General features: G+C 36.8%; 8 protein-coding genes and 1 long non-coding RNA gene across 13 annotated transcripts; 3 read left to right on the forward strand and 6 right to left on the reverse strand.

Moving 5' to 3' along the window:
* Positions 1 to 9910: 9910 nt before the first annotated feature.
* Positions 9911 to 10820, reverse strand: LOC149419148 (uncharacterized). Its single transcript, XM_089637701.1, has 3 exons — positions 10776 to 10820; positions 10475 to 10639; positions 9911 to 10329 (listed from the first exon to the last, which is right to left on the reverse strand). The coding sequence occupies exons 1-3, from the start codon at positions 10807 to 10809 to the stop codon at positions 10094 to 10096; spliced, it is 435 nt and encodes a 144-aa protein (XP_089493827.1). The 5' UTR covers positions 10810 to 10820; the 3' UTR covers positions 9911 to 10093.
* A 14436-nt stretch (positions 10821 to 25256) lies between these two features.
* On the reverse strand, positions 25257 to 37563 carry LOC149419149 (uncharacterized). Of its 2 annotated transcripts, XM_089637703.1 has the most exons (7): positions 37387 to 37563; positions 36858 to 37248; positions 35293 to 35523; positions 33215 to 33413; positions 28413 to 28502; positions 27298 to 27444; positions 25257 to 26503 (listed from the first exon to the last, which is right to left on the reverse strand). In XM_089637703.1, exons 1-7 carry the CDS (start codon positions 37528 to 37530, stop codon positions 26374 to 26376), a joined length of 1332 nt encoding a protein of 443 aa, XP_089493829.1. In that variant the 5' UTR covers positions 37531 to 37563; the 3' UTR covers positions 25257 to 26373. The 2 variants fall into 2 exon arrangements, with proteins under 2 accessions (XP_089493829.1, XP_089493830.1); XM_089637704.1 differs by lacking the exons at positions 25257 to 26503; positions 27298 to 27444; positions 28413 to 28502 and adding an exon at positions 32157 to 32651.
* Positions 37564 to 41751: 4188 nt separating this feature from the next.
* On the reverse strand, positions 41752 to 54978 carry LOC149419150 (uncharacterized). Its single transcript, XM_089637705.1, has 7 exons — positions 54756 to 54978; positions 52858 to 53326; positions 47889 to 48119; positions 45802 to 46000; positions 45214 to 45303; positions 44327 to 44473; positions 41752 to 42473 (listed from the first exon to the last, which is right to left on the reverse strand). Exons 1-7 carry the CDS (start codon positions 54894 to 54896, stop codon positions 42320 to 42322), a joined length of 1431 nt encoding a protein of 476 aa, XP_089493831.1. The 5' UTR covers positions 54897 to 54978; the 3' UTR covers positions 41752 to 42319.
* A 3993-nt stretch (positions 54979 to 58971) lies between these two features.
* On the reverse strand, positions 58972 to 65781 carry LOC149419151 (uncharacterized). Its single transcript, XM_089637706.1, has 8 exons — positions 65542 to 65781; positions 65036 to 65444; positions 64884 to 64952; positions 63687 to 63932; positions 62882 to 63080; positions 61926 to 62015; positions 60760 to 60906; positions 58972 to 60535 (listed from the first exon to the last, which is right to left on the reverse strand). Exons 1-8 carry the CDS (start codon positions 65677 to 65679, stop codon positions 60349 to 60351), a joined length of 1485 nt encoding a protein of 494 aa, XP_089493832.1. The 5' UTR covers positions 65680 to 65781; the 3' UTR covers positions 58972 to 60348.
* A 251-nt stretch (positions 65782 to 66032) lies between these two features.
* LOC149419152 (uncharacterized) lies at positions 66033 to 73534 on the forward strand. Of its 4 annotated transcripts, none has more exons than XM_089637710.1 (7): positions 66033 to 66099; positions 66628 to 67048; positions 68891 to 68974; positions 71617 to 71692; positions 71876 to 71965; positions 72198 to 72344; positions 73298 to 73534. In XM_089637710.1, exons 2-7 carry the CDS (start codon positions 66706 to 66708, stop codon positions 73482 to 73484), a joined length of 927 nt encoding a protein of 308 aa, XP_089493836.1. In that variant the 5' UTR covers positions 66033 to 66099; positions 66628 to 66705; the 3' UTR covers positions 73485 to 73534. The 4 variants fall into 4 exon arrangements, with proteins under 4 accessions (XP_089493836.1, XP_089493835.1, XP_089493833.1 ...); XM_089637709.1 differs by having other exon boundaries at positions 66098 to 66138; XM_089637707.1 differs by lacking the exon at positions 66033 to 66099 and adding an exon at positions 66106 to 66329.
* Positions 73535 to 78302: 4768 nt separating this feature from the next.
* On the reverse strand, positions 78303 to 100811 carry LOC149419153 (uncharacterized). Its single transcript, XM_089637936.1, has 7 exons — positions 100668 to 100811; positions 88083 to 88473; positions 86979 to 87203; positions 85092 to 85287; positions 80881 to 80970; positions 80075 to 80221; positions 78303 to 78544 (listed from the first exon to the last, which is right to left on the reverse strand). The coding sequence occupies exons 1-7, from the start codon at positions 100809 to 100811 to the stop codon at positions 78409 to 78411; spliced, it is 1329 nt and encodes a 442-aa protein (XP_089494062.1). The 3' UTR covers positions 78303 to 78408.
* Positions 100812 to 105255: 4444 nt separating this feature from the next.
* Positions 105256 to 109536, forward strand: LOC149419154 (uncharacterized). Its single transcript, XM_089637712.1, has 4 exons — positions 105256 to 105453; positions 106138 to 106798; positions 107732 to 107941; positions 109243 to 109536. Exons 1-4 carry the CDS (start codon positions 105322 to 105324, stop codon positions 109461 to 109463), a joined length of 1224 nt encoding a protein of 407 aa, XP_089493838.1. The 5' UTR covers positions 105256 to 105321; the 3' UTR covers positions 109464 to 109536.
* Positions 109537 to 109826: 290 nt separating this feature from the next.
* Positions 109827 to 112251, forward strand: LOC149419155 (uncharacterized). The gene is made up of 3 exons (XR_016302865.1): positions 109827 to 109919; positions 110787 to 110936; positions 111740 to 112251. It is a non-coding gene; the product is annotated as an uncharacterized LOC149419155 (long non-coding RNA).
* Positions 112252 to 114907: 2656 nt separating this feature from the next.
* Positions 114908 to 121667, reverse strand: LOC149419156 (uncharacterized). Its single transcript, XM_089637713.1, has 7 exons — positions 121415 to 121667; positions 119729 to 120290; positions 119266 to 119349; positions 118320 to 118395; positions 118074 to 118163; positions 117850 to 117996; positions 114908 to 117295 (listed from the first exon to the last, which is right to left on the reverse strand). Exons 1-7 carry the CDS (start codon positions 121574 to 121576, stop codon positions 117115 to 117117), a joined length of 1302 nt encoding a protein of 433 aa, XP_089493839.1. The 5' UTR covers positions 121577 to 121667; the 3' UTR covers positions 114908 to 117114.
* Between the last annotated feature and the right edge of the window lie 229 nt (positions 121668 to 121896).

Genomic DNA, 121896 nt, shown 5'->3' on the forward strand with positions numbered 1-121896 from the left:
AAAGCAAATAGTTAACTCCGGGGCGTCAGAGTTGAGAAGTTAATAAGTACATAATGAAAAAATAAACATAAAAAGAAAATGCGTTCTAGCACGCGTTCGCTGGGGGGGGCTCGTTTTCAACCAACCCCGACCCGCCGACTCACTCCGCTCCCCCTTACTGTGGAGGCGCGAGTGGTATCGAGATTGAATGGTCTGAAATTCATAAATGAACCCCAGAGCACCCGAGTCGTGATACCCCTCATTGTCCCCCGATGAATGTCAAGAGCCAAAAGGTCCCTAGCACTCCCCGAGTACCACACGCCTCTCCAAGATATCGTCGCGGATAATACGTCCACGTTATTCGGATTTCCTTGCTATTTCGCTGCGACTATGTTTTTCAAGTACTCCCCCCCAAACATAGCAACCTTGTCCTTTTGAGCTTGCTCCAGGCCCAGGGATGCGGACACAACCTGCGCATCGACAATTATTATTCGGTCGCCCTTCATTGTCGAGCTGCAGGTTGACGTCCTGGGCTTTGTACATCACTTCTCTTCTCACTACCCAACCCCGGTCTTTAAGAGCACCTCCCAGGTATGCGCATACCGCGTCGTGCCTTTTAATCCGACCTCCGTGAGTTCTGGGGCAGCTCTGCACGACATGCGCCGCCTTTGGGTTATGTTAACCCAACCACCCCGGCAGCACATTCGCGCAGTCCAATTTCTCCCCACGCCATCGTCCCTTACGCGGCTAACACGGCCAAGCTTCTCGATTATTTGCTTCTTCCAAGTCTGGTTTTATCGCTATCATTTGTCATACATGTGCATCGTGTGATGCACCTCCATACCTCGCTTATATATCTATTATTATGTTTAAGTTGAAGTCGCATGTATACCTACAAGTCCCATATATATTGCGTAAAAACGCTGGCTGCTTAAGCTGTATTGTGGCTTTCTACTTTCTTTGAGAGTACATATTCGGTTAAAAGAGTTGTTGGAGTTGAGATATTTTGTTTAGTTAATTGAAGCCTCTGTTGGATGAGACAGTAGAACGCAATTTAATCAGCTTCCATTGGACAAACAGTTGCATCTGATCCTCTACAAGGAAAATTTAACTTTAGATTAGAGACACGGATAGAAGTTGATCCAATAATTCAGGGCACGCTGAGCTACTGACGAGTGTGAGGAAAGTATCTAGGAGTTCTACATTGCTGAAGCGGATTGCGTAATATACGGCATTGTGTTCTTCATCCTGGGATTTTGGCTCTCTATTATATTAACCAATTTCTTATATTGACCACTGATCAGACACTTTAATATGTCAGTCTGCTTGTGTTTGCAAGCCAAGTGATCTTTGAAGGAGCAAAAGGGAGTCCAGGTTACCGAAGTGGCATGTCGCTTGCATCCTTGATATGTATAGTCTGTGTGTCCTTATTTTGGCAGAGAATGACGTTCACGCATATTGGTAACCCATAGCTCTAGTTGTTCTCGCTAGCCAGAGCATAATTGGTTTTAACTTATTAAAATAAATTAGTTATGACAACCATTTCTTCCTATATTTAGCATATTTTAAATGTCGCAGTACTGCCATTTTCTTCATGGAGTCCATTGTATGGTCGTGTATCCTTGCCAATTAATTTTCTATTGACATTGGTACACCATGCATTGATTATAAATGGTACAGTAATTTTGATAATGAATTGAATCAATTTTTTTTATGCTCGTTACAATTAAGCCAGTCAAAACATATATATTTGGCAATGGTTTCTTTAATAACGGGCACAAGATATAAATTTTTGCAATTATGATATAGTATATACTCGACGACATAAGCTGTATTGTGGCTTTCTACTTTCTTTGAGAGTACATATTCGGTTAAAAGAGTTGTTGGAGTTGAGATTTTTTTTTTTTTTTTTTTTTATTGAATATATAAACACATTAAAATAATTTACAAATGTAGATATTTCGAGGCTGATTGCGAAAAAATTAGAAATTTTTAACAAAAAATTGCCCAACTCAATTGAGAAATTATTTCTCGTGTTTGAGTTGGGGAGTGTTGTGAGTCATTATGGTTTATAGGTTGTAAAATTTCACTAGTTGATGTAGCTAAAAATTAACAAATAGCTATAAAACTAGATGATAAATTTGATAACACTATTAAGAAAATAAAAAATTTAATTACAAACTAAAAAATAAAAAATATAACTTAAATAATATAATAGTTATTAAACTTAGAAAAAATAAGATATAAAAATAAAAATGTACTTATTAGGTACGAAATAATAGGTAGGTACAGTACTGGTAGTAAATTGTTCAAAGACCGAGCTGGCAATCTTGTATGAAATGGGTACTTAATAAAATGCAACAACAATAAACGCGTATTAGCACATATTATTAGGAAGCGGATAATATAACTTTAGAGGATATGTATTTTTTTTTTAAATATTAAATTTTGCTTATATATATTTTTTTTTTATTAATCATTAATCAATTTTCCTAAATTCATAACGTGAATTTAGGAAAATTTAATTAATAAAAATTACAAATGAGTTCATATAAACAATTATTTGAAAAATGTATCCAATGAAATTAAAACTTGTGATTACCGTTGGGTTTATCTAAAAAATAAAAGTTGTTTAAATAAAAGTTTTGTAATTTTTTTCAGTTTTAATTTTATCCGGAAGGGCATTAAACAATTTTATACCTTGATAATTATAATGGTGTTGACCAGCACTAGTATTATTGCTATTTGTTTTTGGGGTGTTATGCCGTGTTGCGCTAACTCCTTCTTTAGCCAACGTTTCGGACAGCATTGCAGTGTCCATCATCAGGGAAGATGTGTTATTTAAACAATAAAAATACTTTTGGCCGTGAAAATCTTATATCATATTTTAGCACTAGTATTACATTTAGGAATTTCTAAGTTACCACGTGATCTAGATCGGTTACTTATTTTTGTAGAAATTGTTGTATTGAAATGGTCTTTATGAATTTGTAACAGTGCATTCTTTTTAAAAATTTTGTTTAAGCTAAGAACCCTAAACGAGTCAAACAGCTCCGTGGTTGGAAATATCGATGGTTTTCTTAGGATGACTTTCAAAATTAACCTCTGAACCTTTTCTACAGGTGAAAGGTTAGTTTTGAAAGTCCCTCCCCAACCGATTATACCATATTGTAATATGGATTGGGCAAGAGAAAAATATATAATTTTAATCATATTATATGAAAGGATGCCGTACTTACTCTGGTTGCCGTATTTTGGACTTGTTCGTTCCATTTTAAGTGTCTATCTACTATGATACCAATACCTCCTAGAACAACTAAGGCCAGGACACTGAATCAAGATGGCCGCCGCTAAAGGCTGATGAGCATGGATTAATAAATCTAATTAGATGCCAATTATGGTAAAATAGTGATCTGAAGAGAGATTATATTATACTAAATACACACTGAAGTGCAAAAAACATAGGTACATATACACTGGGAAAATTGTAGTGACGGGTAAAAAAGGAAAAGAAAAATTCTTAGTAAAAATCTTTAATTTCCTTTGTTAAAAATGCAACATTTCTAAGTACAGTACTTATAATAATTAGTAGTAAGTAGGTACTTATAATAATTATAAAAGGTTGCTAGTTGTTTTATAGAATTTAAACAATTCAGCAAATTTCAATGTATGTTTTCATGAAAGTTCTATTTAAATTCTGTTATTATATCAATATGGACAATTTGTTTCACATAACAGAACTTGAGTAGAACTTTGACAGAACTAACTTTGAAATTTGATGAATAGTTCATGTTCTGTGAAACAACTAGTCCTAAGAAATAAAGTAAATAGAAACAAAATGAATAATTGATAGCATTTAATAATGAAATTAGATTATAATGATATGTGTGGGAATATGTATAATATGAATGTTGTGTGTGTTGGTGGATATGGTAGACGCTGAGATTGTAGAGCAGTCTGCTGCAGCTGCTGGAGGCTGGCTGCTGGGGGCTGGCTGCTGTATGGCTGGCGGGTGCATCTGAAAATAATAACAACTAAAGTAGTACACATATAAGTAGTAGGGGTATATTGTTTTGACATGTTGAATGTTGATGAGGGAATGATGTGCTTGGATATATCAATCAGTCAAGAATATTTTTTTTTACTGTGTAGATTTTGCGACTTTTCACTACTTTTTTGGTGGTATCATTTCTTTTTTTAACATAATTATTTAACAATGAATTTGTAGATGATCTGATTAAATGGTGCAAAATAATATTTGATGAACGTCCAGCGGGACAATTAAAATCTGTTAGGAAAAAATCTCTATCGTTGATAGCATCAATTGTCAATTGTAATACTAATTCACGCTGGTTATTGTAATCTAAAAACATTTTTTCTAGTTTGGTTGATAAAAGCTTTTGAACGGTCACATAGTTATGAATGACGGCATTGACGATGTCAGGGTGAGGACATAATAAACCACCTCGATCCATATTCCTTATTAGAGAGTAACTACAATCTGTGTCTAACATTTTATCGACAGTGATGGAATTGGAACATGTTGTACATTTAAGTTTCTTTAAAACGGTTCGGGCACAATAACCTGCGAGATATGTAAGAACAGGGAGACTGGCTTCTGCTTGCTGGAAATCTTTCTCAGTAAATGTTTTATATAAACCAGAAAAAGAAAAATTCGGTTGCTTATTTGAACTGGTACAGGCCTGGGGTTCAGTTTCAAGTTCACAATCAATAATGTCAATCTGTATACGGCCATATGCAGACGAAGACAACGTCAAAGGTAGCAGATCTTGTATCCTCAACTTTGACTCCACTTCAAATATTTGTCTGATTGATATTAAATATTGTGAACCCGCCATAGTTCTATACTTACCAAACCTAGCTTCTAATGCATCTGTTTGAATTTTGCCCGGAAGAAAATATTTAAACTTTAAAGTATTTATACAATATTCAGCCATTTCTAAAAGACCACGGGTTGTATGTGTAATAGCTAAGTGAGTTTCTCTTGTCAATGAATTAAAATGATTATTTGAAGCTTTCCATGAATCTAACCATTTAATAATTTTTTCTAAAAATGCTACATTTTCTTCACCAGGTTTAAGAGAAAGTGGTTGTTGAAGGGGATTTCTAAATCGTATTCCCTTGAATGGAGTTTTTACATTGACAATATCCCACCACGTGCGAATTAAATATATGATATCAGCAGTTGTTGCATAATGGGGAATATTATGTCGCTCACCTAGAATCATCAATGCCTGTTGAACAAATTCATTAAACACATTTTGAACAAGCTTCACGTTTTGTCTTTCAAAAGAACTTGGGCAAAGAGATTTCATTGTTAATCCATAAGCAAACTTGACTAAATTTTTACATTCTAATTCATGAAGTCGTTTTATGGAAGAAAACGCAGCTACTGATTCAGACGTATGATCGTGGAAGTCTGGAAACGATAAAACTTGTTGATTGTCTTTCTGATTAATCCAATTATTTCTTATACATTTGAATATGTGGACGGAATCTAAAATATAAAATAAAGGTAAACTTTCATTGGATGGATGACAGTAGACAGTTTTCAGTTGCGGGGGAGTGCTGAAAGACATCATAGCTTTTCTATTAATGGAATTATTATCACTAACTACGCACAAAACATTAAAACCTATCTTTTGAAGACCCATTATAATTTTTTTAATAACAGTAAATAATCGTGCTGCATTCATAGTTTTAACGGGGAGTATGTGGACTACTTCTTTATATGAAGAGAGTAAGCTTTGAATCATAAAGACATGGGCAGTAGTAGCTGCATTTTCACTATTGTAAGCTATTCCCAAAATGCTGCCTCCGCTGTAATCTAAATATGGCTTTATGTGAATTTCATCTATCATCAATGTTACATTCAAATCACTTTTCGTCAAACTAAATTTATGTTTAATAAATGACAAAAAATTACTGTCACTCTGTTCATTTAGCGGGTTTTTTTGAAACTTGGAGCAAACTCTTTTCAAAGTTCTAGGATGGGGAAACGTTAGATGATCTGAGCCTCGTAGGAATTTATATGAATGGGGTGAAATAGAATACAGAATGCTACTGAAGACTACAAAACATGGTGAATATCTTAAAGCCCCTGATTTTCGATTTAATAATTGTAACTGTTCTGTTAAAAATTGAATTTTTTTTTGCTTTTTGGTGTCATCTGCAAATAAGTTATCAATTTCACTTAGTAAATGGACCACAGTTTCTAATACAGTATCTATAGAATTGTCAGAAACATTTTTGAAGGACTGAATCGATAATAAAATAGTATTAAGTTCATTGTAATTGTTTATTTGCTGGGGAAATATTTTTTCACCTAATTGTGTTAATTCTATGCATTCAACAAATAAACTCAATTGTAAATTTATATCGACAACGGCAGATGCAATGACTTTTGGAAATGGAGTTGAGGCAAGATAAAAAAAAACTACGGAACTTTCTCTTTTCACAGTAATACAATCAGTTGGGAAGTTATTTTTGTCAATGCAACCTAAAAATTCATCAAAAGTTGAAAAATGGTTCAGAGATTCAAATACTGCATTAGAAACTATGCTCTTTTCTACTGCTATTTGTAAATTGAGAAGTTCTTTCCTGCTTTTCCTTGCGTCCACACTTTCTCGGGCTGATGTTGGAGTTGCCGACAGGTAGGCTGGACAATTTGGCAGAATTGATGGGACGGCTCCTGGAGCAAGTTTCACTCTCTTATAATTCATTATACATTGCTCTCCAGTTTCTACATTGGTGTGGACACTGGCTGAAATTATGTCTTCCTTTCTAAAATGCAGCTCGCAAAACTGAAAAGTTATTACTTTAATGTTAATTTATGTTTAAATGTTTATTTATAAATGAACCTCATTCTTCCACCAGATGTCTTAAAAGATATATTAAATTACAGCAATTTTGGCAGCATACCATAAATGTCAATCTCTTTCTAAACTTCATCAATCAACATGCATTCAATTTTACTTGTACATATAATATAGGTACATTTTCACAATGCACGACAATTAATAGATTTTAATTACCCTTCTACAAAATAGTGTTAATTAGCCGTTCAATATTAAATATCTAGGCACTAGATTGAAACATTGCGATTTTTCATTTTGTTGTCTTTTATTACAGCAAAAAGCTGTAAAAACCGATATTACTATACGAAATTCGACAACAACGTTAATAAACACTTTTTAATATCAAAATAATATGAATACGATCTGTAAACATCACATTTGCCCATAGCAGTTGCACGTTTTTTATATACATTATTGAGGTTATGCACAAAATCGAATTGTCGATGTTATTGTAAGGGGCTGTTTTTGAAATAAAAATAAGCACATTTCACTTACCGTTGAATATTTCGTTGGAATAAAATCTCGATGAATAGCCTTAACCCATTTTTGACGTAAAATAACTTCATTTGGAAACTTGAAAGTGTGACGTTTTGGTCCGCTATCGTAATTTCCTTTGCAACGCGGAACAACGCACTTGTTAACCATTTTAAAAATTGAAAACACTTCTGTAGATAATAAATATATAAAGTCGCTAAAAGGTTTTAGCTTAACGCTTCTAATTTATAGTTTTTTTTCGCTAAAATCAAGACGCACGCGCTGCGGTGTACGCAATAATAGCCCATAGACGTGGGTGAAGTGAGTCAAAATGTATGAATCTGACGTTTCAAGCCGCCAACGTTCAGCCTCCTAGAAGATTAATTGCCGCCAGAGGCGCAAACTGAGTCTAGGCCTTAGTTGTTCTAGGAGGTATTGATGATACCCAGATACTTTATACTATTTTTGCATGTTATTGGTAAACAATTTACATTACCGCATTCTTTTTTATTTTCACATTGTGATGAATGGATTTTAATGGTAATATTGTTTTCAAAATTTTTTTCCTGCAAAGAGAATGGGATGAAATATGTTTTCTCGGTATTCAGTGAGAGACAATTTAGGTCGAACCATGTTTTGAGTATGTTTATATTGATATTGGCTATCCTCATTGTTTCCTCCCATGATTTTCCTTTTGTGATAACTACAGTGTCGTCTGCGTAAGATATGATATCTCCAACAATGGGAAGAGTGAACATTTGATTTACATATATAATAAAAAGGATTGGACCGATGACAGTTCCTTGCGGTATGCCAAAAGATGAGGTTTTGGGTTCACTAAGGGTATTATTGATTTTGACATATTGGAATCTCTCTTTTAGGTAACTTTGGAACCATGATAGTACTATTCCGTCCAATCCAATTTGTTTTAGTTTCTCAGTGAGTTTTGAGTGTGATATGCTATCAAATGCTTTGCGGAGATCAATGAAGATTCCAAGACACTTTTCTCCATTATCTAATTTTTGCATTATTGTTGATGTCAATTTAGCAATGGCATCCTGTGTGCTGAGATTGTCCCTAAATCCGAACTGGTTTGGGCTCATTATCTTCTTATCTTTTATGTAGTTGTTGAGTTGTTTTTTAACAATTTTTTCATAGATTTTTGCTATATTTGATGTGAGTGCTATGGGACGGTAGTTAGAAGTGTTTTTTTCGTCACCAGTTTTAAAAACAGGGGTCACAATAGTCTTCTTATAGATGTTTGGGAATATGCCCTTCTTCAGACTAACATTTATTATATGAGCAATTGGTTTGCTGATTATCTCACGTACAGTTTTTAATGTTTTTACAGTTATGTTGTCGTAGCCAGGGCTCGCTGATCCTCGTAGACTTATTATAGCGTTTTCAACTTCTTTATCAGTTACTGAAGCAAATGTGTGGAAACCTTCTTCAAAAGTTGGGTTTAGCTCTGGTTGTTGAGTTTGTTTTTTGTCTAGGATAATATTACTAGCAAGATTAGCGCCGACATTAACAAAATAATCGTTTAAGGGCCGTCTGTTTCAACGCTAGCTATAGTAAAAGTAAATGCTAAAGTTAAATTTCACCAAAATGCGTTTTTCAATCAATTTAACTCATGGTTTTAATAATTCAAGTAATAATAAACTATAGCAGTAAAACATAAAAATATAGATGCTATGAGTATTGTGTCTACATAATGTGTACATTAGAGTACATTTATCCAAGTAATAATAAACTATAGCAGTAAAACATAAAAATATAGATGCTACAAGTATTTTTTTTTTTTTTTTCCATTATTTCTGGCTTTCACCCTTCAAGGGTGTTCTTGGCCATCATTTAAAATTATTGAGAAAGGTGTATTGAAAGTTGAATTTAAATATTAATTTTATTTAAATAGGCAAATTTCAAAATTATAATGAAAATTGGAGTCGAGTTCAGACTTAAAAGAGATGAAATGTTGAATGGAGGGGAGGCAATTTTAGTTAAGGCTTGATAGAAGAGAGGATATTTGTTTAGAGAGGGACAACCAAAAAATATGTGATCTAAAGTTCCCACTTCTAGACCACAGAATGTACAATCTGGGGAGTCAAGGACGTGAATTTTAAAAAGATGGGAAGGAACGGAACAATGACCGATCCTCATTCGAATGAGTGAAGAAATTTCTTTTTTGGAAAAATGAGGGAATTGCTGAAACCACGGTTTTGATGGAATAGTCCTTTGTATTGAGGCATAGCAGGCTCCCTTGGATTGACTAGCAATGTGCCAATACTCTGACCAAACATTGCGGGATCTTTCTTTGATGATGGAAAAAATGTCAGATAAGGGAATGTGGTTTACGAGGGTAACAACAGGGTTGGACGCTCCTTGTTTTGCCAAGGCATCCGCAATATCATTACCCATGATACCAACATGTCCAGGAATCCAAATCAGAGTTACAGATTTACCAGAGCTTTGAATGGATGCGTGTCTACATAATGTGTACATTAGAGCTATTTATCCAAGTAATAATAAACTATAGCAGTAAAACATAAAAATATAGTTGCTACGAGTATTGTGTCTACATTATGTGTACATTAGAGTACATTTATCCAAGTAATAATAAAACAATAACTTCGTAAACACCACTTTTATAATGAAAGTGGTGTTTACTAAGTTATTTTTTTTTCTTTAAATTTGAACGTTACATCACAAAATATCTGCTTCACATGAATATAAAATAAAAATAGCTGATAGAAACAACAGTATTATTTTTTTTCTATTTCTTTCTTCAGTAATAGCTCTGCCAATTCCTGTCGAGCTTCCGCAGATTTGCACTCAGCGAGGGCCTTCCGCAGGTGCAACTGGTGAAGCTCAGCTTCTCGTGCTTCCTTTCTCTTCATGACGTCTTGACTCTCATCAAAGTACTTCATCTTCCTCTTCGTCATGGAACTGAGATTTTTTCTCAATATGGCCGGAGTAACTGCAGACTTCTTCTTTGAAACTGCAAACAATGAAATTGTTATAAACGCATTGTCTTGACGCTACAAAGATTCAACAATGTAGAACAATATTAAATGCAAATGAGAGAAAGCTCCATAAATAATTATTTTAGTTTATACATATATATGTTTGTACTAATTTGTTACCTGTTACTAGTGGACTGGCCATCTTTCTTTTGATTATGGGCTTTTCAGCGCATATCACATCATCCTCCTCCTGCTCACAGCTCAAAGGTCCAGCATCAGTTTCAGCTTCGTCCACTTCCACCAGCTCGATAGTAGTGGTAGGGTCGCTCAACGTACCGTGGTATCCTACAATATGTGTACATATTGTTAAAATGATAGTTTTTCAACATTTATGTAGTGTCACTTTGCACACTCACATGTTGCACATCTGGCATTTTTTATATTTAAATTATGATTGAGTTAAATACTTATTAAATAATACCATCGCAATCTGAAGTAGTGGGTTCACCCACCATCGACGTCTGCATGATGCCCTTGAGCCACATTGTGGTCTCCGAGACATCAGACGGAGGTGGGCCTCCACCCGTCTTCCTCTGCTCCTGGACCACATGGCTCCATTCCTAAAACAAACATACATATACCGTATACTACCTAAATTAAGGAACTTTTATGAAAAATTAGGAGAACGAAATACCTACATAATAGAATAATACTTACAGTATCGGCCACCTTTTTTAAATTGGAGAATTTCAATTTTAGTTGGTTTGCCGATCGAGGAATGAGACCAGGCATATTAGAGTTGAATTCCATGGATATCCGGTCCCATACCTTAATCTTCTGTCGATTGGTCCCCGAATCTGTTTTTTTGTTAAATATTACTTGAGAATACTTCGCAGCTAGCTCATTCAATTTAGAAATTTCTTTCGGCGAGAAATTACTCGCCTTGTATCTGTAATAATAAAATGTAATCATATTAACATAACATATAAATCCATGTAATTTATAACTACATGTAAAACAACAGAATTGTACTTACTTCTTTACATATTCCGCCATTTTAAAGAATTTTTGTCGGACTTGATGTCAAATCAACGATGATAAATGTTTGAATCGTAAATAACGGGAAACAAGATACAGCAATGTTTTGACAGTTCTATTGCATTTCAAATTTCATTTGTGGTGTTGCCGCACCAAAAAATATTGCTGTGCGTTTTTCCAGACAATTTCGAGGTATATTCTGCTTTGTAGACTGGCCACACTAACTATTTTTACTTTAGCTAAAATAGGCTTGAAACAGCGCGTGGCCGTGTTTAACTTCCTTTTTAGTATAACCGATGGTTAAAATTTAGATTTAGCTTTCCGATGAAACAGACGGCCCTAAGATATCACCACAAATTTTTGGTTTTTTTTTCTGTGTCAGTATTGATTCCTTGATGAGTAACTTCTTTTGGAAATTTTTGTTTTGTGCTTTTGTTGGTTATTGTTTTGATAATTTTCCAGAACTCTTTGCTGTCTTGACCAGCATTTTTTAATTTATCACGAAAATACTTTTCTTTAGTCAGTCTAATTAAAAGCGTAAGTTTGTTTCGATATTTCTTGAAGAAAGTAGCGATTTTTTCGTCGTTAGGGAATTTTTTAGACTGGTGATAGTATTTTTCCTTATTTCTGATTGAAATCACTAATCCATGGGTTATCCATGGTTTTATTAATCTGTGTTTAAATTTTGTTTTAGAAATAAGTATTTGTGTAGAAAGGTTTATGTGATTTAGGAAAACAGTTTCGAAATTTTCTGCACAAGTATTTGGATTTTCCGATTCAATTATTGATGCCCAGGTTTCCATCTTAAGATTTGTTTCTAAAGTTTCCATATTTAAATTTTTTTTTTCCTTGTTTTTTTTTGTCAGTTTTGTTGGGGTTGGTACTTTTTTGTCTATGTTGTTAACGAATATACAGGTGTAGTGGTCAGTTATGCTGGTTTTCCATAATATTGACATGTTTTTTTCAGTGTTATTTGAGTTGCACCATATGTGATCGATACAGGAAGGGATTTGTCCGCTGATATTTCGTGTTGTATTATTTATATATGATTTATAGTTTAGCGAAGTCATTACATTTATATAATCATCTTTCGTTTTGCTTTGTACCCAGTGTCCGATATTAATGTTAATGTCACCAACAATAATATTAAAGGTACTTTTTTGACTCGGTAATAATTTTTCGATTTCTATAATGAAATTTGTGGGATTCGATCCGTGCGTCCGGTAGATGGCAATAATATGGTACATAATGTCGTTCACTTTTACACTCAGTTGTAAACAGTTTGCTAATTGCATTTTAATTTCTGTGACAGTGACATTGTTATATTTATTTAGAATGAACACCGCTATACCACTGGTTTTATTAATATAGGTAGTTGACGAAAAGTATGTGTAATTCGGAATACTGTACAGTGTGTCAGCGTTATTTATATTTAAGTGCGCTTCTGTTAAAACAATGAGGTCCGGTAATGTTTCAAGAAGGTTTAGTGTTACTACAAACTCATCTAGGTTTTTTTTTAAACTTCGGATGTTTTGGTGCAGAACAATGAAAGCACTTGGGACTTTTTTTAGCAGATCTCTACAATGTTGTGAATCTTCGCAAATGTGCTGTGAAACATCTGTTAATTTGTCAATTTCCTCGCCTAGAAAATCATCCATCACTTATTCATAATCGATTCTCTGTTGAGCTATGATAACCATTCGTTTTCGGTAAGTACATTTATTGCTATTCGCACTGTGTTCAGTATTGTTTTTTGTTCCGAATAAATTGTTGTTTTTGTCGCAGTTGTAGCATTTGACTATATCTTTGGTTTTTTCGCATTCACTAAATTTGTGGTTTTTTGCACAGTGTATGCATCTAGGCTTATTCATTTTGTTCAGGCATTTTAGTGATGTATGTCTGAAACCAAGGCAGTGGTAACATTGCATTAAGGGATTGCAATCTTCTATGTGCGCTCGGACAAAACCAATATTGACCCTTTGTTTATCAAGTAATATCTTTCGGATTTGGCCTGTTGTTTCTATTATTACATTGCGGAGTTGGTCACTATTCTTGTTTTTTAATATTTCTTGTTTTTTAATATTTTAGTTACTTTAATTGAATCATTTGGGGCATCACTTAGTTCATTGTTTTGCAACAAAAAGTCGTTAAGAAAATTATCTTCACTATACTCCCCTCCCACACCTTTAATGACCATGCACGGTCTCTTCTTTTTTAATTCTGTAGCAGATATTCCGTTTTTATTTTTATTTATTTCCGTTTTTAGTTTGTCTGCGACTTCTTTTTTCGAGCAAGTCATAATTATTTTATTGTTTGATGCTTTTTTGATCCCATTTATACCAATTCCTAGGTTAGGTGCTTTGATTGTTTATTATGAGATATTTTGTTTAGTTAATTGAAGCCTCTGTTGGATGAGACAGTAGAACGCAATTTAATCAGCTTCCATTGTACAAACAGTTGCATCTGCTCCTCTACAAGGAAAATTTAACTTTAGATTAGAGACACGGATAGAAGTTGATCCAATAATTCAGGGCACGCTGAGCTACTGACGAGTGTGAGGAAAGTATCTAGGAGTTCTACATTGCTGAAGCGGATTGCGTAATATACGGCATTGTGTTCTTCATCCTGGGATTTTGGCTCTCTATTATATTAACCAATTTCTTATATTGACCACTGATCAGAAACTTTAATATGTCAGTCTGCTTGTGTTTGCAAGCCAAGTGATCTTTAAAGGAGCAAAAGGGAGTCCAGGTTACCGAAGTGGCATGTCGCTTGCATCCTTGATATGTATAGTCTGTGTGTCCTTATTTTGGCAGAGAATGACGTTCACGCATATTGGTAACCCATAGCTCTAGTTGTTCTCGCTAGCCAGAGCATATTTTTGTTTTATGGCGTTAATCATCTTCCTTGGTAAACACAGCTCTACTGCTTGCCACTGTCATCTCGATGCCGATTCCTCCAATGTAACTCCCTAATAATATAGGAGGACTTTTATTGCTTCAACACTTTTTCTTTTTATTATATTATATTTACCATTGTTAATAAATCCGCACAACTAAGACTTCATTTTCCTTAACTTCCTTGAGATAGGTGCTGTTCAGATCAAATAAAGGTCTCCATGTCCAAAGCGTACACATCTTGAGCATTTCTCAGACAGCTACTCCCGAGCCAAGTGGTTCCGTTTCGAGCAGATGAAGCATCTGTTCCTGCCTGGGAAGTTCGGGGAGCGCAGGCCATGGTAGAGGCGGGTAGTGCTCCAAAACCACCAAAAATCCAGTTCTAAGTGTGGTGAACCTTATGAACTACTTTCTTAGTGTTATTAGTTACATTATGGCAGCAAATGTGTGGAGTCACCAGTGTGGCGGTGATGTGCGTATTTGTGTAATTTACGGTGGCTGCCTGGACCGTAAATAGGTGTTCAAGGAGTTAGATGATTGAAAATAAATGTCTGCGGTATTAGTTAAATTTATTTGTGAGAATGAATTTACAATTATACGAAACGCGGAGACGGTGGTAGACAAGGTAGTGAAGAGTGGCGGTCAGATCGAAGGTTGAAACTAGAATGGTTGAAGATTTCTCTTCTCGCGCCCGCCTAGCTCTTCTGGTGCGTCGAGCGGCGGATTAATTTAAATAATGTTGCCACATGTGGGATGGAATAAAGTAGTCCCACATACCTCCCCACCAGCGTCTCCACGCGATACAAAGAAATATAACATATATTTACAATAATTGGTGAACACTTTTGATTTGGTCACAGTATATGAAGTTCACAAAAAAGAAAATTTTGTAATGTCATGAATAATTTAGAAAATACATTTTTTTTTTTTTTTTTTTTTAGATTGCCAGCTTCAGAGCAGGTGTACGTACACACATCACACGAGAATGGTTTCTCACCTGTGTGGATTAGGTTATGACTAGAGACCGGATTATATGCAACAAAATATGCATGCAAATATGCAATAAAAATAGCTAAAATATGCACGAAAATCCATAAAAAGGGTCAAAATATGCAACATGAAATAATACAGGAAGTCGTATTTTTACATATTTTTTTTTTATTTTAGTAAGCTATTAGTTCTCAAGGATAACAATTATATTTTCGAAAATATCAATTATAAAATGTATCTAACAATAAAATTTAGAATTTACCTTTAAAAACGTATATGACTAAGTACCTACTGTTCTAAATGTTCTGTAGACAAATTGTGTCTACGATCGATTAATATATTTTTGTAAGCGGAAAAGGAACGTTCTACGTCTACTGATGTGGCTGGACAGAATTTAAATTTGGGTGCGATTTTTGAACTTATTGTTCCGGGCAAAATTTCACCTACCCCGTTGATGAAGTTATCAATTTGGCACAAAGGTTCAAACCCTGGGTTATTATTCAGTATGTTTTCAAATTTTTCTTTGAGTTTACTCGGGAATAGCTTTGGCAACGAGGAATTCATAAGGCGAATTTCCGCGAGATATTGAAAGAAGAGTAAATGCAGGTAACTCCATTAATGGAGGACTGAACGCAGTTGGCGCTAACAAAAAATTGTCCAAAGAAGCGAAGTTAGCAGTCCACAATGGAGTGCTGGTACCTACCCTGATGTATGGAAGTGAGGCATGGAACTGGCAAAGAAAGGATGAAAGTAGATTGAATGCTGTTGAAATGAGATCCCTGAGGCGTATGTGTGGTAAAACCATGTATGATCGTGTGAGGAATGTGGATATCCGCAAAGAGTGCAAGGCTGATGTAAGCGTAATGAGTAAGATCAAGAAAGGGACGCTTAGTTGGTTTGGGCATGTAGAGCGAATGAGCGAAGAAAGGAGTGTAAGGAGAATATACGATGCAAATGTGAATGGTAGCAGAAGTCGGGGGCGCCCGAGGAAGACATGGCACGACCAAGTGAATCAGATACTTGAGTCGGGCCATGTCAAGAGTCAGAACAATAGAAGAGTATGTATGAGACGATGTATGAATGTGAATGAGGCAAGGAGTGTGTGCCAAGACAGAGTTGTTTGGCGGTCCGTCCTCTCTGCCTACCCCTGCGGGGAAACGGCGTGATGGTTAGTTAGTTAGTTAGTTAGAATTTCCTTCATAACCTGAATAGATGCATTCAACGCCAATCCATGAGTTTCAAGCGTTTTTATACTTGCAGGTATGTAGGCGAAATGAGTGGTAATCATAGCTAGGTTTTTTTTAATACTGGCGTCGTCAAACGATTCTTTGCACTGGAAAACTGCCAAAGCCTCTGCACTATCGAAGTCATTGATAACACCCTTGATGGCTTCAAAATGTTCATGGTAAAACATCGCAGCTTCGATCCATGTACCCCAACGTGCTATTACTGGCTCAGGAGGTAAAGGGATATTTGGCAGTTTTTCTTTGTAGGCCTTTATACGAGCAGGCCCCTTAAGAAACACTTTCTTTGCTGATGAAATCAGGTTATTTACATTCGCAAACGTGGATCTCACTTCTTCGGCGAGTCTGTGAATTCCGTGAGCAAAACACGTCACATGAATCAAATTGGGATAAAATACTTGGAGGGCTTTGCCTGCTTTGATCATATAGGGGGCAGCATCTGAGAGCAACACTTACACATTTTCATCCGCAGAAGATTCAGGAAATATTTTTTTTATACCCTCATTCACAAATCTGGCGATCGTAGAATGATTTGCCTTTTCAAGTTCTCTGCAGGCCACCAAATAGGAAGGTGAAGGTTCAAGTTTTAATGCACTAACAATCAAATTTGCAATGTAACGGCCGCAAGTGTCGGTGGTTTCGTCAGCTGAAATCCATATGATGTTATCCTTGAGTTCATTGCGTATTTCTTCCAGCACATGTAGATAAATTGATGGTATGTAATTTTTACGTAAAGTAGATTCATCCGGTATATTTTGATTTATGCAATATTTTCTGAGAAAATCCTTCAAGGCAGGATTTGTCAGTTTGTATAGAGGGATATTACTTGCAAGAAATGCTTCACATAGATCCATGCTAAAGTGATTTTGTTGTTTACCTTTGGAGGTTACTTCACTGTTACTGCTACTTGCCACTGTAAAAACTTGTTGTCGTGGGCCCTTCTTCTGCACTCCTGCGATATGAACACTGGTTTTGACATGCTGGTCTATTTGGAACTTTTTTGTGCTAGAAATGTTTTTCTCGCAAACTCGGCAGTATAAAACTTTTCCGTCGTGTGTAAATATTCCAGGATATTCAGCTATCCACGTATGGGCACTTTTTTATCAGGGGGCATGGTTCACTTTCACAATGTACAACTTCGTGCAAACAAACAAAACACTAGACGAAACTCTAAAGAACAGCGCGTGCGACCAGTCAAAAACAAAATTCGCAATTCACTGAATTACCATAAAAATATACCAAATCACCCCTCATACGAATGAATGAATTGTTTTCGGCAATTAGCCGAATTAAGCCGAGTAGGCGCGAGCGCAGGCGAAGATAAGAGAGGTTCCCCCCTGCTACGGCCGCCGGCCGTAGCGATCAGTAAGATCAGTTATCAGTTCTTCGCTCAGCTTTGCTGGCCGCGCGCCTTGCTATCTGACGTCTATAGTGTCGCTATGTGAGGCATCTGAACGATATCAAGTGTAAATATGCAAGATCTCAAATTATTTGCTAAAATATGCAACTACCGCTGAAAAGGGCATATAATCCGGTCTCTAGTTATGACATTTAAAATGTGTGTTATTATTAGTGGAGTATTCACATTTGTACATGACAAAGGTTTCTTCTGTGGAAGCAGCACAGTGTAGCTCTGCCCCTTGCTTGTGGAGGGCTGTGAGTCGATTGTCCCCATTCCGCTGGTTGGGGCTCTTCCTGCCACCCGCTCCTCTTCACACTGCCAACTTGGAGCGGAGTAGGTGTACGGGTGCAAAGAGGTGCGTGGTACGTCTTAGGATCTATACCCAGCGTCTTCCCATACTCCGGTCCGTACCATACCAGCAGCTCCGTGTTTGACTCTATATTCTTCACTGTTCTGTAAAATATTTGCCCCTTGTATTGAAAGGCTTGCAGGGTGTTGCGCGAACAATTAACGTAGCGCAGCCAGTTGGCATTGCTGATGTTCTCGCCATCGATATAGTGCCTCCCTCCGTTTGGACGGCGCACCTGCCACACGTATTGGCTGTTGGGGTTGGTTAATACTAGGTTAATGTTAAATTATAATATAAGGTACGTACTGTGCATTATTATTGCGCTCGGTTTGCAAAAGAAAAGTAATAACAATGATAAAATAATAATAATATATAGTGGCTCAATGCCGACGCTGCATAGTAACTGTGTACCTATGAGTGGCATGACTAATATTTGGCCGTAGTAGGTAAGTAGGTAACAACATAAATAATATAAAAGTAAACATAATTGTATTATACAAAGTATTTACATAGTTGTTGATGAACGGCGAGCGCTAGTCGCAATGTACCTAGAGTGGTACCGAGCTACCTGTGTTTACTATGAATATTTACAATGATTTAAAATACGCTTGTTTTGACAGTTTTATTGTTGTTTTTCTGTTAATGCACTTTTGACAGAGTACATGCAATTGTAAATATTTACATAATGAAGAATTTAGTTGTTGAATGCTTAGATATGCATAGTATTGATTATAATTTTAGTTTTTTTTTTTTTTTTAGTAACAGTAATTTTCTGTCAGCCCAGTCATGCGGGGGAAAAATGATTAGGACCATCAACCCTTTGTCATAACACTCATGTATTATTAGATATATAGATATCAATTACCATTTAATTGAACCTTCCTCAACAGCCATTGACGATATATTGGCGTCTCTCCAATACGCTTTCGCAACTATTGGTGATGTCGGGTTTTTGAACTGTATAAGTTCCAAAATTTCTCTGGCGATATTAGTGACAACGACTAAAGTGTTATGATTAATAGCTCCGGTCGAAATAACCATCGTAGTGCATCGTTTATATCCGATTTGCTCAATTAATCTGCGCGCGACAGCAGGTTCACCATGCAAAACCGGAGAAGCATATGTAGAAATACATTTGGAAGAAATCACGTCTAGAGCAATTGTATCGCTCAGGAAGACAGATTTTAATTCTGAAGGACTCGGCATGTGAACGTCGGACCTTGATCGAGGATTAGCATCAGCCCAACTTGCCATTTTTGGGGTTGCTGGGGTAAGCGGGCGTTCAGAAGTAAATGACTTGACTGAACTTGAAAGAGAAGGTGTATGATGTGAGTGTGACACCGAGGTATCATGCACCCACACTTCTGTAGTCATCATTTTCTGCTCATTGATCAGATTACTCATGTTTAGATTTGATTCGGACAGAGCAACAGGCGATTGTGGAATATCGCGTGATACTAAAGGCTTAGCAACTTCAGCTGCCGACGAGACTCGTGGAGCCGCTGTTTTCACTTTTTTATCGTCATTTTTCTCGTGACGTTTCTGAGATTTCTGAGCCGAAGTTTTTTCTTCGAATGACTTATTGCCAGGAGTAACTCTTGACGATCTAGAGTCACAGGCACGCGAACGGTCTCGTTGTCTATTCGCGGTTTTACGCGCTTCTTCTCTTGTGCTCTGTTTCCATCCCAGAGCGGCAAGAGAAGCTTCCAAATGGTCAGTACTAACGACATTGTCGTTAAAGCTGGTGGTCTCATAGAATACCACCACCTGACTCGAAGTTCCGCTAGATGCGGCAATCTTATTACAAAAGCGACCTCGGTCACCAGATTTATTGAAGGAGGTCGTACCTGTTTCAGAGTTGTACGATACGTGAGTCATCAAAATATTGAAGCAAGGTAGTAGTCCCCGGACTAATACTACTTTGCGACAAAAAGGCGCTGTATTTACTTTAGTGATGGAGATAAAGTGGTCCACTGGACTATCTCCTCATATTCATATGGGTGTAAACCGTAGTCCTGAGTCTCGCTGAGTTAGTCGGACTAACGTTCTCATTAAGAGAAGGTTGCGTGTTCAAATCACGTCGGGGTCACCAATATGGCAGCAAATGTGTGGAGTCACCAGTGTGGCGGTGATGTGCGTATTTGTGTAATTTACGGTGGCTGCCTGGACCGTAAATAGGTGTTCAAGGAGTTGGATGATTGAAAATAAATGTCTGCGGTATTAGTTAAATTTATTTGTGAGAATGAATTTACAATTATACGAAACGCGGAGACGGTGGTAGACAAGGTAGTGAAGAGTGGCGGTCAGATCGAAGGTTGAAACTAGAATGGTTGAAGATTTCTCTTCTCGCGCCCGCCTAGCTCTTCTGGTGCGTCGAGCGGCGGATTAATCTAAATAATGTTGCCACATGTGGGATGGAATAAAGTAGTCCCACAACATAATTTCGATTTGCAAATATTGCAAGAACCAAAAAACCTCAAAAATCTGTATAGTGAACTATTAAAACTATTCCCGCGTGGAAACACGGAACTAGTTTTCTCGCAGATATTTTAAATTTAAAAAGTATAATTCATTTTAACTTTAAAAGAATACTTAAATAATTTTTTTAAACAGCCTGTAGCGAGCTAAACGTATTCAACAGATAATGCGATTGAACTAAAACTCCCATTATCAATTACGCATACTACCGTAGGCTAAATTACTGCCCTAAATACTCATTACTGTCCTTTTTCCTCGTACACCTTTCTAATAGGACCGAGCGAAAAGGCATCAGTATTTTACAGAGCGACACATCACAGCAACCGACAAAATGTACCTATCTCTTTCCTCCTTCCGTGGGGTGAAGAGTAAATCTGGAGTGTCAGAGTACTCCATTCCACTAAAGAAATACCGTAGGCAAAAATACTTCTTTGTCCCTTTTTCCCATACAACTTTCTCATAGACCAGAGTGAGAAGCCGGTAGTATTTTAATGTACGAAGTACTTCAAGACGTGTGATATTTACAAATACTTAGAAACCAGGTATTTTGAAGATTTGTCGCAAGCACAAAGTACGGCATGAATATACCCGGTACTTTTACTGGGTACGATAAATACGCCTCTCCTCTTGCGCACTTAAGGAAGCACTGACAGTTCAATTCTTTAACCTTCTGGACATGTTTTCCAAACTAGTTTCTGTCGTGGGTTCCCTGTGCAGATCATTAAAGCTATTTAAATTAATATTCCACCATCTACAAAATATATAACGGGTCCACAAACATGTCCAAATTTAATAAGTGACTTCTCTAGTTCATATATTAAACGCAATTGTTGAAATTGAGCTTCCAAAGTCATCAATATTGGGAAATTTAATAACACAATTATCATCCTTCTTTCATATCCAATTATTATGCACAAATTTAATTATGTGAACAGGGTCAAAAATAAAACAATAATGATATCTTTACATTTTGATAAAATGCTACAAATCGTAAATAGTTACAGTTTTTGCAATTTTCGATGGTTTTACTGCTTCCATACAAATTACCCCATTAAAGTTAAGTTGAAGATTTAAAATTTCATCCAATTCATCTTAATTAATCTTAAAAAAAAATTGTTTTTTCGTTTTTAAATATTGATCAAATAAACCAAATTTTGAAATCAATTTCTTAATATTTGTGGGGTGAGGAATGCACACATAATTACTATTATATAACATATGATATATACGGCCGAAGAATGTACAAACATAGATACATCAATCATTAAAGTATTCCCACTATACTGACGCAGATTTTTAAGGGTAGCGACATATTTAATTTGTTCTGTAATGAACATATTTCGCAGATCAGCATCTGGGAAGTATGTTTATATCACTTTTATAGCCCCCAAAACACAAGGGGTATCATTTAAATCAATTAAACACAAAACTCTCTGTACTGCTGTCTCCGTCAAAACCCATTCTGGTTTCATTCAATTTGAAGTCCTTCCAGAAGAATATGTCATCTAAAGATTTAATACACTTTACTTCTTAAAGTCTTAGAGACTATGTTTAAGTGCAGCTTCCATCCGGCATGCCTCCACATCGCAGTCTCCTTGATACTTGGGAGGTGGTGGATAGATTTATTTACATATTCATTTTCGTGAAATCGACAGTTTACATTTATTTCGGTTTGTACATAAGTATTATGTAGCCAAAATAAAACCAATTATGGATTTCCTCCTTGTAACTTAACCTCTACTGAGTCAAAATATGAAATCAAAAATTTATACAAAACGAAATATTTACAAAACAAAACATTTATAGCCGTGGAGAGAGGTTGTAGATATAAATCAAATCATAATAGAAATATAAACAATAGAGACATAACATTATTCACAAACCATCAGAGAAATATTCTTTTATGAACCTCTTGTATTTGGTAATTTCGCAACTGAAAATATCCACCTTGGATAATACGCTATTGTAATTATTGCATAGTCTGTTCGGGCAAGAATTCTGCTTAGAGTTCGTTTTGCATTGATCCACCCTGAACAGGACAGAAGAGCGTGTTGAATGCGCAGGTACATTGAATTGAATCTTATTTAGCAACTCTGGGCATTGAATATTATTGTTAACTACTTTATACAGGAATAGTGCATTCTTATGATGCCTCCGTACACTCAGTGAATCAATTTTAAAGTATGAAGCTGCCTCGCATGATTATTAAATCTTACAAATGACTTGTAACAAAGATATTTTAGGAATTTGTTTTGAATTGCTTCGATTTTGTTTATGTGGATTTTGTAAAATGGAGACCAAACTACTGATGCAAACTCCAGGTGACTTTGTACGTAGGCAAAGTAGAGTTGCTTAATGATATCGATGCTATTGAAAATTATTGTGTTTCTTATGATGAAGCCTAACATTTTAGCAGCTGAAAATGAAAATAAGCACCTGAAAATATTGTAGGGATTTATCCCTCACGAAACTTGGGAATTTTGCGAGGCACATCCATAACTTCTCTGCGTATTGTGCATTTGTCGCTTCTTATGATTGTTGATTCATAAAAATATTTTATGCAAATATACAAATTTTTGATTCCAGAGAAATCTGTTGGAATCCTACGAAACCATTTTTTCCTATAGAACATCATTTTTCGGAAGGCCAAATGTGGGTAAATGTTCTGAGCGGTTGTTGGATTTACACCCAATCACACTGCAACAACTTCCCATCTTGTTCTTGTAAATCTTAATATTTCACGCTAAATGTTAAAAACAAAATGGTGGCGGTAACGTCATTTCGCCATTTGGCGGTTGTTAAGTTCACAATATATATGTATATATAATCCTCTAGGCTTCTGGACACTTTAAACACATTGCTTTTTACTATGAAATATTCCAGCAATTTATTCATTTATTAAATGACCCACTAAACTAAGGCGCATGCCCGTATTACGGTATATACATTTTATTTTAAAAGAATATACATTTTATGCAAAATATCTAGATAATTATTAATTTGATATTATTTAGCACAAAAACGAACAATATGCTTTGGTTTTTTGCAATTTACAAATCCACTAACAAAACCTATAAACGTAGCCCTATAATGATACAATGCGTGGGGGGCAATCAGTGACCCCTCATGGTAACTATAACTTTTGTTTTGCATCTTTGCACTTTGAAGGTGTCTTCCTCCGGCGTCCCCGACTTCTGTTACCATTCCCATTCGCATCATAGATTGGGGAAAGTAAAAATAGCAGTATTTTCTTCAGTAATATAATATATTTAATCATTTGGGGCCGTTCAAGTATTACGTAAGCAGATTTATTACAATTATTTACCCCCTCTTCCCCCTTGTCACGAAAAGTAAGCAAAGCTCTTACCCCTCCCCTCCCATGCTTACGTAAAAATTGGTACCTATATGCATTTTTCTGTTAATGTATTCTGTTTTTTAAGCGAGTACCTAAACGTATTCATTATTTTTGGGAATACCCGAATATGTATTCGGTTTTCAAACATAGACAATGTGTAGGTTGCCAATGTTTAAAAAAAAATAACTACTGCTGAGCAGTGCTGACGTAATCACTATCTCGACCCCCCCACCCCCCATGTCATAAAAAATAAGCAAAGCAAAGACCCCCCTGCCCCCTTATTGTGCTTACATAATACTTGAACGGCCCCTTTACAACAATATACACATTGTATGATATTAAGTTACTATGATAAAAAATCATCATCTGATAAAAATCAAAACCAATATTGCAAGCCTTAAGATGCTCCTGTATTTTAAAATACCAAAATTAATAAAAATCAACAACTTTATAAAGAAGATGAAAATTATAAAATGACAATAAAAAGCAATATACTATTTATGCATGTTTATCTGTTATATCACCACCATTTGTTAAATCTTATAAATCACAATTAACATACTTCCTGTGCGAAGGGTATTTCTACCTTACCTATATGAATATTGTATGTCAATCTTTTTGTAAGGGTTCCAACCAAAGATATTAGAAGAACGAGATGTGCTATGCGCAGTTCGTACTGAGTGGAATTGTTTTGCCGAGTGTCGCCGGTTTTGTTCACCAATACTACTGCACACCTTCGCTTGCGCTAAGGTATCCGCACTAATACATAGAACAGATTTCTGTGCGTACACGTCCCGATACCGTTCAAAGTACCCTAATTAGGTAGTACTCCGGCTACGGTCCGGCGGCCAACATAGCATATCTCGTTCCTCTAATATCTTTGGTTCCAACTATCCCAAAAAAGTTATCTTGTTTCATTTATTTATAAATATGTATTTGTATAAACAATGTGATACAAGTCTTCCATGATCTTATCTTCTTGTTTGTCTCTTGTATGGTAGAATGTTACATCAAAAGGAAACTATACGAAACCTGTAGAATGGATAATAAATCCTTGCACTTATTTGTAATGATCTGTGCAAAAGTGAAAAAAAAAAAAAAAAATTGTAATGTAATCAAATATGTACATTTTTTACACATAAAACTATTTTTTACACATAAAACTATTTTTTACACATAAAACTATTTTTTACACATGAAACTATTTTTTACACATAAAACTATTTTTTACACATAAAACTATTTTTTACACATAAAATTACAATAAAAAGCAATATACTATTTATGCATGTTCATCTGTTATATCACAACCATTTGTTAAATCTCATAAATTATAATTAACATGCTTCCGGTGCGAAGTGTAGTTCTACCTTTTAAGATGTTCCTACTTGAACGGCTGTAATGGTCCAAATGGTCAACACTAAATGGTCCAAATTGATTTTAATTTCAGTTTATGAAGTTGTACTACAAATTAGGCTTTAATTTCAGACAGTAATTTTATAGTTGTTTAGTCACCACAGTTACTACTATGTAAAAAAAAGTAATTCAAATATATGTATGTATTATTTTCAAAGATATAATGGTTTAAAGCAAAATCCATTTTCTCGAATTGTACTATGCTTCTGCTTGAAGTGTATTAACCTATATTGTGTGTCTGTATAAATAACTTATGAATGAAAAATAAATTTCGCCTGCTTTATTATAAATATAATATGATAACCTTTTCTTCTTAATAACCAGTCTTGCTTCATAATTTTTGTACATCAACAATTACTAATTAAATTTATATGCTTTTTACAACAAATTTGTTTTTTTTTTGAGAAATTCCTACTTACTATTTGTGCATGGAGGCGGCGCAGGAAATTCCTAATTTAAAAAAATCATTAAACAAAACGTATTGGAAAACATAAAAAAAAAATTAAAAGTTACTCAATGTAAAGGAAAAAGAATAAAAATTGTATCTCCAATACTTTTTGTTTTATGATTTTTTAAATAAGGAAGTTCCCGCGCCGCACCCTGTATATATATATTTCTACTTAACCTCTTGAGTGCCGTCGTATCCAATGGCAAAATAAAAAAAAATAATTAATCTAAGCTATTCTGGGGAAGCTGGTTTGGTAGATTATACACCATTTTTATAAATATTTAAACACATTCTCTGGTAAGATGGTACAATTTACAGAAACATTATTTTGCAAAAGAGAAATAAGGTATTACGAAAATAGAATCAGCTGGCAGATGACACTCCAAGTGTTAAGTTTGTATATTTTCTTTACACGAATTACCCCTAGAAAGCAGAATTTGGAGAGACCAACATAATAAAGCGTTAAAGTTTGTTCTCGTGCGCTGTCTTGTGATGCTTGTTCCTGCTGTAGGCGCGGCCAAACTTCAAGCCGCAGTATTTACACTCGTGCTTCTTCTCCTGGCTGTGGGAGATCATGTGGTTCTTCAGCGCCCTGCAAATATCCAAACCATTTCATTAAATACCACACAAGAGTTCCAACTGCCTGCCCTAGTGGGACTATGGCATCTCCAATTGAGGTAACCTGTGAGACTGAAGGGAATGGGAAGAAGATGGGAAAGAGGAAGGTTTGGGAAGTAAGTATTTGGCTATTCAGATCTGGGCACTAAACACAGTCAATACCGTTTTAAGGGAGATCTAATATTTGTTTCTCTTTTTCTATGTTATCTACACTAAACTTGCCTCGAGAAGAAACAGCTCAGATTAAAACACTCCCTTTTTTCTTAGTTTTTTGTATGTAAACAGGAATACAGGATGTACCCAACAAATTTGAACCAGTGATTCCTGGGTTTATTTTGAGTTAAAAATCTGGTCAAATTATTCGTTTTTCTGTTAAAAATGGGACTGCAGGCCTATAACGAATGAATTGAAAGAGTTCCTAACAAAAGTATCAGCCAAAAGCGAATGTTTTATCAAGACGGCGGAACATGTGTTCATACAAATATTGATATACTGATATTGTCACATTCTGTCATGATATTTATTAAAAAAGTGTTCTCGATATAATCTGAATGACTGATATTTTATCAGGACGTTGGCATGCTGTCACTTTTTTAACAGGATCATTTTTCTCCGTGTAGATATCATTTTGGCTTAAGTAAAAATTTTTTTCAAATAAACAAAGAAAAATATCACGTGAGATAAACCGTCATCAAATTCTGACAACATTTTGACCAGCAAAAATGGGGTGGTTAATAAACGATTGTGAGTGCGGTGTTGAAAACTCACCCCTTGTTATAGAAGCCCTTGCTGCAAAGGGTGCACTGCACGTCCTTAATGCCCGAGTGCTTCTTCTCGTGCAGCCGCATGTTGGAGCTGCGCGCAAAGCCCTTGCCGCACTCGGAGCACTTGTAGTTCTTCTCTTTGGTGTGGCACCTGCACACAAATTATTTTACATACTAGTATAGTGGGGGGCTTATTACCAAATTCTGTCAACCAACACAAAGTCTTAATGGAAATGGATTTTTCAAGTGGTGACAAATACATATCGACTACTTAAAAAAAAACAGTTACAAAAATGTCCAAGGGGACAAGAACTTTTCTTATATTTAAGCCTTGACAATGGATGTTAAAATGGCATTCTATAATGAAGTCGTGTTTATAAAGAAAGAAAAAAATTAACCTTCAGGTGCAGAGGCGAGGTGACATTGTTAAAGATGTTAAATTCATTGTTAAATCACTTAAGACACTCAAAAAAAATTACCAAAACGCCTTTTGCATCTAATCCTAGAAAACACTTCCTTGCAAATAGAGTAGTGGATGCTTGGAACAAACTCCCACAACATGTCATCGATGCAACAAATATAAATCAATTCAAAGCTCTTATTGGATTCACATTTGGAGAGAAGAAAGGAATTAGTTCAAACTTAAAACAACTCAATTACTGTCAAACTTGTTGTGAAATCAGATATAAGCGCATCAGCAGAATGCTGCCTGCTCATTACATAATAATAATAATAATGTTATAGACAAATGAAAATTACAATAAAAGATATAAATTTGTTTTAGACCACTTTAATTTTAATTGTACTCTACCGGTTTCGGAAGCACCCTTCCTTCGTCGGGAGAATATTAAAACTGTAAATGTAATTATGTAAATGAAAATTCCATATGCTATTTGTTTTTGTGGGAAGCCAGTGCAGTTGTGTGCGGTAATAGGATATATGATAAATGTTTCAATAACTTAATTGGCTCATAAGAAAACTGTTTATCAGATAAAATGGTAACATTGGTTTAAACGAGAATAGGAAACGGCAGAGTTTGTACTATCGTTAGTGTGACACTACATATTTCTAAGTCCCTCTATTGTTGGAAAGTATGTATTACAAATAGCGGCGCTTTACCACAAGTGTTTCTTGAGGTCCTGCGAAGAGAAGAAACCCCGGGAGCAATGCTGGCAGATGAAATTCCTCTCCTTCTCGTGGACACTTCTCCTGCAACATCAGATTTTCGTAAAATAGGAAGTATGTTGCAGTACAAGGTATAAGTAAGTATTATTACACACGGCAGCAGGATTGGAACCTTCAAACTAAAAACACATAATATACTAGTTCGACCCGTGAAAAATCACAGGATATTATAATTGAGCCTTTATGCGGATTATCATTTGGCATTATGAGGCCACAGGTGAGTGGTATGGGGGTATAACTCCGATCGAAAATTGGAATGGAAATATTGTGACCTCAAATGTTTGCCTAACTATATCCACCAATGAAAAACTCTGAAAATCTATGGAATATACTTTCAAAGTTTTTCATTGGTGTATAGCAGGGGTCTCCAAACTAAGGCCCGCGGGCCGTATCCGGCCCGCCAGTGTCTTCCATCCGGCCCGCGACATCTAATGACCAGTGTCATCAAGGACCCGTGACAGCTAATGGCTAAGACCTTGCTCAGAAGGGGCGAAAACTCAGCGAATTTTTTCGTGCGAATAAATAAATATGCTCGTTGGCGAGGTACTTGGCACCAATACATTGCGTCCACAAGTATCGAGCGTATATATCAAGAGGATTTTTTTGAAAAATCTTTATTTGATTCGCAATGATATCAAGGTCTGAGAAACGAGAATCAAAAAATATCTTCAAAGCTACGTTATCTAAAGCTATATTTTCATCCCTGAAAATTCTATTGTCTACCCCCCCCCCCCTCCCTAGGACAGAAAATATGGGTGTCTAGAAATTAAAACGGTTTTGGCTCTCCGAACTCACTGGAGTAGTCAATGTGGCCCTCCGGCTGAAAAGTTTGGAGACCCCTGGTGTATAGTATAATAAGTAGGCTACGAATGAGAATTTTACTGACTATATATTGGCATATCTATGGTTTTTTAGGACCGATTTACTGTCTGTATATTGGCATATCTATGGTTTTTTAGGACCAATTTGTTTCATACAAAAAGCCCGAAATTAACAATCTAGTGAGTGGTTTATTTATGGAGGAGGCCCTGTCGTTTATGTTGTGTGGAATGCCTTTTTAAGGAGATGGAGTTCTGGGAAGGAAAAGGTAAGAGGGGTGGGTAGGAAACTGGAGTTAGTGTGTCCAGGAGTTAAGGATGTATGAATCCATCCCTCCATTGCGGTGAAAGGCGATGAATTGTAAGAGTCCAGCTGGAGAGATGAAAGGGTCTCCGTCAACCGGCCTCTCATTCAAATATACAACAAATCCGAGTTCATTGAACCAGAGTTACAATCACAGTCAGGTCCACAACCGAAATTAGTATTTTTGATGATGAACTATTAGTATTGCGTATAATTACCCCTCTTATCTTTTTGTTTTATGCAGAGTCCCAACTGCCCCGAGCTAGTGAAACTTTGGCATCAATAACTTAGGGAATATTAATTTGAATGTTGTGAATTGTACAATGAGAGTTGGTTTTTTTTACACTCTGCTTCTAAGCTCCTAGTAAATTGTTTTAATTTGGTGATGTAGGTACAGATCCCAAAATACATACTCATATCTAAACAATGTATATTGAAAATCTTAAATATCACAGTTCTATCTTGTTGCAAGGTTAAAACACATGTTTTGAGAAAAATGCATTCAAAGTTTGAATTTTCCATTTCCATTGAAGTTTTCCCAGTGAAATATAATATTCTAGATTATTTATTCTTATTAAACATTAGCTTTGTCCAGTCCCATTTTCTTTAAATTTGATATTAACAGAAAATGAATGGTGACGATTCGAACTTCGTCGACATTACGATGAAAACTGACGATATGACAAAATGGATCTGTAGGCGTTTAATAAAAAGAATTACACTAGTTAAATGGTTTTTATTAAATATTTAATAATAGATAACAGTTTTATCATGAAGACAACATAACAACATAACTTTTTTTTAAACAGAGTTTCAGTGTCACTGTAACTCTGTCCGTAATGTTGGAGGAAGCGCAACACAACATAACCTAAAGATTATTCACAATAATACTTTTGGCCGTGTAAATCTCAAATCATATCTTAACCAAAGTACTTTATCAATATCAATAAAGAAGGATTACCACCACAAAATAACATTTTCAAAAATGGTATTATTAAAAGAAATTTAATTTTACAACGCCGGTGAAAACTTTTATTGGCTTACAACAAATAGTAAATAAATCTTTACTATTAATAAATTTTTAGAAATAATCATAATAAATCCAAAATCAATAATAGTTAATTAAATTAAGCACATAAGCAATACAACGCATTACCTAGTAATCTAAAACTTCCGGCAACGAACAAAAAAACATTGGCAAAAGCTCTTAAAAGCTATTTCCTCAGCAGTTTTATTAATGACTAACACCATCTTTCTTTGGAACTCCATAATAACATCTGCGTTTATTTATTTTAATGTATTTATGCTGTCTTGTCAATCGTAATTGCAATTGTAATCTAATGTTGTCTTTCCCGAAATGAGTTTTGTAAACTAACTGGGAATAATACATTATAACTTTGTTATTATTTTGTAATGTATTATCTTGTAATAAATAAAATAAAATTATTCTTAATGATAAGTATATAATCATGATGTTCGTATCTCAATTACTTAATAAGGATAATCCAGTACCAGCAGCAACAAGTCTTCCCTTTTTAACTGGCGAAGAAGAGATACCGGGCTGAAAATCTCCAAATCCTTCAATGACCTATCCATTGAACTATGGACTGCGTACAGTTCTTAGACTCGAGTGACCACTTTCCCAAAACCTCTGATTAATAAACTTGATTGACGGATGACTTAAAAAGTCCAGCAAAGCTATTTGATTTTACGATTATGAGGAACGCAAGAGTCTTTCCCTTCTTATATATTACTTCGTTCGAGCACTGACAATGTCGTTTCTACTTCTCCCACTGATCGATCGATTCTACATCGACCAGTAAGGTTAACAATTCAATAATATTTATAAAAGAAGTTCAATGCATTAGCCCACGGAAGTGCAAACACATTTTGCAGATCATACGAAAGGACTTTTCGATGGATCAATACTTGTCAGTGGCTTTATGAACCGTTGCAATCTGGTTATTTTCCCTGTGAATCTGGTGAGCCTCAACTTCTGTAGAACTCAAATTTGACATTTTAAATTGAACACAATGATCGCACTGGATCTTTTTTCGGTTGAAACGACAAGTTGAATTCCTGATTAAAAACCTTATCGTAGATATTTTTTGATACGAATGATATTTGACCGGATTGTTTGTATACTTTTCTTTGTACAGCTTGTACATTTTGGTGAGATTCAGTTCTGCTTCCAAATATTGTTTTTGAGGGTTGGAAAAACAGTAGTTTGAATCCATTTGCGGAAAACTTGAGTCATGAGTACATGAGTCTTCACTTCCAATATTTTTTCTGGGGGCGTTACCTTTTTTACATGTTTTCCATGTTTAGAAACTGAAGGAATTCCCGTTGGTAAACCGTATTTTGTTTAAAAAATATATTGAATATCGATAGTCGACAAAAATAACATTTTACAAACTTGAATTTTTTGATGGGCAACCTCAAAAAAATATTTTTATGTATAACTTCTTCTAGAGACAATGTTGTGATTCTGTTTCTTAGGAATTTTGTTCAATAATCTGCTGTAAAAATGGTTTTTCAATTCATCTGTAAGTGTCCAAGAGTTAGCGTGGATTTCTTCTTGGTTTTGACGGTTAATATTTTCCGGACACTAATGGGCGCAATTAGAAGTGCAAAGAGTATCCTTTACGCTTCGAGACATACGGTTTCTTCCTCTAACATCAACATACCCGTTTCCCGATTGTCTCAAAGCTTTGTTAACAGTCTTCTTTCATTTTTCTGGTTGACTTTTTCGTTTTCTAAGTTTTGGTGATGGAATGTAAGGAATTCTCGCAGACGACGAAGCCAATGGTGGCCGGTTCTTCCCTTTCACCACTTGTGATAGCTTATGATAGTGAATGGGGATAAGATTTTAATTTGTCAGAATCATCTTCACTGGATTCACGGCCACTTGAAACCAAAAGCGGATCATCGACTGGGTGTTCACACGAATCCTCAACATTATCAATACTTTGCATTGTCACTGGTGATTGTGTGAATATTTCATCTATTATGTCTTCTAATTCCGAAACAGGTGATTCAGCTCGATGATACCTATAAAAAAAAATTCAAACTCAGATGTGAATTTTGAACTGGTGAATAATAATTTGAGATAGCCCGTATTTTATAGCACAAGAAAAGTAAATATAATAAAGAAATTCTAATGTTGCTCCTTTGTAAAATTATATTTTTACCCGTAGAGCTTGGCAGGAGAGTTAGGCGCTAGAGTTTTATAACCACGTCATGCATCCGTGTTGTAACATCACAAAAAAGCCATTTAAATACTATAAATATTCATTGAATGTTTTATTTTATTAGAAAAAGATTATGCACTTACTCAATATGTTAAATATAATCCATTATTGGCCAATAAATGAAATAACACAAAAGGTTTAGTGTCAACTTATTATTTAACAATGCACAAACAAATGTCCTCTAACTATGATGACACAAACGCCATGGTAATAAGTGAAGTTTTTCACTGTCCTGACCGTACCGCGTATTATTTACACCACGTTTTTTAGTAAGACTATTAATGTGCAAAATTTCATCAATCTCGTAATAGAAATGGTAGAGTTAGGTTGCCCACCTGTATCATAAAGTATAAATAGAGTTACCTGTGTATGTCTCTGTTGGATTTGTTGCGGAACAGCTTGTGGCAGAGGGGGCAGGAAAAGGTGCGTTCCTGGGCGTGGCAGGAGAGGTGCAGGCGCAGCAGGGTGCGCGTGAGGAAGGCCTTGGGGCACAAAGTGCAGGCAAAGGGGTGTGGGGCGCTCGAGTGCATGAGGCGCAGGTGCTCGCTCCCCCGCTTGTAGTCTGTCAGTATAACCATTTCCATATATTATATCGGCTTTTAACGGGGACCATTCAAATTTCAAAATGACGCAGATTGTCATCGAGTCAGAAAAAAAGTGTAATGTTCGATGCAAGTGTGGATATTATTTATTTCCACCGAATCAAGCACCACACATTATTATTATTTTTTTTACATTAATTCCGTACTGGAGGTACTGAGGAAAATAGTTTCCCTCAGGGCCTATGTCATCTTTGGAGATGCTGTGTGGAGGGTCTTTTTGAGAAGAGGATGGAGTTAACATCGGTGAAGAGACCCATGTTGTAGGAGGGAGGAAACAAAGAGGCCGGTAGATCACTCCACAGCCTAGTTGTTGAACTCGGGAATGAGTCGTACAAACTAGCGATGGGTCAACTCATTTTAGAGCGGTAGTCACGGTACCAGCTCAATATTTTCATATTACTCAAAAGTTGTCTCAATTGAACAGGAGCTCAGAGCTTATGAGCAATGAGCATACTGTGCTTGCCTGATACAACTCGCCCGATACGGCTCTCTCCGTACAGCTCCCCCGATACGGTTCCATTGCATATGAACGATCCAGTTCCAGTTCCATTGCATATGAATGATGCCAGTTCAGATGCATATGAAGTTGCCAGTTCCATTGCGTATGAATGATTGTATGACTCCCAGAACAAGAACAGCGTTCCCACCTGTGCTTGTGCTCTAAATATTACAATCCGTTTGTTAAGATGGGGGAATCTATCAAACAGACCACCCGCTTCCGCACAGAGTCAAGGGTTTTTCAACTATTACGGACTGCACCTCACTGCGGGAAAATTACGTTTAACCAACCCCCCAAGATAAAATCCTGGTTTCGCGGAGTTCAATAATAATCACAAGCAATATTTTAACTTTTCCGTGGCTGACGCACACGGAGCCTGCGACACGGTTGACGTATACATGTGTGATCGAGTGGCACCCAAGATTCAAATAAAAATTTTGCAGAATGCATATGTCTAATGGTACCAACATGGGTTTATAATGTGGCTTACTCCATATTCCATTGACTTCTTTTGAAATATTCAAGAATAAATATTTTTACTTCATCCAATACATGATAAATAAAGTCCCCGATTCTCGATGGCCAGGAGGCGATTTCCCGCCATTAAATCGATAAATATATCTCTTCCGCTTCAGTTTTGTTTATGTAATTTTGTATTTTGTTTATATCACAAATTATTACCACAATTTTAGTATGGGATGGTTCCGTAACTTACATGTTTATGACTTTGTTATAAAAAATTCAAGGTTTCAGAACGAGTGTTGATTACGACATTTACATAATACACCTCTCATATACAAGACCGCTCTACTTGGGAGTAATATTGTTGTCTATTTCCGTAATCCCAAAAACCTACCTCCCGTCCCCTGACCACTTCTCTTACCGCTCGCGCACATAGCAGTTTGTTAGTCACTTTTTGCAGACTTAAATTCTGCCGCTGAAACTTTCTTCAGAAACAAATCTATCGCCTAGTGAAGTTTGCCGAGCGCTTTTTATTTACAAATGAAAATTAACTAGATGAAGAATAGAATTGTGCTTTAAAATACCCGGTGGGTCCTTTCCTATTTCACTTGCGACATATTTTCTCGTTGGTGCAGTGGTCATTCATATACGAAGTTTCACAATCATTGGTCCTTCGATTACAAATCATTAAACTAAATTTGCACATAAAGTGTTTTAAATGATAAATAAAAAATTTCAAAATCAAACTGTCCACGGTAGATGACTGAGCGATTTGTTGAGTGGCGGACAGGTTAATATAAGAAGAATTAAAATATTGTCAGGTTATTCGTAAATAGGAATTTTCACTTTAAATTATATATGTATGTTTCGAAGCTTACGTTTGTTGCATATATCGCAGAAGAACAGTTGCCCCAAGTGGTGTGTGGTCATGTGTCTCTTGCGGCCAGAGTAGCAGGCGAATACCTTGGGGCACTCAGCGCAGGGCAAGCCTCGCCCTGGTGCGTGTGTGCTCCGGTGCGTGCGCTGATGCGTGCGTAGGTCCCGCACCAACTCGCCACACACAGTGCACACCGTGGGTTCGCACTCCTCTTTCTTATTACTCGTCTTTCCTGCAAAATGTCACGCGCGGTACATTTTTCATGCTAAAAAGTTATTAGCTATTTGTTAAAAGATACATAATAAATTAATAATACAAAGGAAAGAGAGTTTTAAGAAAATAGGAGAAGAGAATACGTGGAAGTATACAACTATAGCAGTGTCACTGCAGCTGATTGTACCTATAATCAAAAATACTAAACTATTCCTAGGCATAGCTCGTTTCCACGTTACTATGGAGCATCCGAAAGGAATGTTTGTCGTAACATGATTCTTATAATATTGATGGGTGGTGGTGACCATTTTTGTGTAATCAATGGGATCTTTACAGTATAATATATTTATATTGATAATGTAGTATCAATAAGTACATAAATCGACAATTCAGATACATAAATAATATTTTATTGGTATGCATACATTAGTAAATATGTGGAATCGAAATAAAAACGCGAGCCAGTAAAAGAATTTTGTTTATTTATACGCAAATATTTACTAATTTAGTGGAAAATGTATGTCTAAATAAATAATTATGAATACAGTGGGATCTCTCATAACCAGCACCTCCTATAAGGGGCCGTTCAAGTATTACGTAAGCAGATTTATTACAATTATTTACCCCCTCTTCCCCCTTGTCACCAAAAGTAAGCAAAGCTCTTACCCCCCCCCCCCACCCATGCTTACGTAAAAATTGGTACCTATATGCATTTTTCTGATTTGATTCTGATCTTCAGATTGATGGAAGAAATTTTGACAAGTGAGTAGCGCGCGGTAATTCCCCCATTCGCTTCTAAGCGAGTACCTAAACGTATTAATTATTTGTGGGAATCCCCGAATATGTATTCGGTTTTCAAACATAGACAATGTGTGGGTTGCCAATGTGTAAAAAAAAATAACTACTGCTGAGCAGTGCTGACGTAATCACTATCTCGACCCCCCCACCCCCATAACATTAAAAATAAGCAAAGCAAAGACCCCCCTGCCCCCCTATAGTGCTTACATAATACTTGAACGGCCCCTAATGAGTAATTCGCATAGCGAGCAAAACAGATGATGAAAAAAATGCTCAGTGTGTCAGTCTCTGGTTAACACGTCAGTGTCGCGTGTGATAACACTTTTTTTCAAACTTGTGTTCAGACATTATTTATAATTCTTCTGTGCAAAGTTTAATAACCCTTGCAAAATTTCCCTGAAGAAAAGAATAAAAGAAGACAGCCATAAGAGAATAACTGTAGAAATAAAACGTGAAATCATTGAAAAACGAGAACGAGGAGTGAACGTGGCTGATCTAGCGAGCATTTTCTTTCTTTGGATTTACTATTTGCATGTACAAACATTTTTGACTTACTGTTTTGCAAATTAGGGAGGGCACACTTCTCCTTTGAATAATTAGAGAATTTCAGTGGAACATCATCGGCTTCACTGAAGAACCCATCGGACAATCTGCCACCATCAGCCTCCTCTCTCTCCGGGCCGGTGCCTGGTTCACTCTCCAATTCACTACTGTCCGAGGCACCTGCTTTCAAGCGCTCCAAACAGACATCTTCTTCTTCCATATTGTTGAAGTCATTTTGGCACATTCCGTCGCTGTTTTTGTTTTCGTTGAATATTTGTTTGTTAGATCGGCTTTCCAACTCTCTAAATGATTGTTCAGCAATCATTTTGAATTTATAGGCAGAGGTGAGTTTCGTTAAACACTTTTGGCAAATACTTACGGGTAACTTCTCTCCTTCCCGAGCCTAAAAAAATTTAGATATCTAAATAAATACGAGGACCGTTTAAATTATTAATTTGTGGGTTTTAAATAAGAACTTTTAAGATCGTTTTTCGTTCGTTATTATCAGTATTGAGATTAATACAGTCGAAAAGATACATACTGGGAATGGAAAGGAGAGAACTGAAGACATCATGTCGAAGCAGGACACTTTGGTAGCTTTTGGTAACTTAAATGTGGAAAATATGTTGTAAATCCCGTTGTTGCTGAGACACGTGCGGCAAGATGATAGCAGATCCATATTCATTGCGGAAATTATTGTGTAGACTATAATATCCGATTTAAATCGAAAAAGTAAACAACATTGCCCGTCATAATATTATTGATTTGATTACTAGTTTGAGTTTGACATTTGAATTTGACGTTTTCCTTAAATCATAGAAGCATACATTTGAAGTTAAGTCTTCTTCTTTCTTTTTTAATGGCTTTACAACATTAAGAAGTTACTAAAAATACCCTATCCAACCCATGGACTAATAATAAGCCCAAGGAATGCCCAAGTGGCATGACAGAGCATTATTGTAATTTTCTGTGAGCGGTATTGAAGGAAAACCCAGGGTAAGGTTAAATTGTCTAGCAGCCATCTTGTATTACCAACTTTTGAAATGATTTCTAAGCAAAGTGGAATATAATTTACTATTTCCATTTTATTTTTGTATTATTAATGCAATTATAAAGGCTTGGTTTTTGGGTGTTTGATGGGATATGTCATTAAAAAAATTAAGTTAGTTTTAGCACTTTTCATACATCTTCCCCTCACCGGGCGGCTTCAAAATTTTCTCGAATAATTCCGCCCAGGGCTTATTAAGTTTGATATGTCCCTAGGTATCTACGTGACTTGAATTCACAGAACGGCCAAAGCGAAAACGTGGGCCCGCATCTGTCTCTGTAATTTCACACGCAGATTGAGACGGCAGTCCGCATTATTAGACCTTAAATATTTAGTGAATAGCCTGGCCGGCAAGCGCAATAAAAATTTAGAAAGCTAACTTAGAAATACACCCATCAAGTCGTAAATCTGAAATGGGAATTGTTAAGCCAGCGACCCGGCAATAAAAACCTTCGCCCAAGGCTAGACTATATTGCAATTGTTTGAAGGTCTTTTGTACAAATGTAATTTTAATATATTTGAAAATAATAATAACTTTAGCGGTGACAATGGCGATGCCAGCGCCACGGACTCAGACAACGTACCAAGTGGTGTAAAGCGGGACCACTTTAGTTCCAGCACCCCACCACAGGCGTGCTACGGTCGCCGGATCGCGCAGCTGAAGACAGATTCCGCAACCAACAGTTGATTTTTTTTGCACTCGAGAGTCATCATCTCGCCCCCTCCTGGAGCGGTCGCCGAGGCGCTTCCGCCCAGGAAGCTGCTCTCTCGGCAGTTACCACCTCGCCTCCGCCGAGAAATATCCTGCCCTCCCCCTTGGAGCATGGTGTCGAGGCTCTTCCGACCAGGAAGCTGCCCTCTCAGGAGTTACCGTCTCGCCTCCGCCGAGAAACTTCCTGCCCTCCCCCTTGGAGCGGCGCCGAGGCTCTTCCGACCAGGAAGCTGCCCTCTCAGGAGTCGCTGCCTGCCGACTCCGCCCTTCGGAGCCTTGGCCCAGGCCGAACTAATTCCGCCCTTCGGATCCAACCCAAGTTGCCGCTTGTGTTATCGGTGAAAAGTGCGAACGTGGAGATCCGCGGTTCCAGATAAGAATTATAATTTAAGACTATTATTAATCCTAGACTAAGACTAACTCTTAACTTTATATATTTTTAAAAATACATTTTTAATAGTGTTTGTAACTAAGTAACTTCTTTTTTTTTACTCGTTCCTCCTTTTCTTTTACATGAATAGTATTAATATTAAACTCCCCTTAAGTATAGTAACAATTTAATGTACCCAACCAAACGTCCCAGTCTCAACCTTGAAGATGAACCATAGAAGTCACTGAAAACTAAAACCTTTTATCCAAAACCCAGTTCGCCTACGGGGAATTTCCTACTCGGTGTTACCATCTGGAAATGATTTTTTTTTCATTTTCTACATCGAAAAAAACATGGCATCTACTGTAAATTCCGTCATCACTTTTTTTTTGATTTGAGCTTTCGTTTTCGAGTAAATCGAATACAAAGTTGGAATATTTAGAGTCAATTTTTTATAATTATTGCCAGTTTTTTTTGGTATAACCCAGTTGCCGAAAAAAAAAGCAAAAAGAGTTTTAAATACGTTACAAGTTAAGATTTTTTTTGGGGTTCTATGTGATGTATCAGATTTACCATTTTCCCGATCATTCCATAGTTTCCGGACATTGTGTATATACTTTTTTTTCAAATTACGTCAGCAGATAAGTCCAAAATCCGATTTTTATTATTGGATCCGGAAAACAGGACTGCTTTTAACTACCAGCCACTCTGCATGTGAGTCAACCAGGTTAAATTTTCAATGCACTCTGAACACGTGAATGGTTTTCCTCCAAATATTGAAACATGGCCACAACTAGAATTTTTTGACTGCACTCGTAATTACTTCAGCAGATAAGTCCACAACTCGAATGCTATAATTGCATTCGGAACACAAGACTGAATAACACAAGAGTGAATTTGCATATGAGGTCAGAAGCTTAAATAATCATAACACTCAACTAACTTTGGAGAACACTCACTTAACTTAATCAGACTCAATTCGGAGCAATAATTATGGAAAAAAACAAATACGAGTAATTAATGTGAGGGGAACAACTTAGCAACTTAGTTGTTCTGTGGCAAGAGAGCCAGAAAAGGTTGGAAACCACCAAAATTAATCACCCTTAATCTGATGGCTGGGACTGCCAATAATGTTACGATTTTTCCGGGTTTTGAAAAATGTATCATCTCAAAATAATGTTTTCGAGTTGTGAAAGTTAAAATTGTTGACTGTATTTAGAAAAGCCAGATGATTCATATTAAAAAAAAATCTCACAAATTTCAAGTTGCGGACTACTCCATGGGGACACTCCATGTTTACATGGCAGAGAAATTTTGGTAATCGGAATGTCTAATAGAGAAACTACTTTCTATTGATAATCAAATTGTGTCCACACGCAAAAAGGGTTCTCTAAGTAATGAATGATCAGTGATGAAGGAATACTCAGATTAGACGTTTTTATAAGTTCACATTTACTGATATTCAATAAGTGTATATTCCAGCAGTCCAGTACTCTTTACTTACTTCAATATGTGGTTATCTTGGTGTACTAAATGAAAAGTCTCGTTTTACTCAATTGGAGCGTTTATTTAAGAATGAACAATCGCAATCACAATAATAACGCGTTTAGTCTACGGGGTAAATACGAGTAGCACTATATTATTTAGCGTGGAATGCAGGCGATATCTAGGTCAAGGTTTCAGGCGTGCGAGTAGTTGACTGAAGACTCGCTGCGTCGCGCGTCGGGCCTATTTATAAAGCTAGGCCGGCGGTTGTAGTAGCTGTGAGAAATCACTAATAACCAAGATAACCACAAATATAAACAAAATAACACTTTTTTTTGGTTTACCATTAAAAAGTCTGCAGCTGCCCCCCTGGCGACACCTATGATGGCTTGATTTCAGTTTGCACTTGGAATATTTGCCCTTTCCGGTGCAGTACAATCGGAATTTATTACTTTTCTAATGATCACAACTCTTACCTTTTCCTCTACTTTTCTTCCGGAACCCTGCATGTTCAACCACCACGCAACTCGCTCTTAGCACTACTCCTCGCTTCAATCACATTCATACACACAAATCAATACCTACTATTTCAGTCATGATAATGGACTATAATACCATCAGACCGTTTCTCGCAGAGGTAGGCAGAGGATGGGCAGTTGAGCACGGCGGTTCATTTTTATTTAGTCATTGATTTTAATTAATACCTACCCATTAAATTTTTTTTATTGCGTACTCTTTAATACATATTTTAAAGAAATATGAAAACTTTCTTGAAGTTTTATTATATTTTCCATAAAGCTAAATAATCAATATAACAGAAACAAACTACATGAACTACGCATAAGGCAGGCGCGTTGAAGAATGATGCAATATTAATTTAGTTATTATTTTAAATTGGAAAATGCTCTTTATCAAACGAAAACCAAAAACTCTTAATGTTGATTAAAATGTAGTAATTAGACAACATATCGTAAAATATACAAAAAAACACAAAATACAACGTGTTTTTTACCCCACAGGAATGATCTCACTTCAAGCCCAGCGTTTTTCTACTTTTTACACCTGCGGACTGGTGAATATAGGAGAAAAACGGTTGACGGTTGAGGCAGAGAAACAAACTAAAGCAGATTGAAGGATGCAGCAGCTGTAAGATGTAAATGTTAAATGAATTTTGACCCATCAAACTGTTTTTTGTTTTTTTAATTCTACATTGATGTATGATATGTAGCACAAAAAAAAAAAAACAAAAATTATATTGATATACGAAATTCATATATTTAATGACACTTAAAAAAAATGATATTATGCAATGCTACACAAGGCACTAAAAATATTCATATAATAAAATTGTACTGTTATCATTATCTGCCGAAGGCAGCTAGGAATTTACAAAAGTCACATTCCAATGGTGACCGGGTATGTCATCAAAATGACAGTTCAACACACCTACAAAATGTGATATAAAGTCATGAAACAAAAACAAGGTTAAATAGGTTACATAAGTAACTATTTAACCTAGTTTTTGTTTTATCACTTTTAATGACTCTATATCACTTTTTAAAGGTGTGTTTAATTGTCATTTTGATGAAATATCATGGAACCCATTCCAATATACATGTTTATCAAAGTATTATCATAAACAGTACATCAGAATGTGACTTTTGCAAATTCCTGGAGGCCTTTTTGCTTATGACTACAGTATACACTACTAACTCGAAATTTAACACATATAAATTATTAGAAAAAAGTGATGACACAAGTTCATATTCTGGTCAAGTCCATTGCATATTTTGGTCTGTTTCAGTGCGTACAATCTGATGTCTAATGATGACAAAGGATTGCAGATGAATTTTTGCAGTTTATTGGTATTCCGCATGTTGTTCCGTGAGCGTGGATTTGTGAGCGCTCTTCTCGTGTTTGTTGCGGTGGTCGGCACGTGCAAAGAAAGTGTTGCAGAAGCGGCATGCATGAGACCGCTCCTTGGTGTGTGTCAGGATGTGGTTCTTCAGGCCTCTGCAACACATATATAAAACATAATACAATATCAGCAATACAGTGTTGCTCAACTTCACTCCTCTCTCCCCATTGGAATATGGAATGTATTGCATTGCACTACCTCTGCATACATTCTTATTATTAATGCGATGCTTCATATTTGAATTATATTTCCGATGATCGATATGAATATTTATATATTTTTTTTCCATTAACTCCACGCCTATGTCATCCATTTAATTAATTTATTTTTTATTGAAATTATACAGTAAAAATAGAAAATAATAATATGTTACATAACAATTTTAATTACCCAGTTAGTATAGATATATTATTGGGTCCAACTGGGGAAGTTAGTCTATTTACTAATACTTAACAATAATAAATACAATATATTAGAGCTGGGTCAATCGATCGTTTTACACGATCCGGGTTGTTCAGGACTCGGTAACGTCGCAGCTGATCACGAAAACCCACTCAAATAGCAGGTTGCGGGCACGCAATTTCTTTTGACGTAGGTTGGTAACATATTCATGGTATGAATTTATAATTAATTTTATCAAACCTATTACCGACCACCTTTCCATCATCGGGAACTGATTCCTAATATCTGGAAGAGTTAGCAGTTCTATGTAAGTTTCCGGTCTCTGGAACCACAATGATAGTCTACCATCTCTATTATTTGTGTGTCGAGAGAAAGTGATTCGAGACGAGATGCCCGGTCTACAGAATTTATACTCATGTATGTTCTATTCTATCTTCTATGGTCGATTGCCTTGCCACACCGGCAGCCGAAGCCGCGAGAGTGGGTCTCGGGCGCTGACAATCTATGATGCTAAAATAGCCGGCTCGCTCTTTGGAAGCTTGGTTTCGATGAGTGGGTCATTCATGATCAACCCAGGACTAAATATAATTGCTTAAAAATAGTAGGTACAGTCACAAAAAATTTCCAGTATTTAAAATACTAGACAATACTGGACAATAAATGAATCAGTGAAAATAGCAACAGAATATATCTGAAAATCGTTGGTAAAATATCAATCAGTCTGTTGATTTTGGATAAAAATATAGTTTTAAAAAAAACAGCGTTTTTAATTTTTTATTACATCTGATAAATCGTTAAATAGTTTTGGGCTTAGGTTTTCATAATGGTGTTTTGCAGCTGTCGTATTGTATCTAGGTACATATATGTATATTCACAGATGTTCCATTTGGGGAAGATTCGTGGAGGTTCTTTTTGGGGAAAGGAAGGAGAGGAATTTCTGGAAGGAAAAAGGTATGGGGGACGGGTAGGAATCTGTGGGACAGTGTATCAAGGCAGGCAGACGCATCTATCGCCAAGACCTGGACAAACCTCACCCCATGAACCCGGCCACCGCTGCTAAGTCATCAAATTTAGCAAACAACTCGGGGTGACGATAGCAGAGGTGTTGGATATCCAATTAATGGTTATAAAGCCAAACAAAACTGAAGTACATATGATAACAAATCGCTTAAAAAAATAATTACCTTAAGTAAAAATAACACAAACTCATTTTTGTTATTTGTTTTTGGGGTGTTATAACATTTAAATAACACATCTGCCCTGATGATGGACACTGCAATGCTGTCCGAAACGTTGGCTAAAGAAGGAGTTAGCGCAACACGGCATAACACCCCAAAAACAAATAACAAAAATACTTTTGGCAGTGAAAATCTTAAATCATATTTAACACATACTCACATCATTTTAATGTAGTTACTTGAACACCATGGTACAGATATTTCTAGTGAGGTGTACATAAATATGTACACATTTAAAGTATTCCATCCACACGCTAAACTTACACTCCACAACAATATTTTTTGTAAATAAAAAGTAAATATGTTACGCATTGTTGATGAAGCCTTTGTCGCAAATGATGCAGATGACCTCCTTGACCCCCGAGTGGCGCAGCTCGTGTGTGGAGAGCTGGCTCTTGGTGGTGAAGGCCTTGAGGCAGAGCTTGCAGCTAAACAGCTTCTCCTTGGTGTGCGATCTGCAACAAGCAAACATCATTCAACAAATATCAAACAATAGGCAGCCAACCCTTTGCTTATAATTACATACAACTTAAACACTTTGTTCTGCCCTTATTTTTGCCACCCCATACTGTAAGAACATGAACCACTAAATATAAGAAAATGTTGTACTTCGAAATTTGAATAAGTTTGGTTCCTACTGGCATGTCATTTATCCAAAGTGCCTACGTTCCTAACCAAACTACATACATATTTGAAAAATGGAACAGAAGAAAGTGAAAAATGGAGAAATATTTTGTTTCAAGCATGAAGAAAGAAAAGGATTTTCTTCTAAGCTTGTTGGGAAGAAAATAATTTTTTTTCATATTCATATTTGTCTTTACGTGGTAAATACCTCGAGATATCGCACTCCTGATTATTGTCGGATAACAGTTAATGATAAAAACCAAAAATCAAAATAAAATTGACTGTTAAAATCAATGACCAAGAAACATCAAATTTTGGTATTCCACAATTCTGGGACCAATATTATTAATTTTGTTTGTAAATAAAATATATGCGTAAAACCACTACATCAAATTATCTCTTTTGCCGAGTCCTTAGCAACCTTAGTAAAAACATGAGAAAAAATTCATTTAACTTCTCATGCGCCAAAAGTATCCATTGGATACAAACAAAATTTTATACTCCGAGCTATAAGGTTGCGAGAGCTTAGTGTTTTAAGGGTTAAAAGCCATAATATGAGAAGATATCTTACCTTAAGTGAACTTTGAAGTTCTGACTGAAGAAGAATCCTTTTTGGCAGATTTCGCAAGTAAATTTCTTTTCTTTTTCATGAACATTCCGCCTGAAACAAAATACAATACAGATAAGAGTGAGAATCGCAGGCGATACTTAGGACGGGTTGTTTCGGAGAATTTGAACAATTCATCAAATTTCAACATTCATTTCCGGGTTCTGTGAAAGTCCTATTCAAGTTCTGTTATTATATAATTGTAGGCTAGTTGCTTGACAAAACTGAAATAAAAACAGAACTTGAAAAAATCTTTCACAGAACTTGAAAATGAACGTTGAAATTTGATGAATTGTTCAAATTCTCCGAAACAACCCGTCCTTAGAGTAACAAGAGAGAATTTCAATTATTTAGCTAGCCTCCAAAATGCAAGGTCAGGTAACTAGCTCAGGTAAAGGCATACTGTAAGAACTAGCGCATTAGTAATCACTTCAGCAGAGGTGCAGTCACTGTCCTCAATATCTTGAGCGCTGAAGTAACACAGGCATGGTCGCATGGCGGTGCCTTGTCAAAGCGGTGAAGAAAAGAATAAGGGAACATGACATCTCTCACCTGTGGTACTCACTCTCGGCGCGGGAGCGGAAGCCCTTGGCGCATACAGAGCACGGATAGGCGCGCTCCAGCGTATGCGCCGTGATGTGGTGGCGCAGCTTGGCTTGGGTCAGGAAGGTTTTGTCGCACATGATGCAGGGGAAGCTGCGGGGAATGACTGAGTGGACCAGCCGACGGTGCTCGTAGCCACTCTTGTAGTCTGCACCAGGGAAACACATGCCAATAGTCAGTCTACATAAGCCACTGACTGCTTCAGGCAGTCAATCTATTGAAATCTATCGGGAAGGTCGTGTGGTTGAAGGGATAGGAAAGGCGAAGTAGACTTAACATGACTTGCTGATTCTAGGAATGTAGGACTATTTCTACAACCCCCATTGCACAAATTTCATTTTAATTAGCCTATTAGGGTTCTTAAACTGGTCACATGCCATATCTGCGAATCAATCATATTCCAGAAAGTAATCTCTAATTTCAATATTCCAGTGAAATCTCTGTACACATTTGTAAGACTTAGCACTTCACTAGAAAATAATTTTGGTGTGCCACAAGGAAGTACGCTAGGTCCTCTTCTCTTCATTATATATATTAACGAACTGTGTATACAACACATAGGTGGGAAAATTATTACGTTCGCAGATGATACCGTTATATTGTTTGAAGGAGACAATTGGAAGGAAACACACCACCTTGCTAACACCGGTATAAACAGAGTGAAACAATGGCTGGACAGCAATTTTCTTACATTAAACATATCAAAAACCAAATACCTAACTTTCAGTTCTACTATTTCAGGGCAACCCCAAATACCTCACCACCTTAAAATACATAAAATTAACTGTAACTTTGGAAATAATAACTCTCCATGTAAGTGTGAAGCCCTCGAGTGAGTTAAATTTATTAAATATTTAGGCGTTATAATTGATAATAACCTCAAATGGAAAAACCAGAAAATGTAGCTAAAAGAGTGCGCACACTGATTCACATATTTATTTCATTACGGGAAATTTAAAAAAAATAAGACTTAAAAAACATATACTACGGGCTGTGTAACTTAATCATAACCTACAGTTAAGTTGGGTGGGGAGGTACAGGAAGAACAACATTAAACCCGTTATTGAAGGCACAGAAATCTATTTTACGTGTTATTATGAAGAAACCTTTCATATATTCGAGCGACGCTCTCTTGAAGGAATTTAATGTACTAGATGTCATGTTCATGAAAATAAAAACAAAATGAAAAGTTCCGTTCCAACAAGTAACAGAGCGGCTTATCAAAAAATATTCTCATATCTCGGTCCTAAAATATATAACAAAATCCCCTCTCAGCTGAAACTATGTGAATTGTCTTCCTTCGGTCCAAAAATAACAAAATGGTTATTAGATCTAGGCAGGACTGATTCCGAAATTTTACTAAAAAATGTAATTTGATAATTATTTATCACAAACGCCTTTTATGTATCTTTTTTATGTCTCTTTTTATGTATCTTCGTTTTAGCATACTTATTTTCTATATTGTTAAATCCTGTATTCCTCTAGGATAACTTGAAACCTGTAAATTTGACTGTCCAACCTTCCTAGTTGGACAGTCAAAAGCAAAAAATGTAATGAATATTATAAAAAATAAATAAATAAACTTCAATTTGAGACGTGCACAAAATACGGCGACTTTTATAGGAAGTAGAATTTGTGCTGTGCAAACACTGAGGGATAGGCTATGTAAATACTCAAACCTCATAAAACTAAGTTAAGACTTATCAACAAACATGATGAGGATGAGGAAATCAACAAATACAGTCAAAATAAAGATGAGGAAATTAACAAACATGGAGTACAGAGTACAAAAACAAGTAAGCTATTATGCAAATATTGTAAAGCGACTTGAATTGATCTTTCATAGATCTTCATTTCAACTTTGAAAGTTTGATGAATTGTTCAAATTCTGTGAAAGAACCCGTTCTAAGGGTTAATAGTCATAATAATAAAGTTGAGAAACATCAATCATTCACAATACCAGGCAGGTAGCAAACTTGTCATGTGCGAATCCGGTAAATGGCGAGTTTAATGAATTTGAGTGGTATATTTCTTACCTTTATTGCAGAGTTGGCAGTGGTAGAGCTGTCCGAGGTGTACTGAGCGGTGATGCTTGGTGCGCGCCGTGTATGAGGTGAAGAGCTTTGGGCAGCGCGGGCACTGTAGACGCAGACGCGGCCTTGCGTGCGCAGCGCGGTGCGAAGGTAGGTCACCCACCACAACCCCGCACACTTCGCACACGCCACTGGCCAGAGAGGGACGCTTGCGCACCCCTCGCGCACCAGGGGCTGTATGGACAGATGAAAGATTCAGTTCACACCAAAATGCCTCGGTTTCTATGATGCTGTACTTGAAGAACAGTCTGGTAAAGGTGAAACTCAATCTCTCAGCCCGTACTGTCAATAATATGTTCAATGACATTATTTAATCTAAATGGCCCAAGTCTTCTCTTTTATTTACTAATGGCCACTAATCTCCAGACTCTTCTGACTGATAATTCTAATGACAAAATATTTCATTCAATTTCAAACCAATTTTCAATTTTTTCAGCATTGCAATAATTGAATCTCTCAAACATATAATCTTCCATCTTCCAAATAAATAAAAATGTTAATGTTCGTTTGTTCAAAATCTTAAATCTCCGAAAGTTCGAAATTTTGACACAAGGTGGCATTAGAATACGCATGTGTTTTTATATAACACACGTTATTGTTTCTCTATCTGCACAGACAGACTGAGCAACAGCAAAGCGTGACGGGGTACAGCTAGTAAAAAATAATTTTGAACATTCCCTTGCTCTATCTGATTCTCTCATTTCCTCTGTACACTTAAATTTAGATATCTTCTTTATCCTGGTGATCACCTTGTATGCCTTATTTGAGTGCTGGTAGTCTCCATTCAAAGCTCTAGAAAAACTGTAACTGTGATTTGAATTCCTGGACATGTTGGCATTATGGGTAACGATATTGCAGATTTCTTGGCAAAACAAGAAGCATCCAACCCTATTGTAACTCTCACAAGCCAGATAATATTACTTTTTTTCTATCCTCAAAGATAGATCCCGCATTTTTTGGGCAGAGTATTGGCAATAATCATAGTATAGGCATAGCATATCATCAACAGGCATAGTGCATCCAAGGCAGCATGTTATGTCTCAATACAAATAACTATCTCATCAAAACCGTGGTTTTAACAATTCCCCTAATTTTCCAAAAAATAAATTTCCTTACTTATTCAAATGAGAATTGGATATTGTTCAATTCTCACCTTTTTAAAATTCACATGTTTGACTCCCCAGATTGTTCTTTCTGTGGTCTAGAAGTGGGAACTTTTGATCACATACTTTTTGGTTGTATCTCTCTAAACAAATATCCTCTCTTCTATAAAGCCTTAACTACAATTGCCTCCCCTCCATTCAACATGTTAACTCTTCTAAGTCTGAACTCGTTTGGATAACTTGTAGATACTTTTGTTTCTCAGATACTACCAGTATAGTAATACCTAGTACAAGAGGGCTTTTGGATAACTTGTAGATACTTTTGTTTCTCAGATACTACCAGTATAGTAATACCTAGTACAAGAGGGCTTTTGGATAACTTGTAGATACTTTTGTTTCTCAGATACTACCAGTATGTATAGTAATACCTAGTACAAGAGGGCTTTTGGATAACTTGTAGATACTTTTGTTTCTCAGATACTACCAGTATAGTAATACCTAGTACAAGAGGGCTTTTGGATAACTTGTAGATACTTTTGTTTCTAAGATACTACCAGTACATATAGAAATACCTAGTACAAGAGGGCTTTTGATGTAAGATACTACCAATATAGAAATACGTAGTACAAGACGGCTTTGATGTAAGATACTACCAGTATAAAAATGCATACCTAGTACAAGAGGGCTTTTGTTGTAAGATACTACCAGTATAGAAATACCTAGTAAGTATAAGAGGGCTTTTGGATAACTTGTAGATACTTTCGTTTCTAAGATAGTACCAGTATAGAAATACCTAGTATTAGAGGGCTTTTGATGTAAACGCCAAAAATGTTGTTTCATCTACATAGGAGTTGGCTCATTCGATGCAGCTTCAAATTCTGACAAAAACTGTATGTATAACTCGGCTAGGGTGGCATATCAGTCATTTAGCCTTTTACCGTCTATATTATTATAATGCCAAAAAAATCCCTAATCACGACAGTCAATCCTTAGGTTAGCAACATCATCAGCCGTAGGAAGGTGGAAGGCATCAAAGCTCATTCAAGATACTAAGTTCAGCGAGCGTGCTTTCGGAGTGACAGGACCTAAAGCCTGGAATAAACTGCCACATTTTAAAGAATGATGAGTAGTAGCCTTGGCAATCGGGTACCCGGAGCAGTCTGCTAAAATTTAGCCCGTGTCACGATACAGAGACAACAAAGTTTTAAATTTTTAAATTTAAAAAAAAAAAACTTGAAATGAACATTATTCAGGGTGTTAAGGGACATACTTGACTTACTTTAACCAGTGATTCCTGACATTATTTGGAGTAAAAAAAAGTGTAACAGTTATAATTGCTACCCCAGGAATCGAATGTTGCCTCGATCAGTAAGTAGGAACTGATGTTGACTTGCAAATAATTGCCTAGCTCTTTCGGGTGTATAGCCGCTCGTTTTGGCTCAGAACGGAACAGCGCTACCTGCAGAGAATGGGCGAGTTAGTGCTCCGCGGAAAGGGGCCTTTCAAGTATTATGTAAGCACTATAGGGGGGCAGGGGGGTCTCTGCTTTGGTTATTTTTGATGACATGGGGGGGTGGGGGGGTCGAGATAGTGATTACGTCAGCACTGCTCAGCAGTAGTTATTTTTTTTTTAAACATTGGCAACCCACACATTGTCTGTTTGAAAACCGAATACATATTCAGGGATTCCCACAAATAATTAATACGTTCAGGTACTCGCTTAGAAGCGAATGGGGGAATTACCGCGCGCTACTCACTTGTCAAAATTTCTTCCATCAATCTATTGTTTCGTTTCAGTACGATTGACGATTTGACGTGTTGTAAGCAAATCAAAGTAAGTTAATATTTGTGTTACTGTTGATCCTCTTTCGCCAAAGTTGAATTGTTTATAAAACAGAATACATTAACAGAAAAATGCATATCGGTACCAATTTTTACGTAAGCATGGGAGGGCGGGGGGGGGGGTAAGAGCTTTGCTTACTTTTGGTGACAAGGGGGAAGAGGGGGTAAATAATTGTAATAAATCTGCTTACGTAATACTTGAACGGCCCCAAAGCCGACGAAAGCAGTCTCTTAGAAGGATTTTTGATGGGTGGATCTCTGGACAACATGGCGACGAGTTAGCTAGCTTGATGTTACTGGACATATTGTTTCTAGTTTTTATTATATTTTTTGAGATCAATCTTTGACTCACATGGCCCCCAAAATTTTGTAACAAGGTTAGTTCTTATGGTTTAATAATGTCACATGTACGAAATAATGCTTTGCAATTCTCCAACCTGCAAGCGTTTCCAAAAGGAACCTTCCACATAATAATCAGTACTAATTATAGAGTCTCGGGTTTTAATTATCTATTACTTATTTAATTTCTTTACACATAAATTGTACACTTGCAAATAAATGTTATAATTTGACATCACCTATTTTATTTTGAATTCTACCCCACATATGAGTAATAAAATATAGATGTATTGATGTAAATGCTACAAAACGTAAATGAAATTTTGATCTCCGGTGACTTTTTTGATGAAAGTTAACTGAAAGTAAGTCAAGTACCTCCCTCAACATAATGTATTATTATGACAAGTTCAAGAATCAATTTGTTTTCAACATAATGTGAGTTAGGGATATTTTAGCTAAAATTGACTTGAGTAGGGTTAACCACTCAGAACATTAGAACGTCAAAAGACGTAAATATGATAATAGCGGTCAAGACATTAGAACGTCTTTTCACATAAACGCGCGAGATTTTACAAAAATCGATTTATTTCCATCACTAGTGTACAGATTGCAATGATTTAAAAAACAGAGTATCGATAAAGAATAACGCTACGCGTCTGTATTCAAGAATATCTATGGAACGTAGAGGTGCATTATCTAAGCCGATTGGATCTGTCATCTTGTTCGTTCATAATTTATTGCGTTTCTAAATAATTTATTAAAAATATTTTAGTTTGGACGGTTAATATTTTGAGGTGACTTTTTTTTTTTTTTTTTTACAGTATTACCGCACAAGAGTCCCAACTGCTCCCGTCTGGAGCCAGTGAGACTATGGCATCCCCAATTGGGGTATGTTGTGAGGCTGAGGGTATTGGGGAGGGAAGGGAGATGGGGAAGAGGAAGGTGGGGAAGTACCTGGCTATTCAGATCTGGTCACCAAACACGGCTAAAGCCATTTCAAGCAACGTTTCAATTCTGAATGGTGGTCTTACACCAGGGCGATACTGAGAGTATCTTCCACTCTGGAACGTGCCGCAAATATACTATATATTATTTTAAATTAATTAATTGTGAAATAACACAAATTAATCAAATAAAATTTATTTGCGCACGCCGGGTTCGAACCCGCGACCTTCGGATCTGTAGTCAAAAGCGTATACCACTAGACCACGCCGGCCGTCGAAATAGTAAATAGTAAAATAAAAAACTAATAGTTTTTAATTATATTTCTTCAATATATAAAGTGTTATTTCTTTATGATACTCAGAAAAAAGTACATTTTTCACGGCTTTGAAATAATGGTAAGCGATTTTTACATATTTTTGACGTTTTCATAAAATGTATATTTAGAAACGCAAATATTTACGTATAACAACCTAATGCGATAGTGGATTTTATAATCTTTCCAAAACATTTTTTAGAATGAGGCTACGTTTCCCAAAACATGAGTTATGAAGCTTTTAGCAAAACTCGTAAATAACACAAAAATTATCACGTTTTGACAGTTCACAAAGGAACACATAGTAAATAAAAGTCTTTGTCTGAGAGGTTAAGTAAGTTATTAAATAATAGTGATGAGATTGTCTAACCTTTTTTCAATTTACGCACTCTTTTCACCTTCCGCTTTTCGATAATCAAGTCTTCCTCTTTCTTTTCCTCTATTTGTATCTCAGAATACGGCGATTGTTTTCCGCCGACTTCCAGGATGATGAAATCATCATCATCTGCTCGCAACTGGAAGTCCGCCATGTTTAAACCTAAGTCTTTCTTTTCAAAATTTGATAAAACCAGACGATCCTCTACATTTAAAGCATCTTCCTCACTTGACTCCTCCAATAATAGGAATTCATCCTTCACATTGGTTGGGAGGTTTTCGAAGGATGTTTCAGAGACCTTCTCCTCGCTGGGTTCATCCTTCAGCATTGGTGCGTCACTCTTCAGTTTGGCAGATAGCTTCTTGAAGGACGCTTCAGCTAAGATGTTAAACTGGTAGGCAGACGCCAGCCGGGTGGCACAGGACTGGCAGATCCTGGGAGGGAGGCCGTCGCCTTTGCGTGTCTGGAAAACAAATAAAAACAATGAATTTCATGTCTCTGACAGCCTTGTATAAGTGTGACGCTGATAGGTCCACCACTGTCTCCCTCTTTGTTATTTAATTTTAGCAAAATGGGGAATATTGCAGGAATTTAAATATGTTTGTGCTCGCAAAACTCGAAAAGCAGTTAATTGATATCGCTGAAAATTTAAAAGCTTGTTCGTTTTAAAATTACTATCTGTAATGGTGAAATCCCCAGACTCCTCGAGGATGCTCCGAGGAACCAGCATCATTAACTTATACATACCTTTGGCACCGGTGCATAGTAGGAAAACAAGCCAAAAGCGTGCCCAACATATGTACAAGTTGACATTTGTCACAAGAAAATGCGTCGTTTCTATGACTCATTCTTGAGTTCAACAGCTCGGCTGTGGAACAATTTGCTGGCCTCTGTGTTTCCTCCCTCCTACAACATGACTCTCTTCAAGACCCATCTTCACTCATTCCCTTCCACACAGCATCCTCAAAGATGACATGTGGAATTACAATGAAATTTCATGGTATTTATAAATGTATATTATTAATGAGCTCGCTGAGGGCAGAACGCTTGGAAAATATATAATAGTACCGAAGATATAAAACATCAAAATGCTAATATTTGCAGGGAGCCGATAGGCGTATGACTTACAATGACTACTGGTGCAGCAGTACTGCAGCCGTACTGCAGCCCTGACTTACAATGACTACTGGTGCAGTAGTACTGCAGCCCTGCCATTCGAATTATGAACTGTGTCTCATGTGAAGTCACCTGACACAATTGTATACATTTTACCAAATTACTGACTTTCGGGATTTTTTATAGGTTCGGGGAATTTTCCTGGGTGCACATCACCACATGTAATAGATGATAATTTGCTTGTATGCATGTAACAGAATTATAGGTTATAATATAACATTAAGTCTCAGTTATGTAGATTGATTGAGGACATGCATTTTTAATATTAAATATATAGGCGCTGTAAGTCTGAATGTTGCGATGCAGGTTGTTAAATTGAATGAACTTTATATAAATTACGGTCGTAAGGATTTATTGATGAGCTACATTGATAAATAATTAAAGCGCTTTCATATTACTCATAAATCAGAAGCCTTAAAAAATAGTATGTTTGGTGAGACTGATTTATGTCGGTTATTAGTGGGCTATTTTAATAATTTATGTGTATTTCCTAACCTTCAAACTTAACTTAACTAAACTCTAAATACATATGAATTTTAACTATGAAAAAAAGGAACTTTGATGCTTCTTTTACCATCTTCCCCAACTATATTCGTCTCTCTTGCTAATTAAGTTCAAACCAAGTGTTATTTTGGTAAATATACAGAAGTGGGACACGGTATTTCACATAGGCACATTTTATTTTAAAAACAATTTAATGAATAATGTTTACTAACTGTAAATGAAAACAAAACTGACATCATCTTATGGCAAGACACTTTCAAAGACCGACGGGTCTCTTTGGGATTCAAGAAGATGTTAACGTTGGCTCCATTTTCCAAGCAAATCCTGCACGTAAAATTCGTGTTTATACCCATTGCGAGGAAATCTAATTAAATCGAGAACATAATGCACTGTTGAATAGCGCGGCACAAATTTTGCGATGCCAATTGCAAATGTCAAAATTGACAGTTGTGACCATAGATTTTTTTCACATTAGGGATGTACATGACGATGGCCAAGACCGAAGTTCGATATTCGAGTTTTACTGATCGTAGATAAAAGTTATGGTTTCACCCATAACTTGGCCTAAAACCATGGACCGAGAGTGGTTTATTTATGTATGGACCTAAAAATCCCTGGACATTAGAGCAATTTTGCATGAGTAGCATTGAAGCCACTGATGAGGGGAAATTGCCTGGCAGCCATCTTGTATGACAGATTTTTGAAATGATTTGTGTGCAAAGTGGGTAGTGTTTTTGAATTTGTCACTGATATTAACTTGCAACTATCTGAAATAGTAATTGACTGTAATGATATCATGGCCTCAATTAAGCTCATGGAGCCAAAAACAAGTTCTGGTCCCGATAATGTCCCATCCATATTTTTGAAAAAATGTGTAAATAGCATAGAGATATAGTTAGTCGTTTCTATCCATTGTATATAATCTTAAACAAATCTCTAACAAGTCATTTCCCCAACAGCTGGAAATCTAGATATCACACTCATGTGTTAAAAAAGTGTTTGTTCAAATGATGTATTCAATTACAGTCTTATTTGTATTTTACCTTAAATTAGCAAAATATCCTCTAATATTAAACATGTTATTACTAATTGTCAACATGGGTTTGTCTCATATACTTTCACAAACCTTATAGTATATGAAAACTATATAAACACAGCATTGACTAATAGGAAATAGATAAGCTCTGTCTACACTGATTTTTCCAAAGCATTCAAGGTCTGCCACAAAATACTAATCAATAAGCTCAGAAAATTAGGGATAAGTGGCAATTTATTGGCATGGTCTATTATTTACTATTTTTTGTTAAAATAAGATAAATAAATGTACATGTATATATATATGTAATATTTTGTTAAGACTATATCTTATGAATTTACAGTGGTGTCCCTCAAGGATGGCACCTGGGACCTTCATTATTTATCTTATAGCGCCCTTGTGGTGATTTTCTCATGAAAACGGCGCTATACAAATTATCATTATTATTCATCAATGGCGTTACCGAAATTTTACTCTTTACTGACGATGTGAAGCTGTTTAAGGTCATTGATGATGTGCCTAATCTTGCAAGAGAACTTTAACTTTTTGAAATGGTATTCTAGTTATAAACTTCAGCTAAATATTAAGAAGTGCCAAGTTATGAGGTTCTACCAAATTAAACATTCAATTATATATATTTATTCATTAGGTAATGTTGACTTAAACTCTTGAAATACTTGACCTAGGCATCATTTTTGAGGAAAAAACTCAGCTTTGTACCTCATATAACTTCTATACATGGCTATGAAATGTTGGGTTTTATAGTAAGGATTCAAAATTCTGTACACATCTCTTGTTAGAAGAGAATAGAATGCAATTTGGTCACTTTGGTCTTTAATAATCATATTAATATCATTGAAAGAGTCCAATGCAAATTTTTGAGGTGTATTAATTTTAGACTAAGATAGATAGATTATGAATTTTTAGTAGGTACATTCATTGAAATTAAGTAACAGAAGAAGTTTTTTTGAACTCATATTTTTTTATAAAATTGTAAATTATCAGTTGAATAGTCCTGATATATTAATGTTGATTCACTTTCATGTTCCTATCATAAAATCAAGGTTCCCTAGTATGAATTATTGTAACAATCATACAATAGTTTCAGGCTACAATCTGTTATAAATAAATTACACACCACTGGTAACTCGTACGCAATGTTAATATGCATCTGTTGAAATATAAATCTATACTGATTAAACATTTTGGCATTGCATGATTGTTAACTATTCCGCCTACCGAGATACTGCAGCGCCAGGGAAATTTTCCTGGAGGGACGAGTACACTCTTTCAGAGCGCTTCTCCGCCATCACATGGGAAGCTTATGGCGCAGACTACTCCAATCAAGTAACAAAATCATCACTGCCATGGTTGCCTGGATGGAGTCCCATCTGATGACCCTCTGGAGACGGGAGATGTGCAAATATCCTCCATAAATGGCTGCTTACACTCATTTTTGTGTTTACATTTTAATCGGAATCACCTAGTTATATTACTATTTTTCTTACTCTAATTATGTATATTATTTCAAATATAGAATGTATTGCATTGCACTACCCCTGCATACATTCTGGAATAAATTCTTCTATTATTATATTAAATAAGATCACTGCATAATATGTTTTTGTTTCTTCTTTATTTATTTTAATAACTTTACTAATATTTTTTTTTCTTGTTAACTTATATAACTGTCAAGTTAACCATATTTTAGAGACAATGTACAATGTCAACATGATTTATACAACTCCAGATGAAGTTTGTGAAGCCTTCACATGCAAGAGCAGCAAAAGGGCAGATGGTCCCCGGTCCAGACGGCGACCCAATCTTCACTCTAAAAGCCCTCCCCCAAAAAAGCATACGTTAACTTTTATATTTCCCCTTTCCATATTGTACTATGACTTTCAATAAGTTTTATGTTTGTAAATGGCACATTTAATTAATTTAGGCTTTAGCATTTAAACACACATTCGAACGCAACACTATGTCAAAATTTCAAAGCAATCAGTGAAGAACTTTAGGAGATTTAAGATTTTGAACAAACGAACATTTTATTTATATAGATAGATAGATTGTACATTATACTATTGTAAGCTATATTTGAATGTTGCCGTTACGACGTTTGATTCGCTTGGCCGCCACCAGAGGCGCTGTTCTCGATTCTTGTTGGCAAGGAAAGGCGCGACTGAACCTACTCAACGCATTAAACATAAAATTAGATATATTATATTTCAGAGACAGCTGGTACAATTTTCAGGAGTATCGTCGGTTTGTCACCGCAAAACGACAGCTGACTTCCTGCGGCAGGTAATTAACCATAAATAAACCACTCACTACTTAACTAACAAACATGTTTCACGCGATGTAGAAACTAGAATAAAAGAACACCTAAGAAGTCTAACCAGTTCGGGATTTTCAAAATTTGCAGAACATCTACATAATTAATAAAGATCACACTTTTAACCGTGACACGGGTATTAAAGTCCTACACAAAAATGAGATAGGCTTACGACTTAACAATTTGGAAGCATTGGAAATAAAAAAATCAGTTGATTCAAAGGCTGAAATCATCAATAATCAATTAAATTTAACATTCAGCCCTATAATAAGTATGTTTCCCGTTATCCCAAACTCCCCACCCGCAACTGACACTGTCTCTCTCTGTTTTTCTCTCTCAACTATTTGTTTATATATATGTGTATTATTCTGTATTTGTTAGTATTTTTATAACAGTCCTGATGATGGTACGGAGGTACCGAAACCGGTAGACTTTAAAATATCAATAAAGTGACTTTAAACAAAGTGTTTTCCTTTTTTATTATATAAAATGTCAAGTCACAATGTGTTTGCTTCTTTTGAAAAATTGATTTATTAATGTTCAAAAATCGAGGAGCATCACCTTCGATTCCGTTCGTGGTCAAATTAATCGATTTGTGGGTAAATTCTATTCAATTAGGATTATAAATCAATGGTAATCTGACAGCTAAAACATAAAAAATATTGCGCCAGGCGAATCCAAAGTAACAATACGAAAACTGTATAAAAGTGATGGTTCGCCTTTTTTGTGCAAAAAATAGTAGACAGTGAACAGAAATAAATAAATAAAAATAAAATTAATTTGATAATTTTGTTTATTTTATAAATAATATTTTTGGGATAAAAGGAATAATCTATTTACAGACAACCCTAAAAGAATTTGTACAATAAGGGAAAATTATTTTTTTTTAACCCACTGAGTTTTATTTTTACAATCATAAAAAAAAAACTATGATTTTCATCTTAGTGTCGAAACAAGTGAATGGATGAAGTCTCACTCGAATTTATGTAACCCTTTACCTGACGGGGCAATTTCGTTTTAAGACATTATAATTCTCAACTCTCTTAATTCTGTAAGGAATAAAATAAAATCATGGAATAAAAATTATTTTACCGTTACATATATCTACTTAACCTATTTGCAAGCAAATTCCACATTTTTAATCACTGGAAGTACCATAGACATCCAAATTCATAGACTTGCCCTAGCATGAAATCTGGGTAAAATTTCAACAAGCTGTAGGCAAATCACGTGACTGTACTTTTGGCACCAGGATGGTTCGAGAATGCTTTGAATAAAATTCAACATCAGTCGTACGTCGACCGCCGAAGAGCGCACATTGAATTAACCAGAAAAGTAAAGATCACTAAAGCAAGACAACAGTTTGCAATGCAGTCCATTGTGGGACTTTTCTGAGCATGATCTGAATGTTTGTTTTTAACCGAACCCCCTCCTTGTGCAGTGATGCTAAAAATGAGTGAGGTGGGTGTAGTCACAAAATCAATAGAAAAAATAGTGAAAATTGGTGTTGCGAGTCAGGTAAAAGGTTAAATGAATGTTAAGTTTTGTAACAAAATACATATTATATAAAGTCTCATATCTCAAGAAACAATCAGTACATAAGATAATGGAAGGGTCAGTTATTTCACAGAACTTGAACAATTCATACTAGTAGTTCTGTGTAAGTGTAACAGTAAACCTCGCCTCTAAAAAATTGTTTTTAATTTTCTCTTATTTACTTAAATACGTACCTACTTTATTATAAACCATATTTATATTTCAGGCAACATTTTTTTATTTCAAATAAGGAATTATGTACATAGGTATACAATTTGTCCAAAGAAACGTCAATGAAACTTTCTTCAGGCAGGTAGGTACCATAATATTGAAAATAAATCGAATAAGGAAGGATAAAAATAAAATAAGAAACAAGTCTTTGCTACGCTTAATCAGAAATATCAAAGTTAATATTCAAGTTCTGTAAATGTTCCATTCAAGCTCTGTTTTTATTTAAGCTTTGTGAAACAATTGGCCCGTGATGGAATAATAACAGAGCTTCAATAGAACTTGCACATACTTGAATATTAAGTATTAAGTTAGAAATTTGATGAATTGTTAAAGTTGTGTGAAACACATGGCCCTTAGAGAATGTTTGAACCCCTCGTCACATTTGATTGAGGATAAAAATGAAATCATATTTTTTTGACATTAACAACGGTCTTTTACTCGGCCTGTTTGAGTGTTTGATCAGCCGTCAAGCATAACGGTCATGCTGTTATGCTAGACGACTGATCACAATATGATCGAAACCTGAAACAGGCTGAGAATTGCCGTTTAACAGTAACCGTTCAAATGTAAAAAAATATAGCGCTAACCGTCGAACAGATGAGACGAAGCTAGTCGATCTTAATCATCTTTCTATCAATTAGGGGAGGAAATAGAGTTTGACTGTTGTCTATGGTGTTCCTTCATCTATGTGGTCATGGTCAGCCTTGTCTGTGGTCCCGTCCTTGTCGGCCTTGCTCTCGTGCGCTGTCCTCTGGTGGCGGTCTCTGTGGTGGGTTCGCCCAAACTTCACGCCGCAATACTTGCACGGGTAGTTCTTCTCCTTGGTGTGAGATATCATATGCGTTTGGAGGTTACTGGAAAAATAATCAATTATATCTATGAAAATACATAGATCTCATAATTTTTCCTTCCTATCTAGAGCAAGTACAAATTGGCAGTTTTCATTTTTTGCGTCCATTTTTTAAATTGAAATTTAGCTACTCATTGAAGTGGTAGCCATGTTTATATTTTGAAAGGTGAGTAATTAGGTGAGCGGTAGAAAAGAAACACTTATTGCACTCTGCGCACTTGAACTTACCCTTGAGTGTAGAAGGCTTTGTGACACAGGGTGCACTGCACGTCCTTGATGCCCCGGTGTCTGCGCAGGTGAAGCTTGAGCTGGTTGGAGCGGTAGAAACATTTATCACACTCCACGCACTTGAATTTCCTCTCCTTGGTGTGGGTGCTGCAACGAGATTCACTATTATTACCGATTGCTGCAGAACTCAATTCGAGTCAATTGAAGGAACTAAACAAAAGGTTTTAGTTGATGTATGTGAAAATAAGTCAAACTGAGATCGTATGAACTGAAGTTTTGAATTATCACATAAAAAGATCTGATGAAACTGGTCAGAAATGATAAAACTAGAATAGTTACAAAAGTGTTTCAACCTACAATATTTATGTACACCAGTCTCAGAAAGGGGTATGTATAAGTTATTACGGCAATAAAAGTTGTTGATGATAAAACCACTTGAGCAACTGTTACCAAAGTTTTGATGATAAAACCACTCGAGCAACTGTTACCTAAGTTTTAATGATAAAACCACTAGAGCAACTGTTACCTATGTTTTGATGTAAACCACTCGAGTAACTGTTACCTAAGTTTTGATGATAAAACCACTTGAGCAACTGTTACCAAAGTTTTGATGATAAAACCACTTGAGCAACTGTTACCAAAGTTTTGATGATAAAACCACTTGAGCAACTATTACCAAAGTTTTGATGATAAAACCACTTGAGCAACTATTACCAAAGTTTTGATGATAAAACCACTTGAGTAACTGTTACCAAAGTTTTGATGATAAAACCACTTGAGCAACTGTTACCTAAGTTTTGATGTAAACCATTAGAGTAACTGTTACCTAAGTTTTGATGTAAACCACTTGAGTAACTGTTACCAAAGTTTTGATGATAAAACCACTTGAGTAACGGTTACCTAAATTTTGATGAAAAAACCACTCAAATGACAGTTACCTAAATTTAGGTAGGTGATTTTCACAAAATATAATACTTTATTAACGATTTTTTTCAAATTTTTTATAAACCTTAAAAATATGGGTTGTGAAATCTAGGTGGATTCATAGGCTTTAAGCAGTTCATATGTTTGGAGGTATGATATTAATTAAATCGAATGGCCGAATCGAAAACCGAACACCCGGAAATCTCTACAGCTCGAGTGGATAATATTAAAGTGAGCATTACCATAAATGTTTATTTAAATCAGCATTTGAGAAGAAACCCTTGGGACAGAACTGGCAGATGATGTTCCTTTCCTTTTCGTGTACACTCCTCCTGCAACAATAAGTCACAACAAGGGCATAGAGAACACAAAGCTTCATCAGGTACGAATGTACATAAAATGTTTCTTTAAGATGACCTATATTTATGACAACAGCTGTTGCGTGTACAGAATCATGAAACATACTAATTTTGATTGTGTGTCTGTGATTGTAACCCTGGTTGAATGAACTCGGATTTGTTTTGAATTTAATTCTCATTCTCAAAAATGGAACTGATTGCTTCAAGAATTCAGACAAGCAATAAAGTACATATAAAATAATATTTTTTTACCAGAAAAACATATTAATTGTGTTTTTGCTTTGTTTAAATTTCTTAGGACAGGTTATTTCACAGAATTTGAACAATTCATCAAATTTCAAACATGATTTTCAAGTTCTGTAAAAGTTCTGTTATTATTTCAGTTTTGTGAAATAGCTGGCCAGTGATGATATAATAACAGAACATGAATGGAACTTGAAAAACAACTTTGAAATTTGATGAATTGTTCAAATTCTTGAAATAACCCGTCCTTAGCGTTATTTGTTTTCATAATTTGTTTTTTCTCAAGGGTTTGGGCTTTTTATTTAACTTGCAATAATCAATCCTACAATAGTGTTGCATTATTTTTCAAGGGGTTATCTATGCTAGTACGTAATACATTTCTTAAGTTTTTACGGTACAAGAATTGCCAACAGCTCTAGCCAGCGAAACTAAGGCATCCACATTTGAGGGAATATTGCAAGGCTAAAGGAAGGATATAGAAGATATAAAAGTGGAAGGTATCTGGATATTCATATAACTAAGCATGAAAGCAAAAGCTATTCCATGTAACGTTTTGACTGGATGGTGACATTAAGTTAGGTTGGTTGCTCGCTGACCTGTGGATCTCCGAGTCGGTATGCGTGCGGAACCCCTTGCCGCAGACGGAGCACGGGAAGGCTCTCTCCTTGGTGTGCGAGGTGAGGTGGATCTCCAGCGGGGCCTTGGTGAAGAATCTCTTATCACACAGTGGGCAGCCCAGCGGCTTGGGGCGCACGGGGTGTACCATGCGCACATGCTGGTCCCCGTGCTTGAAGTCTGCAACACACACACAAAATACATTCAATAGCCGTGGCGGTTTTCTCTAATGAGCAGTGAAGCAGTGAACTCCCTAAGAAAACAATCCACCAATAGGAAAATAGTGTGCGGTATCATATGTACGGATCCCAGAATGCACCTCTGTCGCCAAAAAACAGATGGAATATTTCAAAAAACATAAATACAGTTTCGGACGGCGCTGGAACATGCATCAGAGCCGAAATGTGTGAATTCTTTTGATATTGTTCTAGTATGTATGGTTTTGTTTTACATCAGAAAAAATATTATATTATTTTTTAAATGTATATTATTGTGGTAAAATAAATCTTGTCACAAGTATAAGCTACTGTCTAATACTTGTGGCTGTCTTAAGATAATATTATATGTAATGCCTACCCCTCCTTACCAACTTTTGAAATGACGTCACTCCATAATATATATTCGAGGAAGAAGAAAGGGTGCTCACAAAAAGCTGGAATTCTTTCCATTTCAAATTGCTATGTTGAACTCCAACCACAAAGACCTTTAGACCACGAACTACCAATGTTCGATAGGAAGAACTTGTAGTTAGCTAGCACTGTTGTTAGATGTTGGTTAGTTGCTCACTCTTGTTGCAGATCTGACAGAAGTAGAGCTGGCCGAGATGGTGCACCAGGACATGGCGCCGGCGCGAAGACTGTGACACAAAGAGTTTGGTGCACTGCGGACACGGTAGGCGCCGTTTCTCTCCAAGCGGCTTGTGCGTCTCGCTGTGCGTGTCCATGTCTGCCACCAGCTTGCCGCAAAGCGGGCACACTGCGCGTACTCGCTCCTTCTTCACACTCGCACCCACCTTCCTCTTCACCTTTACATCTGTCAAACAAATAAGTTTGATTTACATTAAGGACTTTAAAAATAATTAACTGCTAGAAAACGGGTGGTATTTTGAAAATATTTCATAAATAGTAATGAAAATTATATACAAATGAAAATACACGCTTCTCAAGTAACAAATTTTTAAGTAATTAACATCCAACTTAAATATTTAGTCGCTAGCTTGATTAAGCTTCTATCGAATACTAAAAAATGTCACCAATTTTTGACTAATTGAATATTATAGATAATGTTTTGCACCGTGAAGTCTGCATGTAAAACTCATTTTAAATAGTTTTCTAAAAATTTTACATCTATGTTTAGCATTTTTTAATGTCTGTGACTATAGGTATTTCCAGTAGACCATAGACAACATACAGAAATAGTCAAATTAAATACTACCCAAAATAAGTACACGTCAGGGCAATTTCGGAAAGTTAACATACAGAATTCGGGGGTTTATAAAATTCACGGCATTTTTTTTAAAACCTATAGAATAAACGGTGAAATATATGTGGATTTATTGACTTTAAACCACAGTTAGCAGTTAACATGTTTCCATATTAATATTCATTGGAGGGGACTCCGCCACTTTCCCAACGGCGTTATAAGGAAACATATGGTTTCCTCCTTCACCGTACACGTCAAGACTCTATTTTTTTTTTAACAAAGCTACATTTTTTTAACAACTCTAGACCCTCCAATGTCCCTGCATACGGGCTTAGCAAGCAGTACGCAAGTACTTACATAGTTAGTTTAATACTACTGACACCACAATCTGAAAATAGAAGAGTAACAAGAGATAATGTAAAAGACAAAAAAAGGAGATCTAGAATCAAATACGTAAGTTTACACAGTTATAAACTTGCATCATCACGAACCCAAGACAGTAAAATCGCTTTCGCCAGTTCGCTTTATATTAATTTTCAGAATAAATTTACAATAACCAACCAGTGTTAAGCTTTTTCTTTCCCTTAATGAGAGATCTTCTTTTGTGTGGTTTCATTACCGCAGCCATATCTGGAAAATAAAGTTAACAAATATTATCAGCTGATTAATTTGATCGATACAGTTCCAAAAGCCGCTTCACCAATTAAACTAACCTTCACCATTTTTGTCCAAGTTCCCCGGTTGCAAGTTTTCATCAACTTCCACAAACATTGTGGCTGTCAAGGCCTCCTCATCAAATACAAAGTCCCCCGCCAGTGTATCATCATCACCGCAGTTAGACTCGCCCGTCAGATCGTCTACATCAGTCTTAAATCCTGTTAGATTTCCCGTCAGCTGCGGCTTCTCATCCAGCACCTCCTCCTTCACGTCGTACTCCACCTTGATCTCATCTTTCAGTATCTCCCGGTACACCTCGTTCACAGCAGCAGTGCTGTTCTTAGCGAAGTATTCATACAGGGTTTTATGCGAGCTTTCCGCGAGTTTTTTCAGCTTGTAGGCGGAAGATAACTTGGAGAAGCATTTGCGACAGATTTTACTTGGTAATTCGTCATCTTGAGTTACCTGCAAGCAAATAAACAGTAAGAATACTCTAAGCTATGCCTTTTAATTAAGAAAACATGAAATCTAGATTGACATATTTTGCGCAATACTTGCATACCTTTATGCAGAACACTGCTATCATCATTTCATCACAAGCAACTTTTGCTGAATTGTGACTTCGTTTAGTTAAATAGATATTGAGAAGGGCATTGTTGTCCAGGCAGATGCGACACGAATATTCCAGATTGAGAGCCATTTTAGAAATTCCTAGTTTATTTCATAAAATCCAAAAAGCTTCCATTCAACGCCGAGTGCAGAATCATTTTCATTATTGTGACAGATGAAGATGACAGCTAACCGGAGCTCTACGAAAAACCATAGATAAATATATTAGCAACATATAGTGAAGCAGTTTATGCAATCGAGATAATACGAATAAAAAATATTTTTAACACTTCGGGATAGGGGGAAAAAAATGATCTACCAACCACACCATTTTAATTTTTACAAGGTGGGAAATTTGCACATTAGTAACAAAAATAAAATTATGATTCTAAATGTAATATAATCGACCTTTATTTCTATAATTACGATTCGACTATCGATTTGCTCATCTCTAAATGAGACCAATTTATTTCTATAACAAAATGATAACAAATAATAACAATAGTGACAGGTGAGGTGACAGCAGATGTCAGATTACTGTTATGAAAACGTAATTATACTATTATGCCGAAAAAAGGGAAAATGGATAAAGATAATCGTAAAGCAGACATAAAAGATTATGCATGTCGTGTGTGCTTAAATTATAACGACGTGAACAAAAATATATATTATGTGAAAATATTTTACAAAAAGATGAAAATATATTGCTATGAAATGATGGCCGAAATATTTTCTATGTCTGTATGTTGGTTTGTTTTATTGTTTTTAAGTCCGTCGTCCCATGGGTCAGTAAGGGATCGATATAAACTCTAAGAAACTGTAACTCAGAAAATTCCCACAATGGACTGCGCAATATCAGCAATTTCATAGCACTCGATTTACGTCGATTCCTCACCGGTCATGGGACAGCGGCCTAAAATACTGCGATGCCATAATATACACAGTATACAATTTATCAAATTTCAAAGCTAATTTTCAAGTTTTGTGAAAGTTCTATTCAATTTCAGCATGGAATTGCTGATATTGCGCGTATTTTCAGGTTTACTCGGGAGACGGCTTGCCCTGCAATATTTGCAGGAAATGTCTCAGGGTCCTCACTGCGGCCTACAAGTTAAAGATGCTGGCCAAGGAGTCCAACAAACAGCTCCTCCTCTCCCTATCCAGCCACTCTCTCAATGGTAAAGAAGAAGCCAAGATAAAAGAAGAAATACCTCGAACAGGATACACAGCTTTTGAGAATGACATCAAAGAAGAAGAATATTATGATTCACGACCCGGTGGTGATTATAGTGTGCAAGGTGCAGGGGCTAATGAGGAGACGGATGCCCGGAGAGACGGGACAGACAGAAAGCCACATCACAGTGAATATGGCACCAGATGGGACGAAGAGACACCGAGAGTGGCCAGCGCCCCCTTAGCTCTCCCGGCACCGAGCCAAGGTGACATGAAGTCCGCTGGCAGTAAGTATCTCAGGATGCTTATTATTGTTATTAAACATTCTCCCCTTCAATCTTACTACATATACACAAATTATTGAAATAACACTTTGTTTCATCAAGTTAATTATTAATCATTAAAAGAAACAATGGTAAATATACAGATAAACGTGACATGGTTAATAGGCATATTTTATTTTAAAAACACTTTGTATCAGTTATATAACAATGAGGAACAACTATTTCAGTCACTGAAAATAGAAAATAATGCATTTTAATAGTTGTTTCATCAAAATTAAAATTGATTGTTCACTTAGCGGCCATTGTTATTGATGTTAGTTTTTTATTTTCTTATTTAACCCAAACTATAAACCTAAGAGCCGAGAATAGGTTCTTAGTTTGGGTTTAATTGAAAAACGAAGAAAAATAAAGTAGCCAAAATAAACCTATTTTAATATTATTATGTCAAAACATGGAGTGAAGAAAAGACATCAAATTGTCCGTATTTTGAACAAAATAGCTATTGAAATCAGGGCTGGCTCTATGCCGGTGCAATTGAAGCAGATCTCTCCAGGCGCCAAGAAGCCAAGGAGCCAAGGTGTTGATAATACCTAACACCTAATACGATGCCCTTGAGGTTTTTACTAGCGCCATGCGCCATTTGGCTCAGGGCCGGCCTAGATTAAAATGCATATTTTCGGTTACTGAAGTAGTTGTTTCTCATTGTTATTTATATGATACAAAGTGTTTATAACCAGTCGAAATATGGCTGCCCATATTTAGGTCTCATCATTTCTAGGTCTTCCTAAATTTAGGTAGTCAGTATTTTCCAATTTATTTCAATTTTTCTTTAATAAAACTGTAAAATATGGGATGGACAGTGAAACATATATAAATATATGTTTCCGTATTATTTTTGAATGAGTAGGGCGAATCCAAAACCGAACGCACGGAAACCTCCATCGCTTAAGGAATTTTTTTTGTAAATATGCCATCGCTCGAGTGGTTAAAATAAAATATGCATTTTAATTGTGTCCTGTGAATCTGTATATTTACCGAAACAACAATTTACATCGGGGCAGACGGAAAAACATACATTTGCTTAAGCAGAATTTGTTGTTAGAGTTAACGCCATGTTAAATCTTAATAGTATAATGTGACACTTGGCAGAATTGGTATTCCTGACAGTCTAACTAGTTTGACGTTATCTACATAAAAAAAATACTGTTATGTGGATAAAATGTATCAAAATGAAACATAGTAGCGTCAACTATGAGAAATATTGTGTAGGTTTATGCACTTTTACTAAATTGGAACATTAATTCATTTTTTCCATCTTCCCCGACGTAAATAGTTGTTTCTTTCAGTAATTATGTTGAAACTCCCACAACATGCCATTGAGGATGCCTTAGTCCCACTGGGGGCTCCGGACAGTATTGGGAGTAGTTGGGACTCTTGTACGGTTCTTCTTCACCACCTAGGATTCTTGCTGCAGAGTCTCCATCTTCTATATTCGTGTCACCTGTTCCAGTACTTCATTTTACTTTACTTAACTTCACTTTATTTTTGTAATATTTATATTTTTTGTAATACCTGCATCAAGTGTAAAGCGCCCCTGAGGTGATATCTCACAAAAGCGGCGCTATACAAATTGTCCAATAAAAAAATATTCATATAAAAAAATTGTTAATATGGATGAAATGTTATAAAAATAACAAAATTTTACGAAATAATTGAATCTTCTCATAATAGATATGCTTAGCGCAGGATGGAGGAATGATTCGAGCACTGTACGCTGCAGCTAGCTGTTAATAGATTTAATGATTTATTTCTTGCTTGTATTATATTATTATATTTCTGTTACAGAATCCCCCAAAGGTGAAACGGTCAAAGAGCATAAAAAAGTTAAGAGAAAATATTGCATGAAAACCGAGAGGCCAAAACGCACAAGTAAGCTTTTAATGTTTTATTAAACAGAGATAAACAGTGATAGATATTAGTTCCCTAACATCTATCTATATAAATCAAAATATTCGTTTATAATAATTAATATTTGGATGATTTGTATAGCGCCGTTTTTGTGCAAAATCACCTCAAGGGCGCTGTTCAAATATGTTTGTTCAAAATCTTATCTCCAAAAGTTTTTCACCGATTGCTTTGAAATTTTGACACAACTTTTTATTCAAATGTGAGTATGCATGTGTTTTTATATACCTATATTATATAGGGTGACCGGATAAATCATCACAATGATAATTCATCACATCTTTAAAAAGTTATATAAAGTCATGGAAAGCGATGAAACAAAAACTTTATTAACTGGGTTAAGTAGGTTAGGTTAGGTTAGGTTAAAATTATTATTATTTTTTTTCTTTTCTAACGGCTTTATATCACTTTTTAAAAGTGTGTTGAATTGTCACTGTGTTGAGTTATCATGGAACCATTATATAGATGTCACCTGTGACAGGTAAATCATGATTTTTTTTTAAAACAGTGCCATCTGTTGGACGTATAAGCAACATGCGCTATTGTTTCTCTGTCTGCACAGACAGACTGAGCCACAGCAACGCGTGGCGGGGTACAACTAGTAAAATATAATAAAAACTAAATATATTAATCCTAGCATTAATATCACTGGCCAACCCAAATCTAGTTCTAAAACTTAAAGTACCTGTCTGTTCTAATAATAATGATGCTTACTGTAAATGTCCTTGTCTAGATCAAACTAATTGTATTAAATACCTGGGTCTTTCGTTTAATACACATCTTAAATGGAACTCTAATTGCCTTCTAATCCTAAAAAATACTTTTATTATGCTCTCTGCCAAATTGATCATCGAATATGGAATAATAGCATGGGGTGGTGCAACACTTTCAGCCATAGATTCTCCATTAAAGGTGAAACATTAATCATACAAGTTATCCTTAGAATGCCCTTAAAAACAAGCACTGAAGATATCTTTAATAAGCTTATATTTTTAACTAGATTTTTTAATGATAAAGTAATGTTTATAAGACAAGGTTTTATGCATAGAATAAAGCACAAAAGCCTTTCCTACAAAAACTTTAACAACCTTTCCTACAAAACCTAACAAAGCCTTTCCTACAAAAATAAAGTTGGTTGTTTACAGGTGGAAAAAATATAATAAGCAGTAATTGTTGATTGAGGTACTAGTACATACTGAATTATTTGGCGGGTTGGAAATAAGCCGACATAGCTCAATGGTTCAGAGCACCTGACCAGACATCGGAAGGTACCGGTTCAATTCCCGTTGGCGGCATTTATTTTTACTCGGGAAATATTTTCAATTTGTATTGATATTTCAGGCAACTAATTATTGCTCATAATGATGTTCAACAAATTTACGCCAAATTAATCTTAACTCTACTCTTTAAAAATAAAGTTATTAAATATTAAAAATACTCAAAACACAAGAAAAATGCGACGTAAATCAAAAGAATATCTACCAAAGCCCAAAACGATAACTATATTTAGACAAAGACACTTCAGATGTTTTGCGCCTAAACTATACAATAACCTACCTGACAAAACAAGACAAATAACATTTTTTTAATAATTTAAAATCGCCACTAAACAATGAATATTCAACAAAGGTCGTGCAATAACTAGTGAACTCACCAAGTCTAGCGAATTTCGTATAAAATTATTGTACGATGGACGATGATTAATGTCATAGGTACCTACTAGTAAATAAATGATTTTATAGGAACTCATTTTTTATATGTATTGAACGTGTATTTATTGGTATTAGAAATACAATGAGGATGGGTATCTTTAAACATTTTCATTGGACGAAATATTTTATATTTATTATAATTTAAATATATTTTGTTTTATTTTTATACTTGTAACCATAAACTTATGATAATAAGATTTTTAAAGAAAAACACCCGTTACTCAAACTACCAAAAAGTATTAGCATTATTGCAATCTAATAAATCTAAATAAAACATGAAACAGAACAAGATACAGAAAATAAATGATTCAATAATTGATTCAGTTATTCCAATAAAATTTTATATCTAGACTAGTTAGTAGGTGTCTCATATAAATAATCAAACCGGATATATTTATCCGAGACACTATCTAGGTTACAAATAAATTTGCTAGAACTTTGTAATCATTCAGATAGCAGCCAAAAATATTGGAAAAATTAGTTGAAGATAATATTGTTAATTCTGAATTTGAAATATGTAATTGACAAAACTGATGTAAAAAAATTAAGTCGCAATGTTTCCAGAGTGGATTGATTGTCCCGATTCCCAGTTGTGTTATATTATTATACCGTTACCTTATTATTTTCTGTGTCTTGTTCTGTATCATGTTTCGTTTCGATTTATTAGTACATATTATCTTCTTCTTCAATGATTACTAAAAAGTCATTTATTGAGACCTTTTGTCTTATTTTGTGAATTTATTTAAATAAATACATATATGTATTTGTAATTTATCAAAAACTTCTCCCGGTGAAGGTACATAAAATTGTATATCTCAATAATTCGAGTTAATCTATTTTTTCTTTTTTCCTATAGATATGTGTTGTATAATATATGTTGTGTTTGTGTGTCAGGTCGCTTGTCCGCCTCGCTGGTCTGTGAGGAGTGTGGCGCCACCTTCGGTTGCAGAAACCTGGCAGACAAACACAGGTAAGTCTGATGGAATGTGTTTGGTTTCCACATGGTATGTCCGCCTTGCTTTGTTGGTCTGTGAGAAGGTTGAACCACCGCAGCTTATACCTATTCATTTTATTGAATCACAGCTCCTTCCTCAAGTCAGAAAATCAGTCAAATCATTTAAACAGTAAGCAATATTGTATTTTGTAATTTCAGGAGATTGGTGCATCTGAAGGAAAAGAGATACTTCTGTGATTATTGCAATAAAGGGTACTTTGAGCGTCCTCGTCTGGTCTTGCATATAAAGTGAGTTATAGGATTGGAATTATCTTCTCAAACTTGCCCATAATAACAAAATTAACTGAATCGGTTCAAAAAGTAACTGGATTAAGAAACGGTTTCACATTGGTCATTAACATTTCAGTTATCAACCATCTCTATAATTTTTCCTTATCATCTTGGTGTAGCCATTTAAATGATCGCAGGGTCCTCAATTTTCTTCTACACTTTCTTGACGGAATGTATGTATTGTGGCCAGAATGCATGAAGGCAGGAGGTCCTTCCAGTGCCCCAACTGCAGCAAGGCTTACTTCTCTCGGGTGGGCCTCTCCGCCCACATCCTGGCCGAGGCAGGAGTACGCAACTTCCCTTGTCAGCTCTGCCCCAAGAAGTTCTGGTCTAAACAGTAAGTTATTCAATTCCAATCAGTGAAATAATCAGTGATTTTTATTTGACTACGGTTCAGTTGGTATTGATTGCCAATGAGTATTAAATTTTTTACTTGCTTCTATGGTAGTTATTCATAAAGTACACGTTGCGGATTTTAATGGTTCACGCAAGTTGCTCATTGAGTAGATATTGAGGATTTCCACTTGAGCGATAGCGATAATTAAAATTCATTTATTTTGAACTTCCCGCTATCAGCGAATATGTCTAGCTGCTAGCTTTATTGAGTTTCTATCGAATACCAAAAAGATGTCACTGATGTCTTATTGAATATTCTAAATAATGCTTTTTACCGTGAAGTCCGCATATAGATGTCTTTTTAAATTTTTTCTAAAAATTGAACATCTGTTAAGTTAAAAATTGTATTTTATTTAATCAATGTGACTATAGACATTTCCAGTAGATCATAAACAGGAAGAAATATTAATATTTAATATTGCCCCAAATAAGCACAAGTTAATGCAAATTCCGTAACTAACAAACAGATGCGTGTTTATAAATTTTACGATTTAAAAAAAAAAAATGATAAAACTTAAAAATTTGGGATAGTTGGTGAAATATAGATTGACTCGATGGCTATGGGCCACAGTAAGCAGTTTATACTTTCAATATTAATATTCGGGGTTATGATTATTGGAATGAGCGTGGCCGAATCCAAAACCAAATGCCCGGAAATCTCTATCGCTTGAGTGGTTAATGATTCACTATGCAAGTTGCTCTTAAAGCACATTCTGGTGTTAAGCCTGTGACAGATCACGCTATATTCCCATGGCTGGGCCTTTTTCAGAATATCGCTTGCCATACATTCCTATTGGTAGTGTATGGCAAGCGATATGCTGAAATAGGTCAGGCCATGATGCGTGTACCATAATGTGTGTCCACCCTTAATGTTTGAGTATATGTTGTGTGCAGGATGTTGACGCACCACGCCATAACACACAGTGCGGTGAGGCCCTTCCCGTGTCGTTACTGCGCGGTGGCGTACACGAGAAAGGCGCACCGCCAGCGCCACGAGCTCAATGTCCATGCCGCCCCAAACACCACAGAGGAGGAGAAGGAATTAAAAAAAACACAAGTTCTAGTCAACAAAAATACTTAGTACTTTGTAACAATTCGATAGTTTATTGGAAAAATAATTTAATATTAATTTATAAATACATAAATATATTTCTACACTATGGAAAGGACACTTTTTTTAACAAAATATTCCCTTTTTTATATTTGTAACAATTTTCTGTATAATATAATGTACCTATATATTATAAAATTATTCTCTGTTAATTATAACTATTTCATTTTCAGCTATATCATTTTCACTAATAGACAAATATTATTTTTGAGAGGAATAAAATATATGCGCAGCACTTATTTAGTGTGATTAATTTAACTGTACATCGTTAATTAGCCGCAATAATAATAAATGAATAAGTGTTATTATCATTGTAATTTTTGGGACCTCTATTTACCACAATTTATTATTTAAATCACATTGATAAAATAGATGGTGCAATAATGTTATATTTTCCAGGAATATAATCTACGAGTACTATTCTTTTTTCCAACGTAAGACTGAGACCGACGGAGGTGGGGGGGGGACCCCCTAAACCAACTCCATATATACACGCTCTTGTCGGCGAAAATGCATTTTAAAAATTATTGTACTAGAGGTTTTCCTTCAACCAGGTTCCTTTTTATTTATTTGTTTCTTATCACCTGGTAAGTCCTATAAATTAAATGAAATTGATGCGGCGGTAATTGAATCAAAACTTTCCGACTCAAAGTCAAAAGTGTACACAACTAGACAACTAGACCATGCAGCCAATTGAAGTTATTCTGAAGTTTTATGGCGTTACCAATTTTGGGAATTTGTCACTTTTATTCGCCTATTGAAATTTAGTTTCTATTATAAATTAAATAACAATACAAATATCGATACTGATTGGCAATAGGTTACACATAAACATCTGCCTTTGACACTATTTTATCACTAAAATACCAAAAACAAAAGGTGAAATTTAGTTGGCTATTCATTCTTAACTCTAGGGGCCGGGCCTCTACATTTGCAGTCTTGATCAATCGTACCCTCGCACGTTACGAAGCATTGCAATTTCAGTGTCGACTTTATATTTTCTTTTTGCCTTTGGATATTAGCTCTACTGAGTTTTAATATGAATTTTTTATTATGACAACTACAGGAAGATAAATCTTCTTGTCGTATATTCTCGTTATTATATCCGTATAATTTCGTAACTTCAAAGATAACAGTTAAGGAAACTTTAGCTATACTAATTATCAAACCATTTGGAACATGTTATGGAAGACTGCATCTATACTAGTCCCATAGAGAGGTCATATGTGACTTCATCATTATAGTATCTGAGAAGAAAGTGGACAGTCGTCGATGACGTATGTACGAGCTCTCTCTGGGACTACTATATACCCTATTGCCATCTCAGTGCTGAAATGTAGATCACAGTTCCATACATCATATCACATCATAAAGTATATAAATCTATCTATTCACTAGTCAGAGAAGACTCTTATCATCCATCATTATACATCTAAAAATTTCACGCAACAAAAAGACAGCCTAAAGCACTATATTGCCATTTGTAATCTCACAATTGGCAACCTTTGAGAGACATAAATAATGTTTATTTAGCAACTAAGTTTTTCTATTCTATAATTTCTGATTTATTTAGAAATGTGTTTCAAAATTAAACGTACCCGGGGAAGGCTAGGAAATATCCTAAATGGTTTTCTGGTGAAGTTGTTGGCGACATAAAACTCAAATTCAAACATTACAGAAAGTGGAAGAAAACTGGAATGGTAAGTGAACGCAACATGTTTGTTTCCTCAGAACAAAAGTAAAACTCAGTATTCGATTAGCCTATCTGCAATCAGTGGTGGCTCTTCTATGCGGGTCATTTGATCAATGGACCTCCCAAAAATATGCTGCAATATTATTAAATTTAAAAAATAAGGATTTAACAAACTTCCCGATCATTAATAATTTAGTTTTTATTTGTGTAGATTTGTACGATAATAGCGGGTTTCAGTGCCATCTAGCGTCCAAATGAGAAGCTATTCTATATTTAAATTTTGTCCCCAAACTTATCTCCTTTCTTTCTCTTTACAGACAAACTAGGTAAACACTGTCATGAATGACATATGCTTAGTATGTATCATAAATAATTTCATGTACCTACCATTAGATCAAGGTCCTCTAGTATGTATTATTGTGACAATTATACCACAGTCTCAGGATATAACTCAGTTATAAATAGATTGCACAAACTTGGGAACTTTTATGCTAAAATCGCAGATACTTTTAATATTCCCGTTGTAAAGTATAAGGCTGCACTAATAACACCAATTATTTTAATGAGGTCACTACATAACAGGCTTATGTTATTGCTTCTCTCTTTACTGTTATTTTATTTGCTATATTTTAACTACATTTAATTCTTTAATTTTTCTCATCAAAATTTAATGCTGCACTATGTATATGTAAAAAAATAAAATAAAAACTTGTATGTAAATGGCACTTGTACCGTAAATTCTAAATAAATAAATACATTTTCAAGGGTTTTTCGGACATGACCGCGGTCAGTCAAAAGTCAGTCAAAAGTTTTTTTGTGTGATAAACGATAGCCATCTTGAATTTGAATACATATTAGTTTGCGAAATTATGTTTATCATTGTTTACGTAATTTGCTTGGAATAATTTAAAATGCCAATTTCTGTGGATATCGTATTGAAAAAAATCACAAACAATTCATTGAATCATGACAAACGTATTGAAATAAATAGACAAATTAGTTTATGTTTCAAGAAAGAAAAATAAAGAGGCTAAAAACGATATTTTAAAACGAAAAGTTATAACTTTTGTGAGTGTATTTGCGGGTGCTATAAAATGAATGTATAGGTACTTTTGCTTTCATTGTTTACTTTTTAAGTCTACTGATAAACAATGGACTGAGATTCGCGTTAGTGATTTTATAAACTTTTAAAAGGAAAAGATCTTTTATAATTGACCAAGCAGCACAGTTTTAAGGCTGACAGATCTACTGTGTCTAACCTAATGGTATTTACAGAGTATGTATCTCAAGCTCTTGACAGTAACAATCAAGTAGACGTATCATACAACGACTTCGCAAAGGCCTTTGACTCTGTAGATCCGCTTATTCTCCTTAATAAACTCAATCAATTTGAATTTTCTGTGAAACCTATAAATCTCTTTCTAAGTTAATTCTCAAATAGACAACATTAAGTAACATATGGTATTTTCCACTTTATCACAAACTTTGGAGTACCACAGGGGTCAAACCTTGGACCTTTATTATTCTCGCTTTTTATCAACGACATTTTTTTTAACAAAGATCCTTTTATTTACGGATGACATTAAACTATTTCTTTTAACCTTCCAGCGGGCGCGCTGTCGTAAAATTTACGACGAACGCGCCTTATCGCTTCCCCCACTCTTGCGACTTAGTTGTAAGCATCGAGCTTCGAGCTATGCTAGAGTCAAATCAAATGTCAAACATTTACCGCAAGATATAAATGCTTTTCTCAAAGTGAATTACGGTAGGGCAGTTGAACCGATAACAGAAGAAGAAAACAGAAGCTTTCCAAAATGCGGTGTTTGTAGGTTATGTGCACTGGATAAGAAAAGATCCTCAGCATCAATGAAGTGTTGCCGTTGCCAGTCCTTTACATGCAAGAACCATTCTTCAGTTGAGGTGGTTTGTAACAATTGCAAGGATGAGAATATTGATTCTGACTAAATAGGTCGATACAATATTTTGTTTTGAAATATTAACATGTTTAGAGTGTTGCTTCGTTTTTTTTAAGAAAGTCAAATATTTTTTTTTTAAGTACTGCCTATTATGATTTTTCATATCCTTAAAGAAATTCCCTAACGTTTGTATAAAGAAAACACCACTTACATGGAGAAAACTTGATGACGTAAAATTTACGACAAGCGCCCGCTCAAGGGAAATTTCTCAACGCGCCCGCTGGAAGGTTAATAAAGACTTTGGAAAATTGTTGGTAGCTACAAAGTGATATAAGAAATGCTCTATTATGTGCTACACCAAGGCAAACAAAATGTTGTACTGTAACTATAAAATGTCTTATTCATCGCTTATGCACATTGTTATTTCGAAAGATTTGAGAATCGCATTTGATACGCACCTAACATTTCACCTTCAAATAGAAACTATATGCAGCAAAGCTTTGAGAGTGCTGGGATTTGTACTAACCAAATCCAGTCATTTTTGCAGCTCGGCCGCGATTTGTGTGCTTCGTTGTACTATAGTTTAGTATGCAGCATTTTGGAAAGTGGCTCAATAATATGGGGTCCAATGGATTTTACTTACATTCTAATGGTAGACAAAGTACAAAAGAAGTTTCTGAGATATTTATATCTTAGAGACTTCAGGTATTATCCCTGATATCCATAAGTCTTTTTGTCCGGTATGCTGGGTATAAATAGCCTCGCTGATAGAAAGAAAACTGCTTTGCTGATAACAACACATAATCTTCTGAACGGTCATATCGGTATTCCTGATATTATACAAAATTTGAGTTTTATCTTACTGACAACTTCACAACAGCTCGCAGGCACAGGACTTTTGTTGTTCCGAGATGCAGAACTAACCTAACTTGGTAATGTCACTCGGAAAAATGATTCTGCTTTTAAATAACTTGTCCCCTGACATCAAATAGGACATAGGGGTGACAAACTCAATATTTGATATCCATCAAATTGATGATTGAATGATCCTCGTTAAATGTTAATTCTCTCACCGCTTATGCTTTTGTTCAAACTGTGAATAGCTGACAAGTATAACAACATTACTGTTAAGCTGATCAAAATCTGTACTGGGCCGAGAATCGCCATTTAACGGGAATTGTTCAAATGTCAAAAATTTAAAATGGCCCTGATTATCGATTTGATGGTAATCCTACGCCCAAACCTAAATGTTATATACCGGAGGTGGTCGGCACTGGAGCAACAACTACAGCTTTGGGTCAGTCTGGTGTGCGGTCTTCTGGTGCCTGTTGCGGTGGTCTGTGCGGCCGAACATGACCCCACAGTACTTGCAGGGGTGCACCTTCTGCTTGGTGTGCGACACCATGTGTACGGTGAGCGCCCTGAAAGAACAACACAGTTATTAGTTTTATTCAGACTATTTCTCCAAATAAATTGAGCAAAGGCTAAGTTAAGTAAATAATGTGTGCTTTATGGAAAGATTTAGCGAGCGCCCTGAAAGAACAACACAGTTATTAGTTTTATTCAGACTATTTCTCCAAATAAATTGAGCAAAGGCTAAGTTAAGTAAATAATGTGTGCTTTATGGAAAGATTTAGCAAAACATAATACTCCATTTTACAATGTTTTAAATTTCATTTCTGTCATATAATTCAGATAAACAGTTGTCTTTTGTGTCAAATAATATGTCATGAATGTCAAATAGTATTTCAATATTTATACATTTTCCAGGCGATCACGCAAATGTGCGTGATATTCGCCTAGCGATTACATAAATGACATAAAATGGAACAAGGTACCAGATCCAACCTCCAAACAGAAACTAATCTGGTTTACAGACTTGTCCAAGATAGAGAAAGGAACGGGGACTGGGGTCTGTCTGCAGGGATCCAAGAGTAAACTCAGTATACCTCTAGGAACACACTACACTGTATTTCAAGCCATCTTAGCCTGTGCAAAGTAGAAAGTATGTATCGGGTATAGGAACGAAGAACGTAAGCATGTGTTCTAAAAGCCTGGCTGCTCTTAATGGCACTGTAAAGTAACCGATGCGATTCTGGAATGGTGATGGAATCCAGGACTATTCTTCAAGAATTCGGTACCAGAGGCGGTTTCTTGGTATGTGCATTTGTGCATTACACTGTTTGTCTTCAGTCTTTAATGACATCTATGCCCCAGTTTTTGATATAGGAAAGTACGTTCCAGACATAATTCCCGCCATGTCACTTTTTGACAAGTACAAGACTCAAGCGCAAACGAGTTGTGCTTTGTGCACAAAGCTTTATTTTAACATACTACACGGGGCAGCATTAAGTGGTATTGAGACATCTCGGTCCACCGAAACAGCGACATGAGCAAGACAAATTACATTCATAATGACAGATTACGTGTTGGAGCAATGCAGATATATAACACATCCCGTACACTATCGACACATGTGCGAAGCGCCTTAAAGGCAACTGAAGTTTGTATCACTTTGATCATGTGTAATCCAATGCATCTGGAAGGAATTAGTTTAGGAATACTAATTTACAACGTTAGTGCTACAACATTCACTGATTGGCATTTGTGAGCGGTGAATTTAAATTATTTTACTATAACTGCAAGATTTTCAGCAATGAATTTCAGCGTACCCTTTACTATCGAGATAATTCTGCGAATTCTGATTGAGCAGTATTATTTATTCACTTATTTTAAAAATGTAACTTCGTGGAGTAAATGAATGACCCCCTTATTTAATTTGCTACACCTGTATTAGATACTAGGTACATTGTAAAAGTGAAATGCACTGCTGGCCTGGTGCTCATGGGAACTATCCATATACCATCTCCGCTTTAAATAAATAAATAATGACATAATAAAAAGATTATTGTAAAGTAATAGGATCGGGAAGCGGTAAAAAGTAATAATACCCCTGGTTGATGAAGTCCTTGTGACACACGGAGCAGTTGGCCTTCTTGATGCCGGCGTGTCGCATGGCATGCGTGTGCAGGCTGGATGGTGTGGCAAAGCTCTTGCCGCACTCCTTGCACTCGTACTTCTTCTCTTTGGTGTGACTTCTGTTATGTGCAATGATGGAAACATTTATTCAACTTTTTATTAGTTTTGCAAACAACACTCTGTGTGAGTTCTGCGAATGATGGAGTCATGTGTATTAAATTGTTACCTTTGTGTGTAAGTTCATTACAAATAATTCTAAATAACTAAAGCTGGGATCTCACCTGATCTATTCATTGATCTATTTCATAGAAATTATGAAATAGATCAGTGAGAATAAGCTTTCTAGATCTTCTTCCAAAGATGAATGGACTTCAACTTTCATTCCATAAATTGACCATAGAGACTCGTAGAATATATAGGGTGAGAATGCAATATAAGTTTTGTTCACTTTTTTCAAATAATTGTTTTTAGTAATCATTTACTAATTTAGTAATTGTTCTGCAAACGATACTTTGTGTGAATTTTCACATATGCACACATTATTAATTAAACTTTTCTTAAGTTTTGGTACTGATGGAAATATGTACATATTAAACTTTGAGTGAATCTGGCAATGATGGAAACGTGTACATAATGTACACATTAAATTTTGTGTGATTTCTGGAAATGATGAAAACATTTGTCAAATTTGGCTATGATGGAAACATTTACTAAACTTTGTATTGTTTTTATCTCCTACACTAGAAGAGCTAGGGTGTAATTTAGTGTGCTTAGGTACCTTAAATGCACTTTGAGATGATGGCTGGAGAAGAAACCTTTGGAGCAATACTGACAGATATTTTTCTTCTCTCGTTCGTGCACCCTTCTCCTGCAAACAGACAGAGGTGTGAGTGACACAGGTTACATTGGGGAAACCAAAGAAGTGGTAGGAATAGAAGGACCTGGCAATTCAGGCCAAACAATTTTGAAAAAAGAAAGACAAACGGGTTACGAATAATTTGACTATGTTTGAAAAACTCCTACTATGTACCATAATTGCAAGCGGAAGATGTTGCTTGGGCAATGACGTAGGACTATAACTAAACCCATGGCACACATGGTGGAAACCCGACGAGTTTGCCACTTACCGGTCTTCTAGTTTCAAGCAAATATTTTAATTTGCAAGAATCAGATGTGGACAAGAGTATTGTATACAATACTAGCCGACGTGTACCCGACGTTGCTGGGGGATTATCCTTGGGAGACATATATCATCGCAGGCTTTTCTGTAGGCCTTTTCAAGATATACAATTCCATATTACATTATTTTGATGTATCTTATAAGGTTTAGTCAGCGTCAGCAATGTAAGTGCCCGTAAATATATTTTTTACAATTTGATTAAAAAAATCGACTTTTCTATACTTTCTATAAAAATAATATGCATGTATTATTGTACATACAAACCTTCCGGAAGAAATTCTCTAAATGATAGTGAAAACCCTATCAAAATCCGTTGCGTATTTTAGAAGAACTAAGAGCACAAACAGACAGATGCGGAGAGCGACTTTATTTAATACTATGTATTTAGAGATTAGAGATACTAGTGCCACCTTAGGAGTCACATGCAGCTGTTAGGAGTAGAAAACCAATGCGTTGCCATATGTAGTTCTTTTTCGTTAAGAGGAACGGCTGCGGTGCCTGTTTCATACAAAATTTTAATTTGGATTTACGGCTAAAATACTAGAGTAAACTGTTTTTTTTTTTTTTTAGTTAAAAGACATGGTATATATAAAGTACGCATATGGATCAGATTTTCGATTTTTGCCTTAAATTATAGAATATAGGCCCCAGAAGATGACGATTTTACATGATTTTACGAGGCATCTTTGGCAATTTTTTGTGACCAAATGGAAGATATTTTTTGAAAAAATCTCACATATCCCGTCTCAGGCATATAATGAACTATACAATAAAATTTGAATCTTCACTGAAAAAAGTTTTATTTGCTTCAAAAGCCGAATTTGGTGGCCACAAATTCAACGTATATTTAACTAGCTTTTTTGTTATTGTCTCATTCGCACTTTCTTGAGTCGGGCTGGCTAGAGTAGGTGAAGCACGGGCCGGGGGGCAGGGGCTCGGGTGAGATCGCCCGCCTAACAAATACATGCATACATACCTACGTCAATCGTCCTTAGAGTCATTTTTTATTATTATTGCTAGTGTATGTATATGTGACATTCGCAGTCGGCCCGCGCGGACATATAATTGACGAATTTGTTACTTTGTTTACGAATAATATTATTTTTAAACTCCACAGTTTTTGACCGAAGCATCCCCAAATAATTTATTTCATTCAACATGGGTAAGTAATCATTATTTGAGCATTTTTAACAATGATAATTAGGTTATGAATTAGGGTACTTACGTTATTGATTTTTATAAAATGTTATTTGTGTTTTAGGTCGAAAGTGGATACGTGGTAAGCCACCCAGTATGCACCGGAAAAAGAGGAAGTGCAATGTCAAAAAGACAGAAAGAACTCGGAACAGGTGAAAATTAAATGCAATATTTAAATCAATATTTATTATAAGTATTTATTTTTTACGGTAAAAATGTAATGTTTTTTTGTTGTTTTCAGTTCCGTAAATGATGTTAAAGATTGTCAGGCTAAATTTGCCAACAAGGATTTTTTCGATGCTAACATCGATGTGAATTGTGGGATTTTGAGCAAACGGTAAGCAAATAATTTTATAATAAAAACAAATTTATGTGTTTTTATTATAAATTATGATGAGCCACAAAGTGAATGCTTTTTACAATTACGAAATAATTTTATTTTCACAAGAACAAACTCTCGAGAATATACACAATAACATCAAGATACCATCTTTTGGTTGTAGTGAGAGTTTCATTTTATTGCCGTTCAGCTTTTAGTTTTGATGACAGTGTTTTTACACATTGGTACAATTCAATATTACACCGACGATCTTTAATTAAAAGTGATTAAATTTAAGAATAAAAACCGTCCTCCATTTTTGCCTATAATTGCTTGTATTATTTTGTCGAATTTGTAAGTAAAATCACTACACATATTGATCATACCTTGACAGTATAATATGCGGTCTTTTGTTTTCACGGTTTGATGCCTGATTTTTTTTCTTTTAGTACCGATGTGATTGAACCCGAAATATCGTCGCAGAAAATGTCAGACGTATCACCCGACATTATATAACATATAAGTAATGCCTTTAGTTAGAAAATTTGGAAAATTTTGTGGTTGACTGACAAATTTTATGAAATTAAATTTTTAATTAAATTTTATTTATGTAATTATTTATTTGCTTATTTATATTGGAGTCTGTTCTTACTATACAACTACTACCTGTCCGACTTTTTTTATTTTTCACCTTGTGCACATGTATTGTGTAGATTATAAAATAGGATTTTTTCAGTATAAAAAATCTGGGACTAACTACCATAAATGTATTCCTCACTGCCTAGAATGGACGGAAATAATTATACCGATTCATTGAACATTTTTAATAAAATATGCTTGTTGCTATTATTCTTGCTGTTATTGTGCTGCTATTTTTATGGTTATTTTTATTTATAGTTGTATTACTTAATTTTGTTGTTCACATAATATTCTTCTTAGACAACACTTAAAAATAATCTCGACCAAAATCCCAGTGATAAAGTCAGTGCGTGTTCGGAATTATATACACAGCGACACGACTTTATAACTTTCTTCCAGATAAAATAAAAAAAAATGTGATTCACAATAAAATTTCAAAGGTAATGTAAAAATTAAAAAATAAAATATTATGTCAACAGTAACGGTAAGGCCTTTACCGGTGCACTTACACAAATTTTAAGTAAGTGTATATTTCTATTCTCTACAATTATATTACTTACTGTTCATATATTATTTACGGCTGTTAATTCTATGTACTTATCTAATTTATAAACTTATACACCTATTATTACTATTATTATAATTTCGTCTGTCGCCACATGTACAATGCACGTGTACAATTTCCGTATCTCCTACAATAATACACGTATCTGCTAATTTAAATGAACTAAACAAAAGGGTGATTCCCCGTTTTGATGCAAATATATTCACGCACAAAAGAAAAAAAGCATTTCTCTTTTACTGGCCTTCAATGCGTGATATCACTGCCATGTAATAGAGACGGCAGTGGTGATATTGTCAGTGCCTAACGTGTACATGCGCATATACCAATACTATTAAAGAATAGGTCGGAAGCCCTTGTATGTCTGTGTCTGATAATGGAATGAACTAAACGAAAGGGACATTTCACCGACTTCGTGCAAATATTCAAGCATTGAACTTAATTTCTTTTTTATTTAATCTCATATTATCTAACTTTTTTTGATCGCTTGCAACGTCAGCCGTACTAAAAGCCAGGTACTCCCTCTCCGTTCCCCGCTGCACGCTCCGTTAGAGAGGGACACAGGACAATAATTATTTTTGCGGGAGTCGAAATTTCGTCCGCGAAAACAACGCTCTTAAGGAGGAGGTTTTCTTTCTTCATTTCAATTAATCATTGTAATAGGTGTTTAAGATGAAGCTAGTTTCGTAAAGGTAAAGGTCACATTAGTTTAAGTAATTTTTAGTAAAGTGATAAATGATCGTTTTCGGTGCTCTATTTTTGGTTTTAAAATGGAAATTCAGCAATTTGCTAATTGGTCGCTTGGACAATTAAGAACTAGGGCGACGAATAGATGCAGAAAATGTGAAGAGGATGAAGAGACTCCAATTCACCTATGTGCCAATGTCGCGCCTGATGGGAACTAGGCTCAATATCTGGGAAGACACATTGTGGAACCAGGAGACATAGCTAAATTTATATTCAATGATAACCCTGGTGAACTTTATCAAAAGAACCAGGTTACTGTTAACGGAATGAGGTTAAGTCCACGAATGCTCACGGGAACTATCCGTAAATCGTCTCCGCTTTAAATAAAAATTAAATACAATATACCTGTGCATGTCTTGGCAAGACTTGGTCTGGAAGCACTTCCCGCACTGGCTGCAGGGGAAGGCCCTCTCAGCGGAGTGCGTGGCGGTGTGCAGGGAGAGCTGCGCGGCGGTGGGGAAGCGTCGGTGGCATTCGGCGCAGGCGTGGGGCCGCGGCCGCTCCGTGTGGCGCTGCCGGTGCTCCCAGCCGCGCTTGTAACCTAAAACAACACAACACAACTTTATATAGTGTTTCACGTTAACCTTATCTACGCGGTTGTTGCATTTATGATTCATCGGCGGCTATCCCCGAACGTGGGTATGTTAAATTAAAAAAAAAACAACTAAATTACTGTTAAACTTATTGTGAAATCAGATTTGAGCGCATAAGCAAAATTCTGCCTGTTCATTAAATAATAATCTTTGGTTCGGTTTTACAGGCTTGCAGTACATATATTTGATCTGTTTTTTAGTATAAACTGCGAACTTACACAGAACTTGAAAATTGATGAATTTGGAAATGGAATTTGTCCCTTTTGCTTAGTATTCAGGGGGGACAGCAATAGTTTTGTACAATAGCTATTAATTAAAGTTCTTGGCGCTCGCGTTTTTTCTGAAGATGTTTCAAACTCCACTGTAATTGATGAACATAGAATGGTCTCTTTTAACCTCTTGTGTGTCGCCGTCGCCGATAGGTATGTAGTGGCACGGTTGTATAGTATTCAAAATATGCCGCTGCCACTACTCGAGCCGGACGATGCCAGGTACTACTGTAGAACATAGTACCAAGCGCTAAGGTGCCTTAGTACCTCGGCCGGATTCGGGAACTCACTGGTTAAGTCGGACGGTACTAGAAAGCACCACACTGTTCCTGGAAGTACCTGGGCGACTGCTTGAAACTTCGGCGTAACGAGCGATTATATAAAAGGCAGCAACACAACGCGTCACCATCAGTCTCCTTCTTACAAATTTAATGCGCTATTCAAGATAACTTTATAATCATTTCGCACTGCGATCACTTAAATAATTTTTACTGTTTTTGTTGTGAAATAATTTTGTGGTTTAAAATTTATTCACGGCTGGTATATCCACTTAAACAGAATAAACCTATTATAAAAAGATTGTATATTTTTATTTCAACAACATCCTTAACCTTCACAATAGTTACAATAAAAAAAATCATTTCTCTGAGCGATTCTGGGGAAACTATTTATGGTAGATTATAATAATATACTATTTTTATATAATAATTGTAACGTATTGATGTTTACAGGTTATAGAATACTGGGCCCTTAATCTCCAGTATTCTATCGAAGATAGGGATCTGGTAATATCTCTATTAAAAGTCGTAGATTCTGATATACGGAGGTTGTTTTAATCGTAATATAATATACTGACAATACAAGTAACAAGTAGCCTAAAGGCCGTCTAGCGAGAGAATGACTTCGCGCCAGCCGACGATGTCATACAAGGCCTGTAGTAGCGTTCGGTTATCTTCGGTAGAACCCGAAGCTACCCGAGCGCAAACACCAAACACTACAATAATATACTATATATGGACACATTAAGACGGTACAATTTACAATAACATCATTTTGCAAAAACAAGTTATAATGAAAATAGAATCAGCTGACGGATGGCGACAATTTAGCGTCGGCACACCGTCGGTGAGTTAATCGCCCATTCTCGGCCCGTTCCAGCTTTGATTAAATTATGATTAGCATCAAGCTAGCAGATGGCTGGAACGTGGTTGTCTTTGCAGCGCAGGGCCGTGAGGAGTGGAAGAGTAGGGTTAATCCAGGCAATAGAAATGGTCACAATCCTCAGCGATAAGGCAAAGACTCAAGAAGTATATGTAAGAGAGTATGTTTGAACAAGTTAGTTAATAATGTGTGATGCGGGTGGAACTAACTTTTATCACATATGGCGCAGTAGTACAGTTTGCCGAGATGATTGCCAGCACGGTGCGCGGAGAGCGCAGAGTGCGTGAGGAAGGTGCGCGGGCAAATGGAGCACGGCAAGCGCGGTCGATTGGGGTCGTGCGAGCGCCGGTGCTGCATAAGGTCCCGCACGCTCTTGCCGCATACCTCGCAGATGCCCGCCGGCGACTTCTTCTCCCTGCACTTCCTCCTGTCCACTGTTTAAGACACACACAACTATATTCAATACAAATTGATGGAGGACCATTTTATAATTTATTATTTGGATAATTTGTACCTATTGCGTTGACTAACTAACTAACAGACCGTCACGCCTTTTCTCCAAAGTGTAGGCAGAGAGGATGGACCGCCAAACAACTCGGTCTTGGCACAAACTCCTTGTCTCATTTACATTCGTACATCGTCTCATACGTACTCTTCTGTTACTCTGAGTCTTAACATGGCCATGGATTCAAGTATTTGGTTCACTTGATCATGGCATGTCTTCCTCAAGCGTCCCTGACTTCTTCTAGCACTAACATTTGCGTTATATATTCTCCTTACACTGCTTTTTCGTTCATTCGCTCTATATACTCGAACCTGCTTAGCGTCCCTTTTATAATCTTATTTCTCTTTCTAACGTCAACAAAATGACGTATTTCAGCATGATAGAAAAAAAGATAAAAATACTTTGATAAAATATGGACGCCCGGTCGTATATGACCCTAAAATGCTGGAAGGGTTAACTCACGAAAAATTGCCAAAGTTGCCTCTAAAATCATTAAAAAATTTAATTCTGTAATGGCCCACATTTTATAGTTGAAAACACAAATAAACAAAGTAGTTCATACCCGTACTAGATATTTGCTATACTTTTTGAGTAAAAAAATAATATTTTAATTAGGTTAAGTATTTTGGACTCAAATCCAAATTTAAGTTTTGCATGAAAAAGGCCACGCAGCAATTCCTCTCATGGATATATTTTAGAAGCTACATAATATAAAGAAACATAAACGGATGGAGTGATTTTTGACCATAGTTGTGTGAAATTACAGTACCTAGATAGGCTATGCATAACTCAAATGAAATGAATTAACCTTTGTACTTTCTTTTGGTGGCTTTAGGTGGCACGTGTATACTGACGTTTCGGGTGAACACCAGCGGCAGGTTGTCGTCTTCATCGTAATAGTCCGAATCTCCGGCCCCCGGCTCCAAACCCTCACCCCACTCCTCTTCTTCATTTTTCACCTTCAACAGGCAGCTCTCTAGCAGACTGTCTACCATCTCATCTTTGATTTTTACCTCCGTCTTCAATTCATCTTTCACATCCTCTTTTTCCAAACTCAAGTCCTTTATTCGGACCTTAGCGAAGTAAGCCGAAAGCTGCTGGTACGAATGTTCAGCTAGAATCTTCAGTTTGTATGCGGATGTCAACTTCGAGGAACACTTCTGGCAAATCTTTGAAGGCAATCCGTCGCCTGCAACGACCTAAAAATATAACAATAGAGTGGTTGATAGTGGCAGGATAGTGACTTTTGAGTGTGCCAAGTCTGAAAAATTCAACATCATTGATGTTGTTTACTCTAAAACGATTTTTTTTCCGAAAATTCAATTCAATGGTTGGCAGTGTGCTGCACTGTATATTATTTCCTGAAAACCTTCATAGAAAAAACCGAATTATGGAAGAAAAAAAAAAACGTTTTCGGCTACAACAACATCAATAATGCCAGTTTTTCAATATTAGCACTTATTACACAATATTAGTATACCCAAAAGTCACGAGCCGCCACTGGTGGTAGTGGAACAGTTTGATAATAGCTTCGGAAACAAAAACAAACTAATAAAAAAAGGGTAAAGATTATTTTAAAATGACACTATGGTTTAATTTAGTTATTATAGAAGCCAACTATTTACATATGGGGAATTGAAAATATTACATTTAAAATTACAATTAGGTGAAATGAAAATTATCTTTTGTATAGGAAGACCTCCATATCGTCGCATTAATTCGTAGAATGCGTAACTCCCAAATGTAAAATTTTACAGGAGGCACAAAAAACCTCGTAGTGAAAAAAAATGAAAGACGGCTTATTCTTTTTATTTATGTTTCGAACATATAATATATTTGGAAATTTATTTTCAATCATTAAACTTTTGTAAGTTAAGGCTTTCTATTTCAAATCGGAGTTAGGAAGTTTACGTAAAAACCGAGAATGGAGATACGCATTTTACAAAAGATACATACTTTTCTGCGAACAGTTTTATGAACAACCTAGCGGAAAATTTGGGAGATAGGAATTTTACATTTACAAAATAAAACACAACAATGTATGTGTATGTCGAGGCAGTCAATTTAGATGCATTTTAATGATTTTAATGATGCGGAAGGTTAAAGGAGTGGTAATCCTTTTCTAATGTCTGTTTTAAGTCTTGTAAATGCTGGTACTTTTCCTTCCTTAAGGGATTAAATCTGACTCTCAAGTGAAATCTTCAAATTCTGGAGATCATTACAGATTCGGCGACGGTTTTGTGCTGGGTGAGATCTACACTAACCGGGAGTAGTCGTGTCCAGAGGCGGTCCCTGCCTTAGTGCATTTGTGCACTGCACTGCCAAATATCGATATACGTTAGAAATGTAAATTCGTATATCCACTCACGAAGAATTCACGCCAGATCATTATAATATTCTTACCAATCAAAGTTTGTACTAGACTCCCGCGCATGCGAAAAACAGTGTAATATATCAACCCGTGCATTTTCGGCTTTGCCCGAGACATGCCATGTACCTTCTATAGGCACTGTCTCTAGAGGTCGGAACCGTGAAATGAGCGAGACAGTTAGAGACCCATAACGGCTGTTGATGTGTTAGAGCAGTGGAGATAGAAGCTGGTCGGTGCATTATCGGCGCATGCGCCGAAACATCCTGATATATATCAAAAACCTTAAACATGCGTAAAACGTTTGGAATGCAGTAGTTAGGATTGACAGATTTCGAACTAATTAACAATGTTATAATATTCTAGCGTTACCGGCGCGATCTACATATCTGCAAACTTGACAGTATTCATTATTGGCGATTGACGCGACGTTTTAACGGTTTTTACGAGTTTTGCTCTGCAAAAAGCTTTTTAAAAATGAGTGCTAATGAAAACATTGCGGTTAACATTGATTTTATCAAAAGTAACCGAAGTTCATTTAATCCCAACAAACTAGAGATGATTTTGCGAATGCTGACTGAGCAATATCAAGTTTACAATTATTTTACAAGTGTAACTTGGTGGAGTGTTTTAGTGAAATAGTGAAACTGTTAAACATAATTTGTACTATTCCGATGACAACTGTCGAGTGCGAAAGGTGTTTTTCTACGTTGAAACGTGTAAAAACATTTCTGAGGAATACTATGTCCCAAGATCGTCTCAATGCTTTATCAATGATGATCATCGAAAAAAGTTTGATCTCGTCTATACCAGACTTTAATAATCTTGTACCTAATTGAAGAATTTTCTCAAATGAAAGAGCGACGAATGGATTTTCTCTACAAATTAATTATTTGTACTGGGTATGTAGTTCCCTTTAAATCACTTTATTTTCCTATTTTACATGTTACCATTATTTGTGAAATGCACTGCTGGCAAATTCTGTCACGAGCCGCCTCTGGTCGTGTCAGAGATGATCGTTAAGTGACGCTTGGAGTTGATGAAGGAGATTGTAGAAGAATTTGATCTGACATTGTCGATCACCCTTGTTGTCCTGTAGAAATAAAACTGATGTACTTACTAGGGTTTGCAAGACCCGGGCAAAGAGTAGCCATGACAGGAAACGTTGTGAAAGAGACTCCTCAGAGTGTGAAGATAGGTGGGAGAGACTTGAAAGTGGAACTGGTGAACAAACATGTGCTTTAAGCGTAGAAACTCTTTATGCTCAGCATCACTTTGGAGTAAAGTGAACGCTTCATCTTGTCCAGCTGGTCGATCCCGAGGCGAGAAGAAGGGACGTCGATAGATGCGTGCGTTCCTGCGTACAATGCAGGACAATTGACCCTCCACCATCATCCCATGAAGCGGGTATCTTAATGTTGTGACAACCTGGAGTCGCTTGGCAGTTGATGTTACTCATTTCGGTAGGAAATGTTTACTCACATTTATCGATTGCGGTCCAAGTAGATTTGCCGTGTGGCGGGAAATCGAGTCAGATAATGCAGCTTCGATTATCAGACATTTGGAAGAAGTGTTTCGGGAAAGAGGCCCGCCCAAAGTAGTTCTCATGGACAATAGTACTGCATTTTGTTCCTACAGTGTTACAGATAAGTGTAAGAGATGGAATGTTCGTCAAAGATTTTGCGCGGCATACCGACCAGCTGGAAACGGTATAGTTGAACGACATCATCAAACAATAAAGAGAACTGCAGCCAGAAGTGGAAGCGATCCCCTGCAGGCAGTGTTTCGGTACAATCTTTGGCTGCAAAAAGTCAGGATGATCGAGGTATTGCGCTGTCTAGTATAGTTTGATATGTCCCTAGGTATCCATGTGACTTGAATTCACAGAAAGGCCAAAGCAAACACGTGCGCCTGCATCTGTGACTGTGATTTTACACGCAGACGGAGGCGGCAGTCGGATATTATTAGACCTTAAGTATTTAGTAAAGAGCCTTGCCGGAAATCGCAATAAAAATTTAGAAAGCCAACTCAAGCAATACACCCATTAGTCGGCAGATTTATCTCTAGACCCTCATTAAGTAGTAATTCTGAAATGGGAACGTTAAGCCAGCGACCCGGCAATAAAACAAACCTTCGCCCAAGGCTGGGCTAAATTGTAATTGTTTGAAGGTCATATTTAAAAACGTAATTTTAAAATATTGAACATTAAGTATAAATCTAGATGTAAGAGTAATTGTCAACTTAGATTAGAAATTTAATTGCAACCAGATATTAATTATGTGTATGCATGCATAATGTTAAGATACTTAAATATAAATTAAGATTTTGAACCGTTAGTTAATCGGAATCAGCCAGACAGCGCAATCTAGCGGTGAGAATGGCGATGCCAGCGCCACGGACTCGAGAAGACGCACCGAAGTGGTGTAAAGCGGAACCACGATAGTTCCAGCACGGCACCACAGGCGTGCCACAGTCGCCGGATCGCGCGGGTGGATACAACTGATTCAGCTCTGCCAGTCACGCTCTCGCCTCTCAGGAGTCACCATCTCGCGTCCGCCGAGAAACCTCTTGCCCTCCCCCTTGGAGCGGTCACTGAGGCTTCTCCCGTAAACCCGCGAACTTCCGCCCAGGAAGCCAGAGTGGTCGCCAGACTTCCGCCCAGGAAGCTGCCCTCTCAGAAGTCGCTGCCTGCCGACTCCGCCCTTCGGAGCCGTGGCCCAAGCTGAACTGATTCCGCCCTTCGGAACCAGCCCAAGTTGCCGCTTTTTGTGTATCAGTGATAAGTGCGAACGTGGAGTACGCGGTTCCAGAATCATCGTAAAGGGAAGTGCCTGAACAATTTTTGCATATTTATCTCGTAACGTGACCCAACTTTTAAGACATTGAATGAACAATAATTTAGGATTAAGAAAAAGGACAATTAATTTTAAGAATTACAATTTAAAACTATCATTAAGCTAGATTAAGACTAACCCTTCTTTATACATTTTTTTTAAATAAATTTTAATCGTGTTCGAACTTAAGTAACTTCTTTTTTTTGTACTCGTTCCTCCTTATCTTTTACCTGAATAATATTAATTATTAACTTCCCTTAAGTAGAGTTATAACAATTGGCGGCCCTGAACGTGGGGCTTACCGGCTTTTAGGCTGGTAGAAGTATAAGTGCATACTTCCGATTCCCGACCCTGAGATTAGAGCAATTAATTCAAAAGGAGGAACGATTTTCATAATTTGTAAAATAATTTATTCGCCCACAGCCTCGTTAGAATCTAGGATAAGATTTTCAGGTTATTTATAATTTTGTTTAATTTTAAGTGGCAATTTTGATTTATGTTTTACAGTATTTTTTTCGTCTCTATAATATGTACATCCGGGTTTAATACTTCCCATATCAAAAGAGTATTTGGCGCCCAAAAATCTTAGTAATAGTTTAGGTACAGATTTGTTTTAATTTAGGTATTGCTTTTTTTTATTAATTTAGGTGTAGTTTTAATTAATTTAGGTATTGATTTTTTTTATTAATTTCGGTATAGATTTTTGAAAATTAAATTAGGTATATATATTTTTAAAATTTAGGAATAGATTTTAATTTTAGACAATTTAGAATATTTTGAACAATGGCGTCAGCTAGCACCCGGACTACGCGAGCGGCCACAGCAGAAGTTAGTCAGGCGGCAGGAGCGGTAGAAACTCTCCCACAGCCTCCCCCAAGAATGGAGAACAAGGGTCAGACCACGTGCCAACCGAGACTTCTTGAAGACCGATTTGGAGGTCTAGCGGAAGAAGATCCGGAAGTATTTATTTCCGCGTGCGAGGAGTATTTTAATTGTACAAGCTGCTCACCTGCAACGAAGGTCGAGAAGGCAGTTAACAGGTTGCAAGGGGAAGCGCAAAAATGGTGGCTGCCACATTCACGCGGACGGTGGAGTTGGGAAGATTTTACAGCCCAGCTACGCAGGCGCTACGGCGTAGATGGAGCCAGAACATCGCTTATTGTCACGTTGTATGGGGATCAACAACGGAGCAACGAGAGTGGCGTATGCTTCTTACGACGGAAGCGAGCCGTTTACGAACGCGTTTTTGGACAAGCGGGCATGGACGAGTTGTGCCCAGAGCTAATAGGGCTGATGACGCCCCGCTACAGGGAACTGCTGGAGGCGGGCCTTATCTTCGGGGCTTACACGATGGAGACTCTTACCTCGCGTGTTAACCTCATAGATTTTCCAAAGGAGCCACTATTCCGTACGCCGCCACCCCAACCTCAGGAAAGGGGAAATAGACGCGGTAACGACCGCGAGAGGAGAGAACCGCGAGACCCCTGGTGTCAATATTGTCCAGGGAGACATTGGAATAGCGATTGCCCAGAACGTCCGTCCCACAGGGCGGGAAACTGGCAGAGCCCGGGCGCCGAACAGGTCGGACAACGTCGCGCCTAGGGCCCCCAGAATTTTACCAGCATACCCCACGAGAAGGGCGAACTGGACCACAAACCACTCAAGAGTCCCCTCAATGTTCCTTTGCCTACGTTCCAGTCAGGGAACCCCCACCTCACACGCGCGCGCCCATTACACCGGATAATGCCACTACTATTGCGCAATTTAATTTCACACCTCAAGAGCCACTGGCCGGGCCAAGTGGCCAGGATATGTACTCAGTCTCTACTACGTTAGACGGAGCACCCGATATATTGCAAGAAAACACCCAACACGCACTTCTGACGAATATTACGCAACATGAGTTTAACCACGTGCCGCCGCTAATAAGTACGTACAGCCCGGATATACCTAACCAAGCGGTCATAGTATCAAATATGCCCAAGATGGAAATTCATTCCACATATCCAACGTGCAACACAGCCACAGCCGAAAGTGTTACCCTCATGCCTCGTATTCGAGTTAAGATTCAAGGGCGAGATTTCGAAGCACTCATCGATTCGGCAGCCTCCCATAACCTCGTTAGGGCCGAACTAGTTTCAGTCGATAATTGCGAGAAATCCTCGCTTAACACAATAAACTTGGCCCACGCATCCGCGTCAATGGCTATTTTAGCGAAGACAACGCTGCACTGGACCATACAGGAAAGGGAGCTCGAAGATAATTTCTTGGTTATAGACGGATTACGGGAAGCCCTAATCTTAGGAAACGCTTGGCTTACCGCTCAGAGAGCCGTGGTGGACTTCTACAGGGGATGTTTGCACTTTGGCCGTGGCGAACGGCTGAGTACGCACCTAATCCCACGACGCCAGCCAACCAGTCAAGGGAATGCTGAACTGCCGGAGATACCTAACCTCCCCGACGCCCAGAAACGGGCAGTTACCAATTTATTGACTGAATTCGAAGAGCTTTTCCGGCCATATGCAGGGCCAGCGCCTCTGCAACCACACGTCATTCACCTAAAGGATAAAAAACCAATTCGCATTGCCCCGCACCGATTGTCCGATGCAAAGAAGAAAGCGTTATACGATCAGCTAGAAGGAATGCTGGCGGATGGAGTGATAGAAGCCAGTAGATCGCCATATTGCTTCCCCGTCGTGATGGCTCCCCGGAAGGGACGGGATGGATTCCGATTTTGCATTGATTATCGTCGTTTGAACGAAGTTACCGAAGGAGAAATATCACCACTACCTATTATCCACGAAACACTAAAGGATCTCGGGACAGCCAAGGTGTTCACCACCTTAGATTTAACGAAGGGTTATTGGCAGGTGCCGATGGACCCAGAATCGAAGCACCTGACTGCGTTTGCTACCCCTGATGGTGCATGTTACCAATTTAGAGTTATGCCTTTCGGGCTCAAGGGCGCCCCAGGAACGTTTCAACGTCAAATGAGTCAAGAGGTACTTGCCGGCTACCTTAGAGAATTTTGCATGGTTTATATAGACGATGTAGTGATATTCTCTCCCGACTTACAAAGTCACCTGTACCACCTGAGGCTGGTCTTCGAACGACTCCAACACTTTGGGCTCCGTTGTGCCCCAAAAAAATGCAACCTAATCGCTGAAAAAATCGATTATTTAGGCCATACGGTCAGCGCCAGGGGTAACCAACCACAACCTATTCATGAGCAAGCGATAGCTACCGCCACGCCTCCCCGGACACGAAAAGAGCTAAGAGGATTTTTAGGATTATGCAACTGGCTGCGGGAGTACGTCCCTCGATTTTCGGAGCTAGCATCCCCAATGACAGACCTGCTCAACACACGTAGGAACTTCCGTTGGACCCAAGCCGCCCAGGATGCCATGAAGAGGATCCAAGAAGCGCTTAGTGGCCCGCTCACGCTGGCTCGACCGGATTTTAGCCGAGAATTTATTATTCAAACGGATGCGAGTAAGTTTGGAATATCGGCTGTGATGTACCATTCCCGCCCAGATGGAGGGAGAGACGTTATTTCCTACGCTAGTGCAAAGTTTACTGAAGCCGAACAACGTCTACATTCCAACGAACAAGAAGCGTTGGCAGCCGTATGGGCGATCAAGCGATATAGGCCATATATCGAAGGTAGACACTTCAGACTTCGGACTGATAACCAGGCTCTAACGTGGCTGCATAACGCTAAGGACCAACGAGCCAAACTGATGCGCTGGGCGTTGCTTCTTCAGGAGTTCGACTTCACGCTGGAACATTGCCCAGGGAGGAATAATGAATTACCCGATGCCTTATCTCGCCAGCCCAGCGATACGTACCTAAATCCCGACATAGAGGAATTGGACCGAATGATGTACCCCACGCGCGACTGCGGCACTGAAGAATCAGGTGCTCAGGTGATGCACGTGGAAGTCGCTCAGGAGAGCGACTCCCCACTCCAGGAGGTGGAAGGCCAGGACCGGGAGAGCAATGACACGCCGATCAACTTAGCCTTAACAGAAGAAATCAGAGAACGACAGAGAACGACAGAGAACGGACCCAGAAACTCAACAGAAACTTAGGCGGCTACGCCAAATTAGCGCACGACATGCTCCCAGTGCACAAGATCGTCGCTACATGCGAAGTTACGAGCGAATGGGCGATTACCTCTGGAGAAGAAGGAACCACAACGAGCCCCAGTTGGTAGTACCAACCAGTATGATTAGCAAAGTTATCACCGCCTACCATAATAGTTCTGTGGCCGGACACCCGGGAGCAAAGGAGACCCTTAGGGCGGCTCAAGCCCACTATTTCTGGCCTAACATGCGCACTGATGTAGAAAAACATGTTCAAGCATGCATGGTGTGCTTAACTACACGAGCCCGGCCAAGACGCCCCGCAGCTCCTTTTGGCAGTACCCAAGCTTCAAATCCGTTCGAACTCGTGGCCATCGACTTGATGGGACCATATCCCACGACCGCCAGAGGGAAACGATTCATCTTAGTGGTTACGGATCTCTTCACTAGATGGGTTGAAGCCTTCCCGATTCGTTCGAGTAAAGCCCCGCAGTTAGTAACGCTGTTAGAGACAGAGGTTTTCAACCGATTCGGTTACCCTCGAGCCTTGCTCACCGACAACGGTCCCCAGTTCAGAAACGCCTTGTGGAGCCAAGCCATCGAGCGTTGGCAATGCCTGCATTGGACTACAGCCATATACCACGCCCGAGCAAACGTTACGGAACGGCGCAATCAAGAAATAAAAAAAGGATTACGAATCTACCTTCAAGGACAGGCTCACGCGCAATGGGATACCCATATACCCACGCTCCTCGGGGCCCTGCGTGGCCGCCAGAACGCCGCCACAGGGATAACACCTAGCCAAGCTCTTCTAGGTTACGACCTCCCCCGACCCGGCGAGTGGATGGTGCACACGTCTGATGAATTTACGAACCCGGCAAGTACCGCACGCCAGCGCGCAGAACAAGACCAAGCAATCAGGGACTCCCAACGAAATTACAGTGAGGGCTATGCCCCGCCGGTTGAAGAGAGATCTAACTACGAGACGGGTCAAAAGGTCTTTATGAGGGAACACCCTCAATCAGACCTGGCAGCGGGATTCCACGCGGGTTTTGCCCCCACGTGGAGTGGACCTCATAAAATTCTAATACCTACAGGCCGAGGCAATATCTACTGGATCGAACGCAGAGGGAAACCATGTAAGGTACACGCGGACCAACTGCGTCCAGCACCCAGGCCAGAAGGACAGACGCCAAGCGATACCTAGTTTTTTATATAACTTATGCCAATATCAATATCATAATAATGTAAATTTAGGTTGTTAGGTTAATATCGTAGCAATAGTAAAGTTAATGATAGCTAATAAGTTAGTTATAATCTCCCTGTGAATTCAAGTCAAACAAACCGGGGGCGATTGATATGTCCCTAGGTATCCATGTGACTTGAATTCACAGAAAGGCCAAAGCAAACACGTGCGCCTGCATCTGTGACTGTGATTTTACACGCAGACGGAGGCGGCAGTCGGATATTATTAGACCTTAAGTATTTAGTAAAGAGCCTTGCCGGAAATCGCAATAAAAATTTAGAAAGCCAACTCAAGCAATACACCCATTAGTCGGCAGATTTATCTCTAGACCCTCATTAAGTAGTAATTCTGAAATGGGAACGTTAAGCCAGCGACCCGGCAATAAAACAAACCTTCGCCCAAGGCTGGGCTAAATTGTAATTGTTTGAAGGTCATATTTAAAAACGTAATTTTAAAATATTGAACATTAAGTATAAATCTAGATGTAAGAGTAATTGTCAACTTAGATTAGAAATTTAATTGCAACCAGATATTAATTATGTGTATGCATGCATAATGTTAAGATACTTAAATATAAATTAAGATTTTGAACCGTTAGTTAATCGGAATCAGCCAGACAGCGCAATCTAGCGGTGAGAATGGCGATGCCAGCGCCACGGACTCGAGAAGACGCACCGAAGTGGTGTAAAGCGGAACCACGATAGTTCCAGCACGGCACCACAGGCGTGCCACAGTCGCCGGATCGCGCGGGTGGATACAACTGATTCAGCTCTGCCAGTCACGCTCTCGCCTCTCAGGAGTCACCATCTCGCGTCCGCCGAGAAACCTCTTGCCCTCCCCCTTGGAGCGGTCACTGAGGCTTCTCCCGTAAACCCGCGAACTTCCGCCCAGGAAGCCAGAGTGGTCGCCAGACTTCCGCCCAGGAAGCTGCCCTCTCAGAAGTCGCTGCCTGCCGACTCCGCCCTTCGGAGCCGTGGCCCAAGCTGAACTGATTCCGCCCTTCGGAACCAGCCCAAGTTGCCGCTTTTTGTGTATCAGTGATAAGTGAGAACGTGGAGTACGCGGTTCCAGAATCATCGTAAAGGGAAGTGCCTGAACAATTTTTGCATATTTATCTCGTAACGTGACCCAACTTTTAAGACATTGAATGAACAATAATTTAGGATTAAGAAAAAGGACAATTAATTTTAAGAATTACAATTTAAAACTATCATTAAGCTAGATTAAGACTAACCCTTCTTTATACATTTTTTTTAAATAAATTTTAATCGTGTTCGAACTTAAGTAACTTCTTTTTTTTGTACTCGTTCCTCCTTATCTTTTACCTGAATAATATTAATTATTAACTTCCCTTAAGTAGAGTTATAACAAGTTCACACTTCACACTCGTGGAGACACCCTTCTGCGCAAGTGAATATAGAAGAGGAAGTATTGACTGAGCTCTAAGTGGGCGATCTTCTTGCGGTTAAGCCAGTAGATGGGAGATGCACATCGTGCATGGAAGGGTGACAGGACTTACTTCAGTCGACAAAATCGAAGTAGATGGCATACCAAGACATGTGCTTGACCCGCGGAAGATGCCTGACAGAGAACGGACTGTGTCTGAGGAGAGACGAGATGGAATTGCCGCACGTTCCACCGTAAATATTTTGGGTTTGTTTGAAGAGGACAGTGAAGAACCGGATCCGGATATGCATCAGGAGGAGATCCACTTGCAAAAAGATGGTGACCTTGAAGAAGAGATAATCACAGAACAAGGACCTATTAGGTATTTACGAAACCGCAGAGGCACATAAAACAAGAGAGCTATGGCAGAGCGTCACACAGTGCAGAAGACGTCAGTTTAGACTACAGATACAAAACACTATTCGTGACTTTACAGTTAAAATTAAGGTTATAAAATGTTCAAAATTGATTAATCAACTTATCTCAGTTAATTTCACGGTAAAACTATTACACTGTAAATAAATTTCCTCAGTTAAAAACACAACAAGCGTGCACGGCTCACCGGCCAATACTGAATTAAGGAGTTACGAAGTATTCGCGAGTAAAAATGGCACCATAATTTTACGCAGTTTTCTAATTTGTGTTTATCTAAAAGGTTAATTTTTTTTTAAATTTTGAGTTTTACTAGTCGATGCGGGTCTAATTTTAACACCAGATGGCATTAAAAACGAATTTTCGAAAAATTTGGAGTTACGCAGTCTACGAATTAATGCGACGATATTAATGTTTTACAATAATTTCTGTCCATACAATGATATTTTGGTATTTCTTTTATATTAATACAATTAATAATATAAATACTAAATATCACAAGTCAACATACCCATATTTTATAGAATATGGACAGAAATTATTCTAAATGCAAAAGCAAATTTTCATTTGACATAATTTTATTTTATATGTAGTATTTTCCATTCCCCCGAACGTAAACATAGTAATTATTTACCTAAATACAGATTATAGAAATTACGCTTCGTTTCAAGAATAACTACAAGAAACAACTATTTAAGATCTTAGTTTGGGTTAATTTTTAACTAAACAGGTCCTTAGTTTGGGTTATTTTAGTAATTTGCTCATATTTAGAATGAAACGAAACTTTCACAAACGTCAATCCATACTAAAATCCAAAGTAGTGGTAAAGGAATCATTTTATTAGGGAAATTTTGAACTTTTTAATAAAAATGTAATTTTAATGCATCTTTTGCCACCTATCCCAATGTAAATTGTTGTTTCTCGTAGTAATTAAGTTGAAACTAAATGTAATTTCCATAATCTGTGCACATTAAAAGTGCGGCGGTTAGGTAAATATTTACCCTGACTTCGTGTATATTTAACTAGTAATAAACTGACGAACCGATAACGAAAACATTGTGGTCATCATTTCGTAGTAAGGAGTTTGTTTCGCTCCGTGGAACTTCTGTGTTAAGAATATATCGCTGACTGCACAGCTCTTCAAGCAGACGCGGCACGCGGCTTCTATGTTTATTTCCATATCCATCTCATGTGAAAACAGTTGATAATTTATTCCATCAATAGGAACCAAAACAAATATCCAACGTTATAATGACAGGGACAGCTGACAGCTGACAGTTGGTTGCATAAATAAACCGACACCATAAATACCGACACTGTCAACTTGACAGTGAGAGGTTGGGAGTCGCTATATGCACAGCGACTAGTCGACAGGGGGCGTGGCCAACATATCCGAGCATAACCGAAGTGAAGTGTTTCGGCGCTTTATTTGAAATTGGTTCTCCGCTCAGATTTTTTTAGTGACGTCACGGCCGAGCATTTCCGAATATTGCCGAGCAGCCGAGAGCTAATTGTTTCATACGATTCTTGCACATTGCTTTCATTTGATTAGATTACATTACTATAGGGCCAATATCATAAAGTCGATTCCAAAGACTTAATGAAGACTGTTTGGTATGGCAACCACATTCCAATTCCTGCAAATATAATTAACTTTTGGACAATAGAAGACTTGTGGTAGGCCCTATGTTCAACTTCTGTACAGATTCGTACTAGGCCTATATATACTCAAAGTATCTAATCTTTTTACATTACAAAACAGTGCACCTATGGGAAAATAAACTAACATAATTTGGAGACTATGTGAAAATTTGGATGCCATATAGAATGTTGAAGGATAAGTGAGCAATGAAGGAATTTAGGCAATTCATTGATACATATTTGATATTATTTTATTAATGGAAAATAATACATTACACCACACAAAGGAAATATAAACATTGAGGGAACAAACCCCTTTAAAAACATGACAGATAAACCCTGAATTGAGCCAATCAGGTTCTGCCCCATCCTGAAATTGATGTTTAATAAATTGCTCCAACAATAGAGACACATCTCGTACTGAGGAAACTTCAGCTTCAACAAGCCTGTTGATCTCCTGTACCAGGTCAGGATGAATTTGTTAAGACATCTTGGCCGCGTCTCTGCTGTGGTTGTGGCTCGCTTCTCCGGTTGCCGAGACGTAATAACGTAGCACACATTTAGGTGGGCTGGTGGATTGAAGGGCTGCCTTCACTTGTTTCAGAATCTGAAAACAAGCCACAATGTTTTACTATAAATAAAAATAACAGAACCCTACAAAAACAGTAATTATTGGTTTGGTAGGCAGTAAAAAATATAAAATAATATTTTCAACAAAAAAATATCTGATTATTTCCTGAAGGTCACAGGGTAGTATGCTTCACACCTTCTATTTTGCAGTGTCGAGGCCCTGGGAATCATATTTCCGGCCATGGCCTCTACCATTGGCAGCACAGTCAAATTCAATAGATAAGAATGTTGAAAATGTGTTTAAGTAAGCGATGGGAAGTTGCGTATTCCCGCATGTTCCCACCACATTACCTTCTAAAAAAATGTGTGTTGTCCAAAACGGTATTTGTATAACCTTGCATCTAACCAGTGTTGTTATTGTTATTTTTGTGAACTTTAACTGTATCTAGCTATATTTCTATAATTGTATCTGTATCTAGATACATTTTTACTAGTATCTGACACCTCAGATACTTTCAGATACTTAATTTTCGAAGTGAACTTCTTTACCGATTTTCTCTAGTAAATTTTAAAGTTTTCTCACAGATTCATGACACAGATTCAGCTAGTGGGTACCTTTGTCCATCTAGTGTATAATATTTTATAGCAGTTTATATACATGCATTTAAGGGGTCCTAACCCGAGTAACCGAGTACCCGGGTACCCCCCTATATAAAAAAAAAGAATTTAAAAAATAAAATAAAGTTAATGAATAATTTCATTTTTTTTCTAATTTTCCATCAGAACCCTAATCAAGTTGCACATAGTTCACGTATTTTTTTATTTATCCGAGGGGCGTCGGTTACCCGGGTAGTAATATGCTACCCGGGTACTCGCGAGGACCCCTAATGCATTTATGTTATCACCGCTTGCAGGCCAATTTACCAATATCTTTTTGGGCAACGAATAAAACAAGCAAGTGTAAATACGTAAAATAATCTCAAGCGTTTACGTCTACCGTCTTTAAGAAATTAAAGTATTCGCTGTTTTCGATAAATAATATTTTTTAAGTTTTCCCCCAAAAAAGAAGAAATGTATTTGAGTATCTGTGAGATACTTTTAAAAAGTATATGTATCTAGATACAGATACAATTTTACAATGTATCTTGTATCTGTATCTAGCTACAAATTTTGCCAAGTATCTGTATCTGTATCTAGCTGCTGTCCTTGTTCTATCGGTATTACAATGGAAGATGCTCTGAGGAACTAGCGTCATTGATCCCTTCGGCACCGGTGCGTAGTCGGGATACACGCCAAACGCGCACCCAACATTTGTACACGGTTGACATTTGTCACATGAGAACGGGTCGCTTCTACGATTCGTTCTTAAGTTCAACAGCTCGGCTGTGGAACGAGCTGCCGGCCTCTGTGTTTCCTCCCTCCTACAACATGGGACTCTTCAAGACCCATGTTCACTCCTTCCTCTCCACAAAAAGACCCTCTACACAGCATCCCCAAAGATGACATAGGCCCTGAGGGAAATTATTTTCTTCAGGGCCTCCTGTGTGGAGTTAATATAAAAAAAAGATACTTTTAAAAAGTTTCTGACACAACACTGCATCTAACTATAGTGAAAACATTAAAATAATGTTATAAAGTGATGCCCATGTAGGGATAAGCAGAGAAAAGAAACTATCAAACCTTCGTTTTTGCTCTTTCTGCAATTTGAGGTGGAACAGGAAATTCTGGAAAATATTTTATTTGTTTCACTCATCATTGCGGGACAACCAAGCTTCTTGGAGTCCAAAACCCGGAACCTCTTCTTCGTATGGTTTGGGTGATCAGCCTGAAAGAACAATTCAAGGTATAGGGTCTAATAGGCTTATACGTATAAGACACCCATTATTTGTGCGGCAAATAAATTGCCCATGGTTAACTTATTTGACGCAGATGATTAACTTTTACAAAAGTTGTTAGGGCCTATGCAATGTTGACATTAGTATAAAATTACAAGTGTGGTTATAATCCAGTGTGATATGAATTAAAATTGTGAAATGAGATATAGCTGCAGGGGCTTTAATTAATTTGGCACTTTGAGCACGGTCTTCTTTAGACTAACACGACATGAGGATGTGTTTGTTACGAGCCACGGCACACTTTTTAACACACAAAGATGAATTGTGATTGGTGTGATTGTCGTGTTAATCTTAATGAGACGGAGCTCCAACTGCCATATTAAGAAGGCCCCTGGTGTAATCTAGTCCTGGCTTACCTAGGCCCAGGCCCATCGCTTTTATTTTTATTTTAAACACATCACCGACGATACGGTGATCGTTTTGGGGTTATAGACCTTAATCTTGGACCACCAAGTCCTCGGTGCTCTGTCAATGCTAATATTGAAAGACGAGGGGGAGTAGGCCTAGCTGATGTGGTTCTAGAGTGTATTAACATACCAACTCAACTCTCTCCTTGCTGTTATTTGGGCGGTGTAGTCGGGGGCCTTGGGCGCACTCTCTGTACGCATTCATACCGAATGTAAATGGCATCCCAAAGAACTCCACTGTAGGCGGGCAGAACGTGTATACTGCATCTGAAAGATTGGAAATGTTAATTTCGAATAACTCGTAAATATCAGCAGCTGCTTATGAACTGAAGAAATGGGAAGGCCTACCCTGGACCTAGGCCCTAAGGTTTAGAACTTACCTCCCAACTTCTTTTTCATACTGTCTCTCGTTGAAAGAGTGCCCCAACGCGTTCACAGAACACAGAAATGCTTCATAATTTGCTTCATTGTCAATGTATCCAATGATAACACCCGTCTCTGAATTCTTTTTGAAATTACTTTACGAAACTTCTAAAAGACGGTCTAAACCGGCACTCAAAGATAGATAGTTCATTTATGCTCAAAGACGCCATTTCTGATGATTTCTGACGTTTCGTTTTACCACCCACAATTTACTCGGAACAGCTCGGGTTCGGGTATGCTCGGATATGTTGGCCACGCCCCTTGTCGACTAGTCGCTGTGCATATAGCGACTCCCTGAGAGGTTCAAGTTATAGCATAGATATAATATTATGGTGAAAGCGAAGAAACCATAAATAAACCACTCTCGAAGAAGCGAAGCAAACAATATTATGACATTTATTTCAGCTTATGAATGTTCTTGGACTTTGTAAGGACGTATATCCTAGTAGAATTCATATTATTTGAAATCGTATTTGATTTATGTAATGGTTGTTTTTGAGCGTATAGTGCTACAAAATAAACACAACACGTTAGATAATAATTCATAATAGCAAAAAAGCCACCGCAATATCAGATGCATAAATAAATCACTCATATGTTTCATACTGAGTCAAAGTAAAGCTTATGGATTATAGACGGATAATACTATTTTTTTTTTTTCAATTTCTATGGTTGATCTCACATCTGTCAGAAATCAACTGACGTTTTCAAGTTTAGAGTATTTGTTTTGATTTAAAAAAATAGAATTGTTTTGTGCAATATGACTGCCAATATCGACTCGCCTTGTAGAATATGCCTGGCAAACTGTGCAGTCGTCAGTATATTCAAACACAGTGGGATATCCAAAAGGAAAACCTGTCACGAAATGATAAATATTTTGTTTAAATTTTCGGTTTGTTTGATATATTTTAATTCCCCGAATTAAAAGCTTTTGGTAAAATTGCGGAATTCCGCTTCACATACACGCACATATTTAAGAATAGTGTAATTATTCGGGATCACTGGCCACGTTTAATACGATTTTTTAAAAAATAAAACCCTATCATTCACCTTAATTACTATAAAAGGCAACTATCTGCATTTGGGAAATTTTAATTTTAAATTAAGTTAAATGAAAATTTGCTTTCGTTGTATGGCATGACAACCATTTACAATAATTTAACTAAGCCAGCAATCCCGAATATTTATCAAAAATAGCGTTTGTTTTCAACTTTCACTACAATAAACAACTATTTACGACGAGGGAGATGGAAAAACATTCACAAATTAGGTTATTAGGTTGGGTTACTTTAAGAATTTACGTCGAAGTCTCACACTCCAGCAATATAAATTAAATATTATTTTTTGTAAACTATTGTAACCTCACCTATTTTTTATAAATGAATATTATAAATCTACAGGGATATTGTGTTATGTTGTTTTCAATTTTGTGTGCTTTCCCTATTTTTGATAGTTTCATTGAAAAATACTGTGTTTTGGTTATCAAATTTTAAACTTTACTTAATTTTAAAAACAGTTAATTAATTAGATGTCCTCCATAATTCAATTTTGTGAATTTGACTTATTCTTTTTTAAGGCAAGACAAGGAGATGGTTTACCAGATAAAATATGCAAAAAATGCTGTTTAAAAGTATCGTCAGCCTTTAAACTAAAAATCTTGGCCGAAAAAACACACTGTAAACTTTTAGCAGTTTTATCCAGTGTCGAGAAAGTTGATAATGCCACGGGACATGCCACCAGGACAACCAACCTTCAGGATCGGATCACTCAACTTGATTGCGGTGGGACCCACCAAGATGGCTTTACTAACATTGACGCCAATAGCACGGGCCTAGAAGGGTCTTTTACCAAACATGAAGAAGGAATTACCTTCCCAGAAGGTTTTACCAGAATAAATGCCCGTGTCTTCAATATTGGTGCAAGTCTCCTCAAGTTTAAAGAAAGATGTAACGAACTTGATGACGATAGAGTTTATGATAGCGAAATCAAGTACGGAACGGAAGAAAATTTTGTTAAAATAGAATGTGATAATCTAAAAATAGAATACGAAAATGATACTTTTAATCCTAGTGACGGTTACAATGAAGCCGCCCCAGCGGACGAAATCAAACGGGAAGCGAAAGATCCAGATGATTTGTTGACAGAGTCTGATGATGAAAATGTGCCACTGGTGTCTATGAAATCCATAGATAGATGCAGGAAAAGAAAGATTGTGGAAATGGAAAAAAATCAATGTGGTAAGTACTGATTTTATTAATAACTAAACATAATTAATGGCCTCCATAGTCGAAGAGTAAGGCTGTTGACTAAGGATCCGGTGGTCCCGGGTTGAAATTCCTGCATGCGCAATTCAATTTTATTTGTGTTTTTTCACAATTAATCCATATAAAAGAATCTTCCAAAGTAGAAGATACTCTGAGTATGGCCCCGGTGAAAGACCATCGTTCAGAATTGAAACATTGGTTGAAATAGCACTAGCCGTGTTTGGTGACCAGTAGTGGCGGCTCGTGACTTTTGGGTGTACTGGAGTGCTAATATTATTTAAAATGGCATTTCTGATGTTATAGCTGAAAACGATTTTTAATTTTTTTTTAAAATTGTTTTTTGTATGAAGATTTTTAGGATATTTCAGTTTAGCCGTGTGCCGCACGGATTTCCTGAAAATCTTCATACAAAAAATTAAATTTTTCGAAAAAAAAAAAAAATCGTTTTTAGCTACAACATCAATAATGCCATTTTTTGTAATATTAGAACTCTAGTAACCCAAAAGTCACAAGCCGCCACTGTTGACCATATCTGAATAGCCAGGTACTTCCTACCTTGCCCTTCCTTTCCCCACTACCTTCAGCATCACAACATACCCCAATTATTGGGGTTGGGAGCAGTTGGGACTCACGGTACATAAACAAACTTTGCGTCATTTCTCCACAGAGACATAGAGAGGTTGTAATACTGCAAATAACTCTGTCTTGAATTCATCCACATTCATACATACATCACCCAACTCAAGACCAGCTGGTTTTTGATTCACTTGATTGATCCATGTCAGGAACTATTTGCTTAATTTATTATCAATTGAATTTTGATTTTGACTTGTGGATCCTAAGCTCTTTTGCACTCCATTATCAGTCATTCATTCATAACATTGCCTCTGCGAACGCTGTATGTAGTGTCCAGCGGGAAGAAGAGTGTAAGCGTGTGCGAGCAGTGCGGCAAGCTGGTGGCGGACCTGACGCTGCACCGCCGCGTGCACGGGGGCGAGAGGCGGCTGCTGGCCTGCGGAGACTGCCCCAAGCAGTTTACCAATCACAGTGGCCGTAGTCGGCACCGCGCCGTCCATCATCTCGGCCACTCTTACTTCTGCCAGATTTGCAACAAGAGTGAGTTCCTCAATCCTTGCCATTTAAAAGTAACTAAGAGAGCCCTGCTGATATTAACCCTTTGGTAGGCCTGATAGAGGCTGCAATAATCTACATTTTTTAAAGTAAAGAAATTATGAGAAGCAAACATGCATATTCATTATCTATTTTGCTCCCTTTTTTGGTAAATAATCTCCCAGAGCCCGGTTAGGACCCTGTGTACATTTTTGCATATAATAGAATGATAATGAAACAAAACAATTTTTCAGGTAGGTTCTCTCATAGGTTATTTTAAAATACATTAGTAAACTTTCACTAAGAGATTAACTCAAAAACTATACAAATTGCTCAATAAAAAGTTTTTAACGGATACTTTGCAGAAATTCTGGACAAAACTCACTTGCAACTGATACAGAATAACGTTAAGAGGAAGCTACAAGCCAAACATGTGTATATTCTTGGTATACATTATATTGTAGGTAATAGGCATTAAAATTGCTTGACAAACAGAGTCTAGAGACGTTCGATTTCAAGCACAAAACATGTTTTTATTTATTTTGTAAATAATTTTATAAGAAAGCAAAAAAGTTAATCAAACGAAACGGTCACAGATAATCTTAGCTATAATACTGTATTTTTTAAAGTTGTTTCCTTTACGCATTCATACATTTCTGTTGAAAAAAATATTTTTTTTAGTAGTTCACATTAATATTTTTTATTGAGTAATTTATTTTTTTATTTGTATTCTACTCAAGCGAAACGATAGGAAAACCTTCAATTTATCTAAATATATTTTTTGGTATTCATAATGTACACCAATTCGTTATAAAGATTAATCAAAATAGTGATTTAGCATTAAGCTTCGCCTTAACAGCTGCATTCCAATTTTTTTTAAACATAATCTACACGTTTTTTGACTATTGAGAAATGATAATATACAGGATGTCCGAGGGTAAAGTGCCCTAACTTCGGGGGGGGGGGGGGGTGATTCAACATCTGATGAACAAGTCAAAAAGATAAAAAGATAAGAAATTCCATCGTTTTAAGGTAAAAAAGTTTCCAAAAAATTTATTAATCTTTTTTACTTCTACCATCATATAGAACCACCTCCCAAAGTTAGCGCACTTTACCCCCGAACACCCTCTATATATGGTCTGTAGCTGCACATTGTGACATTTTGTCGTAAAGATACTACTTCAGCACATTTGCAAACGATGGAAATATAACATGGTGGCTATCCTTCCACTGCCTTCCAAAGAGTTAACTAAAGGTTTAATGCATATTACATTGAATATAAACCGAAGTATGGTGTGTTATTTCAGCATTCAAGCGAGGGGCCGACCACCGGCGAGCGGTGCACCCAACGCGGCCACGTGAGGTAACGTGCGTGCCCTGCGGTCGGCGGTTTTACACGCGGGCGGAGCTGGTGCGCCATGCATCCTGCCACACCAGGGAGCGCCCCTTCCCCTGCCCCGTGTGCCACAAGGACTTCCGCACTCTCACGCTTTGCAATTATCACAGGTCTGCCCTTATTGCCACTTGACAATTACAAAAGAGTAGACTTGCCCTAATGTAAAATCTGGGTATCATCTCAACGAGCTGTAGGCAAACCACATGACCACATTTTTGGCACCAGCAGGGTGTGAGAATCTTTGAATAAACTACGACATCAGTCGTACCTTGACCACCAAAGAGTGCACATTGAAATAACTAGATTCTGCGCAGAAAAGCAAAGTTTCTCTAAAGCAAGGTAACAATTTGCAGCGCAGTCCATTGTGGGACTTTTCTGTTCAGGGTCTGAATGTTCGTGTTTAACCAAACCGTTTAGAAATCAGATTGCATGGCGACGTGAGTGAGGCTGAAGGCAGTGCAGGAAGGAGATTAATAAATGGCATATTTTGAATTACAGAAGGAGTGTCCACGAGAAGGAAAGAACAGCCAAGTGCGATCATTGTCCCAAAGCATTCTTCAACAAAGGCGAACTTAACAAACATACAAGGTAAACATTGAGAGTTCGGTGGAAAGGATGTTCAACTAGAGGTTGTATCTCACAGCTGGCACTACCTTTTACACCGATTTTGATAATAATAATTGTAGAATCAACTTACTAATGTTGATGCCCCTGGGAAGACTTACCAGGTCAGTTGACTGCCTCGGAGGAAATGTAGATATTTTCCACTTGTATCAAGTTTAACTCTTCGAGTGCCCGAAGTACCTGTCGTCCACGAAAAATTTGTACCCGTTGAACGCCGCCGTGGAAGATAGGGACATTCACACATACTTTCTTTTCTTGGGATTTTGTATTGTGAAAAATGTTTATACCTTACTAAAATAAATCTTATTTGATTGGCGATAAAATAAACAATAAGATAAGAGTTCTTTCTTTTCGTTTCGTAAAGAGCGGTCATTTAAAAATATAATAGATTAAATATTTTTTTATAAATATATAAACACATTATCTGGTAAGGCCGTACAATTTACAAAAACTTAATTTTGCATAAAACAATTTTTGTAAATTAAAAAAAAATTGTTACTATTTTTTGGTTCCGGACAAAACATTCTTTCATGGTCGAAGTTTACCATCAAACGCCTCTTTAAAATAATATTGGCGTAAAGCTTGCACTTTTTGTGTTTCTAGTTTCACCCTTCTCTCTTCAATAGTTGGTTATATTATAGTGGCAGATTAGAGATTCTACTGTTTTGATTTTTCCAGGCAAATAGAGACACTGCCATTTGCTGATTAGCAAAGTTTGTGTAAATTGTAAAATTTTCATAAGTAGTGTTTGGTGACCGGATAAAAATAATATGTTAGGTTTCTTCTTTTTCTTTATTATTTATTGTTGAGTTGTTGTCTGTTGCTGTTCAGATGCCACTTAGCGCTGGAAAAGAACTACATGTGCGTGGAGTGCGGCAAGCGGTTTGCCACGGTCTCACAGCTGAAGGTGCACGAGAAGCGTCACTCGCCGCTCAAGGAGTTTGCCTGCCACATCTGCAGCAACGCCTTCAAGACTAATGGGTAACCTAAACTCTTTTACGTTTTTATGTTGCCCCTAATGAAAAGTCCCCCGGTTATACACGGTACAGACAAAGAGAGGCGGTCATTCAAAGGAAAAATTAAAATCTGTGGACATTGAGTGACAACTAACAAAAAGGGTGATTAGCCAATTTTCAATTTTTAACTAGTTTCTCTGCAGGGGTAGATCTTCTCTGCAGAGGCACTCCTTGCTTCTTTGATATTTATATATCTTCTCATATGTTTTCTTCTGTTATTCTAACTTTTGATATGGCCCGCCTCAAGTATTTGATTGTGCCATGCCTTATTCTGGTGTCCCCGGCTTCTATCATTCACTTTCGCGCCATATATAATCGTCCATCTGAACAACATGTCCCAACCATCTAAGCGTCCTTTTCTTAATTATATTCATCACGCCTACATCAGCCTTCAATTCTTTGTGGATCTTCACTTTCTTTTTAAACACTGTCGCATGTGGTTTTAGCACACATACACCTCAGGGATCTCGTTTGTACATAATTCAATCTACCCTCATCCTTCCTTTGCCAGTTCCATGCATCAGAGTTGGTATCAGCCCTCCATTGTGTGTAGTTTTGGATAATCTTTAATTGAATTTGTACAGCTCCCTTGAAGTGATTTTTTACAAAACCGGCCTTTTTCAAATTATATGTTATTATTTTAGCGCATTCAGTCCTCTATTAACAGAGTGCCCTGCATTGGCATTCATTCTTTTAACAATGTCCTTATCAACCTTTTCATCTCTTCATCTGGCGGAAGTAACACGCGCATGTGTGTATTTATTGCAGAGCCCTCAAGTCCCACCTGCTCACGCACACCAAGGAGAAAACACACCCGTGCCAGCACTGCGGGGCCAAGTTCGGCAGGAAGGATCACCGCAATAACCACGAGAGGAGCGTTCACCAGATCAAACCAGTCATAGCCAATCAGCTGTAGCCGTAACATCCACCCGATAAGTGTGTTTTTAATCAACAATATTGGTGATTAGTTGACAGTAATTTGGGAGGCAGGTGTGAACGATTCATTGCGCAGCTACGTGGCGGGCCATAGAGACTGAGGAGACCGATTGATGGAGACCTTTTGACGTCTCCAGCTGAACTCTCTCGACCCAACTCCATCGCCTTGCACCGCAGTGGGAGGGATGGATACATATGTTACTCCCGGACACACTGACCCGCAGATTCCTACCCGTAACTCGTACCTTTATCCTTCCCAGAACATTCTTTAATTCCTTTACTCAAAAGACCCACTGCAATGCATCCCCGAAGATGTTATAGGCCCTGAGGGAAATCATTTTCACTAGAGCCTAATTTGTGGTGTTGATGTAAAAAAAAAACAACAAAAAATAAACATCTGTCATCCATACTGTACTTTATTTTTATACAACAAATAAATAATTTATTTTATACTAAGTTCTGTTTTAATGGAAATCAGAACACAGGCGAAGGTTCCGGATTGTTAGATGACCTTTTTCATCAAAAACAAAAGTAACAGAGAAATCAGAAAAGGATTCAACGAATAAAACAACCAAATCAATGTTCCCAAAGAATAATATCGGATGTGTAAATTTGTAGTTTTACAGTAGAGCTGTTTAAAGTTTCGTTTCTGCATTTTTATATAGTGTTGTTCGATATCTTGCATTAACTCCTACTTGTTTAATTGGAGAAATATATAATTGAAAACAGTATAAAATGCGGAAACGAAACTTTAAACAGCTCTGCTGCAAAACAACAAATTTGCACATGCAACATTGTTCTTCGGGACCGTCGAAATGTTTTTCTGATTATTCTGTTTCAAATTTTTGTTTCGATAATTTGAGTCGCTAATCTTGTTTTAAATTGATTTAAAAAATGTTAATTTGCCCGCTCCAGGTTTTGTACCTGTCATAGACCCAAATTGACAGACTTGTCCTAACATGAAATCTGGGTATCATTTCGACAAGCTGTAGGCAAACCATGTGACCATATTTTTGGCACCAGGAGGGTTTGAGAATACTTTGAATAAACTACGACATCAGTCGTACGTTGACCACCGAAGAGCGCACATTGAAATAACCAGACCCTGCCCAGAAAAGTAAAGTTCGCTGAAGTAAGGCAAAGGTTTGCAGCGCTGTCCATTGTGGGACTTTTCTGCGCAGGATCTGAATGTTCGTTTATAAACAAACTGCGCGTAGTGACGCTAAAAATGAGTGAGGTGATTAAATTATAACGCATTTGTAAAAGTGTTTAACCTTTCCTTATCTGTGATGTGTATTTACTACACATTGCTTCTGATAACTTTAATAACTCTGTAAATATAATAAATTCTGGGTTCAGATTTTAGGTATTCCTCCGTTATACATCTATGCACTGAAATAAAAAAATAATATTTTACATAATTTTCAAATTCAATTAAAAATAAGAGATTTTTGTTAAAAATCGGGAACAAATACAATCAACTGTGTGATACTGCTACGCGAAGAGTATGCGAGGAAATGACACGCTATTGATGTCCCGCTTTAGTTCGCTGTGCGAGAACGTGAGAAATCCACACGTCCGCAGTTTTATTTTGATTTAGACCATCGATACATACGACTGCATAGCTGTGTGTGTGCGTCCAGCGCCTGTTGTGTCAGTCAGTCGTGGGCCGTCATTAGATATGGACTCCTCGCATGTTTTTTTAACATCTGCCGATGGTTTTTTCATGTTTTCAGCAATTAAATTACAATTATTATCACTTTTGATATAAAATATAATAAACATAAGCGATTAGCTATGAATATTCATATTTTTCCAATATTAAATTGCTTATTTTGAGATGTGTATTGACTTCACAGCACCGGAACGCGTGGATTTTTTTAGCACAGTAGGGGAAAGGTTAATTAAATAGTGTAACAAAATATATTAAATTTTGGAAAACAAGATCGAACTTTTGTTTCCCTGATTGGGGATTTGTAGTTTTTTTACGCAACCTGCAAACTAATTTGCACACCATTGTAAAAAGGACCAGTAAAGCGTAAACAGATTTAATTTTCGAGTACTGAATAGTGATATTACAATGCGAGTTGCATGTACACTGTGAGATTCATTTATAAACAAATCATAGTAAAGAGGACGATAACGCCGCCTCCCTCGCTCTGCACAACTTGGTTTCTTCCCATTTCCCTGATTGGCTGGTCTATCAATTTGAATGTCTATGGTACCTGCCAAGGAGCTTATCACTCTGCCGCAGAAGTTGCTGATGAAATTTTGACACAACAAAGTTTATTGGCACTGTGGCACTTTAACTATTTAATATTTATAAAAAAATATACTTTTTATTGAAGAAGATACTACTAAAAAAACTAAAGGAAACATGAAACAGAACAAACACAGAAAATAAAAAGATAATGGTCACATCTAGGAATCGAACTCAGGATCTCTTGTCTTACCGGGACAGCGTCTTAACTACTCGACCATTGGGACCTAATTATTAAACATCATATTTGTCAATTTCATATTTCTAATTCAGAATTAACAATATCATCTTGCAACTAATTTTTTACATATTTTAGCTACCTTTTTTTTAACTTTAGTTGTGACCGTTTGTCTGTGTCTTGTTCTGTTTCATGTTTCGTTTAGATTCATTAGTATTACCTTCTTCAATGATATATCATTGATGGGTAAATAAGCTTCAAAATAATTGAAAGAAAAAATTGTTCTTAAATATTCTTTTCATTTAGGCATAGTTGTTCGAACCTCTGTCAAACTTGAAGTAGTCACAGATTACCTCACTTAGCGCCATTTAGTTTTTTTTACAGTTGCACCTTCAAATATGGATCCCCGTTCACCGCCGATTCTTTTAATTTTTACAGAATTAATTTACAAAACTTTCTGTAGCGTTTCTTTGACATTATAGAAATAATACAAACAGTGTTATTTGTGTAAAAATATATAACATATTCTATATTTAAATATATGATACAAACATAGTACATACATAAATATCTAGATAACAAGATTCAATGTTTAGTAATTTGGTAAAACCCTTCAAACCTCATTTATTGAGAATATTACTTTTCAGTGGTTTCATATAGAATTGTCTTCAAAGTATGTACAACACGGTAAAGTAATTTTTGCTGATTTCGGTATTTACTAAAAACTAAATTTATGCTTAAATTTTTTTAGGTTTATTTCGAGAAAACCGTATATGAAATTACCCAACCCTCAAATCTCTCATAATTATAAATAGAATTGCAATATTTCACATCAAAATTTTGATAAACAAATAACAGCTGTCAAATAAAAACAAGATTTTTAATTAGTTTTACGAATATGTAAATATTCATTTTTATTGTCTCCTGTAAAGTTTTCATTTTGTGACTTGAAGGGTTTTGCCAAACCGCAGTCGATATATCATGTGGTGCATTTTTATATTGTGCAACGATTCTCACCAAATTGCAAATAAACCAAAAACTATACATATTAATAACCCATGTAATCATATGAAATCTTAAATTAGTCATTCTGTCGAAAGCCGTATAAATTACCTTCAGATCAATTAAATACATAGCCAGTCGAACAATGACTACTATATTGCCTAAATTAAGGTAGATGATTTTAAGAATTTATTTTTAAATTCCCGCAGAAAAATTATAAAGCAATTATAAAACCTATATGGGATAAACAGTGAAATATAAGTGTATTTATTGACCAAACAACAGCAGTTTATATATTTCCATAATAATATTCGGAGGTATGATTTTTTTTTAATGAGCGCGGCCGAATCCAAAAACGAACGCCCAGAAATCTCCATCGCTCAAGGCATTTATTTTTTAATTGGTAGTTATAGTTGTTGTGATTCTGACAACAATATAGATAACTGAAGTTTTCAACTAAATTGTTGTTTTCTCTGCCCAATGGGATTTATGATTTAACCCTAACAAACGTTGTACAAAAAAAAATGTTTCCCCATCCCTTTTGCAACACTAATACTACAAAAAGTGCAATTTACGAATCGTGAGGATTTCGTCGTAAATTAACATGTCCAAAATTACAATTTTCCTCCTTACAGATACTCTGATGCTATTGATTTTACACTATCAGAGTCAGTATTGGTGTATTATGTATGCGCAGACCTGTGAAAAACAATGAGATATTATAATTGCAGGATTTTTGTAGCTGAAAGTACTTATAAAATATATGCCAGAGAATCATTGCCTTCAAAAACAAGTATTTTCAATTTTCTTTATTTAATACTAGCACGTTTATTGATTAATACCTGGTGTTGGTGGGGGTTATCCTTATGACATAGACATATACCGTCATGGACTTTTTTGTAAGATATACAATTCCGTAGTACATTATTTTGATGTATCTCATGAGGTTTAGCCATATATGATTATAAAACATTGATTTTTCTCTACTTTCTATAAATATAATATGCGTGTATCTTATATGTAAACCTTCCGGAAGAAATTCTCTAAATGATAGTAAAACCCTTATCGAAATCCGTTGCATAGTTTAGAAGAACTAAGCGCACAAACAGACAGATGCGGATAGCGACTTTACTTTGTACTATTTAGAGATAATTATATTTGTTGTTAGAAAATTAGAGAGACAATCAGACATTTACCTTTCGAATTAACACCATTAGTAAACTTGAAAAATCACAAAATATGTCAAATATAAAAACAAATAAATAAAATATAATAACATTAAGATAATGTTGGCAGTTCTTATTCAAAGTATGATACAGTTAAATATCACCGAAGGATATAGGGTCCCATTAACTCAGTTGGTAGAGCGGCGTCCCGGCAAGACGGGGGTCCTGGGTTCAAGTCATAGATGTGGCCGTATCTTTTCTGTTTAAAATTTTCGTTTAAGAATAGTAATAAGTAATAATTTGAGGTTTTACTCATTAAGTTTTTGGAAAAAAAAATGTATGCAAAAAAAAAAATAATAATGATTTTTTTGATTATAGGCAGGTATGATTATCGCTTGTCTGAAATCACAGAATCAGTTCCAATTATGAAAATTAAAATTTCAAAGCAAATTTGAGTTCATTGAACATGTATAATTTCACAGAGGATTATTTCATTTCATGCACCGACAACCGAAATTAGTATTTTTGATAGTCACCGCACATCAATATAATGCAGATGAAGGATTTCTCCACACGGCAAGAATATTGATGTAACTTAGATTTATTTGTTATTGACTAATATTTGCGTTTTTTGGAAGCGCATCTCCTCCTGGGTGGGGACGGCTTGGTGCATTGACACCTCGTGGCGCTTGCGGTTCTTCTTACGGGAGAAAGTGGAGGGGCAGTAGCGGCACGGGAAGGCGCGCTCGCGGGTGTGCGTGATGCTGTGGTTCACCAGACCCCTACGTACACGATCAAACACAGACAACATGAGTCTACATCAATATTTTAAGTTGAGGTGCTTCAAAATTTCGTCAAATTTGTCACAATTCAACGATTTTATTTTAATCAGCCAATAACAACTTGGATATTATGCTTGTCAGCTTGTCAAAATCTGTTCAAAGGTTGAAACGGGCCTAGAATTGGCGTTCAACCGAGACAACGAAAGCCTGAACAAGGAACAAGTATGAACAAGTTGTTAGGCTAAATAAGGCCAGTTGTTTCGCAGAAATTCACGTGCGACAAAGTCATCAAATGGCCATTCAGAGCCATTTTGTTTTTTTGACATTTGAAAGGTCCCCGATAAACTTAACAACATGATAGTTGTCCTCTTCTGCTGATCACAATTTGTTCAAAAGCTGAAAAGAATTTAGAATCGTCATTTAACAGGGACCATGCAAGTGTCAAAAAAAAAAAATGGTGATGAGTAACCATTTGATGACAATAATACCTTTGAATTTGTTGAAACAGCCCGTCCTACGAGAAATATACAGGATAGATAGGCCCATGAACTTACATTCTGTTCCAGAACTTCTTGGGACAGAGGGGACAGCTGTGGTTGCGCACACCGCGTTCTGTGACCAGGTGCGCACTTAGCCCACCGCGCGAGTAGTACATCTTGCCGCAGTTGGGGCAGGCGTACGACTTCCTACCCTCGTGCATCCTAACACAACACACACACAGATTAGTGAAACACTCTAAACATGTACATTAATGCATCGCTAACTAATATGTACTCACTTTATGTGTAAGATCAGTCGAGGACGTTCGAGGTAACCTTTATTGCAATAGTCACAGAAAAATCTCTTTTCCTTCAAGTGCACCAATTTTCTGAAAAAAAAAAAAAAAGTTTTTGATTTTAAAAAGCAGAGAGTTCTTCTTGCACACATAGCAAATCGCAGGAGATCTCTCTGAATGTCTTATTGTAACTAAGACCTTTCCATGGACACGTCGGATCGAGTGGTTCAATGAATAAATTAGTCAAACCTGTGGTGCTCCGCCACGGTCTTGCAGCTGAAGGTGACTCCGCACTCCTCACAGAGCAGCGAGCTGGACAGGCGGCCTAGGAACACCAATAAAGGGACACTTAGATCATTTGGACACGTACGGGTGGAGAGATAAAGGGGCTTCAAGAGAGTATTTGAAATGCAAGCGAATGGAATAAGTCAGGGAAGGCGTACGACTACCACATGAATGTAGCGGAGAAATGGTATTATGTATATGTAATTGAATAGCATAGTATATTTAAAGTTCGACAAAACCTGCCCCACCAGGTGAACCTGAATTGAGGCAGATATTTTTAGCAAATTAATTAATACATTTTGTCAATGGTTTACCTATACACATAAGCATATAAGTTACTATGTATAAAAGACTGTGGTGTGTTCACTGGTTATTGCATGACCTTTAAGCCTTAGACACATTACGCTATATTATACGCGCATAAATTGGGTGTGGCATGTACGTAATATATGTTGGGCTGACACACTACGCTAAAATCTTCCTCAGGAGAGGGAGGTCAGATCAATTGGGGAACTGCCGCAGAATATCATTTCTTTGTATGGGAGCTGTTACTTTGGCAGATGACAGCCGCGTAATTACGGCACTCCGTAAATTGTTCTGACCCCTTCTCCTGCCATAGGTAGGAGAGGGGGTCGCATAATTTTCAAATATAGCCTGGCTAGCAGATCACAGCGCATATCGTCACCACGCCCACACTTATAGCACATCATCTTTTAAGTGTGACAGGTCTGTATGGGATTGTATAGCGAGGAAAAAAAAGGAGTTATATAAAACGCTTTGAACTTATAAAGTAATCTGTCACCCCCTTTATTGATTAACCATTGTTTAGTGGCGATTTTATAATTGACTTTTTTATTTGTCGGGTAAGTATTTGTAAGTTCTTGTTAGAAAAAATAATAATGATACTCACTGTTGTATGGTTTCTTTTTGGCTTTGAGACAGTATTTTCTCTTGACTTTCTTATGGTCGTTGCCTTTGCCAGTGCTCACTCGTTCTGAAACACCAATTTATTTATGAAGACAATTTTATCAATTCCTAAACAAATATTTGAAATAGAAAAATCAGAAAAAGATACGGTCACATCTAGGACTCGAAACTAGGACCCTTGCCTTGCCGGGGCACCGCTCTACCAACTGAGTTAATGGGACCCTATCTCCTTCATATGGTCCTATCTAGGTCATATTTAACTGTATCATACTTCGAATAAGAACTACTAACATTGTCTTCTTTTTTCTCACCGCACATTTTTATTGGCTGATAAAGATTGTTTCATTTATTTATAATGGATAACCACAAAGTTATAGCTGCTTTAAAAAAATGATAAATTTATGTTTAGATATTGTTATGTATGAAACTGCCGAAATTATCCTTACTATCGGTGGCCTTCACAACACTTTGGCTCGGTGACGGGAGAGCTGAGGGGGCCTCTTCCTCTTTAGTGGGGGCTGTTTCACCCCATCTGGTACCATCTTCATCAGAGTGTGGCTTCATGTCTGTTCCGTCTCTTGGGGCATCTGTTTCCTCTTTAGCTTCCGCATCATTTCCATTACAATCATCATCATCATCATCATCTTGCATCCAATCATTGTTCTCTTCTTTTTTTATTTCGTTCTCTATTAAAACTGTGTATTCTGGTTGAGACATTTCCTCTTTTATCTTGTCTTCTTTACTTTTGAGAGAATCACTTGATCCCGTCTTCGATTCTTCTCTACTTTTGAGAGTTTTCCTGGAGACTTTCTTCACTTCTTCTTTACTTTTGATAAAGTGACCGGAGATTGTCTTCACTCCTTCTGTATCTTTGAGAGAGTGACTGGAGAGGGAGAGGAGGAGATATCTGTTAGACTCTTTGGCCAGCAGCTTGAGCTTGTAGGCCGCCGTGAGAACGGCGAGGCATTTCTTACAGATCATGCTTGGCAACCCGTCTCCCGAGTAGGCCTGCAAATATATACCACATTATCAGAGGAAGTGGGTGAGCATCTGAGCTAGGCAAGCAACTTCAACTCAACCAAGGAATTACTTGGATATTCCGATCGGGTCACTAAACATAGTTAAAGCCATACATACCACATTATCAGGGGAAGTGGGTGAGCTTCTGAGCTAGGCAAAAAACTTCACCGAAGTAGGTAATGTTATGAGGCTGAATGAAGGGGTAGGGATAGGGGAAGGAAAAGATGAAATTAGGAATTACTTGGATATTCCAATATAGTTAAAGCTATTTCAGTAAAATTTCTGAACTCCGCTTACTTCTAAATACATTGAAATTATTGAAACAATCCTTCGTTTCAACTTAATTAATATAAGAAACAATAAAATAGGTTATTAGGTCCTTAGTTTTTAGGTTATTTAAATAATTCGTGCATATTTAGATTGACGTGAAACTTTTCAGCAAATGTCACTTGATACTAACAAAAACAAACATGGGAAATTTTGGACTTTTATTCGAAAATTCATCTTTTACCCCATCTCCCCCGATGTAAATAGTTGTTTCTTAGGTAAAGATGCCGAATTCCACTGCACGCTTAATACGCTAAAATTTAAAAAATAATAACCTGGTTTTAACTAAACCTCTTGTTCGTCAGCTTATCTTTAAGGATGCTATTAAAAAATCATTTCTCTGAATACAAATAGTTATTCTGGGGAAACTACATAATGGTAGATTATATGCTATTTTTATAAATATATAAACATTATCTGGAAAGACGGTTCAATTTAAGAAAAAAGGAAGTTATTGCGAAAATAGAATCAGCTGACGCATGGCGAAAATTTTGCATCATAGAGCATTTTCTATTTCCCCCGAATTTAATATTTTTTTCCAGTAGTAATTAATTATATTTAAATAAATTAAGGGTTATTGTTTTGTGCAATAAGCGTGCAGCGAAATTCGTCAACTTAATTGGAATTTTGCATGCATTGTCATGTGAATTACAAATATGTTTATTCGCCCGCTTCGAGAACCAGCACCAGAACTTTAAACCAGCGGTTCCCAGGTACAGCGCCAAGCACCTTACCTGTCTGCCACAGAGGCCGTCATAAACTAAAATGAAATAAGATCAACATACCGGCATGGACAACATATCGTCCATCATTTCATAGCAATACACTTTCATCTTATTGTAAAATATTTTGCTACAATAAATATTGTTGGTGGCGTTATTACTTAAGCACACGCGACATGTGTTTTTGTTGATATCTATCTGTATTTCAGACTTTTCTTTTCCCATTTTACTATTGCTTTTCGCTACACAACAATGTTTTCATAATAAGAATCTAACATTTAAAGTCATGCCAAAGTGAAAGCATCTGACATGATCACATTAGTGTAATCCATAGAAAACGAATGTGTCAGATGTCAGCTGCATAGAAATATAGAAAATATTCTGTTCTAGTATTCGTAGTGATGGGCATATGGCATAGTTCGAAACACGTAAAACAAAATATCCGATTCCAAACAATCCAATCGATCAGAATGATGAAGTGACATTTTGAACGCATCGCTCGAACATCTCAGAGTTAAAACCGTGTTTTTTTGTGGCGACCGCAG

The sequence above is a fragment of the Hesperophylax consimilis genome, chromosome 12 (assembly GCF_061612785.1).
Source record: "Hesperophylax consimilis isolate HC1 chromosome 12, BYU_Hcon_1.0, whole genome shotgun sequence".
Taxonomy (NCBI): Eukaryota; Metazoa; Arthropoda; class Insecta; order Trichoptera; family Limnephilidae; genus Hesperophylax; species Hesperophylax consimilis.

Excerpts from the sequence above, each read along its gene's own strand:
- LOC149419148 (XM_089637701.1), bottom strand. The coding sequence starts at position 10,809 with ATGGTGGGTGAACCCACTACTTCAGATTGCGATG. Across the intron at positions 10,640-10,775 it reads CACTACTTCAGATTGCGATG|GATACCACGGTACGTTGAGC; the intron begins GTATTATTTAAT and ends CACATATTGTAG. Across the intron at positions 10,330-10,474 it reads GGCCAGTCCACTAGTAACAG|TTTCAAAGAAGAAGTCTGCA; the intron begins GTAACAAATTAG and ends CATTGTTTGCAG.
- LOC149419149 (XM_089637703.1), bottom strand. The coding sequence starts at position 37,530 with ATGAATATGGATCTGCTATCATCTTGCCGCACGTGTCTCAGCAACAAC. Across the intron at positions 33,414-35,292 it reads CTGCGATATATGCAACAAAC|ACTACAAGCGGGGGAGCGAG; the intron begins GTAAGCTTCGAA and ends TTATACTGACAG. Across the intron at positions 27,445-28,412 it reads GACCTCAAGAAACACTTGTG|GTGCCACACCAAAGAGAAGA; the intron begins GTAAAGCGCCGC and ends ATTTGTGTGCAG.
- LOC149419150 (XM_089637705.1), bottom strand. The coding sequence starts at position 54,896 with ATGGGTATAAACACGAATTTTACGTGCAGGATTTGCTTGGAAAATGGA. Across the intron at positions 45,304-45,801 it reads GCCGAGAGTGAGTACCACAG|GCGGAATGTTCATGAAAAAG; the intron begins GTGAGAGATGTC and ends ATTTTGTTTCAG. Across the intron at positions 44,474-45,213 it reads AACTTCAAAGTTCACTTAAG|ATCGCACACCAAGGAGAAGC; the intron begins GTAAGATATCTT and ends TGCTTGTTGCAG.
- LOC149419151 (XM_089637706.1), bottom strand. The coding sequence starts at position 65,679 with ATGGCTCTCAATCTGGAATATTCGTGTCGCATCTGCCTGGACAACAAT. Across the intron at positions 65,445-65,541 it reads TAGCAGTGTTCTGCATAAAG|GTAACTCAAGATGACGAATT; the intron begins GTATGCAAGTAT and ends ATTTGCTTGCAG. Across the intron at positions 63,933-64,883 it reads AAAGAAAAAGCTTAACACTG|ATGTAAAGGTGAAGAGGAAG; the intron begins GTTGGTTATTGT and ends TTTGTTTGACAG.
- LOC149419152 (XM_089637707.1), top strand. The coding sequence starts at position 66,153 with ATGCCGAAAAAAGGGAAAATGGATAAAGATAATCGTAAAGCAGACATA. Across the intron at positions 68,975-71,616 it reads CGAGAGGCCAAAACGCACAA|GTCGCTTGTCCGCCTCGCTG; the intron begins GTAAGCTTTTAA and ends TTTGTGTGTCAG. Across the intron at positions 71,693-71,875 it reads AACCTGGCAGACAAACACAG|GAGATTGGTGCATCTGAAGG; the intron begins GTAAGTCTGATG and ends TTGTAATTTCAG.
- LOC149419153 (XM_089637936.1), bottom strand. The coding sequence starts at position 100,811 with ATGGATATGGAAATAAACATAGAAGCCGCGTGCCGCGTCTGCTTGAAG. Across the intron at positions 87,204-88,082 it reads CACCAAAAGAAAGTACAAAG|TGGACAGGAGGAAGTGCAGG; the intron begins GTTAATTCATTT and ends TGTCTTAAACAG. Across the intron at positions 85,288-86,978 it reads CTGCGCCATATGTGATAAAA|GTTACAAGCGCGGCTGGGAG; the intron begins GTTAGTTCCACC and ends GTGTTGTTTTAG.
- LOC149419154 (XM_089637712.1), top strand. The coding sequence starts at position 105,322 with ATGACTGCCAATATCGACTCGCCTTGTAGAATATGCCTGGCAAACTGT. Across the intron at positions 105,454-106,137 it reads ATATTTTGTTTAAATTTTCG|GCAAGACAAGGAGATGGTTT; the intron begins GTTTGTTTGATA and ends TTCTTTTTTAAG. Across the intron at positions 107,942-109,242 it reads CTGCCAGATTTGCAACAAGA|CATTCAAGCGAGGGGCCGAC; the intron begins GTGAGTTCCTCA and ends GTGTTATTTCAG.
- LOC149419156 (XM_089637713.1), bottom strand. The coding sequence starts at position 121,576 with ATGGGAAAAGAAAAGTCTGAAATACAGATAGATATCAACAAAAACACA. Across the intron at positions 118,396-119,265 it reads CAAAAAGAAACCATACAACA|GCCGCCTGTCCAGCTCGCTG; the intron begins GTGAGTATCATT and ends TGGTGTTCCTAG. Across the intron at positions 118,164-118,319 it reads ACCGTGGCGGAGCACCACAG|AAAATTGGTGCACTTGAAGG; the intron begins GTTTGACTAATT and ends TTTTTTTTTCAG.